Below are 144,179 nucleotides of genomic sequence, written 5' to 3'. Positions count from 1 at the left end.
AATGGACCCCTTAGCATGTTAGCATTAGCATGTTAGCATTAGCATGTTAGCATGATAACATTAGCATGTTAGCATTAGCATGTTAGCATTAGCATGTTAACATGTTAGCATTAGCATGTTAGCATTAACATATTAGCATGTTAGCATTAGCATGTTAGCATGTTAGCATTAGCATGTTAGCATGTTAGCATGTTAGCATTAGCATGTTAGCATTAGCATGTTAGCATTAGCATATTAGCATGTTAGCATTAGCATATTAGCATTAGCATGTTAGCATGTTAGCATTAGCATGTTAGCATTAGCATGTTAGCATTAGCATATTAGCATGTTAGCATTAGCATGTTAACATGTTAGCATTAGCATGTTAGCATTAACATATTAGCATGTTAGCATTAGCATGTTAGCATGTTAGCATTAGCATGTTAGCATGTTAGCATTAGCATGTTAGCATTAGCATGTTAGCATTAGCATATTAGCATGTTAGCATTAGCATATTAGCATTAGCATGTTAGCATGTTAGCATTAGCATGTTAGCATTAGCATGTTAGCATTAGCATATTAGCATGTTAGCATTAGCATGTTAGCATGTTAAAATTAGCATGTTAGCATTAGCATGTTAGCATGTTAGCATTAGCATGTTAGCATTAGCATATTAGCATGTTAGCATTAGCATGTTAGCATGTTAGCATTAGCATGTTAGCATTAGCATGTTAGCATTAGCATGTTAGCATGTTAGCATTAGCATGTTGGCATGTTAGCATTAGCATGTTAGCATTAGCATATTAGCATGTTAGCATGTTAGCATTAGCATGTTAGCATTAGCATGTTAGCATGTTAGCATTAGCATATTAGCATATTAGCATGTGCATATTAGCATTAGCATGTTAGCATTAGCATTTTAGCATGTTAGCATGTTAGCATTAGCATGTTAGCATTAGCATGTTAGTATTAGCATGTTAGCATGTTAGCATTAGAATGTTGGTGGCAACGTAATGTGCAATATACTTAGACAAAATACCCCATTGAAAGTCAACCAAATGGACCCTTACAGGGTCTGAGAGGCTAAATGTCATCAAATGGTGGTCCGTGGCTCAAATGCTGCACAGACTTGGCGAGCTGCAGGCACCCAGTCAAATTTCCTGAAATTTGTTTCTAGTTCTGGGTGCCTGCCATGCAATGGCAGAAACACAGGTTGAAATCTAAAACGCATACTTAATAATTATCATCAATACGCGAAACTTCGACGTCTATGGCCGGCCGCACGGTTTGCCAAAGCCCCGCAATATATACATCAAAACGTGCGGCTCGGCCGGGAATGGTGTGCTTGTGCTTTTCTTTCCGATTCGTGTTACCGTGCCGACGTAATTCGCAATAAACGACGCGAAAATGCCCCATTCAAAGTCGATGGGGAGACGCGGGTAAAAACAGAAAACGACACGTTACTTTGGAGCCACATTGCTCGGGCATACTGTTACGTAGAAACACGATTTAAACGTCAAACAGCACACGAGGCCATCGACTTTGTGGTGGTTCAGACGGAATTCGAATACGTTGCACGGTTTGCCCGCTATGGCAGTTCAAAGTGTGTGTGGTCTGAGCAATATTCTCGACTCAGAGTGTCGCACGCCCAGAGAGAGAGCGGATCAGAGTGAGAAGCCAATGTGAAGACTATACCGAAATTCTCCGAACAAATCGTCCTCACGGCCAAAATATTCACTTTACATGCATGGGTTTCGGTAATTTCGTAGCCACACTCGTCCTCTTTCACCCAATGCCACAACCATAGCCCAGATACATACAGTACGTGAACTACAGCCCTGAAAGCGACAGGTGTACCATCATAATGTGTCATAAACTCCATGTTAAATACCTGAATGAGTCAGCAATTTTTTCATCACAAGCACAATTCTTAACTTGCTCTTAAAACCACGTTTTTTATCGTACCAATACCACGATCGCACACGGCGTACCTCAATGCCTCGGGTCACTCACGGGGAAAACAAAAATCGCATTCGACTTTTACTTTTTGCGATAGAGCAATTTGTTCGGACATACGATCTCTCATAGAGAGTCAGTGTGCTTTACCTTTCAATACTGTTTGCATTGCATAGACTAGCCCAGGTGAAAATGATACTTTGTTAATGATTCAAGGTCACCTGACCAACTCTCACACACGCGCGCACACACGCACATGCACGCACATGCACACATGTGCACGCACACACACACATTGAAAGTCAATAGAGAAATTCGGGGAAACACGTAACTCTGTCATTTCTCAACCGTTTCGGACGCGGGGCGGCTCGCCAGAACCGGGCCGCCCCCCTGAGCGAAACCAAATGGACCCCTTGGCATGTTAGCATTAGCATGTTAGCATTAGCATGTTAGCATGTTAGCATGTTAGCATTAGCATGTTAGCATGTTAGCATGTTTGCATTAGCATGTTAGCATTAGCATATTAGCATGTTAGCATTAGCATGTTAGCATGTTAGCATTAGCATGTTAGCATTAGCATGTTAGCATTAGCATGTTAGCATTAGCATGTTAGCATTAGCATGTTAGCATTAGCATGTTAGCATGTTAGCATTAGCATGTTAGCATTAGCATGTTAGCATGTTAGCATTAGCATATTAGCATGTTAGCATTAGCATATTAGCATTAGCATGTTAGCATTAGCATGTTAGCATGTTAGCATTAGCATGTTAGTATTAGCATGTTAGCATGTTAGCATTAGAATGTTGGTGGCAACGTAATGTGCAATAAACTTAGACAAAATACCCCATTGAAAGTCAACCAAATGGACCCTTACAGGGTCTGAGAGGCTAAATGTCATCAAATGGTGGTCCGTGGCTCAAATGCTGCACAGACAGCTGCAGGCACCCAGTCAAATTTCCTGAAATTTGTTTCTAGTTCTGGGTGCCTGCCATGCAATGGCAGAAACACAGGTTGAAATCTAAAACGCATACTTAATAATTATTATCATCATCAATACGCGAAACTTCGACGAACTTCGACGTTCGGACATACGATCTCTCATAGAGAGTCACTGTGCTTTTAACTTTCAATACTGTTTGCATTGCATAGACTAGCCCAGGTGAAAATGATACTTTGTTAATGATTCAAGGTCACCTGACCAACTCTCACACACGCGCGCACACACACGCACATGCACACATGTGCACGCACACACACACACATTGAAAGTCAATAGAGAAATTCGGGGAAACACGTAACTCTGTCATTTCTCAACCGTTTCGGACGTGGGGCGGCTCGCCAGAACCGGGCCGCCCCCCCCTGAGCAAAACCAAATGGACCCCTTAGCATGTTAGCATTAGCATGTTAGCATTAGCATGTTAGCATGTTAGCATTAGCATATTAGCATGTTAGCATGTTAGCATTAGCATGTTAGCATGTTAGCATGAGCATGTTAGCATTAGCATGTTAGCATGTTAACATTAGCATTAGCATGTTAGCATTAGCATATTAGCATGTTAGCATTAGCATTAGCATGTTAGCATTAGCATGTTAGCATTAGCATGTTAACATTAGCATGTTAGCATTAGCATGTTAGCATTAGCATATTAGCATGTTAGCATGTTAGCATTAGCATGTTAACATTAGCATGTTAGCATGTTAGCATTAGCATGTTAACATGTTAGCATTAGCATGTTAGCATTTAGCATGTTAGCATGTTAGCATTAGCATGTTAGCATTAGCATATTAGCATTAGCATGTTAGCATTAGCATGTTAGCATGTTAGCATTAGCATATTAGCATGTTAGCATATTAGCATGTTAGCATGTTAGCATTAGCATGTTAGCATTAGCATGTTAGCATGTTAGCATTAGCATATTAGCATGTTAGCATGTTAGCATTAGCATGTTAGCATTAGCATGTTAGCATTAGCATGTTAGCATGTTAGCATGAGCATGTTAGCATTAGCATGTTAGCATGTTAACATTAGCATTAGCATGTTAGCATTAGCATATTAGCATGTTAGCATTAGCATGTTAGCATGTTAGCATTAGCATGTTAGCATGTTAGCATTAGCATGTTAGCATTAGCATGTTAGCATTAGCATGTTAGCATTAGCATGTTAACATGTTAGCATTAGCATGTTAGCATTTAGCATGTTAGCATGTTAGCATTAGCATGTTAGCATTAGCATATTAGCATTAGCATGTTAGCATTAGCATGTTAGCATGTTAGCATTAGCATATTAGCATGTTAGCATATTAGCATGTTAGCATGTTAGCATTAGCATGTTAGCATTAGCATGTTAGCATGTTAGCATGTTAGCATTAGCATATTAGCATGTTAGCATGTTAGCATTAGCATGTTAGCATTAGCATGTTAGCATTAGCATGTTAGCATGTTAGCATTAGCATGTTAGCATTAGCATGTTAGCATTAGCATGTTAGCATTAGCATGTTAGCATGTTAGCATTAGCATGTTAGCATTAGCATGTTAGCATTAGCATTAGCATATTAGCATGTTAGCATTAGCATATTAGCATTAGCATGTTAGCATTAGCATTTTAGCATGTTAGCATGTTAGCATTAGCATGTTAGCATTAGCATGTTAATATTAGCATGTTAGCATGTTAGCATTAGAATGTTGGTGGCAACGTAATGTGCAATAAACTTAGACAAAATACCCCGTTGAAAGTCAACCAAATGGACCCTTACAGGGTCTGAGAGGCTAAATGTCATCAAATGGTGGTCCGTGGCTCAAATGCTGCACAGACTTGGCGAGCTGTAGGCACCCAGTCAAATTTCCTGAAATTTGTTTCTAGTTCTGGGTGCCTGCCATGCAATGGCAGAAACACAGGTTGAAATCTAAAACGCATACTTAATCGTAGTAATAATAATAATCAATACGCGAAACTTCGACGTCTATGGCCGGCCGCACGGTTTGCCAAAGCCCCGCAATATATACATCAAAACGTGCGGCTCGGCCGGGAATGGTGTGCTTGTGCTTTTCTTTCCGATTCGTGTTACCGTGCCCACGTAATTCGCAATAAACGACGCGAAAAATGCCCCATTCAAAGTCGATGGGGAGACGCGGGTGAAAACAGAAAACGACACGTTACTTTGGAGCCACATTGCTCTGGCATACTGGTACGTAGAAACACGATTCGAACGTCAAACAGCACACGAGGCCATCGACTTTGTGGTGGTTCAGACGGAATTCGAATATGTTGCACGGTTTGCCCGCTATCGCAGTTCAAAGTGTGTGTGGTCTGAGCAATATTCTCGACTCAGAGTGTCGCACGCCCAGAGAGAGAGCGGATCAGAGTGAGAAGCCAATGTGAAGACTATACCGGAATTCTCCGAACAAATCGTCCTCACGGCCAAAATATTCACTTTACACGCATGGGTTTCGGCAATTTTGTAGCCACACTCGTCCTCTTTCACCCAATGTCACAACCATAGCCCAGATACATACAGTACGTGAACTACAGCCCTGAAAGCGACAGGTGTACCATCATAATGTGTCATAAACTCCATGTTAAATGCCTGAATGAGTCAGCAATTTTTTCATCACAAGCACAATTCTTAACTCGCACTTATAACCACGTTTTTTATCGTACCAATACCACGATCGCACACGGCGTACCTCAATGCCTCGGGTCACTCACGGGGAAAACAAAAATCGCATTCGACTTTTACTTTTTGCGATAGAGCAATTTGTTCGGACATACGATCTCTCATAGAGAGTCAGTGTGCTTTACCTTTCAATACTGTTTGCATTGCATAGACTAGCCCAGGTGAAAATGATACTTTGTTAATGATTCAAGGTCACCTGACCAACTCTCGCACACACGCACATGCACACATGTGCACGCACACACACACATTGAAAGTCAATAGAGAAATTCGGGGAAACACGTAACTCTGTCATTTCTCAACCGTTTCGGACGCGGGGCGGCTCGCCAGAACCTGGCCGCCCCCCTGAGCGAAACCAAATGGACCCCTTAGCATGTTAGCATTAGCACGTTAGCATTAGCATGTTAGCATGTTAGCATTAGCATGTTAGCATGTTAGCATTAGCATGTTAGCATGTTAGCATTAGCATGTTAGCATTAGCATGTTAGCATGTTAGCATGTTAGCATTAGCATGTTAGCATTAGCATGTTAGCATGTTAGCATTAGCATGTTAGCATGTTAGCATTAGCATGTTAGCATTAGCATGTTAGCATGTTAGCATTAGCATGTTAGCATTAGCATGTTAGCATGTTAGCATTAGCATGTTAGCATTAGCATGTTAGCATGTTAGCATGTTAGCATTAGCATGTTAGCATTAGCATGTTAGCATTAGCATATTAGCATGTTAGCATTAGCATGTTAGCATGTTAGCATTAGCATGTTAGCATTAGCATATTAGCATGTTAGCATTAGCATATTAGCATTAGCATGTTAGCATTAGCATGTTAGCATTAGCATTTTAGCATGTTAGCATTTTAGCATGTTAGCATGTTAGCATGTTAGCATTAGAATGTTGGTGGCAACGTAATGTGCAATAAACTTAGACAAAATACCCCATTGAAAGTCAACCAAATGGACCCTTACAGGGTCTGAGAGGCTAAATGTCATCAAATGGTGGTCCGTGGCTCAAATGCTGCACAGACTTGGCGAGCTGCAGGCACCCAGTCAAATTTCCTGAAATTTGTTTCTAGTTCTGGGTGCCTGCCATGCAATGGCAGAAACACAGGTTGAAATCTAAAACGCATACTTAATAATTATTATAATCAATACGCGAAACTTCGACGTCTACGGCCGGCCGCACGGTTTGCCAAAGCCCCGCAATATATACATCAAAACGTGCGGCTCGGCCGGGAATGGTGTGCTTGTGCTTTTCTTTCCGATTCGTGTTACCGTGCCCACGTAATTCGCAATAAACGACGCGAAAAATGCCCCATTCAAAGTCGATGGGGAAACGCGTGTAAAAACAGAAAACGACACGTTACTTTGGAGCCACATTGCTCTGGCATACTGTTACGTAGAAACACGATTTAAACGTCAAACAGCACACGAGGCCATCGACTTTGTGGTGGTTCAGACGGAATTCGAATACGTTGCACGGTTTGCCCGCTATCGCAGTTCAAAGTGTGTGTGGTCTGAGAAATATTCTCGACTCAGAGTGTCGCACGCCCAGAGAGAGAGCGGATCAGAGTGAGAAGCCAATGTGAAGACTATACCGAAATTCTCCGAACAAATCGTCCTCACGGCCAAAATATTCACTTTACACGCATGGGTTTCGGTAATTTTGTAGCCACACTCGTCCTCTTTCACCCAATGTCAAAACCATAGCACAGATACATACAGTACGTGAACTACAGCCCTGAAAGCGACAGGTGTACCATCATAATGTGTCATAAACTCCATGTTAAATGCCTGAATGAGTCAGCAATTTTTTCATCACAAGCACAATTCTTAACTCGCACTTATAACCACGTTTTTTATCGTACCAATACCACGATCGCACACGGCGTACCTCAATGCCTCGGGTCACTCACGGCGAAAACAAAAATCGCATTCGACTTTTACTTTTTGCGACAGAGCAATTTGTTCGGACATACCTGTCATTGACAGTCAGTGGGCTTTTAACATTCAATACTGTTTGCGTTTGCATAGACTAGCCCAGGTGAAAATGATACTTTGTTAATGATTCAAGGTCACCTGACCAACTCTCACACACGCGCGCACACACGCACATGCATGCACATGCACACATGTGCACGCACACACACACATTGAAAGTCAATAGAGGAATTCGGGGAAACACGTAACTCTGTCATTTCTCAACCGTTTCGGACGCAGGGCGGCTCGCCAGAACCGGGCCGCCCCCCTGAGCGAAACCAAATGGACCCCTTAGCATGTTAGCATTAGCATGTTAGCATGTTAGCATGTTAGCATTAGCATGTTAGCATGTTAGCATTAGCATGTTAGCATGTTAGCATTAGCATGTTAGCATTAGCATGTTAGCATGTTAGCATGTTAGCATTAGCATGTTAGCATGTTAGCATTAGCATGTTAGCATGTTAGCATTAGCATGTTAGCATTAGCATGTTAGCATTAGCATGTTAGCATTAGCATGTTAGCATTAGCATGTTAGCATTAGCATATTCGCATGTCAGCATTAGCATGTTAGCATTAGCATGTTAGCATGTTAGCATGTTAGCATTAGCATGTTAGCATTAGCATGTTAGCATGTTAGCATTAGCATGTTAGCATGTTAGCATTAGCATGTTAGCATTAGCATATTAGCATGTTAGCATTAGCATATTAGCATTAGCATGTTAACATTAGCATTTTAGCATGTTAGCATGTTAGCATTAGCATGTTAGCATTAGCATGTTAGTATTAGCATGTTAGCATGTTAGCATTAGAATGTTGGTGGCAACGTAATGTGCAATAAACTTAGACAAAATACCCCATTGAAAGTCAACCAAATGGACCCTTACAGGGTCTGAGAGGCTAAATGTCATCAAATGGTGGTCCGTGGCTCAAATGCTGCACAGACTTGGCGAGCTGTAGGCACCCAGTCAAATTTCCTGAAATTTGTTTCTAGTAGATCCTATTATTCTGGGTGCCTGCCATGCAATGGCAGAAACACAGGTTGAAATCTAAAACGCATACTTAATCGTAATAATAATTATCAATACGCGAAACTTCGACGTCTATGGCCGGCCGCACGGTTTGCCAAAGCCCCGCAATATATACATCAAAACGTGCGGCTCGGCCGGGAATGGTGTGCTTGTGCTTTTCTTTCCGATTCGTGTTACCGTGCCGACGTAATTCGCAATAAACGACGCCAAAAATGCCCCATTCAAAGTCGATGGGGAGACGCGGGTGAAAACAGAAAACGACACGTTACTTTGGAGCCACATTGCTCTGGCATACTGTTACGTAGAAACACGATTTAAACGTCAAACAGCACACGAGGCCATCGACTTTGTGGTGGTTCAGACGGAATTCGAATACGTTGCACGGTTTGCCCGCTATCGCAGTTCAAAGTGTGTGTGGTCTGAGCAATATTCTCGACTCAGAGTGTCGCACGCCCAGAGAGAGAGCGGATCAGAGTGAGAAGCCAATGTGAAGACTATACCGAAATTCTCCGAACAAATCGTCCTCACGGCCAAAATATTCACTTTACACGCATGGGTTTCGGTAATTTTGTAGCCACACTCGTCCTCTTTCACCCAATGTCACAACCATAGCCCAGATACATACAGTACGTGAACTACAGCCCTGAAAGCGACAGGTGTACCATCATAATGTGTCATAAACTCCATGTTAAATGCCTGAATGAGTCAGCAATTTTTTCATCACAAGCACAATTCTTAACTCGCTCTTATAACCACGTTTTTTATCGTACCAATACCACGATCGCACACGGCGTACCTCAATGCCTCGGGTCACTCACGGGGAAAACAAAAATCGCATTCGACTTTAACTTTTTGCGATAGAGCAATTTGTTCGGACATACGTTCTCTCATAGAGAGTCAGTGGGCTTTTAACTTGCAATACTGTTTGCATTTGCATAGACTAGCCCAGGTGAAAATGATACTTTGTTAATGATTCAAGGTCACCTGACCAACTCTCACACACGCGCGCACACATGCACATGCACGCACATGCACACATGTGCACGCACACACACATTGAAAGTCAATAGAGAAATTCGGGGAAACACGTAACTCTGTCATTTCTCAACCGTTTCGGATGCGGGGCGGCTCGCCAGAACCGGGCCGCCCCCCTGAGCGAAACCAAATGGACCCCTTAGCATGTTAGCATTAGCATGTTAGCATTAGCATGTTAGCATTAGCATGTTAGCATGTTAGCATTAGCATGTTAGCATGTTAGCATGTTAGCATTAGCATGTTAGCATGTTTGCATTAGCATGTTAGCATTAGCATATTAGCATGTTAGCATTAGCATGTTAGCATTAGCATGTTAGCATTAGCATGTTAGCATGTTAGCATTAGCATGTTAGCATTATCATGTTAGCATGTTAGCATTAGCATGTTAGCATTAGCATGTTAGCATTAGCATGTTAGCATGTTAGCATTAGCATGTTAGCATTAGCATATTAGCATTAGCATGTTAGCATTAGCATTTTAGCATGTTAGCATGTTAGCATTAGCATGTTAGCATTAGCATGTTAGTATTAGCATGTTAGCATGTTAGCATTAGAATGTTGGTGGCAACGTAATGTGCAATAAACTTAGACAAAATACCCCATTGAAAGTCAACCAAATGGACCCTTACAGGGTCTGAGAGGCTAAATGTCATCAAATGGTGGTCCGTGGCTCAAATGCTGCACAGACTTGGCGAGCTGTAGGCACCCAGTCAAATTTCCTGAAATTTGTTTCTAGTCGTAATTATAATTATCAATACGCGAAACTTCGACGTCTACGGCCGGCCGCACGGTTTGCCAAAGCCCCGCAATATATACATCAAAACGTGCGGCTCGGCCGGGAATGGTGTGCTTGTGCTTTTCTTTCCGATTCGTGTTACCGTGCCCACGTAATTCGCAATAAACGACGCGAAAAATGCCCCATTCAAAGTCGATGGGGAAACGCGTGTAAAAACAGAAAACGACACGTTACTTTGGAGCCACATTGCTCTGGCATACTGTTACGTAGAAACACGATTTAAACGTCAAACAGCACACGAGGCCATCGACTTTGTGGTGGTTCAGCTGGAATTCGAATACGTTGCACGGTTTGCCCGCTATCGCAGTTCAAAGTGTGTGTGGTCTGAGAAATATTCTCGACTCAGAGTGTCGCACGCCCAGAGAGAGAGCGGATCAGAGTGAGAAGCCAATGTGAAGACTATACCGAAATTCTCCGAACAAATCGTCCTCACGGCCAAAATATTCACTTTACACGCATGGGTTTCGGTAATTTTGTAGCCACACTCGTCCTCTTTCACCCAATGTCAAAACCATAGCACAGATACATACAGTACGTGAACTACAGCCCTGAAAGCGACAGGTGTACCATCATAATGTGTCATAAACTCCATGTTAAATGCCTGAATGAGTCAGCAATTTTTTCATCACAAGCACAATTCTTAACTCGCACTTATAACCACGTTTTTTATCGTACCAATACCACGATCGCACACGGCGTACCTCAATGCCTCGGGTCACTCACGGGGAAAACAAAAATCGCATTCGACTTTTACTTTTTGCGATAGAGCAATTTGTTCGGACATACGTTCTCTCATAGAGAGTCAGTGGGCTTTTAACTTGCAATACTGTTTGCATTTGCATAGACTAGCCCAGGTGAAAATGATACTTTGTTAATGATTCAAGGTCACCTGACCAACTCTCACACACGCGCGCACACATGCACATGCACGCACATGCACACATGTGCACGCACACACACATTGAAAGTCAATAGAGAAATTCGGGGAAACACGTAACTCTGTCATTTCTCAACCGTTTCGGATGCGGGGCGGCTCGCCAGAACCGGGCCGCCCCCCTGAGCGAAACCAAATGGACCCCTTAGCATGTTAGCATTAGCATGTTAGCGTTAGCATGTTAGCATTAGCATATTAGCATGTTAGCATGTTAGCATTAGCATGTTAGCATGTTAGCATTAGCATGTTAGCATGTTAGCATTAGCATATTAGCATGTTAACATGTTAGCATGTTAGCATTAGCATGTTAGCATGTTAGCATGTTAGCATTAGCATGTTAGCATTAGCATATTAGCATGTTAGCATGTTAGCATTAGCATGTTAGCATGTTAGCATTAGCATGTTAGCATTAGCATATTAGCATGTTAGCATGTTAGCATGTTAGCATTAGCATGTTAGCATTTTAGCATTAGCATGTTAGCATGTTAGCATTAGCATGTTAGCATTAGCATGTTAGCATGTTAGCTTTAGCATGTTAGCATTAGCATGTTAGCATGTTAGCATTAGCATGTTAGCATTAGCATGTTAGCATTAGCATGTTAGCATTAGCATGTTAGCATGTTAGCATTAGCATGTTAGCATGTTAGCATTAGCATGTTAGCATGTTACCATGTTAGCATTAGCATGTTAGCATGTTAGCATGTTAGCATTAGCATGTTAGCATGTTAGCATGTTAGCATGTTAGCATGTTAGCATTAGCATGTTAGCATGTTAGCATTAGCATGTTAGCATGTTAGCTTTAGCATGTTAGCATTAGCATGTTAGCATTAGCATGTTAGCATGTTAGCATTAGCATGTTAGCATTAGCATGTTAGCATTAGCATGTTAGCATTAGCATGTTAGCATTAACATGTTAGCATGTTAGCTTTAGCATGTTAGCATTAGCATGTTAGCATTAGCATGTTAGCATTAGCATGTTAGCATGTTAGCATTAGCATGTTAGCATGTTAGCATGTTAGCATGTTAGCATTAGCATTAGCATGTTAGCATGTTAGCATGTTAGCTTTAGCATGTTAGCTTTAGCATGTTAGCATTAGCATGTTAGCATTAGCATGTTAGCATTAGCATGTTAGCATTAGCATGTTAGCATTAGCATGTTAGCATGTTAGCATTAGCATGTTAGCATTAGCATGTTAGCATGTTAGCATTAGCATATTAGCATGTTAGCATTAGCATGTTAGCATTAGCATGTTAGCATGTTAGCATTAGCATGTTAGCATTAGCATGTTAGCATGTTAGCATGTTAGCATTAGCATGTTAGCATGTTAGCATGTTAGCATGTTAGCATTAGCATGTTAGCATGTTAGCATTAGCATGTTAGCATTAGCATGTTAGCATGTTAGCATTAGCATGTTAGCATTAGCATGTTAGCATGTTAGCAATAGCATGTTTAGCATGTTAGCATTAGCATGTTAGCATTAGCATGTTAGCATGTTAGCATTAGCATGTTAGCATTAGCATGTTAGCATGTTAGCATTAGCATGTTAGCATGTTAGCATGTTAGCATTAGCATATTAGCATATTAGCATGTTAGCATTAGCATGTTAGCATTAGCATTTTAGCATGTTAGCATGTTAGCATTAACATGTTAGCATTAGCATGTTAGTATTAGAATGTTGGTGGCAACGTAATGTGCAATAAACTTAGACAAAATACCCCATTGAAAGTCAACCAAATGGACCCTTACAGGGTCTGAGAGGCTAAATGTCATCAAATGGTGGTCCGTGGCTCAAATGCTGCACAGACTTGGCGAGCTGCAGGCACCCAGTCAAATTTCCTGAAATTTGTTTCTAGTTCTGGGTGCCTGCCATGCAATGGCAGAAACACAGGTTGAAATCTAAAACGCATACTTAATAATTATAATCACCAATACGCGAAACTTCGACGTCTACGGCCGGCCGCACGGTTTGCCAAAGCCCCGCAATATATACATCAAAACGTGCGGCTCGGCCGGGAATGGTGTGCTTGTGCTTTTCTTTCCGATTCGTGTTACCGTGCCGACGTAATTCGCAATAAACGACGCGAAAAATGCCCCATTCAAAGTCGATGGGGAGACGCGGGTAAAAACAGAAAACAACACGTTACTTTGGAGCCACATTGCTCTGGCATACTGGTACGTAGAAACACGATTTAAACGTCAAACAGCACACGAGGCCATCGACTTTGTGGTGGTTCAGACGGAATTCGAATACGTTGCACGGTTTGCCCGCTATGGCAGTTCAAAGTGTGTGTGGTCTGAGCAATATTCTCGACTCAGAGTGTCGCACGCCCAGAGAGAGAGCGGATCAGAGTGAGAAGCCAATGTGAAGACTATACCGAAATTCTCCGAACAAATCGTCCTCACGGCCAAAATATTTACTTTACACGCATGGGTTTCGGTAATTTTGTAGCCACACTCGTCCTCTTTCACCCAATGTCACAACCATAGCCCAGATACATACAGTACGTGAACTACATCCCTGAAAGCGACAGGTGTACCATCATAATGTGTCATAAACTCCATGTTAAATACCTGAATGAGTCAGCAATTTTTTCATCACAAGCACAATTCTTAACTCGCACTTATAACCACGTTTTTTATCGTACCAATACCACGATCGCACACGGCGTACCTCAATGCCTCGGGTCACTCACGGGGAAAACAAAAATCGCATTCGACTTTTACTTTTTGCGATAGAGCAATTTGTTCGGACATACGATCTCTCATAGAGAGTCAGTGTGCTTTACCTTTCAATACTGTTTGCATTGCATAGACTAGCCCAGGTGAAAATGATACTTTGTTAATGATTCAAGGTCACCTGACCAACTCTCACACACGCGCGCACCCACGCACATGCACGCACATGCACACATGTGCACGCACACACACACATTGAAAGTCAATAGAGAAATTCGGGGAAACACGTAACTCTGTCATTTCTCAACCGTTTCGGACGCAGGGCGGCTCGCCAGAACCGGGCCGCCCCCCTGAGCGAAACCAAATGGACCCCTTAGCATGTTAGCATTAGCATGTTAGCATTAGCATGTTAGCATATGTTAGCATTAGCATGTTAGCATGTTAGCATTAGCATGTTAGCATGTTAGCATTAGCATGTTAGCATTAGCATGTTAGCATGTTAGCATTAGCATGTTAGCATTAGCATGTTAGCATGTTAGCATTAGCATGTTAGCATTAGCATGTTAGCATTAGCATGTTAGCATGTTAGCATTAGCATGTTAGCATTATCATGTTAGCATGTTAGCGTTAGCATGTTAGCATTAGCATGTTAGCATTAGCATGTTAGCATGTTAGCATTAGCATGTTAGCATTAGCATATTAGCATTAGCATGTTAGCATTAGCATTTTAGCATGTTAGCATGTTAGCATTAGCATGTTAGCATTAGCATGTTGGTATTAGCATGTTAGCATGTTAGCATTAGAATGTTGGTGGCAACGTAATGTGCAATAAACTTAGACAAAATACCCCATTGAAAGTCAACCAAATGGACCCTTACAGGGTCTGAGAGGCTAAATGTCATCAAATGGTGGTCCGTGGCTCAAATGCTGCACAGACTTGGCGAGCTGTAGGCACCCAGTCAAATTTCCTGAAATTTGTTTCTAGTCGTAATTATAATTATCAATACGCGAAACTTCGACGTCTACGGCCGGCCGCACGGTTTGCCAAAGCCCCGCAATATATACATCAAAACGTGCGGCTCGGCCGGGAATGGTGTGCTTGTGCTTTTCTTTCCGATTCGTGTTACCGTGCCCACGTAATTCGCAATAAACGACGCGAAAAATGCCCCATTCAAAGTCGATGCGGAAACGCGTGGAAAAACAGAAAACGACACGTTACTTTGGAGCCACATTGCTCTGGCATACTGTTACGTAGAAACACGATTTAAACGTCAAACAGCACACGAGGCCATCGACTTTGTGGTGGTTCAGACGGAATTCGAATACGTTGCACGGTTTGCCCGCTATCGCAGTTCAAAGTGTGTGTGGTCTGAGAAATATTCTCGACTCAGAGTGTCGCACGCCCAGAGAGAGAGCGGATCAGAGTGAGAAGCCAATGTGAAGACTATACCGAAATTCTCCGAACAAATCGTCCTCACGGCCAAAATATTCACTTTACACGCATGGGTTTCGGTAATTTTGTAGCCACACTCGTCCTCTTTCACCCAATGTCAAAACCATAGCACAGATACATACAGTACGTGAACTACAGCCCTGAAAGCGACAGGTGTACCATCATAATGTGTCATAAACTCCATGTTAAATGCCTGAATGAGTCAGCAATTTTTTCATCACAAGCACAATTCTTAACTCGCACTTATAACCACGTTTTTTATCGTACCAATACCACGATCGCACACGGCGTACCTCAATGCCTCGGGTCACTCACGGGGAAAACAAAAATCGCATTCGACTTTTACTTTTTGCGATAGAGCAATTTGTTCGGACATACGATCTCTCATAGAGAGTCAGTGTGCTTTACCTTTCAATACTGTTTGCATTGCATAGACTAGCCCAGGTGAAAATGATACTTTGTTAATGATTCAAGGTCACCTGACCAACTCTCGCACACACGCACATGCACACATGTGCACGCACACACACACATTGAAAGTCAATAGAGAAAGCATTAGCATTAGCATTAGCATGTTAGCGTTAGCATGTTAGCATGTTAGCATTAGCATATTAGCATGTTAGCATGTTAGCATATTAGCATGTTAGCATGTTAGCATGTTAGCATTAGCATATTAGCATGTTAGCATGTTAGCATGTTAGCATTAGCATGTTAGCATGTTAGCATTAGCATGTTAGCATGTTAGCATTAGCATGTTAGCATTAGCATGTTAGCATGTTAGCATGTTAGCTTTAGCATGTTAGCATTAGCATGTTAGCATGTTAGCATGTTAGCATGTTAGCATTAGCATGTTAGCATTAGCATGTTAGCATGTTAGCATTAGCATGTTAGCATTAGCATGTTAGCATTAGCATGTTAGCATTAGCATGTTAGCATGTTAGCATTAGCATGTTAGCATTAGCATGTTAGCATTAGCATGTTAGCATGTTAGCATTAGCATGTTAGCATGTTAGCATGTTAGCATGTTAGCATGTTAGCATTAGCATTAGCATGTTAGCATGTTACCATGTTAGCATTAGCATGTTAGCAGGTTACCATGTTAGCATTAGCATGTTAGCATTAGCATGTTACCATGTTAGCATTAGCATGTTAGCATGTTAGCATGTTAGCATGTTAGCATGTTAGCATGTTAGCATTAGCATGTTAGCATTAGCATGTTAGCATGTTAGCATTAGCATGTTACCATGTTAGCATTAGCATGTTAGCATTTTAGCATGTTAGCATGTTAGCATTAGCATGTTAGCATTAGCATGTTAGCATTAGCATGTTAGCATTAGCATGTTAGCATGTTAGCATTAGCATATTAGCATTAGCATGTTAGCATTAGCATGTTAGCATTAGCATGTTAGCATTAGCATGTTAGCATATTAGCATTAGCATGTTAGCATTAGCATGTTAGCATTAGCATGTTAGCATTAGAATGTTGGTGGCAACGTAATGTGCAATAAACTTAGACAAAATACCCCATTGAAAGTCAACCAAATGGACCCTTACAGGGTCTGAGAGGCTAAATGTCATCAAATGGTGGTCCGTGGCTCAAATGCTGCACAGACTTGGCGAGCTGCAGGCACCCAGTCAAATTTCCTGAAATTTGTTTCTAGTTCTGGGTGCCTGCCATGCAATGGCAGAAACACAGGTTGAAATCTAAAACGCATACTTAATCGTAATAATCATCAATACGCGAAACTTCGACGTCTACGGCCGGCCGCACGGTTTGCCAAAGCCCCGCAATATATACATCAAAACGTGCGGCTCTGCCGGGAATGGTGTGCTTGTGCTTTTCTTTCCGATTCGTGTTACCGTGCCCACGTAATTCGCAATAAACGACGCGAAAAATGCCCCATTCAAAGTCGATGGGGAAACGCGTGGAAAAACAGAAAACGACACGTTACTTTGGAGCCACATTGCTCTGGCATACTGGTACGTAGAAACACGATTTAAACGTCAAACAGCACACGAGGCCATCGACTTTGTGGTGGTTCAGACGGAATTCGAATACGTTGCACGGTTTGCCCGCTATCGCAGTTCAAAGTGTGTGTGGTCTGAGAAATATTCTCGACTCAGAGTGTCGCACGCCCAGAGAGAGAGCGGATCAGAGTGAGAAGCCAATGTGAAGACTATACCGAAATTCTCCGAACAAATCGTCCTCACGGCCAAAATATTCACTTTACACGCATGGGTTTCGGTAATTTTGTAGCCACACTCGTCCTCTTTCACCCAATGTCAAAACCATAGCACAGATACATACAGTACGTGAACTACAGCCCTGAAAGCGACAGGTGTACCATCATAATGTGTCATAAACTCCATGTTAAATGCCTGAATGAGTCAGCAATTTTTTCATCACAAGCACAATTCTTAACTCGCACTTATAACCACGTTTTTTATCGTACCAATACCACGATCGCACACGGCGTACCTCAATGCCTCGGGTCACTCACGGGGAAAACAAAAATCGCATTCGACTTTTACTTTTTGCGATAGAGCAATTTGTTCGGACATACGTTCTCTCATAGAGAGTCAGTGGGCTTTTAACTTGCAATACTGTTTGCATTTGCATAGACTAGCCCAGGTGAAAATGATACTTTGTTAATGATTCAAGGTCACCTGACCAACTCTCACACACGCGCGCACACATGCACATGCACGCACATGCACACATGTGCACGCACACACACATTGAAAGTCAATAGAGAAATTCGGGGAAACACGTAACTCTGTCATTTCTCAACCGTTTCGGATGCGGGGCGGCTCGCCAGAACCGGGCCGCCCCCCTGAGCGAAACCAAATGGACCCCTTAGCATGTTAGCATTAGCATGTTAGCATTAGCATGTTAGCCTTAGCATGTTAGCATTAGCATATTAGCATGTTAGCATTAGCATGTTAGCATTAGCATGTTAGCATGTTAGCATTAGCATGTTAGCATTAGCATGTTAGCATTAGCATGTTAGCATGTTAGCATGTTAGCATTAGCATGTTAGCATTAGCATGTTAGCATTAAAATGTTAGCATTAAAATGTTAGCATGCTAGCATGTTAGCATTAGCATGTTAGTATTAGCATGTTGGTGGCAACGTAATGCGCAGTAAACTTAGACCAAATACCCCATTGTAAGTCAATGGGGAGACCTGGCTTACATGTAACCAAATGGACCCTTACAGGGTCTGAGAGGCTAAATGTCATCAAATGGTGGTCCGTGGCTCAAATGCTGCACAGACTTGGCGATCTGCAGGCACCCAGTCAAATTTCCTGAAATTTGTTTCTAGTTCTGGGTGCCTGCCATGCAATGGCAGAAACACAGGTTGAAATCTAAAACGCATACTTAATCGTAATAATCATCAATACGCGAAACTTCGACGTCTATGGCCGGCCGCACGGTTTGCCAAAGCCCCGCAATATATACATCAAAACGTGCGGCTCGGCCGGGAATGGTGTGCTTGTGCTTTTCTTTCCGATTCGTGTTACCATGCCGACGTAATTCGCAATAAACGACGCGAAAAATGCCCCATTCAAAGTCGATGGGGAAACGCGTGGAAAAACAGAAAACGACACGTTACTTTGGAGCCACATTGCTCTGGCATACTGTTACGTAGAAACACGATTTAAACGTCAAACAGCACACGAGGCCATCGACTTTGTGGTGGTTCAGACGGAATTCGAATACGTTGCACGGTTTGCCCGCTATCGCAGTTCAAAGTGTGTGTGGTCTGAGCAATATTCTCGACTCAGAGTGTCGCACGCCCAGAGAGAGAGCGGATCAGAGTGAGAAGCCAATGTGAAGACTATACCGAAATTCTCCGAACAAATCGTCCTCACGGCCAAAATATTCACTTTACACGCATGGGTTTCGGTAATTTTGTAGCCACACTCGTCCTCTTTCACCCAATGTCAAAACCATAGCACAGATACATACAGTACGTGAACTACAGCCCTGAAAGCGACAGGTGTACCATCATAATGTGTCAAAAACTCCATGTTAAATGCCTGAATGAGTCAGCAATTTTTTCATCACAAGCACAATTCTTAACTCGCACTTATAACCACGTTTTTTATCGTACCAATACCACGATCGCACACGGCGTACCTCAATGCCTCGGGTCACTCACGGGGAAAACAAAAATCGCATTCGACTTTTACTTTTTGCGATAGAGCAATTTGTTCGGACATACGATCTCTCATAGAGAGTCAGTGTGCTTTACCTTTCAATACTGTTTGCATTGCATAGACTAGCCCAGGTGAAAATGATACTTTGTTAAAGGATCAGTTCGCCACTATAACATGGCATTTGTCATGCTTTAGTATGATATGCGTTCATGAAAAAAATATAAATATTTTCATTTGGCGATATAGTGGCTGACAACGGCTCATGTAACGAGCCGAGGAACGGTGCGCTCATTTCCTACATTACCCACAGTGCATTGCGCGACAGACAGACAGGCAGCCCCAGGCACCCAGGAAGCTGAAAGTTTCTCGTGTTGTTGTTGTTTGGAGTTGCAAGCGATAGAAGTAATAATAGCTAATATTTAGCGGTAGTAATAGTAACAGCAGTAGTGGTGGTATAGTAGTTAGTAGCCTAGTCTCTGGTAGTAAGTAAGTAGCGGTAATAGTAGTGAGTTCGAACGTGCGTCGGACTCGAGATGCCACTGGCTGGCTTTGTTTTTAGAACTCGTTATGACGAAAATACAGATGCAATCATCCAGCTTTACTCTGTACTGTACTCGGACCACTTTGGGTGTGCAGTGAACATTTCACCACCGCAGATATCTTCCAGTTCGACCGCAATCTAATGGAAGAATTGACGCGGATCATCATCATCGAAGCAGAACAGAGGTATGTCGTAATAAACTAAAGCTACGACCACATGCATTTCCTTTCAAAATACATGGTTGTTGTTACACGTGGTTGTTGTTGTGATGTCTATAAATGAATTTGACATGCCGAGTGTCTCTGATGCTTACAGCTAAAGACCTTTTTTGCTGTTTGTAACTGGAACACCCTCCACATAAACACCACCATTTTTCCTAGCTCTGGTCCATAGCCCTGCAGAAGGCTATGGACCAGAGCTACATTTTTCCATATCAAGCTTCAAACTACAAACCAAACATAAAAGCATTTAAAACCGGGAAAGCATCTGTATTAGCATTGGCTATTCAAAAATAGCAGATATACAAGCTCAGTGCGTCACTTGGTGCCGTGCTGCGAGCTTGTATACATTTGCTATTTTTCAACATTTTTGCAAAAATGAAAAACCTTATTGTTTACCATATTGTCTCATGATTGGTCAGATAGGCCCATAATTGCATAATACTTTATTTGATGCAGGAGCTGAGGTCTCGGTGGCTGTCTTCGACTCAAGAGATGAAGAAGTGGCTTTCAAGGAACTCCCATGAAGTATACAGTATATTATATAGATACAATTTACTTTGTATGTTGCTGTTGTACACAATCTGGATTGATAAATCAATGTACTACTCTTAAGCCTTTACCAATATTGTCGTGCTTTTACTGAAGTACATTTTAAATTCTGGACTTTTACTTGTAACAGAGTATTTCTATATAGCAATATTGATACTTTACAAACTTTGCCTGTGTGGCCTTGTTTTTTAAACCTTATGTTACAGTACAATAAAACACATTCACTTATTCACTTATTTCCATTGTGGTCTTGTTTGCATTCAGATGTGAATGAGTATTAGGAATTGGTCAAAATGTATAAATACCATACGCCTACATGAGATAAAATAAAACAAACTTGTCATCAAATCAACTATCTTTTAATAGTACTGATTTACATAAATCTACAGATATATATAAAAACAGGGGTCTATGGTTGAACTGGAAACTAACAAACTAGATGTTCTATAGTCAGAGGTCACTGAGGCAGGTGTTTTTTCAGGCTTTCTGCATGATGACACGTCACTGGAGCTGCTTCTGGCCGAGACAGGACAGGAGCAGACGCACATGCTGTGGTGAGAGACGTAGAGTCAGTAATGGTGAAAGCACTCAAGGATTACTGGAATGGACGATTGAGAGTGTAGGCTATGTACAGTATGTTTCTTTACTGATCAAATGAGTAGGTAGGCTACAACTGAGTATCACATATCAATCATAATAATAAGCAGACTTGGCAACCTGACTGTAGAAAGTAACAGTACAGTAAAGAACTTGGGGGTCATTATTCTGAATTGAATTTTAATTCACACAATCATGTTACCAAGATTGCCTTTTTCACCTTTAGAAATATTGTATGAATCAGAGCCTGTCAGTCATTAGATGATGCAAAAACACTGATCCACGCCGTTGTTTTTTCTGGGCTTGATTACTGCAATGCACTTTATTCTGGACTGCCAAAGAAAACAACTGACCGATTACAACTTGCGGCAGCCAGAGTTTTAACTAAAACTAAGAGTGTCACGGCATTGGCTTCCGGTTGTTTTTAGGATTGATTTTACAATTATTGGTCTGCATCTGTGACCTACCGACCTACATGACTGCCTGCCTAGATATGTCCCAAACCACCCCCTCAGGTCCTCACAGCTGGCTTGCTCGATGTGCCTAACAAATGGCAACAAAAAAACACAGTGAAGCAGTTTTCAGCTTCTACGGGCCGACGGCGTGGAACAAACTCCCACTGTACCTTTGACAGGCAGTCTCTAGACATTTTAAAGCACAGCTCAAGACCACCTTATACACTCTTGCTTTTAGATTTATTCATGTCCTCACTATTGCATTACTGCCATTTCAATGTTTTATGCCTTGCGTTTCTTTTTTTTCACCATTGCTCTGTAAAGCACTTTGAGCTGCATTGCATGTCATGAAAGGTGCGATACAAATAGTTTTATTATTATTCAGTGCAAGGCACTTTGCTTGTGTAATTTGTACAATGTTGTCATCAGTTTTATAGTTTGTTGATTACTTTTGATGCAGTAATGATCTTCTTTTTTCTTTTGAGATATTACAAAAGGTTAAAAGTCAATTCACTGTCATCTAGTGTGATTTACAGATACAATTCAATACTACAGTGTGAAACCGTCTGTGTGAGACACAGTAGGCCTATAGTATAAATGACAGTATATTTACTACATTTTACAGGACTTTGGTTGACCACTGACTGGTCTTTGTAAAAGCATATATAAATATATGAACCTTTATTGAAAATGATATGCCCTTGAGACGTGTCATCTAGTTTTCTAGGGGGTCAAACAAAATACAGCAAATACAGTAATGTGCTTTATGTATAAAGTTTGAGTTGAGTATGTATGGCTCACCATCAGTCCATCAAAGACATCTTCAGCTTCATCAGCCTTCTGTACCCATCTGGGCTGACCTAATGGACACAGGTATAACACTTGAATGTTTACATTGCTAGCCCTGAAACATACGAGCCCATGGCTAACATTGCTTCAGATGGCATGCCATACAGTTTTGAATTGAATTAATGAATAGTTGAACGAATAGAAGATGTTTGGACCGAAAAGTTGTAGGCTGAAGCCGTGCCTAGCCTCTGACACTTTATGTAAACGATACGGTGTGGCGACACACACGTACACAAATAAGCTGTAAATACATTGAACACTTACTTCAATCTGAATGTCCCTCTTCGTCCATCAGGCTTCGGTTGCAACTTCCAGTTTATTTAGGCATCCTGAACGCAGGTTCCCAGTAACACAGTCAACAAACACTATATGGGCAGAAAAAACTTTTCCTGGGCAGAAAGGTTTGCATGTGCGACGCACTGGACCAGGGAAAGCTACTAGCTAGGTCGCTCCAGCAGGCAACAGTCCACACCTCCAGATGCAGCAACTAGCAGCTGCTCTTGTCCCCGTCACTGCATTTCTTCCTCCGTATATTTCTGGTTCATATAAACGACCCTAACGCAGATTCTGCCAATATGTGTAAGGGAAAAATCCCCTGGAGCAGCCATACTGACTCGTTGTTTTCGTTTGTTGTTGTGTAGACAGGGGTGTCCTTCGCGGCTAGGCTAGCTACGGCAAGCCTACCTGTCCATTGTCCCTGTAGTTTCTGAAAGCCTACCGAGTGTCCACCACCTACGTCATTTTTGGACAAATACGTACATGGTGGACAGCTTTGGAAGTGCGCCCACGGAGCTACAGAACACCAATGATAATAAACGGGCGCATTTTAGCATATATGCTAATGATTAAAAACACACAGACTAGGTTGAATAGTGGCGAAGTGGTCCTTTAATGATTCAAGGTCACCTGACCAACTCTCACACACGCGCGCACACACGCACATGCACGCACATGCACGCACATGCAGACATGTGCACGCACACACACACATTGAAAGTCAATAGAGAAATTCGGGGAAACACGTAACTCTGTCATTTCTCAACCGTTTCGGACGCGGGGCGGCTCGCCAGAACCGGGCCGCCCCCCTGAGCGAAACCAAATGGACCCCTTAGCATGTTAGCATATTAGCATGTTAGCATTAGCATGTTAGCATTAGCATGTTAGCATGTTAACATTAGCATGTTAGCATTAGCATGTTAGCATGTTAGCATTAGCATGTTAGCATGTTAGCATTAGCATGTTAGCATGTTAGCATTAGCATGTTAGCATGTTAGCATTAGCATGTTAGCATGTTAGCCTTAGCATGTTAGCATTAGCATATTAGCATGTTAGCATTAGCATGTTAGCATATTAGCATGTTAGCATTAGCATGTTAGCATTAGCATGTTAGCATTAGCATGTTAGCATGTTAGCATTAGCATGTTAGCATTAACATGTTAACATGTTAGCATTAGCATGTTAGCATTAGCATGTTAGCATTAGCATGTTAGCATGTTAGCATTAGCATGTTAGCATGTTAGCATGTTAGCATTAGCATGTTAGCATGTTAGCCTTAGCATGTTAGCATTAGCATATTAGCATGTTAGCATTAGCATGTTAGCATATTAGCATGTTAGCATTAGCATGTTAGCATGTTAGCATTAGCATGTTAGCATTAGCATGTTAGCATGTTAGCATTAGCATGTTAGCATTAACATGTTAACATGTTAGCATTAGCATGTTAGCATTAGCATGTTAGCATTAGCATGTTAGCATGTTAGCATTAGCATGTTAGCATGTTAGCATGTTAGCATTAGCATGTTAGCATGTTAGCCTTAGTATGTTAGCATTAGCATGTTAGCATTAGCATGTTAGCATGTTAGCATTAGCATGTTAGCATGTTAGCATTAGCATGTTAGCATGTTAGCATGTTAGCATTAGCATGTTAGCATTAGCATGTTAGCATGTTAGCATTAGCATGTTAGCATATTAGCATGTTAGCATTAGCATGTTAGCATATTAGCATGTTAGCATTAGCATGTTAGCATATTAGCATGTTAGCATGTTAGCATGTTAGCATTAGCATGTTAGCATTAGCATGTTAGCATGTTAGCATTAGCATGTTAGCATATTAGCATGTTAGCATTAGCATGTTAGCATATTAGCATGTTAGCATTAGCATGTTAGCATGTTAGCATTAGCATGTTAGCATGTTAGCATGTTAGCATTAGCATGTTAGCATGTTAGCCTTAGCATGTTAGCATTAGCATGTTAGCATTAGCATGTTAGCATGTTAGCATTAGCATGTTAGCATGTTAGCATTAGCATGTTAGCATATTAGCATGTTAGCATTAGCATGTTAGCATATTAGCATGTTAGCATGTTAGCATGTTAGCATTAGCATGTTAGCATTAGCATGTTAGCATGTTAGCATTAGCATGTTAGCATATTAGCATGTTAGCATTAGCATGTTAGCATATTAGCATGTTAGCATTAGCATGTTAGCATTAGCATGTTAGCATGTTAGCATGTTAGCATTAGCATGTTAGCATGTTAGCCTTAGCATGTTAGCATTAGCATGTTAGCATTAGCATGTTAGCATGTTAGCATTAGCATGTTAGCATGTTAGCATTAGCATTAGCATGTAAGCATGTTAGCATTAGCATGTTAGCATGTTAGCATTAGCATGTTAGCATTAGCATGTTAGCATTAGCATGTTAGCATTAGCATGTTAGCATGTTAGCATTAGCATGTTAGCATGTTAGCATTAGCATGTTAACATTAGCATGTTAGCATGTTAGCAATAGCATGTTTAGCATGTTATCATTAGCATGTTAGCATTAGCATGTTAGCATGTTAGCATTAGCATGTTAGCATTAGCATGTTAGCATTAGCATATTAGCATGTTAGCATTAGCATATTAGCATGTTAGCATTAGCATGTTAGCATTAGAATTTTAGCATGTTAGCATGTTAGCATTAGCATGTTAGCATTAGCATGTTAGTATTATAATGTTGGTGGCAACGTAATGTGCAATAAACTTAGACAAAATACCCCATTGAAAGTCAACCAAATGGACCCTTACAGGGTCTGAGAGGCTAAATGTCATCAAATGGTGGTCCGTGGCTCAAATGCTGCACAGACTTGGCGAGCTGCAGGCACCCAGTCAAATTTCCTGAAATTTGTTTCTAGTCGTAATTATAATTATCAATACGCGAAACTTCGACGTCTACGGCCGGCCGCACGGTTTGCCAAAGCCCCGCAATATATACATCAAAACGTGCGGCTCGGCCGGGAATGGTGTGCTTGTGCTTTTCTTTCCGATCCGTGTTACCGTGCCCACGTAATTCGCAATAAACGACGCGAAAAATGCCCCATTCAAAGTCGATGGGGAGACGCGGGTGAAAACAGAAAACGACACGTTACTTTGGAGCCACATTGCTCTGGCATACTGGTACGTAGAAACACGATTTAAACGTCAAACAGCACACGAGGCCATCGACTTTGTGGTGGTTCAGACGGAATTCGAATACGTTGCACGGTTGGCCCGCTATCGCAGTTCAAAGTGTGTGTGGTCTGAGCAATATTCTCGACTCAGAGTGTCGCACGCCCAGAGAGAGAGCGGATCAGAGTGAGAAGCCAATGTGAAGACTATACCGAAATTCTCCGAACAAATCGTCCTCACGGCCAAAATATTCACTTTACACGCATGGGTTTCGGTAATTTTGTAGCCACACTCGTCCTCTTTCACCCAATGTCACAACCATAGCCCAGATACATACAGTACGTGAACTACAGCCCTGAAAGCGACAGGTGTACCATCATAATGTGTCATAAACTCCATGTTAAATACCTGAATGAGTCAGCAATTTTTTCATCACAAGCACAATTCTTAACTTGCTCTTATAACCACGTTTTGTATCGTACCAATACCACGATCGCACACGGCGTACCTCAATGCATCGGGTCACTCACGGTGAAAACAAAAATCGCATTCGACTTTTACTTTTTGCGATAGAGCAATTTGTTCGGACATACGTTCTCTCATAGAGAGTCAGTGGGCTTTTAACTTGCAATACTGTTTGCATTTGCATAGACTAGCCCAGGTGAAAATGATACTTTGTTAATGATTCAAGGTCACCTGACCAACTCTCACACACGCGCGCACACATGCACATGCACGCACATGCACACATGTGCACGCACACACACATTGAAAGTCAATAGAGAAATTCGGGGAAACACGTAACTCTGTCATTTCTCAACCGTTTCGGATGCGGGGCGGCTCGCCAGAACCGGGCCGCCCCCCTGAGCGAAACCAAATGGACCCCTTAGCATGTTAGCATTAGCATGTTAGCATTAGCATGTTAGCATGTTAGCATGTTAGCATGTTAGCATGTTAGCATGTTAGCATTAGCATGTTAGCATGTTAGCATGTTAGCATGTTAGCATGTTAGCATTAGCATGTTAGCATTAGCATATTAGCATGTTAGCATTAGCATGTTAGCATTAGCATGTTAGCATTAGCATGTTAGCATGTTAGCATTATCATGTTAGCATGTTAGCATTAGCATGTTAGCATTAGCATGTTAGCATTAGCATGTTAGCATTAGCATATTAGCATATTAGCATTAGCATATTAGCATGTTAGCATTAGCATTTTAGCATGTTAGCATGTTAGCATTAGCATGTTAGCATTAGCATGTTAGTATTAGCATGTTAGCATGTTAGCATTAGAATGTTGGTGGCAACGTAATGTGCAATAAACTTAGACAAAATACCCCATTGAAAGTCAACCAAATGGACCCTTACAGGGTCTGAGAGGCTAAATGTCATCAAATGGTGGTCCGTGGCTCAAATGCTGCACAGACTTGGCGAGCTGCAGGCACCCAGTCAAATTTCCTGAAATTTGTTTCTAGTTCTGGGTGCCTGCCATGCAATGGCAGAAACACAGGTTGAAATCTAAAACGCATACTTAATCGTAATAATCATCAATACGCGAAACTTCGACGTCTATGGCCGGCCGCACGGTTTGCCAAAGCCCCGCAATATATACATCAAAACGTGCGGCTCGGCCGGGAATGGTGTGCTTGTGCTTTTCTTTCCGATTCGTGTTACCGTGCCGACGTAATTCGCAATAAACGACGCGAAAAATGCCCCATTCAAAGTCGATGGGGAGACGCGGGTGAAAACAGAAAACGACACGTTACTTTGGAGCCACATTGCTCTGGCATACTGGTACGTAGAAACACGATTTAAACGTCAAACAGCACACGAGGCCATCGACTTTGTGGTGGTTCAGACGGAATTCGAATACGTTGCACGGTTTGCCCGCTATCGCAGTTCAAAGTGTGTGTGGTCTGAGCAATATTCTCGACTCAGAGTGTCGCACGCCCAGAGAGAGAGCGGATCAGAGTGAGAAGCCAATGTGAAGACTATACCGAAATTCTCCGAACAAATCGTCCTCACGGCCAAAATATTCACTTTACACGCATGGGTTTCGGTAATTTTGTAGCCACACTCGTCCTCTTTCACCCAATGTCACAACCATAGCCCAGATACATACAGTACGTGAACTACAGCCCTGAAAGCGACAGGTGTACCATCATAATGTGTCATAAACTCCATGTTAAATGCCTGAATGAGTCAGCAATTTTTTCATCACAAGCACAATTCTTAACTCGCTCTTATAACCACGTTTTTTATCGTACCAATACCACGATCGCACACAGCGTACCTCAATGCCTCGGGTCACTCACGGTGAAAACAAAAATCGCATTCGACTTTTACTTTTTGCGATAGAGCAATTTGTTCGGACATACGTTCTCTCATAGAGAGTCAGTGGGCTTTTAACTTGCAATACTGTTTGCATTTGCATAGACTAGCCCAGGTGAAAATGATACTTTGTTAATGATTCAAGGTCACCTGACCAACTCTCACACACGCGCGCACACATGCACATGCACGCACATGCACACATGTGCACGCACACACACATTGAAAGTCAATAGAGAAATTCGGGGAAACACGTAACTCTGTCATTTCTCAACCGTTTCGGATGCGGGGCGGCTCGCCAGAACCGGGCCGCCCCCCTGAGCGAAACCAAATGGACCCCTTAGCATGTTAGCATTAGCATGTTAGCATTAGCATGTTAGCATGTTAGCATGTTAGCATGTTAGCATTAGCATGTTAGCATGTTAGCATTAGCATGTTAGCATGTTAGCATTAGCATGTTAGCATGTTTGCATTAGCATGTTAGCATTATCATATTAGCATGTTAGCATTAGCATGTTAGCATTAGCATGTTAGCATTAGCATGTTAGCATGTTAGCATTAGCATGTTAGCATGTTAGCATTAGCATGTTAGCATTAGCATGTTAGCATTAGCATGTTAGCATTAGCATGTTAGCATATTAGCATTAGCATATTAGCATTAGCATGTTAGCATTAGCATTTTAGCATGTTAGCATGTTAGCATTAGCATGTTAGCATTAGCATGTTAGTATTAGCATGTTAGCATGTTAGCATTAGAATGTTGGTGGCAACGTAATGTGCAATAAACTTAGACAAAATACCCCATTGAAAGTCAACCAAATGGACCCTTACAGGGTCTGAGAGGCTAAATGTCATCAAATGGTGGTCCGTGGCTCAAATGCTGCACAGACTTGGCGAGCTGCAGGCACCCAGTCAAATTTCCTGAAATTTGTTTCTAGTTCTGGGTGCCTGCCATGCAATGGCAGAAACACAGGTTGAAATCTAAAACGCATACTTAATAATTATCATCATCATCAATACGCGAAACTTCGACGTCTATGGCCGGCCGCACGGTTTGCCAAAGCCCCGCAATATATACATCAAAACGTGCGGCTCGGCCGGGAATGGTGTGCTTGTGCTTTTCTTTCCGATTCGTGTTACCGTGCCGACGTAATTCGCAATAAACGACGCGAAAATGCCCCATTCAAAGTCGATGGGGAGACGCGGGTAAAAACAGAAAACGACACGTTACTTTGGAGCCACATTGCTCGGGCATACTGTTACGTAGAAACACGATTTAAACGTCAAACAGCACACGAGGCCATCGACTTTGTGGTGGTTCAGACGGAATTCGAATACGTTGCACGGTTTGCCCGCTATGGCAGTTCAAAGTGTGTGTGGTCTGAGCAATATTCTCGACTCAGAGTGTCGCACGCCCAGAGAGAGAGCGGATCAGAGTGAGAAGCCAATGTGAAGACTATACCGAAATTCTCCGAACAAATCGTCCTCACGGCCAAAATATTCACTTTACACGCATGGGTTTCGGTAATTTTGTAGCCACACTCGTCCTCTTTCACCCAATGTCAAAACCATAGCACAGATACATACAGTACGTGAACTACAGCCCTGAAAGCGACAGGTGTACCATCATAATGTGTCATAAACTCCATGTTAAATGCCTGAATGAGTCAGCAATTTTTTCATCACAAGCACAATTCTTAACTCGCACTTATAACCACGTTTTTTATCGTACCAATACCACGATCGCACACGGCGTACCTCAATGCCTCGGGTCACTCACGGGGAAAACAAAAATCGCATTCGACTTTTACTTTTTGCGATAGAGCAATTTGTTCGGACATACGTTCTCTCATAGAGAGTCAGTGGGCTTTTAACTTGCAATACTGTTTGCATTTGCATAGACTAGCCCAGGTGAAAATGATACTTTGTTAATGATTCAAGGTCACCTGACCAACTCTCACACACGCGCGCACACATGCACATGCACGCACATGCACACATGTGCACGCACACACACATTGAAAGTCAATAGAGAAATTCTGGGAAACACGTAACTCTGTCATTTCTCAACCGTTTCGGATGCGGGGCGGCTCGCCAGAACCGGGCCGCCCCCCTGAGCGAAACCAAATGGACCCCTTAGCATGTTAGCATTAGCATGTTAGCATTAGCATGTTAGCATGTTAGCATTAGCATGTTAGCATGTTAGCATTAGCATGTTAGCATGTTAGCATGTTAGCATTAGCATGTTAGCATGTTTGCATTAGCATGTTAGCATTAGCATATTAGCATGTTAGCATTAGCATGTTAGCATTAGCATGTTAGCATTAGCATGTTAGCATGTTAGCATTAGCATGTTAGCATTATCATGTTAGCATGTTAGCATTAGCATGTTAGCATTAGCATGTTAGCATTAGCATGTTAGCATGTTAGCATTAGCATGTTAGCATTAGCATATTAGCATTAGCATGTCAGCATTAGCATTTTAGCATGTTAGCATTAGCATGTTAGCATTAGCATGTTAGTATTAGCATGTTAGCATGTTAGCATTAGAATGTTGGTGGCAACGTAATGTGCAATAAACTTAGACAAAATACCCCATTGAAAGTCAACCAAATGGACCCTTACAGGGTCTGAGAGGCTAAATGTCATCAAATGGTGGTCCGTGGCTCAAATGCTGCACAGACTTGGCGAGCTACAGGCACCCAGTCAAATTTCCTGAAATTTGTTTCTAGTAATAATTATAATCAATACGCGAAACTTCGACGTCTATGGCCGGCCGCACGGTTTGCCAAAGCCCCGCAATATATACATCAAAACGTGCGGCTCGGCCGGGAATGGTGTGCTTGTGCTTTTCTTTCCGATTCGTGTTACCGTGCCAACGTAATTCGCAATAAACGACGCAAAAAATGCCCCATTCAAAGTCGATGGGGAAACGCGGGTAAAAACAGAAAACGACACGTTACTTTGGAGCCACATTGCTCTGGCATACTGGTACGTAGAAACACGATTTAAACGTCAAACAGCACACGAGGCCATCGACTTTGTGGTGGTTCAGACGGAATTCGAATACGTTGCACGGTTTGCCCGCTATAGCAGTTCAAAGTGTGTGTGGTCTGAGCAATATTCTCGACTCAGAGTGTCGCACGCCCAGAGAGAGAGCGGATCAGAGTGAGAAGCCAATGTGAAGACTATACCGAAATTCTCCGAACAAATCGTCCTCACGGCCAAAATATTCACTTTACAGGCATGGGTTTCGGTAATTTTGTAGCCACACTCGTCCTCTTTCACCCAATGTCACAACCATAGCCCAGATACATACAGTATGTGAACTACAGCCCTGAAAGCGACAGGTGTACCATCATAATGTGTCATAAACTCCATGTTAAATACCTGAATGAGTCAGCAATTTTTTCATCACAAGCACAATTCTTAACTCGCTCTTATAACCACGTTTTCTATCGTACCAATACCACGATCGCACACGGCGTACCTCAATGCCTCGGGTCACTCACGGCGAAAACAACAATCGCATTCGACTTTTACTTTTTGCGATAGAGCAATTTGTTCGGACATACGTTCTGTCATTGACAGTCAGTGGGCTCTTAACTTTCAATACTGTTTGCGTTTGCATAGACTAGCCCAGGTGAAAATGATACTTTGTTAATGATTCAAGGTCACCTGACCAACTCTCACACACGCGCGCACACACGCACATGCACGCACATGCACACATGTGCACGCACACACACATTGAAAGTCAATAGAGAAATTCGGGGAAACACGTAACTCTGTCATTTCTCAACCGTTTCGGATGCGGGGCGGCTCGCCAGAACCGGGCCGCCCCCCCTGAGCGAAACCAAATGGACCCCTTAGCATGTTAGCATTAGCATGTTAGCGTTAGCATGTTAGCATGTTAGCATTAGCATATTAGCATGTTAGCATGTTAGCATATTAGCATGTTAGCATGTTAGCATGTTAGCATTAGCATGTTAGCATGTTAGCATTAGCATATTAGCATGTTAGCATGTTAGCATGTTAGCATTAGCATGTTAACATGTTAGCATTAGCATGTTAGCATGTTAGCATTAGCATGTTAGCATTAGCATGTTAGCATGTTAGCATGTTAGCTTTAGCATGTTAGCATTAGCATGTTAGCATGTTAGCATGTTAGCATGTTAGCATTAGCATGTTAGCATTAGCATGTTAGCATGTTAGCATTAGCATGTTAGCATTAGCATGTTAGCATTAGCATGTTGGCATGTTAGCATTAGCATGTTAGCATTAGCATGTTAGCATTAGCATGTTAGCATTAGCATGTTAGCATGTTAGCATTAGCATGTTAGCATGTTAGCATGTTAGCATGTTAGCATTAGCATTAGCATGTTAGCATGTTACCATGTTAGCATTAGCATGTTAGCAGGTTACCATGTTAGCATTAGCATGTTAGCATTAGCATGTTACCATGTTAGCATTAGCATGTTAGCATGTTAGCATGTTAGCATGTTAGCATGTTAGCATGTTAGCATGTTAGCATTATCATGTTAGCATTAGCATGTTAGCATGTTAGCATTAGCATGTTACCATGTTAGCATTAGCATGTTAGCATTTTAGCATGTTAGCATGTTAGCATTAGCATGTTAGCATTAGCATGTTAGCATTAGCATGTTAGCATTAGCATGTTAGCATGTTAGCATTAGCATATTAGCATTAGCATGTTAGCATTAGCATGTTAGCATTAGCATGTTAGCATTAGCATGTTAGCATATTAGCATTAGCATGTTAGCATTAGCATGTTAGCATTAGCATGTTAGCATTAGAATGTTGGTGGCAACGTAATGTGCAATAAACTTAGACAAAATACCCCATTGAAAGTCAACCAAATGGACCCTTACAGGGTCTGAGAGGCTAAATGTCATCAAATGGTGGTCCGTGGCTCAAATGCTGCACAGACTTGGCGAGCTGCAGGCACCCAGTCAAATTTCCTGAAATTTGTTTCTAGTTCTGGGTGCCTGCCATGCAATGGCAGAAACACAGGTTGAAATCTAAAACGCATACTTAATAATTATCATCATCATCAATACGCGAAACTTCGACGTCTATGGCCGGCCGCACGGTTTGCCAAAGCCCCGCAATATATACATCAAAACGTGCGGCTCGGCCGGGAATGGTGTGCTTGTGCTTTTCTTTCCGATTCGTGTTACCGTGCCGACGTAATTCGCAATAAACGACGCGAAAATGCCCCATTCAAAGTCGATGGGGAGACGCGGGTAAAAACAGAAAACGACACGTTACTTTGGAGCCACATTGCTCGGGCATACTGTTACGTAGAAACACGATTTAAACGTCAAACAGCACACGAGGCCATCGACTTTGTGGTGGTTCAGACGGAATTCGAATACGTTGCACGGTTTGCCCGCTATGGCAGTTCAAAGTGTGTGTGGTCTGAGCAATATTCTCGACTCAGAGTGTCGCACGCCCAGAGAGAGAGCGGATCAGAGTGAGAAGCCAATGTGAAGACTATACCGAAATTCTCCGAACAAATCGTCCTCACGGCCAAAATATTCACTTTACACGCATGGGTTTCGGTAATTTTGTAGCCACACTCGTCCTCTTTCACCCAATGTCACAACCAAAGCCCAGATACATACAGTACGTGAACTACAGCTCTGAAAGCGACAGGTGTACCATCATAATGTGTCAAAAACTCCATGTTAACTGCCTGAATGACTCAGCAATTTTTTCATCACAAGCACAATTCTTAACTCGCTCTTATAACCACGTTTTTCATCGTACCAATGCCACGATCGCACACGGCGTACCTCAATGCCTCGGGTCACTCACGGTGAAAACAAAAATCGCATTCGACTTTTACTTTTTGCGATAGAGCAATTTGTTCGGACATACGTTCTGTCATAGAGAGTCACTGTGCTTTTAACTTTCAATACTGTTTGCATTGCATAGACTAGCCCAGGTGAAAATGATACTTTGTTAATGATTCAAGGTCACCTGACCAACTCTCACACACGCGCGCACACATGCACATGCACGCACATGCACACATGTGCACGCACACACACATTGAAAGTCAATAGAGAAATTCGGGGAAACACGTAACTCTGTCATTTCTCAACCGTTTCGGATGCGGGGCGGCTCGCCAGAACCGGGCCGCCCCCCTGAGCGAAACCAAATGGACCCCTTAGCATGTTAGCATTAGCATGTTAGCATTAGCATGTTAGCATGTTAGCATTAGCATGTTAGCATGTTAGCATTAGCATGTTAGCATGTTAGCATTAGCATGTTAGCATGTTAGCATTAGCATATTATCATGTTAGCATTAGCATGTTAGCATGTTAGCATTAGCATGTTAGCATTAGCATGTTAGCATTAGCATGTTAGCATGTTAGCATTAGCATGTTAGCATTAGCATGTTAGCATGTTAGCATTAGCATGTTAGCATGTTAGCATTAGCATATTATCATGTTAGCATTAGCATGTTAGCATGTTAGCATTAGCATGTTAGCATTAGCATGTTAGCATATTAGCATGTTAGCATTAGCATGTTAGCATTAGCATGTTAGCATGTTAGCATGTTAGCATGTTAGCATTAGCATGTTAGCATGTTAGCATTAGCATGTTAGCATGTTAGCATTAGCATGTTAGCATGTTAGCATTAGCATGTTAGCATGTTAGCATTAGCATGTTAGCATGTTAGCATTAGCATATTATCATGTTAGCATTAGCATGTTAGCATGTTAGCATTAGCATGTTAGCATTAGCATGTTAGCATATTAGCATGTTAGCATTAGCATGTTAGCATTAGCATGTTAGCATGTTAGCATTAGCATGTTAACATGTTAGCATTAGCATGTTAGCATTAGCATGTTAGCATTAGCATGTTAGCATGTTAGCATTAGCATTTTAGCATGTTAGCATTAGCATGTTAGCATGTTAGCATTAGCATGTTAACATGTTAGCATGTTAGCATTTTAGCATGTTAGCATTAGCATTTTAGCATGTTAGCATTAGCATGTTAGCATTAGCATATTAGCATTATCATGTTAGCATGTTAGCATTAGCATGTTAGCATTAGCATGTTAGCATTAGCATGTTAGCATGTTAGCATTAGCATGTTAGCATTAGCATGTTATCATGTTAGCATTAGCATGTTAGCATTAGCATGTTAGCATGTTAGCATGTTAGCATTAGCATGTTAGCATTAGCATGTTAGCATTAGCATGTTAGCATTAGCATGTTAGCATGTTAGCATGTTAGCATTAGCATGTTAGCATGTTAGCATTAGCATGTTAACATGTTAGCATTAGCATGTTAGCATTAGCATGTTAGCATTAGCATGTTAGCATGTTAGCATTAGCATGTTAGCATTAGCATATTAGCATTAGCATGTTAGCATTAGCATTTTAGCATGTTAGCATTAGCATGTTAGCATTAGCATGTTAGTATTAGCATGTTAGCATGTTAGCATTAGAATGTTGGTGGCAACGTAATGTGCAATAAACTTAGACAAAATACCCCGTTGAAAGTCAACCAAATGGACCCTTACAGGGTCTGAGAGGCTAAATGTCATCAAATGGTGGTCCGTGGCTCAAATGCTGCACAGACTTGGCGAGCTGTAGGCACCCAGTCAAATTTCCTGAAATTTGTTTCTAGTTCTGGGTGCCTGCCATGCAATGGCAGAAACACAGGTTGAAATCTAAAACGCATACTTAATCGTAATAATCATCAATACGCGAAACTTCGACGTCTACGGCCGGCCGCACGGTTTGCCAAAGCCCCGCAATATATACATCAAAACGTGCGGCTCGGCCGGGAATGGTGTGCTTGTGCTTTTCTTTCCGATTCGTGTTACCGTGCCCACGTAATTCGCAATAAACGACGCGAAAAATGCCCCATTCAAAGTCGATGGGGAAACGCGTGTAAAAACAGAAAACGACACGTTACTTTGGAGCCACATTGCTCTGGCATACTGTTACGTAGAAACACGATTTAAACGTCAAACAGCACACGAGGCCATCGACTTTGTGGTGGTTCAGACGGAATTCGAATACGTTGCACGGTTTGCCCGCTATCGCAGTTCAAAGTGTGTGTGGTCTGAGAAATATTCTCGACTCAGAGTGTCGCACGCCCAGAGAGAGAGCGGATCAGAGTGAGAAGCCAATGTGAAGACTATACCGAAATTCTCCGAACAAATCGTCCTCACGGCCAAAATATTCACTTTACACGCATGGGTTTCGGTAATTTTGTAGCCACACTCGTCCTCTTTCACCCAATGTCAAAACCATAGCACAGATACATACAGTACGTGAACTACAGCCCTGAAAGCGACAGGTGTACCATCATAATGTGTCATAAACTCCATGTTAAATGCCTGAATGAGTCAGCATTTTTTTCATCACAAGCACAATTCTTAACTCGCACTTATAACCACGTTTTTTATCGTACCAATACCACGATCGCACACGGCGTACCTCAATGCCTCGGGTCACTCACGGGGAAAACAAAAATCGCATTCGACTTTTACTTTTTGCGATAGAGCAATTTGTTCGGACATACGATCTCTCATAGAGAGTCAGTGTGTTTTACCTTTCAATACTGTTTGCATTGCATAGACTAGCCCAGGTGAAAATGATACTTTGTTAATGATTCAAGGTCACCTGACCAACTCTCACACACGCGCGCACACACGCACATGCACGCACATGCAGACATGTGCACGCACACACACACATTGAAAGTCAATAGAGAAATTCGGGGAAACACGTAACTCTGTCATTTCTCAACCGTTTCGGACGCGGGGCGGCTCGCCAGAACCGGGCCGCCCCCCTGAGCGAAACCAAATGGACCCCTTAGCATGTTAGCATATTAGCATGTTAGCATTAGCATGTTAGCATGTTAGCATTAGCATGTTAGCATTAGCATGTTAGCATGTTAGCATTAGCATGTTAGCATGTTAGCATGTTAGCATTAGCATGTTAGCATTAGCATGTTAGCATGTTAGCATTAGCATGTTAGCATGTTAGCATGTTAGCATTAGCATGTTAGCATGTTAGCATTAGCATGTTAGCATGTTAGCCTTAGCATGTTAGCATTAGCATATTAGCATGTTAGCATTAGCATGTTAGCATATTAGCATGTTAGCATTAGCATGTTAGCATGTTAGCATGTTAGCATTAGCATGTTAGCATGTTAGCCTTAGCATGTTAGCATTAGCATATTAGCATGTTAGCATTAGCATGTTAGCATATTAGCATGTTAGCATTAGCATGTTAGCATGTTAGCATGTTAGCATGTTAGCATTAGCATGTTAGCATGTTAGCATTAGCATGTTAGCATTAACATGTTAACATGTTAGCATTAGCATGTTAGCATTAGCATGTTAGCATTAGCATGTTAGCATGTTAGCATTAGCATGTTAGCATGTTAGCATGTTAGCATTAGCATGTTAGCATGTTAGCCTTAGCATGTTAGCATTAGCATGTTAGCATTAGCATGTTAGCATGTTAGCATTAGCATGTTAGCATGTTAGCATTAGCATGTTAGCATGTTAGCATTAGCATGTTAGCATTAGCATGTTAGCATGTTAGCATTAGCATGTTAGCCTTAGCATGTTAGCATTAGCATATTAGCATGTTAGCATTAGCATGTTAGCATATTAGCATGTTAGCATTAGCATGTTAGCATGTTAGCATGTTAGCATTAGCATGTTAGCATTAGCATGTTAGCATTAGCATGTTAGCCTTAGCATGTTAGCATTAGCATATTAGCATGTTAGCATTAGCATGTTAGCATATTAGCATGTTAGCATTAGCATGTTAGCATGTTAGCATGTTAGCATTAGCATGTTAGCATTAGCATGTTAGCATTAGCATGTTAGCATTAGCATGTTAGCATTAGCATGTTAGCACTAACATGTTAGCATTAGCATGTTAGCATTAGCATGTTAGCATGTTAGCATGTTAGCATTAGCATGTTAGCATGTTAGCATTAGCATGTTAGCCTTAGCATGTTAGCATTAGCATATTAGCATGTTAGCATTAGCATGTTAGCATATTAGCATGTTAGCATTAGCATATTAGCATGTTAGCATTAGCATGTTAGCATTAGTATGTTAGCATTAGCATATTAGCATGTTAGCATTAGCATGTTAGCATTAGTATGTTAGCATTAGCATATTAGCATGTTAGCATTAGCATATTAGCATTAGCATGTTAGCATCGAAAGTCAACCAAATGGACCCTTACAGGGTCTGAGAGGCTAAATGTCATCAAATGGTGGTCCGTGGCTCAAATGCTGCACAGACTGCACAATGCTGCACAGTCAAATTTCCTGAAATTTGTTTCTAGTTCTGGGTGCCTGCCATGCAATGGCAGAAACACAGGTTGAAATCTAAAACGCATACTTAATCGTAATAATAATCAATACGCGAAACTTCGACGTCTATGGCCGGCCGCACGGTTTGCCAAAGCCCCGCAATATATACATCAAAACGTGCGGCTCGGCCGGGAATGGTGTGCTTGTGCTTTTCTTTCCGATTCGTGTTACCGTGCCGACGTAATTCGCAATAAACGACGCGAAAAATGCCCCATTCAAAGTCGATGGGGAGACGCGGGTGAAAACAGAAAACGACACGTTACTTTGGAGCCACATTGCTCTGGCATACTGGTACGTAGAAACACGATTTAAACGTCAAACAGCACACGAGGCCATCGACTTTGTGGTGGTTCAGACGGAATTCGAATACGTTGCACGGTTTGCCCGCTATCGCAGTTCAAAGTGTGTGTGGTCTGAGCAATATTCTCGACTCAGAGTGTCGCACGCCCAGAGAGAGAGCGGATCAGAGTGAGAAGCCAATGTGAAGACTATACCGAAATTCTCCGAACAAATCGTCCTCACGGCCAAAATATTCACTTTACACGCATGGGTTTCGGTAATTTTGTAGCCACACTCGTCCTCTTTCACCCAATGTCACAACCATAGCCCAGATACATACAGTACGTGAACTACAGCCCTGAAAGCGACAGGTGTACCATCATAATGTGTCATAAACTCCATGTTAAATGCCTGAATGAGTCAGCAATTTTTTCATCACAAGCACAATTCTTAACTCGCTCTTATAACCACGTTTTTTATCGTACCAATACCACGATCGCACACGGCGTACCTCAATGCCTCGGGTCACTCACGGTGAAAACAAAAATCGCATTCGACTTTTACTTTTTGCGATAGAGCAATTTGTTCGGACATACGTTCTCTCATAGAGAGTCAGTGGGCTTTTAACTTGCAATACTGTTTGCATTTGCATAGACTAGCCCAGGTGAAAATGATACTTTGTTAATGATTCAAGGTCACCTGACCAACTCTCACACACGCGCGCACACATGCACATGCACGCACATGCACACATGTGCACGCACACACACATTGAAAGTCAATAGAGAAATTCGGGGAAACACGTAACTCTGTCATTTCTCAACCGTTTCGGATGCGGGGCGGCTCGCCAGAACCGGGCCGCCCCCCCTGAGCGAAACCAAATGGACCCCTTAGCATGTTAGCATTAGCATGTTAGCATTAGCATGTTAGCATGTTAGCATGTTAGCATTAGCATGTTAGCATTAGCATGTTAGCATGTTTGCATTAGCATGTTAGCATTAGCATATTAGCATGTTAGCATTAGCATGTTAGCATTAGCATGTTAGCATTAGCATGTTAGCATTAGCATGTTAGCATGTTAGCATTAGCATGTTAGCATGTTAGCATTAGCATGTTAGCATTAGCATGTTAGCATTAGCATGTTAGCATTAGCATATTAGCATATTAGCATTAGCATATTAGCATTAGCATGTTAGCATTAGCATTTTAGCATGTTAGCATGTTAGCATTAGCATGTTAGCATTAGCATGTTAGTATTAGCATGTTAGCATGTTAGCATTAGAATGTTGGTGGCAACGTAATGTGCAATAAACTTAGACAAAATACCCCATTGAAAGTCAACCAAATGGACCCTTACAGGGTCTGAGAGGCTAAATGTCATCAAATGGTGGTCCGTGGCTCAAATGCTGCACAGACTTGGCGAGCTGCAGGCACCCAGTCAAATTTCCTGAAATTTGTTTCTAGTTCTGGGTGCCTGCCATGCAATGGCAGAAACACAGGTTGAAATCTAAAACGCATACTTAATCGTAATTCTGGGTGCCTGCCATGCAATGGCAGAAACACAGGTTGAAATCTAAAACGCATACTTAATAATTATCATCAATACGCGAAACTTCGACGTCTACGGCCGGCCGCACGGTTTGCCAAAGCCCCGCAATATATACATCAAAACGTGCGGCTCGGCCGGGAATGGTGTGCTTGTGCTTTTCTTTCCGATTCGTGTTACCGTGCCCACGTAATTCGCAATAAACGACGCGAAAAATGCCCCATTCAAAGTCGATGGGGAAACGCGTGGAAAAACAGAAAACGACACGTTACTTTGGAGCCACATTGCTCTGGCATACTGTTACGTAGAAACACGATTTAAACGTCAAACAGCACACGAGGCCATCGACTTTGTGGTGGTTCAGACGGAATTCGAATACGTTGCACGGTTGGCCCGCTATCGCAGTTCAAAGTGTGTGTGGTCTGAGCAATATTCTCGACTCAGAGTGTCGCACGCCCAGAGAGAGAGCGGATCAGAGTGAGAAGCCAATGTGAAGACTATACCGAAATTCTCCGAACAAATCGTCCTCACGGCCAAAATATTCACTTTACACGCATGGGTTTCGGTAATTTTGTAGCCACACTCGTCCTCTTTCACCCAATGTCAAAACCATAGCACAGATACATACAGTACGTGAACTACAGCCCTGAAAGCGACAGGTGTACCATCATAATGTGTCATAAACTCCATGTTAAATGCCTGAATGAGTCAGCAATTTTTTCATCACAAGCACAATTCTTAACTCGCACTTATAACCACGTTTTTTATCGTACCAATACCACGATCGCACACGGCGTACCTCAATGCCTCGGGTCACTCACGGGGAAAACAAAAATCGCATTCGACTTTTACTTTTTGCGATAGAGCAATTTGTTCGGACATACGTTCTCTCATAGAGAGTCAGTGGGCTTTTAACTTGCAATACTGTTTGCATTTGCATAGACTAGCCCAGGTGAAAATGATACTTTGTTAATGATTCAAGGTCACCTGACCAACTCTCACACACGCGCGCACACACACGCACATGCACACATGTGCACGCACACACACACATTGAAAGTCAATAGAGAAATTCGGGGAAACACGTAACTCTGTCATTTCTCAACCGTTTCGGACGTGGGGCGGCTCGCCAGAACCGGGCCGCCCCCCCTGAGCGAAACCAAATGGACCCCTTAGCATGTTAGCATTAGCATGTTAGCATTAGCATGTTAGCATGTTAGCATTAGCATATTAGCATGTTAGCATGTTAGCATTAGCATGTTAGCATGTTAGCATGAGCATGTTAGCATTAGCATGTTAGCATGTTAACATTAGCATTAGCATGTTAGCATTAGCATATTAGCATGTTAGCATTAGCATGTTAGCATGTTAGCATTAGCATGTTAGCATGTTAGCATTAGCATGTTAGCATTAGCATGTTAGCATTAGCATGTTAGCATTAGCATGTTAGCATTAGCATATTAGCATGTTAGCATGTTAGCATTAGCATGTTAACATTAGCATGTTAGCATATTAGCATGTTAGCATTTAGCATGTTAGCATTAGCATGTTAGCATTAACATATTAGCATTAGCATGTTAGCATTAGCATGTTAGCATGTTAGCATTAGCATATTAGCATGTTAGCATATTAGCATGTTAGCATGTTAGTATTAGCATGTTAGCATTAGCATGTTAACATTAGCATATTAGCATGTTAGCATGTTAGCATTAGCATGTTAGCATTAGCATGTTAGCATTAGCATGTTAGCATTAGCATGTTAGCATGTTAGCATATTAGCATGTTAGCATGTTAGCATTAGCATGTTAGCATTAGCATATTAGCATTAGCATGTTAGCATTAGCATGTTAGCATTAGCATATTAGCATGTTAGCATGTTAGCATGAGCATGTTAGCATTAGCATGTTAGCATGTTAACATTAGCATTAGCATGTTAGCATGTTAGCATTAGCATGTTAGCATTAGCATGTTAGCATTAGCATGTTAGCATGTTAGCATTAGCATGTTAACATTAGCATGTTAGCATTAGCATGTTAACATGTTAGCATTAGCATGTTAGCATTTAGCATGTTAGCATGTTAGCATTAGCATGTTAGCATTAGCATGTTAGCATTAGCATATTAGCATTAGCATGTTAGCATTAGCATGTTAGCATGTTAGCATTAGCATGTTAGCATTAGCATATTAGCATTAGCATGTTAGCATGTTAGCATTAGCATTAGCATGTTAGCATTAGCATGTTAGCATTAGCATGTTAGCATTAGCATATTAGCATGTTAGCATGTTAGCATTAGCATGTTAGCATTAGCATGTTAGCATGTTAGCATGAGCATGTTAGCATTAGCATGTTAGCATGTTAACATTAGCATTAGCATGTTAGCATTAGCATATTAGCATGTTAGCATTAGCATGTTAGCATGTTAGCATTAGCATGTTAGCATTAGCATGTTAGCATTAGCATGTTAGCATTAGCATGTTAACATTAGCATGTTAGCATTAGCATGTTAGCATTAGCATATTAGCATGTTAGCATTAGCATGTTAACATTAGCATGTTAGCATGTTAGCATTAGCATGTTAACATGTTAGCATTAGCATGTTAGCATTTAGCATGTTAGCATGTTAGCATTAGCATGTTAGCATTAGCATGTTAGCATTAGCATATTAGCATTAGCATGTTAGCATTAGCATGTTAGCATGTTAGCATTAGCATATTAGCATGTTAGCATGTTAGCATGTTAGCATTAGCATGTTAGCATTAGCATGTTAGCATGTTAGCATTAGCATATTAGCATGTTAGCATGTTAGCATTAGCATGTTAGCATGTTAGCATGAGCATGTTAGCATTAGCATGTTAGCATGTTAACATTAGCATTAGCATGTTAGCATTAGCATATTAGCATGTTAGCATTAGCATGTTAGCATTAGCATGTTAGCATTAGCATATTAGCATTAGCATGTTAGCATTAGCATGTTAGCATTAGCATATTAGCATGTTAGCATGTTAGCATGAGCATGTTAGCATTAGCATGTTAGCATGTTAACATTAGCATTAGCATGTTAGCATGTTAGCATTAGCATGTTAGCATTAGCATGTTAGCATTAGCATGTTAGCATGTTAGCATTAGCATGTTAACATTAGCATGTTAGCATTAGCATGTTAACATGTTAGCATTAGCATGTTAGCATTTAGCATGTTAGCATGTTAGCATTAGCATGTTAGCATTAGCATGTTAGCATTAGCATATTAGCATTAGCATGTTAGCATTAGCATGTTAGCATGTTAGCATTAGCATATTAGCATGTTAGCATATTAGCATTAGCATGTTAGCATGTTAGCATTAGCATTAGCATGTTAGCATTAGCATGTTAGCATTAGCATGTTAGCATTAGCATATTAGCATGTTAGCATGTTAGCATTAGCATGTTAGCATTAGCATGTTAGCATTAGCATGTTAGCATGTTAGCATGAGCATGTTAGCATTAGCATGTTAGCATGTTAACATTAGCATTAGCATGTTAGCATTAGCATATTAGCATGTTAGCATTAGCATGTTAGCATGTTAGCATTAGCATGTTAGCATTAGCATGTTAGCATTAGCATGTTAGCATTAGCATGTTAACATTAGCATGTTAGCATTAGCATGTTAGCATTAGCATATTAGCATGTTAGCATTAGCATGTTAACATTAGCATGTTAGCATGTTAGCATTAGCATGTTAACATGTTAGCATTAGCATGTTAGCATTTTAGCATGTTAGCATTAGCATGTTAGCATTAGCATATTAGCATTAGCATGTTAGCATTAGCATGTTAGCATGTTAGCATTAGCATATTAGCATGTTAGCATATTAGCATGTTAGCATGTTAGTATTAGCATGTTAGCATTAGCATGTTAACATTAGCATATTAGCATGTTAGCATGTTAGCATTAGCATGTTAGCATTAGCATGTTAGCATTAGCATGTTAGCATTAGCATGTTAGCATGTTAGCATATTAGCATGTTAGCATGTTAGCATTAGCATGTTAGCATTAGCATATTAGCATTAGCATGTTAGCATTAGCATGTTAGCATTAGCATATTAGCATGTTAGCATGTTAGCATGAGCATGTTAGCATTAGCATGTTAGCATGTTAACATTAGCATTAGCATGTTAGCATGTTAGCATTAGCATGTTAGCATTAGCATGTTAGCATTAGCATGTTAGCATGTTAGCATTAGCATGTTAACATTAGCATGTTAGCATTAGCATGTTAACATGTTAGCATTAGCATGTTAGCATTTAGCATGTTAGCATGTTAGCATTAGCATGTTAGCATTAGCATGTTAGCATTAGCATATTAGCATTAGCATGTTAGCATTAGCATGTTAGCATGTTAGCATTAGCATGTTAGCATTAGCATATTAGCATTAGCATGTTAGCATGTTAGCATTAGCATTAGCATGTTAGCATTAGCATGTTAGCATTAGCATGTTAGCATTAGCATATTAGCATGTTAGCATGTTAGCATTAGCATGTTAGCATTAGCATGTTAGCATGTTAGCATGAGCATGTTAGCATTAGCATGTTAGCATGTTAACATTAGCATTAGCATGTTAGCATTAGCATATTAGCATGTTAGCATTAGCATGTTAGCATGTTAGCATTAGCATGTTAGCATTAGCATGTTAGCATTAGCATGTTAGCATTAGCATGTTAACATTAGCATGTTAGCATTAGCATGTTAGCATTAGCATATTAGCATGTTAGCATTAGCATGTTAACATTAGCATGTTAGCATGTTAGCATTAGCATGTTAACATGTTAGCATTAGCATGTTAGCATTTAGCATGTTAGCATGTTAGCATTAGCATGTTAGCATTAGCATGTTAGCATTAGCATATTAGCATTAGCATGTTAGCATTAGCATGTTAGCATGTTAGCATTAGCATATTAGCATGTTAGCATGTTAGCATGTTAGCATTAGCATGTTAGCATTAGCATGTTAGCATGTTAGCATTAGCATATTAGCATGTTAGCATGTTAGCATTAGCATGTTAGCATGTTAGCATGAGCATGTTAGCATTAGCATGTTAGCATGTTAACATTAGCATTAGCATGTTAGCATTAGCATATTAGCATGTTAGCATTAGCATGTTAGCATTAGCATGTTAGCATTAGCATATTAGCATTAGCATGTTAGCATTAGCATGTTAGCATTAGCATATTAGCATGTTAGCATGTTAGCATGAGCATGTTAGCATTAGCATGTTAGCATGTTAACATTAGCATTAGCATGTTAGCATGTTAGCATTAGCATGTTAGCATTAGCATGTTAGCATTAGCATGTTAGCATGTTAGCATTAGCATGTTAACATTAGCATGTTAGCATTAGCATGTTAACATGTTAGCATTAGCATGTTAGCATTTAGCATGTTAGCATGTTAGCATTAGCATGTTAGCATTAGCATGTTAGCATTAGCATATTAGCATTAGCATGTTAGCATTAGCATGTTAGCATGTTAGCATTAGCATGTTAGCATTAGCATATTAGCATTAGCATGTTAGCATGTTAGCATTAGCATTAGCATGTTAGCATTAGCATGTTAGCATTAGCATGTTAGCATTAGCATATTAGCATGTTAGCATGTTAGCATTAGCATGTTAGCATTAGCATGTTAGCATTAGCATGTTAGCATGTTAGCATGAGCATGTTAGCATTAGCATGTTAGCATGTTAACATTAGCATTAGCATGTTAGCATTAGCATATTAGCATGTTAGCATTAGCATGTTAGCATGTTAGCATTAGCATGTTAGCATTAGCATGTTAGCATTAGCATGTTAGCATTAGCATGTTAACATTAGCATGTTAGCATTAGCATGTTAGCATTAGCATATTAGCATGTTAGCATTAGCATGTTAACATTAGCATGTTAGCATGTTAGCATTAGCATGTTAACATGTTAGCATTAGCATGTTAGCATTTTAGCATGTTAGCATTAGCATGTTAGCATTAGCATATTAGCATTAGCATGTTAGCATTAGCATGTTAGCATGTTAGCATTAGCATATTAGCATGTTAGCATATTAGCATGTTAGCATGTTAGCATTAGCATGTTAGCATTAGCATGTTAGCATGTTAGCATTAGCATATTAGCATGTTAGCATGTTAGCATTAGCATGTTAGCATGTTAGCATGAGCATGTTAGCATTAGCATGTTAGCATGTTAACATTAGCATTAGCATGTTAGCATTAGCATATTAGCATGTTAGCATTAGCATGTTAGCATTAGCATATTAGCATTAGCATGTTAGCATGTTAGCATGAGCATGTTAGCATTAGCATGTTAGCATGTTAACATTAGCATTAGCATGTTAACATTAGCATATTAGCATGTTAGCATTAGCATGTTAGCATTAGCATGTTAGCATTATCATGTTAGCATGTTAGCATTAGCATGTTAGCATTAGCATGTTAGTATTATCATGTTAGCATGTTAGCATTAGCATGTTAGCATTAGCATGTTAGCATTATCATGTTAGCATGTTAGCATTTTAGCATTTTAGCATGTTAGCATGTTAGCATTAGCATGTTAGCATATTAGCATTAGCATGTTAGCATGTTAGCATTAGCATATTAGCATTAGCATGTTAGCATTAGCGTTAGCATTAGCATGTTAGCATTAGCATGTTAGCATTAGCATGTTAGCATTAGCATGTTAGCATGCTAGCATTAGCATGCTAGCATTAGCATTAGCATGCTAGCATGTTAGCATGTTAGCATGAGCATGTTAGCATGTTAGCATTAGCATGTTGGCATGACAAGTGTTTGGTTGGTTGGTTGGTTGCATTTGGAGTTTGTTGTTGCATGTGGGGGTCCCCGGAACATCTAGGCACACAGGAACACCCCCAGCCTGGTTCCTGTCACAACGAGAAGATGAAGTTATCATAATACAGCAGCAACACCAAACCTTGGGCTATCCACATAGCGTGCTGACTGGGTAAAAAAACAAATGTCAGCTAAATGTAGACCGTAATTAGCCTTAGAACCTTTAAGTGAGCTGGAAATTGAACCATCTTGTATTTCTGCTTAAAGGCCTGTCTTGGTTTAAAGCCCACTCACCACGACAAGGTGCAGGCCGAGAGTGGGGGACACATGAGGGTGGGGGAGACAGGGGACAAACATGACAGGGGGGGTTCACGGGACAAACACAGCGACAAACACAAGACAAACACAGGTGGGCGACATTGGGAGAAACACGGTGAGGACACGGAACAAACACAAAAAACAGTGTTTCTGCGAATGGCAGAAACACAGGTTGAAATCTAAAACGCATACTTAATAATTATTATCATCATCATCATCATCTGCCATGCAATGGCAGAAACACAGGTTGAAATCTAAAACGCATACTTAATAATTATCATCAATACGCGAAACTTCGACGTCTACGGCCGGCCGCACGGTTTGCCAAAGCCCCGCAATATATACATCAAAACGTGCGGCTCGGCCGGGAATGGTGTGCTTGTGCTTTTCTTTCCGATTCGTGTTACCGTGCCCACGTAATTCGCAATAAACGACGCGAAAAATGCCCCATTCAAAGTCGATGGGGAAACGCGTGGAAAAACAGAAAACGACACGTTACTTTGGAGCCACATTGCTCTGGCATACTGTTACGTAGAAACACGATTTAAACGTCAAACAGCACACGAGGCCATCGACTTTGTGGTGGTTCAGATGGAATTCGAATACGTTGCACGGTTGGCCCGCTATCGCAGTTCAAAGTGTGTGTGGTCTGAGCAATATTCTCGACTCAGAGTGTCGCACGCCCAGAGAGAGAGCGGATCAGAGTGAGAAGCCAATGTGAAGACTATACCGAAATTCTCCGAACAAATCGTCCTCACGGCCAAAATATTCACTTTACACGCATGGGTTTCGGTAATTTTGTAGCCACACTCGTCCTCTTTCACCCAATGTCAAAACCATAGCACAGATACATACAGTACGTGAACTACAGCCCTGAAAGCGACAGGTGTACCATCATAATGTGTCATAAACTCCATGTTAAATGCCTGAATGAGTCAGCAATTTTTTCATCACAAGCACAATTCTTAACTCGCACTTATAACCACGTTTTTTATCGTACCAATACCACGATCGCACACGGCGTACCTCAATGCCTCGGGTCACTCACGGGGAAAACAAAAATCGCATTCGACTTTTACTTTTTGCGATAGAGCAATTTGTTCGGACATACGTTCTCTCATAGAGAGTCAGTGGGCTTTTAACTTGCAATACTGTTTGCATTTGCATAGACTAGCCCAGGTGAAAATGATACTTTGTTAATGATTCAAGGTCACCTGACCAACTCTCACACACGCGCGCACACACACGCACATGCACACATGTGCACGCACACACACACATTGAAAGTCAATAGAGAAATTCGGGGAAACACGTAACTCTGTCATTTCTCAACCGTTTCGGACGTGGGGCGGCTCGCCAGAACCGGGCCGCCCCCCCTGAGCGAAACCAAATGGACCCCTTAGCATGTTAGCATTAGCATGTTAGCATTAGCATGTTAGCATTAGCATATTAGCATGTTAGCATGTTAGCATTAGCATGTTAGCATGTTAGCATGAGCATGTTAGCATTAGCATGTTAGCATGTTAACATTAGCATTAGCATGTTAGCATTAGCATATTAGCATGTTAGCATGTTAGCATTAGCATGTTAGCATGTTAGCATTAGCATGTTAGCATTAGCATGTTAGCATTAGCATGTTAACATTAGCATGTTAGCATTAGCATGTTAGCATTAGCATATTAGCATGTTAGCATGTTAGCATTAGCATGTTAACATTAGCATGTTAGCATGTTAGCATTAGCATGTTAACATGTTAGCATTAGCATGTTAGCATTTAGCATGTTAGCATGTTAGCATTAGCATGTTAGCATTAGCATATTAGCATTAGCATGTTAGCATTAGCATGTTAGCATGTTAGCATTAGCATATTAGCATGTTAGCATATTAGCATGTTAGCATGTTAGCATTAGCATGTTAGCATTAGCATGTTAGCATGTTAGCATTAGCATATTAGCATGTTAGCATGTTAGCATTAGCATGTTAGCATTAGCATGTTAGCATTAGCATGTTAGCATGTTAGCATGAGCATGTTAGCATTAGCATGTTAGCATGTTAACATTAGCATTAGCATGTTAGCATTAGCATATTAGCATGTTAGCATTAGCATGTTAGCATGTTAGCATTAGCATGTTAGCATGTTAGCATTAGCATGTTAGCATTAGCATGTTAACATTAGCATGTTAGCATTAGCATGTTAGCATTAGCATGCTAACATGAAATTGAAATTTCACGTAACTCTGTCATTTCTCAACCGTTTCGGATGCGGGGCGGCTCGCCAGAACCGGGCCGCCCCCCTGAGCGAAACCAAATGGACCCCTTAGCATGTTAGCATTAGCATGTTAGCATGTTAGCATTAGCATGTTAGCATGTTAGCATTAGCATGTTAGCATGTTAGCATTAGCATGTTAGCATTAGCATGTTAGCATGTTAGCATGTTAGCATGTTAGCATTAGCATGTTAGCATTAGCATGTTAGCATGTTAGCATTAACATGTTAGCATTAGCATGTTAGCATTAGCATGTTAGCATTAGCATGTTAGCATTAGCATGTTAGCATTAGCATATTAGCATGTCAGCATTAGCATGTTAGCATTAGCATGTTAGCATGTTAGCATGTTAGCATTAGCATGTTAGCATTAGCATGTTAGCATGTTAGCATGTTAGCATTAGCATGTTAGCATGTTAGCATTAGCATGTTAGCATTAGCATATTAGCATGTTAGCATTAGCATATTAGCATTAGCATGTTAGCATTAGCATTTTAGCATGTTATCATGTTAGCATTAGCATGTTAGCATTAGCATGTTAGTATTAGCATGTTAGCATGTTAGCATTAGAATGTTGGTGGCAACGTAATGTGCAATAAACTTAGACAAAATACCCCATTGAAAGTCAACCAAATGGACCCTTACAGGGTCTGAGAGGCTAAATGTCATCAAATGGTGGTCCGTGGCTCAAATGCTGCACAGACTTGGCGAGCTGCAGGCACCCAGTCAAATTTCCTGAAATTTGTTTCTAGTTCTGGGTGCCTGCCATGCAATGGCAGAAACACAGGTTGAAATCTAAAACGCATACTTAATTATTATCATCATCAATACGCGAAACTTCGACGTCTACGGCCGGCCGCACGGTTTGCCAAAGCCCCGCAATATATACATCAAAACGTGCGGCTCGGCCGGGAATGGTGTGCTTGTGCTTTTCTTTCCGATTCGTGTTACCGTGCCCACGTAATTCGCAATAAACGACGCGAAAATGCCCCATTCAAAGTCGATGGGGAGACGCGGGTAAAAACAGAAAACGACACGTTACTTTGGAGCCACATTGCTCGGGCATACTGTTACGTAGAAACACGATTTAAACGTCAAACAGCACACGAGGCCATCGACTTTGTGGTGGTTCAGACGGAATTCGAATACGTTGCACGGTTTGCCCGCTATGGCAGTTCAAAGTGTGTGTGGTCTGAGCAATATTCTCGACTCAGAGTGTCGCACGCCCAGAGAGAGAGCGGATCAGAGTGAGAAGCCAATGTGAAGACTATACCGAAATTCTCCGAACAAATCGTCCTCACGGCCAAAATATTCACTTTACACGCATGGGTTTCGGTAATTTTGTAGCCACACTCGTCCTCTTTCACCCAATGTCACAACCAAAGCCCAGATACATACAGTACGTGAACTACAGCCCTGAAAGCGACAGGTGTACCATCATAATGTGTCAAAAACTCCATGTTAACTGCCTGAATGAGTCAGCAATTTTTTCATCACAAGCACAATTCTTAACTCGCTCTTATAACCACGTTTTTTATCGTACCAATACCACGATCGCACACGGCGTACCTCAATGCCTCGGGTCACACACGGCGGAAACAAAAATCGCATTCGACTTTTACTTTTTGCGACAGAGCAATTTGTTCGGACATACGTTCTCTCATAGAGTCAGTGGGCTTTTAACTTGCAATACTGTTTGCATTTGCATAGACTAGCCCAGGTGAAAATGATACTTTGTTAATGATTCAAGGTCACCTGACCAACTCTCACACACGCGCGCACACACGCACATGCACGCACATGCACACATGTGCACGCACACACACACATTGAAAGTCAATAGAGAAATTCGGGGAAACACGTAACTCTGTCATTTCTCAACCGTTTCGGATGCGGGGCGGCTCGCCAGAACCGGGCCGCCCCCCTGAGCGAAACCAAATGGACCCCTTAGCATGTTAGCATTAGCATGTTAGCGTTAGCATGTTAGCATTAGCATATTAACATGTTAGCATGTTAGCATGTTAGCATTAGCATGTTAACATGTTAGCATTAGCATGTTAGCATGTTAGCATTAGCATATTAGCATGTTAGCATGTTAGCATGTTAGCATTAGCATGTTAGCATTTTAGCATTAGCATGTTAGCATGTTAGCATGTTAGCATTAGCATGTTAGCATGTTAGCATGTTAGCTTTAGCATGTTAGCATTAGCATGTTAGCATGTTAGCATTAGCATGTTAGCATTAGCATGTTAGCATTATTATGCTAGCATGTTAGCATGTTGGCATTAGCATGTTAGCATTAGCATGTTAGCATGTTAGCTTTAGCATGTTAGCATTAGCATGTTAGCATGTTAGCATTAGCATGTTAGCATTAGCATGTTAGCATTAGCATGTTAGCATTAGCATGTTAGCATGTTAGCATTAGCATGTTAGCATGTTAGCATGTTAGCATTAGCATTAGCATGTTAGCATGTTACCATGTTAGCATTAGCATGTTAGCATGTTAGCATTAGCATGTTAGCATGTTAGCATGTTAGCATTAGCATGTTAGCATTAGCATGTTAGCATGTTAGCATTAGCATGTTAGCATGTTAGCTTTAGCATGTTAGCATGTTAGCATGTTAGCATGTTAGCATTAGCATGTTAGCATTAACATGTTAGCATTAGCATGTTAGCATGTTAGCATGTTAGCTTTAAATTTGTTTCTAGTCGTAATTATAATTATCAATACGCGAAACTTCGACGTCTACGGCCGGCCGCACGGTTTGCCAAAGCCCCGCAATATATACATCAAAACGTGCGGCTCGGCCGGGAATGGTGTGCTTGTGCTTTTCTTTCCGATTCGTGTTACCGTGCCCACGTAATTCGCAATAAACGACGCGAAAAATGCCCCATTCAAAGTCGATGCGGAAACGCGTGGAAAAACAGAAAACGACACGTTACTTTGGAGCCACATTGCTCTGGCATACTGTTACGTAGAAACACGATTTAAACGTCAAACAGCACACGAGGCCATCGACTTTGTGGTGGTTCAGACGGAATTCGAATACGTTGCACGGTTTGCCCGCTATCGCAGTTCAAAGTGTGTGTGGTCTGAGAAATATTCTCGACTCAGAGTGTCGCACGCCCAGAGAGAGAGCGGATCAGAGTGAGAAGCCAATGTGAAGACTATACCGAAATTCTCCGAACAAATCGTCCTCACGGCCAAAATATTCACTTTACACGCATGGGTTTCGGTAATTTTGTAGCCACACTCGTCCTCTTTCACCCAATGTCAAAACCATAGCACAGATACATACAGTACGTGAACTACAGCCCTGAAAGCGACAGGTGTACCATCATAATGTGTCATAAACTCCATGTTAAATGCCTGAATGAGTCAGCAATTTTTTCATCACAAGCACAATTCTTAACTCGCACTTATAACCACGTTTTTTATCGTACCAATACCACGATCGCACACGGCGTACCTCAATGCCTCGGGTCACTCACGGGGAAAACAAAAATCGCATTCGACTTTTACTTTTTGCGATAGAGCAATTTGTTCGGACATACGATCTCTCATAGAGAGTCAGTGTGCTTTACCTTTCAATACTGTTTGCATTGCATAGACTAGCCCAGGTGAAAATGATACTTTGTTAATGATTCAAGGTCACCTGACCAACTCTCGCACACGCGCGCACACACACGCACATGCACGCACATGCACACATGTGCACGCACACACACACATTGAAAGTCAATAGAGAAATTCAGGGAAACACGTAACTCTGTCATTTCTCAACCGTTTCGGACGCGGGGCGGCTCGCCAGAACCGGGCCGCCCCCCTGAGCGAAACCAAATGGACCCCTTAGCATGTTAGCATTAGCATGTTAGCATTAGCATGTTAGCATGTTAGCATTAGCATGTTAGCATGTTAGCATGTTAGCATGTTAGCATTAGCATGTTAGCATTAGCATGTTAGCATGTTAGCATTAGCATGTTAGCATTAACATATTAGCATGTTAGCATTAGCATGTTAGCATGTTAGCATTAGCATGTTAGCATGTTAGCATTAGCATGTTAGCATTAGCATGTTAGCATTAGCATATTAGCATGTTAGCATTAGCATGTTAGCATTAGCATATTAGCATTAGCATGTTAGCATTAGCATGTTAGCATGTTAGCATTAGCATGTTAGCATGTTAAAATTAGCATGTTAGCATTAGCATGTTAGCATGTTAGCATTAGCATGTTAGCATTAGCATGTTAGCATTAGCATATTAGCATGTTAGCATGTTAAAATTAGCATGTTAGCATTAGCATGTTAGCATTAGCATGTTAGCATGTTAGCATTAGCATGTTAGCATTAGCATGTTAGCATTAGCATGTTAGCATGTTAGCATTAGCATGTTAGCATGTTAGCATTAGCATGTTAGCATTAGCATGTTAGCATGTTAGCATTAGCATATTAGCATTAGCATGTTAGCATTAGCATTTTAGCATGTTAGCATGTTAGCATTAGCATGTTAGTATTAGCATGTTAGCATGTTAGCATTAGAATGTTGGTGGCAACGTAATGTGCAATAAACTTAGACAAAATACCCCATTGAAAGTCAACCAAATGGACCCTTACAGGGTCTGAGAGGCTAAATGTCATCAAATGGTGGTCCGTGGCTCAAATGCTGCACAGACTTGGCGAGCTGTAGGCACCCAGTCAAATTTCCTGAAATTTGTTTCTAGTCGTAATAATTATTATCAATACGCGAAACTTCGACGTCTATGGCCGGCCGCACGGTTTGCCAAAGCCCCGCAATATATACATCAAAACGTGCGGCTCGGCCGGGAATGGTGTGCTTGTGCTTTTCTTTCCGATTCGTGTTACCGTGCCGACGTAATTCGCAATAAACGACGCGAAAAATGCCCCATTCAAAGTCGATGGGGAAACGCGTGGAAAAACAGAAAACGACACGTTACTTTGGAGCCACATTGCTCTGGCATACTGGTACGTAGAAACACGATTTAAACGTCAAACAGCACACGAGGCCATCGACTTTGTGATGGTTCAGACGGAATTCGAATAGGTTGCACGGTTTGCCCGCTATCGCAGTTCAAAGTGTGTGTGGTCTGAGCAATATTCTCGACTCAGAGTGTCGCACGCCCAGAGAGAGAGCGGATCAGAGTGAGAAGCCAATGTGAAGACTATACCGAAATTCTCCGAACAAATCGTCGTCACGGCCAACATATTCACTTTACACTCATGTGTTTCGGTAATTTTGTAGCCACACTCGTCCTCTTTCACCCAATGTCACAACCATAGCCCAGATACATACAGTACGTGAACTACAGCCCTGAAAGCGACAGGTGTACCATCATAATGTGTCATAAACTCCATGTTAAATGCCTGAATGAGTCAGCAATTTTTTCATCACAAGCACAATTCTTAACTCGCACTTATAACCACGTTTTTTATCGTACCAATACCACGATCGCACACGGCGTACCTCAATGCCTCGGGTCACTCACGGGGAAAACAAAAATCGCATTCGACTTTTACTTTTTGCGATAGAGCAATTTGTTCGGACATACGATCTCTCATAGAGAGTCAGTGTGCTTTACCTTTCAATACTGTTTGCATTGCATAGACTAGCCCAGGTGAAAATGATACTTTGTTAATGATTCAAGGTCACCTGACCAACTCTCGCACACGCGCACATGCACACATGTGCACGCACACACACACATTGAAAGTCAATAGAGAAATTCGGGGAAACACGTAACTCTGTCATTTCTCAACCGTTTCGGACGCGGGGCGGCTCGCCAGAATCGGGCCGCCCCCCTGAGCGAAACCAAATGGACCCCTTAGCATGTTAGCATTAGCATGTTAGCATTAGCATGTTAGCATGTTAGCGTTAACATGTTAGCATGTTAGCATTAGCATATTATCATGTTAGCATTAGCATGTTAGCATGTTAGCATGTTAGCATTAGCATGTTAGCATTAGCATGTTAGCATTAGCATGTTAGCATATTAGCATGTTAGCATTAGCATGTTAGCATTAGCATGTTAGCATGTTAGCATTAACATGTTAACATGTTAGCATTAGCATGTTAGCATTAGCATGTTAGCATTAGCATGTTAGCATTAGCATGTTAGCATGTTAGCATTAGCATGTTAGCATTAGCATGTTAGCATTAGCATGTTAGCATTAGCATGTTACCATGTTAGCATGTTAGCATTTTAGCATGTTAGCATTAGCATTTTAGCATGTTAGCATGTTAGCATTAGCATGTTAGCATTAGCATATTAGCATTATCATGTTAGCATGTTAGCATTAGCATGTTAGCATTAGCATGTTAGCATTTTAGCATGTTAGCATTAGCATGTTAGCATTAGCATGTTAGCATTAGCATTTTAGCATGTTAGCATTAGCATGTTAGCATTAGCATGTTAGCATTAGCATGTTAGCATATTAGCATTAGCATGTTAGCATTAGCATTTTAGCATGTTAGCATTTTAGCATTAGCATGTTAGCATTAGCATGTTAGCATGTTAGCATTAGCATGTTAGCATTAGCATGTTAGCATTAGCATGTTAGCATTAGTATGTTAGCATGTTAGCATTAGCATGTTAGCATTAGCATGTTAGCATGTTAGCATTAGCATGTTAGCATTAGCATGTTAGCATGTTAGCATTAGCATGTTAGCATATTAGCATTAGCATTAGCATGTTAGCATGTTAGCATTAGCATGTTAGCATTAGCATGTTAGCATTAGCATGTTAGCATTAGCATGTTAGCATTAGCATGTTAGCATTATCATGTTAGCATTAGCATGTTAGCATTAGCATGTTAGCATATTAGCATTTTAGCATGTTAGCATGTTAGCATTAACATGTTAGTATTAGCATGTTAGCATGTTAGCATTAGAATGTTGGTGGCAACGTAATGTGCAATAAACTTAGACAAAATACCCCATTGAAAGTCAACCAAATGGACCCTTACAGGGTCTGAGAGGCTAAATGTCATCAAATGGTGGTCCGTGGCTCAAATGCTGCACAGACTTGGCGAGCTGCAGGCACCCAGTCAAATTTCCTGAAATTTGTTTCTAGTTCTGGGTGCCTGCCATGCAATGGCAGAAACACAGGTTGAAATCTAAAACGCATACTTAATCGTAATAATTATTATCAATACGCGAAACTTCGACGTCTATGGCCGGCCGCACGGTTTGCCAAAGCCCCGCAATATATACATCAAAACGTGCGGCTCGGCCGGGAATGGTGTGCTTGTGCTTTTCTTTCCGATTCGTGTTACCGTGCCGACGTAATTCGCAATAAACGACGCGAAAAATGCCCCATTCAAAGTCGATGGGGAAACGCGTGGAAAAACAGAAAACGACACGTTACTTTGGAGCCACATTGCTCTGGCATACTGGTACGTAGAAACACGATTTAAACGTCAAACAGCACACGAGGCCATCGACTTTGTGATGGTTCAGACGGAATTCGAATAGGTTGCACGGTTTGCCCGCTATCGCAGTTCAAAGTGTGTGTGGTCTGAGCAATATTCTCGACTCAGAGTGTCGCACGCCCAGAGAGAGAGCGGATCAGAGTGAGAAGCCAATGTGAAGACTATACCGAAATTCTCCGAACAAATCGTCGTCACGGCCAACATATTCACTTTACACTCATGTGTTTCGGTAATTTTGTAGCCACACTCGTCCTCTTTCACCCAATGTCACAACCATAGCCCAGATACATACAGTACGTGAACTACAGCCCTGAAAGCGACAGGTGTACCATCATAATGTGTCATAAACTCCATGTTAAATGCCTGAATGAGTCAGCAATTTTTTCATCACAAGCACAATTCTTAACTCGCACTTATAACCACGTTTTTTATCGTACCAATACCACGATCGCACACGGCGTACCTCAATGCCTCGGGTCACTCACGGGGAAAACAAAAATCGCATTCGACTTTTACTTTTTGCGATAGAGCAATTTGTTCGGACATACGATCTCTCATAGAGAGTCAGTGTGCTTTACCTTTCAATACTGTTTGCATTGCATAGACTAGCCCAGGTGAAAATGATACTTTGTTAATGATTCAAGGTCACCTGACCAACTCTCGCACACGCGCACATGCACACATGTGCACGCACACACACACATTGAAAGTCAATAGAGAAATTCGGGGAAACACGTAACTCTGTCATTTCTCAACCGTTTCGGACGCGGGGCGGCTCGCCAGAATCGGGCCGCCCCCCTGAGCGAAACCAAATGGACCCCTTAGCATGTTAGCATTAGCATGTTAGCATTAGCATGTTAGCATGTTAGCGTTAACATGTTAGCATGTTAGCATTAGCATATTATCATGTTAGCATTAGCATGTTAGCATGTTAGCATGTTAGCATTAGCATGTTAGCATTAGCATGTTAGCATTAGCATGTTAGCATATTAGCATGTTAGCATTAGCATGTTAGCATTAGCATGTTAGCATGTTAGCATTAACATGTTAACATGTTAGCATTAGCATGTTAGCATTAGCATGTTAGCATTAGCATGTTAGCATTAGCATGTTAGCATGTTAGCATTAGCATGTTAGCATTAGCATGTTAGCATTAGCATGTTAGCATTAGCATGTTACCATGTTAGCATGTTAGCATTTTAGCATGTTAGCATTAGCATTTTAGCATGTTAGCATGTTAGCATTAGCATGTTAGCATTAGCATATTAGCATTATCATGTTAGCATGTTAGCATTAGCATGTTAGCATTAGCATGTTAGCATTTTAGCATGTTAGCATTAGCATGTTAGCATTAGCATGTTAGCATTAGCATTTTAGCATGTTAGCATTAGCATGTTAGCATTAGCATGTTAGCATTAGCATGTTAGCATATTAGCATTAGCATGTTAGCATTAGCATTTTAGCATGTTAGCATTTTAGCATTAGCATGTTAGCATTAGCATGTTAGCATGTTAGCATTAGCATGTTAGCATTAGCATGTTAGCATTAGCATGTTAGCATTAGTATGTTAGCATGTTAGCATTAGCATGTTAGCATTAGCATGTTAGCATGTTAGCATTAGCATGTTAGCATTAGCATGTTAGCATGTTAGCATTAGCATGTTAGCATATTAGCATTAGCATTAGCATGTTAGCATGTTAGCATTAGCATGTTAGCATTAGCATGTTAGCATTAGCATGTTAGCATTAGCATGTTAGCATTAGCATGTTAGCATTATCATGTTAGCATTAGCATGTTAGCATTAGCATGTTAGCATATTAGCATTTTAGCATGTTAGCATGTTAGCATTAACATGTTAGTATTAGCATGTTAGCATGTTAGCATTAGAATGTTGGTGGCAACGTAATGTGCAATAAACTTAGACAAAATACCCCATTGAAAGTCAACCAAATGGACCCTTACAGGGTCTGAGAGGCTAAATGTCATCAAATGGTGGTCCGTGGCTCAAATGCTGCACAGACTTGGCGAGCTGCAGGCACCCAGTCAAATTTCCTGAAATTTGTTTCTAGTTCTGGGTGCCTGCCATGCAATGGCAGAAACACAGGTTGAAATCTAAAACGCATACTTAATCGTAATAATTATTATCAATACGCGAAACTTCGACGTCTATGGCCGGCCGCACGGTTTGCCAAAGCCCCGCAATATATACATCAAAACGTGCGGCTCGGCCGGGAATGGTGTGCTTGTGCTTTTCTTTCCGATTCGTGTTACCGTGCCGACGTAATTCGCAATAAACGACGCGAAAAATGCCCCATTCAAAGTCGATGGGGAAACGCGTGGAAAAACAGAAAACGACACGTTACTTTGGAGCCACATTGCTCTGGCATACTGGTACGTAGAAACACGATTTAAACGTCAAACAGCACACGAGGCCATCGACTTTGTGATGGTTCAGACGGAATTCGAATAGGTTGCACGGTTTGCCCGCTATCGCAGTTCAAAGTGTGTGTGGTCTGAGCAATATTCTCGACTCAGAGTGTCGCACGCCCAGAGAGAGAGCGGATCAGAGTGAGAAGCCAATGTGAAGACTATACCGAAATTCTCCGAACAAATCGTCGTCACGGCCAACATATTCACTTTACACTCATGTGTTTCGGTAATTTTGTAGCCACACTCGTCCTCTTTCACCCAATGTCACAACCATAGCCCAGATACATACAGTACGTGAACTACAGCCCTGAAAGCGACAGGTGTACCATCATAATGTGTCATAAACTCCATGTTAAATGCCTGAATGAGTCAGCAATTTTTTCATCACAAGCACAATTCTTAACTCGCACTTATAACCACGTTTTTTATCGTACCAATACCACGATCGCACACGGCGTACCTCAATGCCTCGGGTCACTCACGGGGAAAACAAAAATCGCATTCGACTTTTACTTTTTGCGATAGAGCAATTTGTTCGGACATACGATCTCTCATAGAGAGTCAGTGTGCTTTACCTTTCAATACTGTTTGCATTGCATAGACTAGCCCAGGTGAAAATGATACTTTGTTAATGATTCAAGGTCACCTGACCAACTCTCGCACACGCGCACATGCACACATGTGCACGCACACACACACATTGAAAGTCAATAGAGAAATTCGGGGAAACACGTAACTCTGTCATTTCTCAACCGTTTCGGACGCGGGGCGGCTCGCCAGAATCGGGCCGCCCCCCTGAGCGAAACCAAATGGACCCCTTAGCATGTTAGCATTAGCATGTTAGCATTAGCATGTTAGCATGTTAGCGTTAACATGTTAGCATGTTAGCATTAGCATATTATCATGTTAGCATTAGCATGTTAGCATGTTAGCATGTTAGCATTAGCATGTTAGCATTAGCATGTTAGCATTAGCATGTTAGCATATTAGCATGTTAGCATTAGCATGTTAGCATTAGCATGTTAGCATGTTAGCATTAACATGTTAACATGTTAGCATTAGCATGTTAGCATTAGCATGTTAGCATTAGCATGTTAGCATTAGCATGTTAGCATGTTAGCATTAGCATGTTAGCATTAGCATGTTAGCATTAGCATGTTAGCATTAGCATGTTACCATGTTAGCATGTTAGCATTTTAGCATGTTAGCATTAGCATTTTAGCATGTTAGCATGTTAGCATTAGCATGTTAGCATTAGCATATTAGCATTATCATGTTAGCATGTTAGCATTAGCATGTTAGCATTAGCATGTTAGCATTAGCATGTTAGCATTTTAGCATGTTAGCATTAGCATGTTAGCATTAGCATTTTAGCATGTTAGCATTAGCATGTTAGCATTAGCATGTTAGCATTAGCATGTTAGCATATTAGCATTAGCATGTTAGCATTAGCATTTTAGCATGTTAGCATTTTAGCATTAGCATGTTAGCATTAGCATGTTAGCATGTTAGCATTAGCATGTTAGCATTAGCATGTTAGCATTAGCATGTTAGCATTAGCATGTTAGCATTATCATGTTAGCATTAGCATGTTAGCATTAGCATGTTAGCATATTAGCATTTTAGCATGTTAGCATGTTAGCATTAACATGTTAGTATTAGCATGTTAGCATGTTAGCATTAGAATGTTGGTGGCAACGTAATGTGCAATAAACTTAGACAAAATACCCCATTGAAAGTCAACCAAATGGACCCTTACAGGGTCTGAGAGGCTAAATGTCATCAAATGGTGGTCCGTGGCTCAAATGCTGCACAGACTTGGCGAGCTGCAGGCACCCAGTCAAATTTCCTGAAATTTGTTTCTAGTTCTGGGTGCCTGCCATGCAATGGCAGAAACACAGGTTGAAATCTAAAACGCATACTTAATAATTATTATCATCATCAATACGCGAAACTTCGACGTCTATGGCCGGCCGCACGGTTTGCCAAAGCCCCGCAATATATACATCAAAACGTGCGGCTCGGCCGGGAATGGTGTGCTTGTGCTTTTCTTTCCGATTCGTGTTACCGTGCCGACGTAATTCGCAATAAACGACGCGAAAATGCCCCATTCAAAGTCGATGGGGAGACGCGGGTAAAAACAGAAAACGACACGTTTCTAGTTCTGGGTGCCTGCCATGCAATGGCAGAAACACAGGTTGAAATCTAAAACGCATACTTAATTATTATCATCATCAATACGCGAAACTTCGACGTCTATGGCCGGCCGCACGGTTTGCCAAAGCCCCGCAATATATACATCAAAACGTGCGGCTCGGCCGGGAATGGTGTGCTTGTGCTTTTCTTTCCGATTCGTGTTACCGTGCCGACATAATTCGCAATAAACGACGCGAAAAATGCCCCATTCAAAGTCGATGGGGAAACGCGGGTAAAAACAGAAAACGACACGTTACTTTGGAGCCACATTGCTCTGGCATACTGGTACGTAGAAACACGATTTAAACGTCAAACAGCACACGAGGCCATCGACTTTGTGGTGGTTCAGACGGAATTCGAATACGTTGCACGGTTTGCCCGCTATCGCAGTTCAAAGTGTGTGTGGTCTGAGCAATATTCTCGACTCAGAGTGTCGCACGCCCAGAGAGAGAGCGGATCAGAGTGAGAAGCCAATGTGAAGACTATACCGAAATTCTCCGAACAAATCGTCCTCACGGCCAAAATATTCACTTTACACGCATGGGTTTCGGTAATTTTGTAGCCACACTCGTCCTCTTTCACCCAATGTCACAACCAAAGCCCAGATACATACAGTACGTGAACTACAGCCCTGAAAGCGACAGGTGTACCATCATAATGTGTCATAAACTCCATGTTAAATACCTGAATGAGTCAGCAATTTTTTCATCACAAGCACAATTCTTAACTCGCTCTTATAACCACGTTTTTTATCGTACCAATACCACGATCGCACACGGCGTACCTCAATGCCTCGGGTCACTCACGGGGAAAACAAAAATCGCATTCGACTTTTACTTTTTGCGATAGAGCAATTTGTTCGGACATACGTTCTGTCATAGAGAGTCAGTGGGCTTTTAACTTGCAATACTGTTTGCATTGCATAGACTAGCCCAGGTGAAAATGATACTTTGTTAATGATTCAAGGTCACCTGACCAACTCTCACACACGCGCGCACACACGCACATGCACGCACACACACACATTGAAAGTCAATAGAGAAATTCGGGGAAACACGTAACTCTGTCATTTCTCAACCGTTTCGGACGCGGGGCGGCTCGCCAGAATCGGGCCGCCCCCCTGAGCGAAACCAAATGGACCCCTTAGCATGTTAGCATTAGCATGTTAGCATTAGCATGTTAGCATGTTAGCGTTAACATGTTAGCATGTTAGCATTAGCATGTTAGCATGTTAGCATTAGCATATTATCATGTTAGCATTAGCATGTTAGCATGTTAGCATTAGCATGTTAGCATTAGCATGTTAGCATGTTAGCATTAGCATGTTAGGATGTTAGCATTAGCATGTTAGCATTAGCATGTTAGCATGTTAGCATTAGCATGTTAGCATGTTAGCATTAGCATGTTAGCATGTTAGCATTAGCATGTTAGCATGTTAGCATTAGCATGTTAGCATTAGCATGTTAGTATTAGCATGTTAGCATGTTAGCATTAGAATGTTGGTGGCAACGTAATGTGCAATAAACTTAGACAAAATACCCCATTGAAAGTCAACCAAATGGACCCTTACAGGGTCTGAGAGGCTAAATGTCATCAAATGGTGGTCCGTGGCTCAAATGCTGCACAGACTTGGCGAGCTGCAGGCACCCAGTCAAATTTCCTGAAATTTGTTTCTAGTTCTGGGTGCCTGCCATGCAATGGCAGAAACACAGGTTGAAATCTAAAACGCATACTTAATTATTATCATCATCAATACGCGAAACTTCGACGTCTACGGCCGGCCGCACGGTTTGCCAAAGCCCCGCAATATATACATCAAAACGTGCGGCTCGGCCGGGAATGGTGTGCTTGTGCTTTTCTTTCCGATTCGTGTTACCGTGCCCACGTAATTCGCAATAAACGACGCGAAAATGCCCCATTCAAAGTCGATGGGGAGACGCGGGTAAAAACAGAAAACGACACGTTACTTTGGAGCCACATTGCTCGGGCATACTGTTACGTAGAAACACGATTTAAACGTCAAACAGCACACGAGGCCATCGACTTTGTGGTGGTTCAGACGGAATTCGAATACGTTGCACGGTTTGCCCGCTATGGCAGTTCAAAGTGTGTGTGGTCTGAGCAATATTCTCGACTCAGAGTGTCGCACGCCCAGAGAGAGAGCGGATCAGAGTGAGAAGCCAATGTGAAGACTATACCGAAATTCTCCGAACAAATCGTCCTCACGGCCAAAATATTCACTTTACACGCATGGGTTTCGGTAATTTTGTAGCCACACTCGTCCTCTTTCACCCAATGTCACAACCAAAGCCCAGATACATACAGTACGTGAACTACAGCCCTGAAAGCGACAGGTGTACCATCATAATGTGTCAAAAACTCCATGTTAACTGCCTGAATGAGTCAGCAATTTTTTCATCACAAGCACAATTCTTAACTCGCTCTTATAACCACGTTTTTTATCGTACCAATACCACGATCGCACACGGCGTACCTCAATGCCTCGGGTCACTCACGGTGAAAACAAAAATCGCATTCGACTTTTACTTTTTGCGATAGAGCAATTTGTTCGGACATACCTGTCATTGACAGTCAGTGGGCTTTTAACATTCAATACTGTTTGCGTTTGCATAGACTAGCCCAGGTGAAAATGATACTTTGTTAATGATTCAAGGTCACCTGACCAACTCTCACACACGCGCGCACACACACGCACATGCATGCACATGCACACATGTGCACGCACACACACACATTGAAAGTCAATAGAGGAATTCGGGGAAACACGTAACTCTGTCATTTCTCAACCGTTTCGGACACGGGGCGGCTCGCCAGAACCGGGCCGCCCCCCTGAGCGAAACCAAATGGACCCCTTAGCATGTTAGCATTAGCATGTTAGCATTAGCATGTTAGCATGATAACATTAGCATGTTAGCATTAGCATGTTAGCATTAGCATGTTAACATGTTAGCATTAGCATGTTAGCATTAACATATTAGCATGTTAGCATTAGCATGTTAGCATGTTAGCATTAGCATGTTAGCATGTTAGCATGTTAGCATTAGCATGTTAGCATTAGCATGTTAGCATTAGCATATTAGCATGTTAGCATTAGCATATTAGCATTAGCATGTTAGCATGTTAGCATTAGCATGTTAGCATTAGCATGTTAGCATTAGCATATTAGCATGTTAGCATTAGCATGTTAACATGTTAGCATTAGCATGTTAGCATTAACATATTAGCATGTTAGCATTAGCATGTTAGCATGTTAGCATTAGCATGTTAGCATGTTAGCATTAGCATGTTAGCATTAGCATGTTAGCATTAGCATATTAGCATGTTAGCATTAGCATATTAGCATTAGCATGTTAGCATGTTAGCATTAGCATGTTAGCATTAGCATGTTAGCATTAGCATATTAGCATGTTAGCATTAGCATGTTAGCATGTTAAAATTAGCATGTTAGCATTAGCATGTTAGCATGTTAGCATTAGCATGTTAGCATTAGCATATTAGCATGTTAGCATTAGCATGTTAGCATGTTAGCATTAGCATGTTAGCATTAGCATGTTAGCATTAGCATGTTAGCATGTTAGCATTAGCATGTTGGCATGTTAGCATTAGCATGTTAGCATTAGCATATTAGCATGTTAGCATGTTAGCATTAGCATGTTAGCATTAGCATGTTAGCATGTTAGCATTAGCATATTAGCATATTAGCATGTGCATATTAGCATTAGCATGTTAGCATTAGCATTTTAGCATGTTAGCATGTTAGCATTAGCATGTTAGCATTAGCATGTTAGTATTAGCATGTTAGCATGTTAGCATTAGAATGTTGGTGGCAACGTAATGTGCAATATACTTAGACAAAATACCCCATTGAAAGTCAACCAAATGGACCCTTACAGGGTCTGAGAGGCTAAATGTCATCAAATGGTGGTCCGTGGCTCAAATGCTGCACAGACTTGGCGAGCTGCAGGCACCCAGTCAAATTTCCTGAAATTTGTTTCTAGTTCTGGGTGCCTGCCATGCAATGGCAGAAACACAGGTTGAAATCTAAAACGCATACTTAATAATTATCATCAATACGCGAAACTTCGACGTCTATGGCCGGCCGCACGGTTTGCCAAAGCCCCGCAATATATACATCAAAACGTGCGGCTCGGCCGGGAATGGTGTGCTTGTGCTTTTCTTTCCGATTCGTGTTACCGTGCCGACGTAATTCGCAATAAACGACGCGAAAATGCCCCATTCAAAGTCGATGGGGAGACGCGGGTAAAAACAGAAAACGACACGTTACTTTGGAGCCACATTGCTCGGGCATACTGTTACGTAGAAACACGATTTAAACGTCAAACAGCACACGAGGCCATCGACTTTGTGGTGGTTCAGACGGAATTCGAATACGTTGCACGGTTTGCCCGCTATGGCAGTTCAAAGTGTGTGTGGTCTGAGCAATATTCTCGACTCAGAGTGTCGCACGCCCAGAGAGAGAGCGGATCAGAGTGAGAAGCCAATGTGAAGACTATACCGAAATTCTCCGAACAAATCGTCCTCACGGCCAAAATATTCACTTTACATGCATGGGTTTCGGTAATTTCGTAGCCACACTCGTCCTCTTTCACCCAATGCCACAACCATAGCCCAGATACATACAGTACGTGAACTACAGCCCTGAAAGCGACAGGTGTACCATCATAATGTGTCATAAACTCCATGTTAAATACCTGAATGAGTCAGCAATTTTTTCATCACAAGCACAATTCTTAACTTGCTCTTAAAACCACGTTTTTTATCGTACCAATACCACGATCGCACACGGCGTACCTCAATGCCTCGGGTCACTCACGGGGAAAACAAAAATCGCATTCGACTTTTACTTTTTGCGATAGAGCAATTTGTTCGGACATACGATCTCTCATAGAGAGTCAGTGTGCTTTACCTTTCAATACTGTTTGCATTGCATAGACTAGCCCAGGTGAAAATGATACTTTGTTAATGATTCAAGGTCACCTGACCAACTCTCACACACGCGCGCACACACGCACATGCACGCACATGCACACATGTGCACGCACACACACACATTGAAAGTCAATAGAGAAATTCGGGGAAACACGTAACTCTGTCATTTCTCAACCGTTTCGGACGCGGGGCGGCTCGCCAGAACCGGGCCGCCCCCCTGAGCGAAACCAAATGGACCCCTTGGCATGTTAGCATTAGCATGTTAGCATTAGCATGTTAGCATGTTAGCATGTTAGCATTAGCATGTTAGCATGTTAGCATGTTTGCATTAGCATGTTAGCATTAGCATATTAGCATGTTAGCATTAGCATGTTAGCATGTTAGCATTAGCATGTTAGCATTAGCATGTTAGCATTAGCATGTTAGCATTAGCATGTTAGCATTAGCATGTTAGCATTAGCATGTTAGCATGTTAGCATTAGCATGTTAGCATTAGCATGTTAGCATGTTAGCATTAGCATATTAGCATGTTAGCATTAGCATATTAGCATTAGCATGTTAGCATTAGCATGTTAGCATGTTAGCATTAGCATGTTAGTATTAGCATGTTAGCATGTTAGCATTAGAATGTTGGTGGCAACGTAATGTGCAATAAACTTAGACAAAATACCCCATTGAAAGTCAACCAAATGGACCCTTACAGGGTCTGAGAGGCTAAATGTCATCAAATGGTGGTCCGTGGCTCAAATGCTGCACAGACAGCTGCAGGCACCCAGTCAAATTTCCTGAAATTTGTTTCTAGTTCTGGGTGCCTGCCATGCAATGGCAGAAACACAGGTTGAAATCTAAAACGCATACTTAATAATTATTATCATCATCAATACGCGAAACTTCGACGTCTATGGCCGGCCGCACGGTTTGCCAAAGCCCCGCAATATATACATCAAAACGTGCGGCTCGGCCGGGAATGGTGTGCTTGTGCTTTTCTTTCCGATTCGTGTTACCGTGCCCACGTAATTCGCAATAAACGACGCGAAAAATGCCCCATTCAAAGTCGATGGGGAAACGCGTGGAAAAACAGAAAACGACACGTTACTTTGGAGCCACATTGCTCTGGCATACTGTTACGTAGAAACACGATTTAAACGTCAAACAGCACACGAGGCCATCGACTTTGTGGTGGTTCAGACGGAATTCGAATACGTTGCACGGTTTGCCCGCTATCGCAGTTCAAAGTGTGTGTGGTCTGAGAAATATTCTCGACTCAGAGTGTCGCACGCCCAGAGAGAGAGCGGATCAGAGTGAGAAGCCAATGTGAAGACTATACCGAAATTCTCCGAACAAATCGTCCTCACGGCCAAAATATTCACTTTACACGCATGGGTTTCGGTAATTTTGTAGCCACACTCGTCCTCTTTCACCCAATGTCAAAACCATAGCACAGATACATACAGTACGTGAACTACAGCCCTGAAAGCGACAGGTGTACCATCATAATGTGTCATAAACTCCATGTTAAATGCCTGAATGAGTCAGCAATTTTTTCATCACAAGCACAATTCTTAACTCGCACTTATAACCACGTTTTTTATCGTACCAATACCACGATCGCACACGGCGTACCTCAATGCCTCGGGTCACTCACGGGGAAAACAAAAATCGCATTCGACTTTTACTTTTTGCGATAGAGCAATTTGTTCGGACATACGATCTCTCATAGAGAGTCAGTGGGCTTTACCTTTCAATACTGTTTGCATTGCATAGACTAGCCCAGGTGAAAATGATACTTTGTTAATGATACAAGGTCACCTGACCAACTCTCACACACGCGCGCACACACGCACATGCACGCACATGCACACATGTGCACGCACACACACACATTGAAAGTCAATAGAGAAATTCGGGGAAACACGTAACTCTGTCATTTCTCAACCGTTTCGGACGTGGGGCGGCTCGCCAGAACCGGGCCGCCACCCCTGAGCGAAACCAAATGGACCCCTTAGCATGTTAGCATTAGCATGTTAGCATTAGCATGTTAGCATGTTAGCATTAGCATATTAGCATGTTAGCATGTTAGCATTAGCATGTTAGCATGTTAGCATTAGCATGTTAGCATTAGCATGTTAGCATGTTAGCATGTTAGCATGTTAGCATGTTAGCATTAGCATGTTAGCATTAGCATGTTAGCATTAGCATTAGCATGTTAGCATGTTAGCATTAGCATGTTAGCATGTTAGCATTAGCATATTAGCATGTTAGCATTAGCATGTTAGCATGTTAGCATGAGCATGTTAGCATTAGCATGTTAGCATGTTAACATTAGCATTAGCATGTTAGCATTAGCATATTAGCATGTTAGCATGTTAGCATTAGCATGTTAGCATGTTAGCATTAGCATGTTAGCATTAGCATGTTAGCATTAGCATGTTAACATTAGCATGTTAGCATTAGCATGTTAGCATTAGCATATTAGCATGTTAGCATGTTAGCATTAGCATGTTAACATTAGCATGTTAGCATGTTAGCATTAGCATGTTAACATGTTAGCATTAGCATGTTAGCATTTAGCATGTTAGCATGTTAGCATTAGCATGTTAGCATTAGCATATTAGCATTAGCATGTTAGCATTAGCATGTTAGCATGTTAGCATTAGCATATTAGCATGTTAGCATATTAGCATGTTAGCATGTTAGCATTAGCATGTTAGCATTAGCATGTTAGCATGTTAGCATTAGTATATTAGCATGTTAGCATGTTAGCATTAGCATGTTAGCATTAGCATGTTAGCATTAGCATGTTAGCATGTTAGCATGAGCATGTTAGCATTAGCATGTTAGCATGTTAACATTAGCATTAGCATGTTAGCATTAGCATATTAGCATGTTAGCATTAGCATGTTAGCATGTTAGCATTAGCATGTTAGCATGTTAGCATTAGCATGTTAGCATTAGCATGTTAGCATTAGCATGTTAACATTAGCATGTTAGCATTAGCATGTTAGCATTAGCATATTAGCATGTTAGCATGTTAGCATTAGCATGTTAACATTAGCATGTTAGCATGTTAGCATTAGCATGTTAACATGTTAGCATTAGCATGTTAGCATTTAGCATGTTAGCATGTTAGCATTAGCATGTTAGCATTAGCATATTAGCATTAGCATGTTAGCATTAGCATGTTAGCATGTTAGCATTAGCATATTAGCATGTTAGCATATTAGCATGTTAGCATGTTAGCATTAGCATGTTAGCATTAGCATGTTAGCATGTTAGCATGTTAGCATTAGCATATTAGCATGTTAGCATGTTAGCATTAGCATGTTAGCATTAGCATGTTAGCATTAGCATGTTAGCATGTTAGCATGAGCATGTTAGCATTAGCATGTTAGCATGTTAACATTAGCATTAGCATGTTAGCATTAGCATATTAGCATGTTAGCATTAGCATGTTAGCATGTTAGCATTAGCATGTTAGCATTAGCATGTTAGCATTAGCATGTTAACATTAGCATGTTAGCATTAGCATGTTAGCATTAGCATATTAGCATGTTAGCATGTTAGCATTAGCATGTTAACATTAGCATGTTAGCATGTTAGCATTAGCATGTTAACATGTTAGCATTAGCATGTTAGCATTTAGCATGTTAGCATGTTAGCATTAGCATGTTAGCATTAGCATATTAGCATTAGCATGTTAGCATTAGCATGTTAGCATGTTAGCATTAGCATATTAGCATGTTAGCATATTAGCATGTTAGCATGTTAGCATTAGCATGTTAGCATTAGCATGTTAGCATGTTAGCATTAGCATATTAGCATGTTAGCATGTTAGCATTAGCATGTTAGCATTAGCATGTTAGCATTAGCATGTTAGCATGTTAGCATGAGCATGTTAGCATTAGCATGTTAGCATGTTAACATTAGCATTAGCATGTTAGCATTAGCATATTAGCATGTTAGCATTAGCATGTTAGCATGTTAGCATTAGCATGTTAGCATTAGCATGTTAGCATTAGCATGTTAGCATTAGCATGTTAACATTAGCATGTTAGCATTAGCATGTTAGCATTAGCATATTAGCATGTTAGCATGTTAGCATTAGCATGTTAACATTAGCATGTTAGCATGTTAGCATTAGCATGTTAACATGTTAGCATTAGCATGTTAGCATTTAGCATGTTAGCATGTTAGCATTAGCATGTTAGCATTAGCATATTAGCATTAGCATGTTAGCATTAGCATGTTAGCATGTTAGCATTAGCATGTTAGCATTGCATGTTAGCATTAGCTTGTTAGCATTAGCATATTAGCATGTTAGCATTAGCATGTTAGCATTAGCATGTTAGCATTAGCATATTAGCATGTCAGCATTAGCATGTTAGCATTAGCATGTTAGCATGTTAGCATTAGCATGTTAGCATTAGCATGTTAGCATGTTAGCATGTTAGCATGTTAGCATGTTAGCATTAGCATGTTAGCATTAGCATGTTAGCATGTTAGCATTAGCATGTTAGCATTAGCATGTTAGCATTAGCATTTTAGCATGTTAGCATGTTAGCATTAGCATGTTAGCATTAGCATGTTAGTATTAGCATGTTAGCATGTTAGCATTAGAATGTTGGTGGCAACGTAATGTGCAATAAACTTAGACAAAATACCCCATTGAAAGTCAACCAAATGGACCCTTACAGGGTCTGAGAGGCTAAATGTCATCAAACGGTGGTCCGTGGCTCAAATGCTGCACAGACTTGGCGAGCTGTAGGCACCCAGTCAAATTTCCTGAAATTTGTTTCTAGTTCTGGGTGCCTGCCATGCAATGGCAGAAACACAGGTTGAAATCTAAAACGCATACTTAATAATTATTATAATCAATACGCGAAACTTCGACGTCTACGGCCGGCCGCACGGTTTGCCAAAGCCCCGCAATATATACATCAAAACGTGCGGCTCGGCCGGGAATGGTGTGCTTGTGCTTTTCTTTCCGATTCGTGTTACCGTGCCCACGTAATTCGCAATAAACGACGCGAAAAATGCCCCATTCAAAGTCGATGGGGAAACGCGTGTAAAAACAGAAAACGACACGTTACTTTGGAGCCACATTGCTCTGGCATACTGTTACGTAGAAACACGATTTAAACGTCAAACAGCACACGAGGCCATCGACTTTGTGGTGGTTCAGACGGAATTCGAATACGTTGCACGGTTTGCCCGCTATCGCAGTTCAAAGTGTGTGTGGTCTGAGAAATATTCTCGACTCAGAGTGTCGCACGCCCAGAGAGAGAGCGGATCAGAGTGAGAAGCCAATGTGAAGACTATACCGAAATTCTCCGAACAAATCGTCCTCACGGCCAAAATATTCACTTTACACGCATGGGTTTCGGTAATTTTGTAGCCACACTCGTCCTCTTTCACCCAATGTCAAAACCATAGCACAGATACATACAGTACGTGAACTACAGCCCTGAAAGCGACAGGTGTACCATCATAATGTGTCATAAACTCCATGTTAAATGCCTGAATGAGTCAGCAATTTTTTCATCACAAGCACAATTCTTAACTCGCACTTATAACCACGTTTTTTATCGTACCAATACCACGATCGCACACGGCGTACCTCAATGCCTCGGGTCACTCACGGGGAAAACAAAAATCGCATTCGACTTTTACTTTTTGCGATAGAGCAATTTGTTCGGACATACCTGTCATTGACAGTCAGTGGGCTTTTAACATTCAATACTGTTTGCGTTTACATAGACTAGCCCAGGTGAAAATGATACTTTGTTAATGATTCAAGGTCACCTGACCAACTCTCACACACGCGTGCACACACGCACATGCATGCACATGCACACATGTGCACGCACACACACACATTGAAAGTCAATAGAGGAATTCGGGGAAACACGTAACTCTGTCATTTCTCAACCGTTTCGGACGCGGGGCGGCTCGCCAGAACCGGGCCGCCCCCCTGAGCGAAACCAAATGGACCCCTTAGCATGTTAGCATTAGCATGTTAGCATGTTAGCATTAGCATGTTAGCATGTTAGCATTAGCATGTTAGCATGTTAGCATTAGCATGTTAGCATTAGCATGTTAGCATGTTAGCATGTTAGCATGTTAGCATGTTAGCATGTTAGCATGTTAGCATGTTAGCATTAACATGTTAGCATGTTAGCATTAACATGTTAGCATTAGCATGTTAGCATGTTAGCATTAGCATGTTAGCATTAGCATGTTAGCATTAGCATATTAGCATGTCAGCATTAGCAAGTTAGCATGTTAGCATTAGCATGTTAGCATGTTAGCATTAGCATGTTAGCATTAGCATGTTAGCATGTTAGCATGTTAGCATGTTAGCATTAGCATGTTAGCATGTTAGCATTAACATGTTAGCATTAGCATGTTAGCATGTTAGCATTAGCATGTTAGCATTAGCATGTTAGCATGTTAGCATTAGCATGTTAGCATGTTAGCATTAGCATGTTAGCATTAGCATATTAGCATTAGCATATTAGCATATTAGCATGTTAGCATGTTAGCATTAGCATGTTAGCATGTTAGCATTAGCATGTTAGCATTAGCATGTTAGCATGTTAGCATTAGCATGTTAGCATGTTAGCATTAGCATGTTAGCATGTTAGCATGTTAGCATGTTAGCATTAACATGTTAGCATGTTAGCATTAACATGTTAGCATTAGCATGTTAGCATGTTAGCATTAGCATGTTAGCATTAGCATGTTAGCATTAGCATATTAGCATGTCAGCATTAGCAAGTTAGCATGTTAGCATTAGCATGTTAGCATGTTAGCATTAGCATGTTAGCATGTTAGCATGTTAGCATGTTAGCATTAGCATGTTAGCATGTTAGCATTAACATGTTAGCATTAGCATGTTAGCATGTTAGCATTAGCATGTTAGCATTAGCATGTTAGCATGTTAGCATTAGCATGTTAGCATGTTAGCATTAGCATGTTAGCATTAGCATATTAGCATTAGCATATTAGCATATTAGCATGTTAGCATGTTAGCATTAGCATGTTAGCATGTTAGCATTAGCATGTTAGCATTAGCATGTTAGCATGTTAGCATTAGCATGTTAGCATTAGCATGTTAGCATGTTAGCATGTTAGCATTAGCATGTTAGCATGTTAGCATTAGCATGTTAGCATTAGCATGTTAGCATGTTAGCATTAGCATGTTAGCATGTTAGCATTAGCATGTTAGCATTAGCATGTTAGCATGTTAGCATGTTAGCATGTTAGCATGTTAGCATTAGCATGTTAGCATGTTAGCATTAACATGTTAGCATTAGCATGTTAGCATGTTAGAATTAGCATGTTAGCATTAGCATGTTAGCATGTTAGCATGTTAGCATTAGCATGTTAGCATGTTAGCATTAGCATGTTAGCATTAGCATATTAGCATGTTAGCATTAGCATATTAGCATTAGCATGTTAGCATTAGCATTTTAGCATGTTAGCATGTTAGCATTAGCATGTTAGCATTAGCATGTTAGTATTAGCATGTTAGCATGTTAGCATTAGAATGTTGGTGGCAACGTAATGTGCAATAAACTTAGACAAAATACCCCATTGAAAGTCAACCAAATGGACCCTTACAGGGTCTGAGAGGCTAAATGTCATCAAATGGTGGTCCGTGGCTCAAATGCTGCACAGACTTGGCGAGCTGTAGGCACCCAGTCAAATTTCCTGAAATTTGTTTCTAGTTAAGTATGCGTTTTAGATTTCAACCTGTGTTTCTGCCATTGCATGGCAGGCACCCAGAATTATAATAATCAATACGCGAAACTTCGACGTCTATGGCCGGCCGCACGGTTTACCAAAGCCTCACAATATATACATCGAAACGTGCGGCTCGGCCGGGAATGGTGTGCTTGTGCTTTTCTTTCCGATTCGTGTTACCGTGCCAACGTAATTCGCAATAAACGACGCGAAAAATGCCCCATTCAAAGTCGATGGGGAGACGCGGGTGAAAACAGAAAACGACACGTTACTTTGGAGCCACATTGCTCTGGCATACTGGTACGTAGAAACACGATTTAAACGTCAAACAGCACACGAGGCCATCGACTTTGTGGTGGTTCAGACGGAATTCGAATACGTTGCACGGTTTGCCCGCTATCGCAGTTCAAAGTGTGTGTGGTCTGAGCAATATTCTCGACTCAGAGTGTCGCACGCCCAGAGAGAGAGCGGATCAGAGTGAGAAGCCAATGTGAAGACTATACCGAAATTCTCCGAACAAATCGTCCTCACGGCCAAAATATTCACTTTACACGCATGGGTTTCGGTAATTTTGTAGCCACACTCGTCCTCTTTTACCCAATGTCACAACCATAGCCCAGATACATACAGTACGTGAACTACAGCCCTGAAAGCGACAGGTGTACCATCATAATGTGTCATAAACTCCATGTTAAATGCCTGAATGAGTCAGCAATTTTTTCATCACAAGCACAATTCTTAACTCGCTCTTATAACCACGTTTTTTATCGTACCAATACCACGATCGCACACGGCGTACCTCAATGCCTCGGGTCACTCACGGTGAAAACAAAAATCGCATTCGACTTTTACTTTTTGCGATAGAGCAATTTGTTCGGACATACCTGTCATTGACAGTCAGTGGGCTTTTAACATTCAATACTGTTTGCATTGCATAGACTAGCCCAGGTGAAAATGATACTTTGTTAATGATTCAAGGTCACCTGACCAACTCTCACACACGCGCGCACACACACGCACATGCACGCACATGCACACATGTGCACGCACACACACACATTGAAAGTCAATAGAGAAATTCGGGGAAACACGTAACTCTGTCATTTCTCAACCGTTTCGGACGCAGCGCGGCTCGCCAGAACCGGGCCGCCCCCCTGAGCGAAACCAAATGGACCCCTTAGCATGTTAGCATTAGCATGTTAGCATGTTAGCATGTTAGCATGTTAGCATTAGCATGTTAGCATGTTAGCATTAGCATGTTAGCATGTTAGCATTAGCATGTTAGCATTAGCATGTTAGCATGTTAGCATGTTAGCATTAGCATGTTAGCATGTTAGCATTAGCATGTTAGCATGTTAGCATTAACATGTTAGCATTAGCATGTTAGCATGTTAGCATTAGCATGTTAGCATTAGCATGTTAGCATTAGCATGTTAGCATGTCAGCATTAGCATGTTAGCATTAGCATGTTAGCATGTTAGCATTAGCATGTTAGCATTAGCATGTTAGCATGTTAGCATGTTAGCATTAGCATGTTAGCATGTTAGCATGTTAGCATTAGCATATTAGCATGTTAGCATTAGCATTAGCATATTAGCATTAGCATGTTAGCATTTTAGCATGTTAGCATGTTAGCATTAGCATGTTAGCATCAGCATGTTAGTATTAGCATGTTAGCATGTTAGCATTAGAATGTTGGTGGCAACGTAATGTGCAATAAACTTAGACAAAATACCCCATTGAAAGTCAACCAAATGGACCCTTACAGGGTCTGAGAGGCTAAAGCCAAATTCCAATACCGCAACTTTCACACTCGCTCACTCCCCTCGCGTCCTCCACTCGCTCCTCGGCTCCGCCCCCAGCGAGGAGGAGTGGAGGAGGAGAGGATTCAATGCGAGGACAGAGTGGTGGAGTGGATTTGCCTCTAGAATCGGAATGTACTCCGCTGTCATTTCAAAGCGACGGCACATTCCGCGATCACTTATGACGTGAATCAATTCAATTCAATTCAAAGGGCTTTATTGGCATGGGAAAACATACGTTTACATTGCCAAAGCAAAAGTGGTGGAACAATACAGTGTCACACAGCTGGATCACTGGAACTCTGAACCCAGAGCCATACAGTCTACAGAATAGACAATTCATTTTTGTGCATGTAACCGAGGCCAATGTGTATGTATTGGTAACATGTGCAACAAGGCTATTTATTCCTGAAATAGTGAATAAGCCAGGATGCGCACACTTTTATATTATATGATTGTGAATGTGAAGGGAATTCCTGACCTGCCCGCAGCCCGCGTTCCTTTTTGCTCGTATAAATACCCCCCCCCCCCTCCCCTCCTCGGACAGTCCCTCCTCCGACAGTCTTTGCAAATAACGGACACGATAACAGGAATTATTATAGGTAGTCTCTCTGACTTACATATTCAGTTCAGTCCACATATAAATAAATACATATTTGTCACCGTCATTCATAGCAGTCTGTGCATTCAGGCATGCACAGAGAGAAATTAACTATAGCTTTTGAGGTGCGCACAATATAGCCTACTTTTATTATGCTTATATCACACAACGCAATAAAGCCAGTGGCTTGTTGTGGTCCTTTCACTTTCACATAGGCTATACATAGGCTACTGTATCATTCTGAAGCTCTGCTCTATTAATTCAGCGAAAATGTGTCTCTTCAACAAACAGCAAAGCTTTTTAGTTTAATGTGTGTGCGTGCATGTGTGTGTTGGGTCAGCGACAGCGTCTCATCAGCCGCAGCGGCCGGCAGCTAGTGGTCGTGGATGGGGGGGGGGTGCATAGTATCGGGTTTCAAGCAGTGTTTTCTGTGCCACATGTGGAGGAGGCGGACTTATGTCACTGGAGAAGGAAAAAAACATGTACACGTGATGCGGAAATCCGCAGCGAGGAGACAACATACCCCACCGAGCCTGCACCTGATGTACACTCGCTCTATGCGGTCTCGGAGAGCCCACTCGGCTCCTCCACTCGACTCCACTCTCCTCCTCGATGGAGCACTTTAACAATCGGAACGTTAACCATTTCCGGGTCAAGCTGGAATGACCCCGAGTGATCGAGTGGGAGTGAGCGAGTGGCCGAGATTTTGGGTATTGGAATTTGGCTTAAATGTCATCAAATGGTGGTCCGTGGCTCAAATGCTGCACAGACTTGGCGAGCTGCAGGCACCCAGTCAAATTTCCTGAAATTTGTTTCTAGTCGTAATTATTATAATCAATACGCGAAACTTCGACGTCTATGGCCGGCCGCACGGTTTGCCAAAGCCCCGCAATATATACATCAAAACGTGCGGCTCGGCCGGGAATGGTGTGCTTGTGCTTTTCTTTCCGATTCGTGTTACCGTGCCCACGTAATTCGCAATAAACGACGCGAAAAATGCCCCATTCAAAGTCGATGGGGAAACGCGTGGAAAAACAGAAAACGACACGTTACTTTGGAGCCACATTGCTCTGGCATACTGTTACGTAGAAACACGATTTAAACGTCAAACAGCACACGAGGCCATCGACTTTGTGGTGGTTCAGACGGAATTCGAATACGTTGCACGGTTTGCCCGCTATCGCAGTTCAAAGTGTGTGTGGTCTGAGAAATATTCTCGACTCAGAGTGTCGCACGCCCAGAGAGAGAGCGGATCAGAGTGAGAAGCCAATGTGAAGACTATACCGAAATTCTCCGAACAAATCGTCCTCACGGCCAAAATATTCACTTTACACGCATGGGTTTCGGTAATTTTGTAGCCACACTCGTCCTCTTTCACCCAATGTCAAAACCATAGCACAGATACATACAGTACGTGAACTACAGCCCTGAAAGCGACAGGTGTACCATCATAATGTGTCATAAACTCCATGTTAAATGCCTGAATGAGTCAGCAATTTTTTCATCACAAGCACAATTCTTAACTCGCACTTATAACCACGTTTTTTATCGTACCAATACCACGATCGCACACGGCGTACCTCAATGCCTCGGGTCACTCACGGGGAAAACAAAAATCGCATTCGACTTTTACTTTTTGCGATAGAGCAATTTGTTCGGACATACGATCTCTCATAGAGAGTCAGTGTGCTTTACCTTTCAATACTGTTTGCATTGCATAGACTAGCCCAGGTGAAAATGATACTTTGTTAATGATTCAAGGTCACCTGACCAACTCTCGCACACACGCACATGCACACATGTGCACGCACACACACACATTGAAAGTCAATAGAGAAATTCGGGGAAACACGTAACTCTGTCATTTCTCAACCGTTTCGGACGCGGGGCGGCTCGCCAGAATCGGGCCGCCCCCCTGAGCGAAACCAAATGGACCCCTTAGCATGTTAGCATTAGCATGTTAGCATTAGCATGTTAGCATGTTAGCGTTAACATGTTAGCATGTTAGCATTAGCATATTATCATGTTAGCATTAGCATGTTAGCATGTTAGCATGTTAGCATTAGCATGTTAGCATTAGCATGTTAGCATTAGCATGTTAGCATTAGCATGTTAGCATTAGCATGTTAGCATATTAGTATGTTAGCATTAGCATGTTAGCATTAGCATGTTAGCATGTTAGCATTAACATGTTAACATGTTAGCATTAGCATGTTAGCATTAGCATGTTAGCATTAACATGTTAGCATTAGCATGTTAGCATTATCATGTTAGCATGTTAGCATTAGCATGTTAGCATTAGCATGTTAGCATGTTAGCATTTTAGCATGTTAGCATTAGCATGTTAGCATTAGCATGTTAGCATTAGCATGTTAGCATATTAGCATTAGCATGTTAGCATTAGCATTTTAGCATGTTAGCATTAGCATGTTAGCATTAGCATGTTAGCATTAGCATGTTAGCATGTTAGCATTAGCATGTTAGCATTAGCATGTTAGCATTAGCATGTTAGCATTAGCATGTTAGCATTAGCATGTTAGCATTAGCATGTTAGCATTAGCATGTTAGCATTAGCATGTTAGCATATTAGCATTAGCATGTTAGCATTAGCATGTTAGCATTAGCATGTTAGCATATTAGCATTAGCATGTTAGCATTAGCATGTTAGCATTAGCATGTTAACATTAGCATATTAGCATTAGCATGTTAGCATTAGCATGTTAGCATTAGCATGTTAGCATATTAGCATTAGCATGTTAGCATTAGCATGTTAGCATTAGCATGTTAGCATGTTAGCATTAGCATGTTAGCATTAGCATGTTAGCATTAGCATGTTAGCATGTTAGCATTAGCATGTTAGCATTAGCATGTTGGCATTAGCATTAGCATGTTGGCATTAGCATTTTAGCATGTTAGCATGTTAGCATTAGCATGTTAGCATTAGCATATTAGCATTATCATGTTAGCATGTTAGCATTAGCATGTTAGCATTAGCATGTTAGCATGTTAGCATTTTAGCATGTTAGCATTAGCATGTTAGCATTAGCATGTTAGCATTAGCATGTTAGCATATTAGCATTAGCATGTTAGCATTAGCATTTTAGCATGTTAGCATTAGCATTAGCATGTTAGCATTAGCATGTTAGCATGTTAGCATTAGCATGTTAGCATTAGCATGTTAGCATTAGCATGTTAGCATGTTAGCATTAGCATGTTAGCATGTTAGCATTAGCATGTTAGCATTAGCATGTTAGCATTAGCATGTTAGCATGTTAGCATTAGCATGTTAGCATTAGCATGTTAGCATTAGCATGTTAGCATTAGCATGTTAGCATATTAGCATTAGCATGTTAGCATTAGCATGTTAGCATTAGCATGTTAGCATGTTAGCATTAGCATGTTAGCATTAGCATGTTAGCATTAGCATGTTAGCATTAGCATGTTAGCATGTTAGCATTAGCATGTTAGCATTAGCATGTTAGCATTAGCATGTTAGCATTAGCATGTTAGCATTAGCATGTTAGCATTAGCATGTTAGCATGTTAGCATTAGCATGTTAGCATTAGCATGTTAGCATATTAGCATTAGCATGTTAGCATTAGCATGTTAGCATTAGCATGTTAGCATTAGCATGTTAGCATTAGCATGTTAGCATTAGCATGTTAGCATTAGCATGTTAGCATTATCATGTTAGCATATTAGCATTAGCATGTTAGCATTAGCATGTTAGCATATTAGCATTAGCATGTTAGCATTAGCATGTTAGCATTAGCATGTTAGCATTAGCATGTTAGCATGTTAGCATTAACATGTTAGCATTTTAGCATGTTAGCATTAGCATGTTAGCATGTTAGCATTAGCATGTTAGCATTAGCATGTTAACATGTTAGCATGTTAACATTTTAGCATGTTAGCATTAGCATTTTAGCATGTTAGCATGTTAGCATTAGCATGTTAGCATTAGCATATTAGCATTATCATGTTAGCATGTTAGCATTAGCATGTTAGCATTAGCATGTTAGCATGTTAGCATTTTAGCATGTTAGCATTAGCATGTTAGCATTAGCATGTTAGCATTAGCATGTTAGCATATTAGCATTAGCATGTTAGCATTAGCATTTTAGCATGTTAGCATTAGCATATTAGCATTAGCATGTTAGCATTAGCATGTTAGCATGTTAGCATTAGCATGTTAGCATTAGCATGTTAGCATGTTAGCATTAGCATGTTAGCATGTTAGCATTAGCATGTTAGCATTAGCATGTTAGCATTAGCATGTTAGCATGTTAGCATGTTAGCATTAGCATGTTAGCATTAGCATGTTAGCATTAGCATGTTAGCATGTTAGCATGTTAGCATGTTAGCATGTTAGCATTAGCATATTAGCATTAGCATGTTAGCATTAGCATTTTAGCATGTTAGCATGTTAACATTAGCATGTTAGCATTAGCATGTTAGTATTAGCATGTTAGCATGTTAGCATTAGAATGTTGGTGGCAACGTAATGTGCAATAAACTTAGACAAAATACCCCATTGAAAGTCAACCAAATGGACCCTTACAGGGTCTGAGAGGCTAAATGTCATCAAATGGTGGTCCGTGGCTCAAATGCTGCACAGACTTGGCGAGCTGCAGGCACCCAGTCAAATTTCCTGAAATTTGTTTCTAGTTGAAAATGCACTTTACAATTATGAGGTGGCACTATTATTTAAACTTCACCACCACCAGCAGCTAGCCACCACAACAATATCATTGTTGCAATTTGTACTGTATATTGCAATTTGTACTGTATATTAAATATACAGTACACATTGCAATAATGATATTGTTGTGGTGACAAATGTTGTCTTTAATGTTCAGATTAATTTAATATGAAGGACCCCTTACCCTAATGGAAACAAGCCATAGTGCTTTCTTGGATTATAAAATCCTCTTAGCAGACCTTGTATTGAACTGTACTGTCCTGTGCTTTTTTCTGCAAACTGTTTATAAAGTAATCAATCTATATGCACCTAAACGCTGGGCTCTCAACAGTCACGCGATTAATTTAGAGCCAAATCAAAAGCAGTTGAGTTGCTTATAAGTTGTACAAAATTAGTGCAGACAAATTGATTTGGCTCTATAGTTAACGTGATTCATAAAATATCAGACAGAAAGACGTCGAGTCATTGGCGTTCACCATTAACAACAGTTGTACAATACGCCGCGGCCTAATGAAAAGCTGTGTAGACGTTAGTAGTTTTTATTTTCTATTACGTTACTAGCCTGGGGAAAGTGAACCAGTCTTGCATCAGATCGTCCCCCGCCGGCTGTGGTGGAGCTGCGGGGAGAGCGGGCACGGCTTTCCGCATGGCTCACAAACGCGATGTGCCTAGATTATTCTCGTTAGTTGTGGACTCGTGTAGGCATATTGATTTTGAGATGTTTCCTCAATGTGGACGTGGTACAAGTTGCAACAACCTTTGCAGAGGGAACTATAGCATCGCATTTATTGCACTTTGCGTGCTCACTGCTCAGCCTCAGTCATTTCCCTCTCTGTTAACCACACTTTGGAGATCTGTGCGACATACTGTCCCAGTGTCCCACTCGCTCCGCGGCGGTCGCTGAATGCACAGAACAGTGGCCGTATCCTCCCCGACCCCACTCACTCTGTAGGTGGGGTGACGTCACCCCAGGCTCTGCTTGCATGCATGCACAGACACAGCGGAGCTAAATGCCGACTGATGAGATCCGTTTGGGGAACCGTTAGTAAAAAAACGATGGAACCGGCTCCGGATCCGCAATGTCGGAACCGGGTCTGAAATGGACCCGGTTCCGAATCCCAACCCTAGTGGTGGGCGGGTGGTGTTACAGCGTGACACACACACACACACACACAGACAGGATCTGCTGGGTCTCATAGTAAATGCTCACTGCGTTCGCAATTACTCGACGACACTGACAATGAGTTTGATTACTCAGTGTAATTTCGAGAATAAACAAAACTTGAATGAATGAAAAATGAGCTCACTGGGAGGATCAAATTAAACAGCTGTATGTTCGTAGGGAGGTCGATAGACAATGACAATATTATGGATTATTATACTGCTCCTATATTTCAAAACAAAAATGCAGATCACTTACATCTTTTAAAACAGGCCTGAAAGTCCACCTTTCAGCAGGCCCAATGGAGAGGAAATGATCACTTCTCCTTTAAACAGGTGACCACGCCCCCTCCTAACTTTCTCCCACTCTGTACATTTAGTGTTTCATTATTTCCTGTAATGATATATTTTGTTGATGATATTGAATTTCTGTTGAGGGGCGCTAGCTCCTCCTATTGGGCTTTGTCTTTGTGTGAAAACAAACACGATGATTTGATTGGCTGATCATCACCCCATAGCAATGATTTGATTGGCTGATGTACATATTGAGGATAAAAACAGTGAGAGCAGAAAAAGTGAAGACGCTTAAAGTGATTGGCCGGAATGACATTTGTGATGATTTGATTGGCTGAGCATGGAATGTGATGTATGATATGATAAGAGCGCCCCTCACTTCACACAAGTGTGATTTTTGTTGTGGATTTTTGTTGGAATCAGTGTTTGACTGAACTCTGTTGTTTTACATTCATGTCTAATAAACTATTCAATCAATCCTTTTTTTCCAACCAAGGTTCATGTTTAGGTTATTAGAGAGTAAAAGATTCAGTTTGTTCTTGGTTGTCACTGGTACTGCAACACTTCCAGAGTTCTTCAGTTAATGAAACATCATGAACTTGGACACATCATCAGTGTTGTAAACCAAGACTTGTTTACATCAGGGTCCTCCATTTTCAATTCATCAAGAAATCTGTATACTTCTGTACTGCAGGAAGTTGTAGAATGTCTGTGAGCAAGAAGTAGGCAGGACAGGTAAATGCAGCAGTTCAATGGCTGTTTATTTTGAACAACGATAAATCATACAGGGGAAGCCCCACGTAGGCCTCCTTCACAGGGGTTCAGTACACAAACAATGCCTCTGTTCCTCAGGCGTTTCCTCTGCCTGGATAGGGTGAGAATAGGGTGTTAGGGTTTGTATTGAAGTTATACAGTCTTATTTTCCCAGCGCTCTCCTCACTGGAGGCGCGAGCTAGTATGACAGGAGTTCCCTTTCTTCGGGTGACGTCATCCGTCTTGATCGCTAGCATTCCCTCTCTCTCTCTGTGGTCCGGGGTCCAGCTCCAAATGAGCGACTGCCCAGGGCAGTGCTCAATATATTATATTAGAATTCTAGGTTTCTTTCAGTACCTTTACGTGCTCCACGTCACCGCTGCTGTGGCGGGGCTGCGCTCATCCCGCAGCGTGGTGCGTGGACTGGGAATCCCCTTCCCTTCTATTCATACAGTCCGGTCGTTTCCTCCGTCCCTCTGACGTTGCCTGGACCGTTCCTGAAAGCCTGGGGTGGAATGAGAGTGACAATTAACACATGCAGAAATGGAGCCATATAGTTGAATGGGCTGCGGAGGGAGCGTGTGTATCTTACCCCCCGACGGTGTTCTCTGTGCGTGCCTCCGAGCGTGTGAACCAGCCGCTGTCAAACTAAGGAGTGAGATCCTCTTCTTATACTGCGGCTGTGGCTGATTGTTGATTTGGGTGTGGTCGTTCTGTCATCTCAATCTGGCGGAGGAGGAGGTTTGGGATTTAGACGTGCCCTGCTACGAGGCCGAGGGCGGGCCTAACTGCCCGAGGCGTCTTCTGTCTGACAGCGTGTTCGGTTGCCCTGGCAACGCACTTACCGTCTCGGGGAGTCGCTAGCGAGACCCCACAAAGTATACAGAAGAAAGGAGGGAATGGAAAGAGCTGGATTAGCTGGAGTAAGAATAAAGGGAATATTGGTGTAATGTATTCGCTATAATACAATTCCTATGATGGATAGGATTATTTTTCTTTTTTTATTCGCACATTTTAAAACAACACATTTGGAACAACAACATATTGTACGGATGAGATTTAGAAAACCCTGTGGGAATTTATAAGGTTAATCTATCTAATTTAACAAAATACATCCTAAAAATCAAACAACAACAATGGATACACAGTATAAATACAAAAGTAAAAATACACATTAGTATTAATGTAAAGTGTATGTGTAGTGTGTGTGGAAGAGACTGACATTTAATTGTTAGATGTGATTCAAATGGTTTTAAGTTTATATTTAAAATGATTTAGTGAAGATAGACTTTGATGACATCACAGTATAGAACATAGAAGTGGGCGTGGTTTTCTGGACCCACTTATATCAATTATTTTAAGCCTAGAATCAAGCCTTCTAGGATCCTGGTGAATCATGACCATAAAACCTCTGATTCTGTGAATAAATGAAAATGAAATATGCTAAACAAATAGCATTTATTAAATGTAGTAAATCATATACTTAAATATGCAATCTTGTTGTTTGTTTGTTTTCTCAGAATCAGAGGTGTTATGGTCATGACTCACCAGGATCCTGGATGGATTGATTCTAGGCTTAGAATAATTGATATATTTTAGTAAATCTCTATGGGAGAGTTTTCAGCTCTATAGCTGTTCCATAGCTGCTCCCCACGGTGTTACACTGTACCATGGCTCCCCCTAGTGACCGTTCATGGTCACGCTCCAGGCTCCAGCACTTATATTAGAGCTCCAGCAGGGCAGAGTCACAGAGAGAGTTACGACATTGAGGGGGCAGAAAAAAGCCTGGTCACGTGGTTCATGTTCTCGCGCGAGCCCATAGACTCCAATGCATTCCGTAAACTCCCAGATGTCCCCTTTCAATAGAAGTCTATGTAGAAGAGCCGCCATTGGACTGAAGCCCCGTGACGTGAATAGAGTTGTCGTAACTCTGTCTCACTTTATATGGCTCTGCAGCAGGGCTAGTGCGCATGCGCAAAGCCCTTGGACAGTAGCCCTATGCGCGTTCACCTTACTCTGGCGTTCACACACAGCTAGCTGGTAGCCTGTTAGCAGTGTTGTTAGAAAACACAATAATAATAATAATAATAATAAAAGGTTTGAAACGGTTTGAAAACAGTGTGGTCGTTAAGCAGCTCAACCCTGAAACACAGCAGGTAAGATGAACTGATTCACATTGTTTTTACTACATTTATCTTTTATATTATTGCCTCATCTTTTAACATGCTAGTTAGTTATAAATTATCCTAAACCAGCAGTAGTTAATACTAGCAGCAGTAATATTGTAACTTGTTTTAAGAGCACCTACGGACGGCTGCAATTCCACCCCTTTTCCCCTCACTATGGGGTATATATTGCGCCACCGCTTATCCCTTATCCCTGAACTAAAAAAAACCTTTTAAAATATTTCAAATAGCTGATCTACAAGCTCACAACGTGTAGATGTAGATCGGCTAGTTGAACTATTTTAAAATGTTTTTCAAAATAGTAAGAAATGGCGAATACGTTTAGGGATAAGGGTTAAGGGTGGCGAAAGATGGAGCCCCTTTTACCTCCTTTTATGATGATTTCCTGTTTTTGGTTACTATATAGAAGTGTATCTCTGTACGTCTCTACATGTTCTGATGAATTGAAAAGGGTGGACCCGATTGTAAACAAGTAATGCTTTCTGGTGTCGTCCACAGTCAACCGTTTTTGTATTGAGTTGTACTTGAAATGTACTGTAATTCTGCAAACTGTTAAAGCACCTTCTACCCAGGGGGCAAAGGGGGTTGACCTGCATTTGTCATAACATACAAAGTTGTCCACCAGAAATAATATCTATGACCCCATAGGATCACAACCTATATGGACAACTCGGTCAATTTTGTTGCGAAAGTCCAATATGGCCGCCCCCAATATTAGCCCCTATTAGTTATAATGGGTGGTGAATAGGGCAAAAATTTAAACTGAGAGATATTTCCACGAAACTTCTCAGGTTGATCAATGATATGAATACGAACATTTTTTGTATTGCAAGTTTCCATGAAATCCAATATGGCCGCCACAATATGGCCGCCACAATATTAGCACCAAGAAAATAGGTTTTGGCTCTAACTTCTGAACCAGATGAGCTATAAATGCAAACCTGGTGTCTATTTCATGGTTTCTGACCATGAGAGACTCAATGGAATACCTATTTTTATTATTGGGTGTGTCTGGACCCTTATTGTGCATATTTACAAGATGGTGGCTACCCGAAATAGTGCTTTACCATGATTTATACCATGATTGTTGACTGTTTTGGCAAACACAAGCAATATTAATCCATTGGCTAAGATTCATGGCACAGAAGGAACATATTTACTTGAGCTTGCATATTGTCAAAATGGCTGCAAACATGAAAAAGAAAATTTCCTGTCAGATCCTATTACCCAGGGGGGCAAACCACCCCTTTTTGGATACCTGCATTTGCCATAACATCAAAGGTTGTCCACCAGAAATATCTATGACCCAATAGAATCACAACCTATATGGACACACCGGTCAATTTCTTTGCTAGAAATCCAATATGGCCACCACAATATTAGCCCCCATTAGCCTATAATGCGGGTGAATAGGGCAACATTTTTAACTGAGGGATATTTCCACGAAACTTCACAGGTTGATCAATGATACGAATACCATAATGGTTTGTATTGGAAGTTTCCATGATATCCAATATGGCCACCACAATACTAGCACCCAGAAAATAGGTTTGGCTCTAAATTCTGAACCAGATGAGCTATAAATACAAACTCATGGTTTCTAACCACGAGAGATATATAAATATTTTAGCCATAATTTCCCTCTATTAAGTATTATTGTTCTGGGGTGTTTCTTTGCAGAAAGACATCCCTCTGGCTGTATTTTGGTTTTGTTCTACTGTTTCTGTTGGCATTTCCTCTGTTTATGTTGACAATCATCCCTGGCAGGGACGTGCATCGCCAAGCCGGACATCCCTTCACTGAGTATGGATGGTCTCTCAGTGATGGTCCCCTGTCCATCTAGAGCCAGCCTGGCCTATGCCAGAAAATCTGTTCATGTGCCAGGGACTGGAGACAAGATGCAGCAGGAGCTTCACTCCATTCCTGACTGGGGATGCATCACCATTATCTTGGACTCTGGCTGGCATCCTGTCATGAAAGGACGCGATGAGAGAGATCAATGTCCCTGGACAGCCAAACTTGCCAGGGATCTGCCACAGGCTCTCACGATTGACTGTGTGAAAGGCCTTGGTGAGGTCGACAAACACCATATAGAGACCCTTCTGCTCTCTGCACTTTTCTTGCAGCTGGCAAATGGAAAAGATCATGTTACAGGTACCTCTGCCTTCGTGGAAACCACATTGGGATCCACGGACAACATTCTCAGCATGGCTGATTAGCCGGTTGAGGATGATTCTTGCTAAGATCTTTCCTGTGATGTTCAGGACTCAGGAGGGCTATACCATGATGGTTATCGCAGTATGCCCTGTCCCCTTTCCTCTTGTAAACATGCACTATGGATGCGTCCTTGAAGTCTTGAGGGACTTCCCCCAATCCAGATTACCTGGTACAGGTGCCATGCCTCCATTCTTGTAGATGTCTGCGGGCAACCCATCACCTCCTGGTGCCTTTCCAGAAGTGGTTTGTTGGAGTGCTTTCACTGTCTCTGCACTGGTGGGGGGGGTCAGCCAGATCAGCTTTGATTGGCAGCTGGGGTATCGTGGCAATATCCTCTTCGGAAATTGAGGACTCTCTGTTTAAGACCTCACTGAAGTGCTCTTCCCAGTGTGCTAGGATGTCACTCTTGTCAGTGAGCAGGACACTTGTCAGAGGAGCGGACTGGAGTTGAGCCAGTGGTTTTGGGCCCATAAAGAGCACACAGAATGATGCATGCATCTGAGACATTCCCAGTCAGGAATGGAGTGAAGCTCCTGCTGCATCTTGTCTCCAGTCCCTGGCACATGAACAGATTTTCTGGCAGCCTTTGATACAGCTACATGATATTGTCTTGTTCATTGACATAGGCCAGGCTGTCTCTGTAGATGGACAGGGGACTGCATTCCCGTCACTGAGAGACCATCCAGACTCAGTGAAGGAAGGGATGTCCGGCTTGGCAATGCACGTCCCTGCCAGGGATGATTGTCAACATAAACAGAGGAAATGCCAACAAACAGTAGAACAAAACCAAAATACAGCCAGAGGGATGTCTTTCTGCAAAGAAACACCCCAGAACAATAATATCTGTCGTGGTTACAATTTAGGCATTTAGCAGACGCTCTTAATTGGTTAGAAACCATGAGTTTGTATTTCTAGCTCATCTGGTTCAGAATTTAGAGCCAAACCTATTTGCTGGGTGCTAGTATTGTGGTGGCCATATTAGATATCATGGAAACTTCCAATACAAAAAATTATGGTATTCATATCATTGATCAACCTGTGAAGTTTTGTGGAAATATCCCTCAGTTAAAAATGTTGCCCTATTCACCCGCATTATAGGCTAATGGGGGCTAATATTGTGGTGGCCATATTGGATTTCCAGCAAAGAAATTGACCGGTGTGTCCACATAGGTTGTGATTCTATTGGGTCATAGATATTTCTGGTGGATAACCTTTGATGTTATGGCAAATGCAGGTATCCAAAAAAGGAATGGTTTGCCCCCCTGGGTAATAGGATCTGACAGGAAATGTAATGTCTTTTCTTTTTCATGTTTGCAGCCATTTTGACAAAATGCAAGCTCAAGTAAATATGTTCCTTCTGTGCCATGAATCTTAGCCAATGGATTAATATTGCTTGTGTTTGCCAAAACAGTCAACAATCATGGTAGAAATCATGGTAAAGCACTATTTCGGGTAGCCACCATCTTGTAAATATGCACAATAAGGGTCCAGACACACCCAATAATGAAAATAGGTATTCCATTGAGTCTCTCATGGTCAGAAACCATGAAATAGACACCAAGTTTGCATTTCTAGCTTATCTGGTTCAGAAGTTAGAGACAAAACCTATTTTTTTGGTGCTAATAATGTGGCGGCCATATTGTGGCGGCCATATTGGATTTCATGGAAACTTGCAATACAAAAAATGTTCGTATTCATATCATTGATCAACCTGATAAGTTTCGTGGAAATATCTCTCAGTTTAAAATTTTGCCCTATTCACCCCCCATTATAACTAATAGGGGCTAATATTGGGGGCGGCCATATTGGACTTTCGCAACAAAATTGACCGAGTTGTCCATATAGGTTGTGATCCTATGGGGTCATAGATATTATTTCTGGTGGACAACTTTGTATGTTATGACAAATGCAGGTTTCCTAAAAAAAGGGTGGTTTGCCCCCTGGGTATTCACCAGTTTTCAACCTATCTTCATATAATAGGTCCTCATTAATAATCATGATAAAATGGCACAATTTTTTCTACTCAGTCTGTGCCTCATAGGAGGGCTGTGGGCAGTTCAGAAACCGTCCTCCAGTGACATCATCATTAGGCAGATCATTTTTTAAACAAGATTTTTTTTTTACAAAAATGTTTAGATTTGTATTATCGTGAGAACCATAGCTTCCATTTTCGCTTCAATCAGTCTGTTATAAATGTGATCCTAAATAAGCAGTAGTTAATACTAGCAGCAGTAATAATATTGTAACTTATTGAGGGGGCAATTTCTTAATTGCTGTTGGTAGGGCGTTCCACATTTAGTGGCATAGGAGTTTAGGCTAATCCATTGTTTTAGCCTAATCTGGGTTGCATGTGGTTTGTTGAACTACCTCTGGTGTTGAGATTGTGGACTTTCGACAGATACATGGGTATCTTAAGCAGTGGCGTATCCAGGAATTACGTTTTGGGCAGGCAAGATCATGTGTTAATTGTCGTCTCCCCACGCACAATCGTAGCACTAAAGGTTTTCAAAGAGATATACCTGCCAGACGAGTAGGATACAAAGGCTGAAAGGCATGCATTTACATTCCAATGGGTGATTGAGGGTCGCGCTCTACCGCAAACAGCTGTCCATTAATAGTTATCAGGTCTTGTTTTTGTCTCATTTTTTCTCATTGTATGGATTTTGGCCAGGCCAGCAATGGATTTGGACAGGCGGACGCCTGCCCTCGCCTTATTGTAGATACACCTCTGATCTTAAGGTGGTAGTGAAGGTAGTGAATCTTGTAGGCCAGGTCAATTGCAAAATGCTGTACTCTGTCGTCAACCAAAGCCATTCCAGCGGCAGCCTATGAAATGGGCAGGGGTGAGGTGGGTTCGGGGAGTGAGGCCAAGTAGTAGAATGAGCAGTTTGTTTTGTGAAGTCTGGAGCCTTGTTTTAAGGGCCTTTGAGGTGCTGTGGTACCAAGAGGTGCATGCATAGTTAATTAGTTCGCTGCTATCTACATTTATAAATGTAGAGGCTAATGGTACCTACTGGTGCTATCTACGCGTATGTTCGTAGACAACCGTTTACTCCATATATGAACGCGCCGTCCGTCTGTTTACCTTTTAGCATTGCTCCGGCTAATATGGAGAGCTTCCGTCCCCATCATGGGATTTTTAAATCCAGCTCCTTTGATTCTCCATTATAACATGATTTTCAAAGTGCTGTATCTCCAAAGGTTCGAGAGCTGTCCATGGTGTTCCACCGCGCACCCTACGATTGTAAATCATTTTTGAGTTTGTACCGCATCGCTGAGAAAATGTAGCTGCTTGTAATGCTAGCTAAAGGCTGTGAGCTAATGTGAGTGGTGTTGTGGTCCTCACAGAGGCCCCCACCTTCCTGTTTAACCCGGAAAGGAAACGAGCTCCGTAGAGTGGGAGCAGACCTCGGCAGTGTGAGCATTCTAACACTAGATGGCGCTAAAGGATTCAAATAAACCTTTTGCGAGGGCTCCTGTTAGGGTATTCATGGTGTTTTTGTTGACCAGTGAGAGTGAGGAGATCCTGTATAGGAATCTCTTTCTTTGGTTGAGTTTTTTTTACATTGGTTGCCATTTTATCACAGGGAAAATTTGCCTCCAGGATGGAACCTAGGTAGGTAATTTCATTTTTCTGTGTGATAATATTGTCACCCACTCTAACCAAGATGCCATCTGCCTTGTTGAGATTACTATTTGATCCGAAGAGAATGGATTCAGTTTTTCCCAGGTGTAATGATAGTTTGTTATCAGCGAGCCAGGTGCAGATTCTACAGAGTTCAGAGCTGAGCTGAAGGCCTTTTCAAGCTGCAGGTTGTCAAAGGTGCAAACATAGTTTGTAAATGAGCAGGATTTGTACTCTGTCCACTGTAATGTTAACACATACATCTTAGTCAATCAGATTTTTGTCTCCACCAGGCCAAAGGCATGGGGAGAGAGTATGTTTTGCACTCCGTCCGTGTGTGTCCGTCCGTCCGTCTGTCCGTTACCAGCTAATCTCCAGCACCGTTAACCCGGTCGATGCAAAACTTTGCACACACACTCCCTGGATGCCAACGATGAACCTCTGCCCCGCATTGTCTAGAGCGGCCTATTATAGCGCCACCACGAGGCAGCTTTTGTAAAACACATTTTTTGAGTGGTGCAAACCACTCCAATAACCAGCTTTGTCTGTATGTTTGTGTACCTGTGTACGTATCCGTGCAATGTTTGTGTACCTGTGTACGTGTCCGTGCACAGGTGAGCATGGTTACCATGGTTAGTGTGTGACGTCACTGACATAGCTGATCAGACTATATAAGACCTTGCACCACTCAGTTCAGACGGGTGTGATTACTCCTCATCCTGTCCAAAAATCTTGCAAATCGTTACAGTGTCTCTACAGTCATGTGCTCAAGTCAGATCTGTCCGATATGTCACATTCCATCCTAATTGGCTATAATTAGCTTTCAAAGTTTGCAAGATTGGCCCGTTTTGATCAAAAAGCCTCAAATCATGAACGCAGCATGCAATTTACGTGAAATCTTTCACACACTTTCTTACTAGGCTGAGTATTATATCCCACCCTTTTCACATTGGCCTGTTATAGCGCTACCAGGAGGCCACAACCTGACCTGGCTTGGTGGAGACCTGTGCCCCGAGGGGCACTTTCTAGTTTAATTATTTTTTCGACTTCTCCTGGTGCGAGTTGACTTTTGACTTCTCAACAAGTCAACTTCATTGTCACCTTTGGTTACTGTCCTATTGTGTGGTGGTGCACACACCATTGAAATGTAACCCTAACACACACCATTGAAATGTAACCTTAACACACACCATTGTAACACATCTTAACACGGTATTGGTTTGTTGTTCCTCACCACACTCCTTGAAACCAAAGTGCTTCCACACGCACACCCCACTCACACACTTGGAATCCTGAATTAAAATGTTTAAATGTTGGAGAGTTGGGCTAACACCACTAACACTAACAAGAGAATACAAGTGTGCATACAATATTTGACCTGGCGTTCGATTCTGCTGCATTTTCTCCCTGCTCGGCGCGATTAAACACCATCGTAAAACATTAGGAGCATGGAGATAGATATACAATAAAACCCCCATGGGGAGCATAAATAACAGAGCCCACCGGTGGTGGTGGGAGCAAACATCACATAACAACCAGGAACCATATGCATAGGAAGGCAGGAAGAGCATGCAGACTGGTGAGCTTAAGTAGCCCGCCCAATAGGTCAGCTGACTGCCACATAAGCGAATGACGTGTGGGACTTGCACACGCTTATACACCCACATAGTTTTTTATAGGAGGATATATGTGACCATACCATTAACAACCTATATAAGGCAAGGATTCTGAATCCATTCCATCCGCAAAAGCACTCCTTGGCTTGGGCTAAAAACGGCAATAGCCACTTGTCCAAATGTGCCCAAAATGTGCTGAACTCATCACATTTATGATGACGGCTATGGCCGTTTTTAGCCCAATGAGTGTTTTTTGTGCAAAACTAATGCTTGGAATGGATTCAGAATCATGACAACCCCCTAGTTTGACACATCACATGCTACTTAAAACTTAGTCCACCATTGCCGGCGTAGATTAACGGCAATTGGTCTTTTATAGTGCTTTTGATTGATCAAGTCATAATGCTACTCACGTTGGCATCGGGTTGCTCATTGTCGTTTCTTTGCTGCTTGTTTTCTCCGAAAAATAGTCCAAAGTTGTTGTTTTAGTCCAATCCGCCCAACGTTCAGATCTAATAGTGATTTCTGAACGCATCAGGCAAGCCATATTACCGCTTGTGGTGAAAACTAAGACATGTCGTAAAACTTGTTGCTCCTCCTTTCGTTGTATTGGGCTGTGTGGGCCGGAGGTAGTTGGCGCTTATTCACAGATATTGCCTGGCTGCCTGCAGTCATTTCACATGGACACCAGGGGGGCGATGAAAGTGTTAACATTATGGTAATTGTTAGGGTCTGGCCGAGCCTCGGGCCGACCCAGTTAGGGTAGGGCAGGGCCGGGGTTTGATTCTGTTTCTTTCAATCGCCTGTATCTCCTATTCCTTGTCCCAGACAAAAATAAGAGTTAAACAGGGAAAAATGCTGGCGTGCATTATATCACAAGTTATCAAATGCTGGAGGCCTAATCCTTAAAGCATAATGAAATGTTGACATCTTGCCGTATATAGGTAATGGTATGGTCACATACATAAGACCTTATAAAATACATTGCTCAATACCGACAGCCGGTCAGCAAGTGGACTATACTACTATGGACTATACTACTATTTTTAAGTATATAGGCAATATTTTAGGCCAATAAAAACACATTTCCCACTCCCCACCCCTGGCTGCCGGACTATAGGTCTCCAGTTATTAAAGTCCTTCCTTATTCACTTGATTTCAGACTGGAGTCCAGACTGCAGGTGAAGACGAACTCTCCAGACTCATAAGAACTACAATACCCATGATGCATCACTCCCCGGTGAAGATTAACTCTCCAGACTCAGCCAGGGACGTTTCTATTAAACAGGAAGCTGAAGATGTTTCTATTAAACAGGAAGCTGAAGACGTTTCTATTAAACAGGAAGCTGAAGACGTTTCTATTAAACAGGAAGCTGAAGACCAGCTACACCTCAGTAAGTTTCATGTGAAAGAAAATATTGTTCCTGAAGAAACAATGTATTTTGCTAAAATCTTTCAGAACAGTAATAACCTCTAGTTAGTAACGGTTTAGTCAATCTTATCTTGGTAGGTAATAGCTAATTGTGTACATGGAACATGGAAGAAGAGTGTGTTTACATTTTAGGAATCCAGTGTTGACCATCATGTTATGTTTCTGCTCCTAGACATCCTGCACATGGTTGTGTGTAAAGAGGAGGTTTCTCCTGAACAGGAGAGGAGCCCCAGTCTGCTCCAGGAGGAACCAGAGCCTCCACACATTAAATATGAACAGGAGGAGCTTAAAGAGGAACAGGAGGAGCTACTTCAAAGACCAGAGGAACCTGTTGGGTCAACGTTGGCATTACTAGCAGTGAAAGGTGAAGAAGAAAATGAAGAAGAACACATGTCTTTCCACTGCTCTGATATTGAAGTTGAACTTGAATCTGACGCTGAAGTCACTGAAGACAGTGATGATTGGGAGGAGACCAGTGAAGACAATGATGACGAACGGCGTGACAAGAGTTTCAGTGACTCAGGTTCCCTGAAGAAGCACCAGCGTGTCCACACTGGAGAAAAACCCTTTAACTGTAAACATTGTGACAAGAGTTTCAGTTATTCATCTCTCCTGAAGCGACACCTTCATGTCCATACTGGAGAAAAACCTTTCCAATGTAAACATTGTGACAAGAGCTTCAACAATTCAAGTAATCTGAAGATACACTTTCGTGTCCACACTGGAGAAAAACCTTTCCAATGTAAACATTGTGACAAGAGTTTCAGTTATTCAAGTGATCTGAAGAGACACCTTCGCGTCCACACTGGAGAAAAACCTTTTCAATGTAAACATTGTGACAAGAGCTTCAACAATTCAAGTAATCTGAAGATACACTTTCGTGTCCACACTGGAGAAAAACCTTTCCAATGTAAACATTGTGACAAGAGCTTCAACAATTCAAGTGATCTGAAGAGACACCTTCGCGTCCACACTGGAGAAAAACCTTTTCAATGTAAACATTGTGACAAGAGCTTCAACAATTCAAGTAATCTGAAGATACACTTTCGTGTCCACACTGGAGAAAAACCTTTCCAATGTAAACATTGTGACAAGAGTTTCAGTTATTCATCTCTCCTGAAGCGACACCTTCATGTCCATACTGGAGAAAAACCTTTCCAATGTAAACATTGTGACAAGAGTTTCAGTTGGTCAGTTCACCTGAAGTCACATCTTCATGTCCACACTGGAGAAAAACCTTTCCAATGTAAAATGTGTGACAAGAGTTTCAGTCAGTCAAGTAATCTGAATTCACACCTTCGTGTCCACACTGGAGAAAAACCTTTTAACTGTAAGCATTGTAACAAGAGTTTTGCTAGAGTTCAATGCCTGAAAACACACCAGCGTGTCCACACTGGAGAAAAACCTTTCCAATGTAAAAATTGTGACAAGAGTTTCATTAGTTCAAGTAATCTGAATACACACCTTCGTGTCCACACTGGAGAAAAACCTTTCCAATGTAAACATTGTGACAAGAGTTTCAACGTTTCAAGTAATCTGAAGATACACTTTCGTGTCCACACTGGAGAAAAACCTTTCCAATGTAAACATTGTGACAAGAGTTTCAGTTATTCATCTCTCCTGAAGCGACACCTTCATGTCCATACTGGAGAAAAAGCTTTCCAATGTAAACATTGTGACAAGAGTTTCAGTTGGTCAGTTCACCTGAAGTCACATCTTCATGTCCACACTGGAGAAAAACCTTTCCAATGTAAAATGTGTGACAAGAGTTTCAGTCAGTCAAGTAATCTGAATTCACACCTTCGTGTCCACACTGGAGAAAAACCTTTTAACTGTAAGCATTGTAACAAGAGTTTTGCTAGAGTTCAATGCCTGAAAACACACCAGCATGTCCACACTGGAGAAAAACCTTTCCAATGTAAACGGTGTAACAAGAGTTTCAGTGTGTCATCTCACCTGAAGAGACACCAGAGTAGCCATACTGGAGAAAAACCTTTCCAATGTAAACATTGTGACAAGAGTTTTAACAATTCAAGTGATCTGAAGAGACACCTTCGTGTCCACACTGGAGAAAAACTTTCCAATGTAAACATTGTGACAAGAGCTTCAACAATTCAAGTAATCTGAAGATACACTTTCGTGTCCACACTGGAGGAAAACCTTTCCAAAGTAAACATTGTGACTAGAGTTTCAATCACTCACGTTCCCTGAAGACACACCAGTATGTCCACACTGGAGAAAAACCTTTCCAATGTAAATATTGTGACAAGAGTTTTAACAATTCAAGTGATCTGAAGAGACACCTTCGCGTCCACACTGGAGAAAAACCTTTCCAATGTAAACATTGTGACAAGAGTTTCAATCACTCACGTTCCCTGAAGACACACCAGTATGTCCACACTGGAGAAAAACCTTTCCAATGTAAACATTGTGACAAGAGTTTTACAATTCAAGTGATCTGAAGAGACACCTTCGCGTCCACCCTGGAGAAAAACCTTTCCAATGTAAACATTGTGACAAGAGCTTCAACAATTCAAGTACAACAATTCAAGTAATCTGAAGATACACTTTCGTGTCCACACTGGAGAAAAACCTTTCCAATGTAAACATTGTAACAAGAGTTTCAATCACTCACGTTCCCTGAAGACACCAGTATGTCCACACTGGAGAAAAACCTTTCCAATGTAAACATTGTGACAAGAATTTCAAAAGTGCAAGTAATCTTCGTTACCACCTTCGTGTCCACAGTTCTCACAGGACAATAAAAAAGATGTCCACTTTAAACAGTGTGACCTAAGTTTAAATAACTCGGGTCACTTGCTAAGACACCATTGCATTCACACCATGGGGTAAAAAAAAGATAGTGTCCATGTGTTCCTGTCTGTCTTGGATTATGGAGACATAATCTATAGACATGCAGCAGCATCCACTCTTAAATCCCTAAACTCTGTTTATCACTCATCAATTTGATTTATTACGGGTGATAGCTATGGTACTCACCATTGTATCTTATATAACAATGTTGGAAAACTGCATTGGCACCTGTTCTTGTATAAAGCCATACTTGGAGATTGTCCTAAATCCATCTCAACTTTTCTGAAGTACACCCACACCCGGTCAAGTAGTTTCCCCAAATTCAAGGTACCAAAAGTTAGCTCTGAACTTGCTTTTGGCTTCTGTGGCCCTAATACATGGAATGACCTGCAAATGACATTGCAACTGACCACATTGGTACCCTTAAGTCGTTGTAAAACCTCGGTGAGCATACAGACCCCCACAATATGTAACTGTTTTTAGATCGTTTTGAAATTTGTCTTAGCATTTTATTTGTAAACCTATGTAATTCACATGTATATCTTTTGTTTTTCTTTTCCTGATCTTCTGATGTATTGTGATGTTTTTTCTATATGATATTGTATTACTCGACGACACTGAAAATTAGTTTGATTACTCAGTGTAATTTCGAGAATAATCAACTTGAATGAATGAAAAATGAGCTCACTGGGAGGATCAAATTAAACAGCTGTATGTTTGTGGGGAGGTTGATAGACAAGGACAATATTATGGATTCTTATACTGCTCCTATATTTCAAAACAAATATGGCTAAATTCTCCTTCTACAGCACAGCCACCCAGGCGTGGAATGCCCTGACCCCTTCCCTCAAAAAATGCAGATCACTTACGTCTTTTAAAACAGGCCTGAAAGTCCACCTTTCAGCAGGCCCAATGAAGAGGAAATGATCACTTCTCCTTTAAACAGGTGACCACGCCCCCTCCTAACTATCTACACTACATTTAGTGTTTTATTATTTCCTGTAATGATATATTTTGTTGTTGTTTTTTTTATATAGATTTTTTTGTTGAGGGGCGCAAGCTCCTATTGGGCTTTGTCTTTGTGTGAACACAAACATGATGATTTGATTGGCTGATGTACATATTGAGGATAAAAACAGTGAGGGCAGAAAAAGTGAAGACACTTAAAGTGATTGGCCGGAATGACATTTGTGATTTGATTGGCTGAGCATGTGATGTATGATGTGATAAGAGCGCCCCTCACTTCACACAAGTGTGATTTTTGTTGTGGATTTTTGTTGGAATCAGTGTTTGACTGAACTCTGTTGCTGTTTTACATTTATGTCTAATAAACTATTCAATCAATCCTGTCAATAGAGGCCTCCATTCTCCTGATCTTTTATTTTTCTCCTCATGTTAAACCTTAAAGGACAACTTTGGGGTTTTTCAACCAAGGTTCATGTTTTAGGTTATTAGAGAAAGTAAAAGATGAGTGTTATATCTTTTTTCATTTTTCATTTGCTGCTTTATTTTGTTGAAACACTTTTAGCTATTTTTGGCAGGGGGCGGGGGCATTCGAACAAGTGTCATTTGTCTTACCAAATTGTACAGCAATTATCATTTTCTATAGCCCTACTAGACCCCAGGAAATTACATCTGGCCACAAAAGACCACGGGATCTATTGAATGTGAAGAGGGAGGTGAGAAACTGACATTTTGGAACACTGAATTGTATTCCAAATACTATAGGGAATCACAGTTATTGAAATTTTAGCCCATGTCCGAATATAAAAAAATATTAAGTATTTTTATTTTAAAATATCAGCTAATACCAATATTGCATTTTAAGGCCAACATCGACCCATAACGATTTGATACAATATTGTCCATCCCTAGATAAAATACTTTGGAACTTTTGAAAATGTATTGTTAACAATGTGTGGAAAAATGTGTTGAATTAAAAAATAAAGTAAGTAAAACAATGTTGAGTCTGGCTGAACCTCTACCTAACCCAACTCCTGTCACATCTACAACACTTTGTTTGAAATCGAAGCCCAAGACGTTTCTGTTTACTGCTGCTTTTTACTGAGGTTTATGGGTCTGTAGGGGAGAACGGGGTAAGATGAACCACTTTTTGCTTAAGTTGTCCTGGAAGCAAGGCAAAATGAGATGGCAGTAAAATCTAATGATCGACCCATATTTCAGGATGTCTTCTATCAATTGAAATGATGAGTAAGCATCTATGACAAAGGTCCATGAAAATATGACCTTTTAAAAAAAGAAAGTGGCTCAATTTGCCCCAGGTAAGGGGTAAGTTGATCCAAGTCGAGGGGTAAGTTGAACCACATGATATTTGAATGTTAAAAGCTTAAACTTGAACAGATAATGTATTCACTTATTGATAATAATATAATAACAGTTTTCCCTTTTGCAAATAGTCTTATTTGTTTATTTATTATTTAAACAATATTAAGACGATTAAATAAAGTTTGTTATTCAGAACCTTATATTTGCAATATTGTTAATACAATATTGCAAACTTCTCTTAAATGAGTATGTACATGCAAATTAAAGGTCATTCAGTATAATTTGAGTAGCAAAGACTTAATAAAAAAAATATGAATAGTGATTCCCATTGACTCAATTTACCCCCGGACATTGGTTCATTTTACCCCCAGCCTCCATTTTAGAAAACAATGACTAGAATAAGTTACTTCAGACAATTTATTTGCTAAATGATTCACATGGTTCTATCCATTGGGAAATCATCAACGTGCATGATATTACATTTTAGACCTAGGTACATTTTGCTTTGTATAACTTAGCAACTTAGCTTTCGAAAACCTGTTTTTTGTGTAAAATAATGTTTTCTCCCCATGTGCTAACTAACTTCACAGCCATGTGTGAACGGTGGATTCTTACTAGATGTAAGGTCACATGACAACACATTTTTCTAGTTTTCTAGATAAAGGGGGTGGTTCAACTTACCGACTGGCTCATCTTACCCCGTTCTCCCCTATTCAGTTTTCTTTTTATTGTATTCTTATTTTTCTATTCTATTCTAAACCAACCAACCAACCAGTTTTGATTGTATTCAAATGTCCTTTCATTGTGAATGCATCACCCTTTACATTGCTCTTAATGTTGTGTGTGTAAACAGTGCCTTCCTTGTTGAAATGTACAAATAAACATGCTTACTCTAACGGGCAAAGCAGTGCTGTAACTTCATTACACTATTTAGTAAATCAACTCATAAATCAAAATATTATTATTAGACAATGAATCAATCAGTATATTTATTCAAGAGTACATTCACTCATTAGATCATTAGAATAAAATAAATCACACCCGTGTGAAGTGAGGGGAAATCTTGTCATCTGTCATCATGTTACCAAGATTGCTTTTTTTCCACCTTAGAAATATTGCACGAATCAGAGCCTATTTGTCATTGGACGATGCAAAAACGCTAATCCACGCCTTTGTTTTATCTCGGCTTGATTACTGCAATGCACTTTTTTCTGGACTGCGTAAGAAAACAACTGACAGATTACAACTTGTCAAATGCAGCAGCCAGAGTTTTAACTAGAACTAAGATGAGAGAACATATTACTCCAGTTTTGGCTTCACTGCACTGGCTTCCGGTTGTTTTTAGGATTGATTTTAAAATTATTTTACTTGTTTATAAAGCTCTCAATGGTCTTGCACCTTCCTACCTACATGACTGCCTGCCTAAATATGTCCCAAACCGCCCCTAAGGTCTTCCACTGCTGGCCTGCTCGCTTTGCCTAAAAAAAAGGCAACTAAAAAATACGGAGAAGCAGCGTTTTGCTTCTACAGGCCGACAGCGTGGAACAAACTCCCACTGTACCTTCGACAGGCAGCCTCTGTAGACATTTTTAAAGCGCAGCTCAAGACCCACTTCTACACTCTTGCTTTTAATTGATCTTTTAATTTTTTGTTATTCATGTCCTCACTGTATTGCATTACTTCTCTTGTTTTTTTTTTAATGTTTATGCCTTGCTTTTCTTTTCTTTTCTTTTTTTTCCTCCATTGCTCTGTAAAGCACTTTGAGCTGCATTTCATGTCATGAAAGGTGCTATACAAATACAGTTTTATTATTATTATTATTATTATTATTATTATTGCGAACGCAGTGATTGCGAACGCAGTGAGCATTTACTATGAGACCCAGCAGATCATGTCTGTCTGTCTGTCTGTCTGTCTGTCTGTTCCGTGAGCAATGGTGTACGAGATTGGTAATACATTGGTCAAATCATGACATTGTTAGACCATCTGGGGGAAATAAATAAATAAATCTGCGTCGTCGTCGTCCCACCTAGCTAAAGGTAAAATCCACCTGCCGCTTATGGCTGAAACAATTTAATGATTTACTGTTGATCATGCTGAAATGTTGAAACAAGATGCTGAAACAATTTAGTGTGTTCGTTAATCGTTGTGAACTGAAAGCGTGCACCACTGTATTTATTAGCAAACTGTAAATAAAGTACAAAAAAAAAGTGTTTTCCCCGCTGCGGCCGGGGGGGGGGGGGGGGGGGTGGTGGCAGGGGGGCGGGGCCGGGGGCACCCACTGCCGTTATAGGAACCTTACGCGCCTGTCTGTGTGTGTGTCACGCTGTAACACCACCCGCCCGCCGCCAGAGGGCGCAGCTTATCACACACAAAAACACACATGCACGCACACACACACGCACGTGTATCGCACGCACGCACGCACGCACGCACGCACGCAAGCAAAAACATATATATATAAATAATAAATAAATAAATAATACAAATAAATGGTAAATGGTGCATTTATATAGCGCCTTTATCCAAGGCCCTTTACATAGATTGTGCATTACATTCACCCATTCACACACACCGATTGCGGCGGAAACCATGCAAGGAAACCATGCAACCAGCACATCGGGAGCAATTGATGTAAATCGCCTTGGATAAAGGCGCTATATAAATACACCATTTACCATTTACCAATTTGGGGTTCAGTGTCTTGCCCAAGGACACTTCGACATGTAGCCAGGAGGAGTCGGGATTCTAACTGCCGACCCATGGATCATTGAACGACCTGCTCTACCTCTTGAGACACAGTCGCCCCAATAAAAAAATGAAGAGGGAAAAAAGGCTGTGTGTGTGTGTGTGTGTGTGTGTGTGTGTGTGTGTGTGTGTGTGTGTGTGTGTGTGTGTGTGTGTGTGTGTGTGTGTGTGTGTGTGTGTGTGTGTGTGTGTGTGTGTCAGACTGCCACAACAGCTGCGTTTGCTTCCCGCGTTCACGCGTCTTACTTGTTATTATCATACATCATCTAATTCTGGCCAATCACAATAGGAATGCTCCTCACTTTTCTCTAATGTTTGTTCTTCCAGGTGGTCCCCAGCTAAATAATGGGGAGTTGGTAACCAAATGGACCCTTATTGGATTTTAATATTTTACTCTCCATTTTATACTGGAAGACATTTTGAACTGTTAGATTTGATTCATAAATGGTTTCTATAAGTTGATATTTTAAATGATTTAGTTTAGTTAGACTTTGATGAGATCACAGTATAACTGTTCCACTGTATTACACTGTACCATGGCTCCCCCTAGTGGCCGTCTATGGTACGTGCACCGTGCACGCTTCCAGCAGCGCTGTACTGTTTGTTGACACTTTAATTAATGTACAAAAGAAAAGTAAAACGTTTGGTTTGAAAACAGTGTCGTCGTTAAGCAGCTCAACCCTGAAACATGTGTTCACGTTATTGATGAAAAACTAATCCAGGGACAAAAGATAATTAATTCACATGTAGGTGTGGTCGTGAATATAGTCCATAGCCAATATTTGCAATATTATATGTCAATAATTAGACTATACATTTTGGTCACAATTTGAGATGCAGGTTATGTGAGACACATTGTCTAGTCAGAAGAGCTTGGTCTGTGGGTCTTCCTTTACTAAGAGGTCCTCAGCCAAGTACCCTGTGGCCAGGCATTGTTCTTTACCCAGCTAACATGTCCATATGGGCCCCACTTGGGTATTGACATGGGCTATGGGCTATGGGCTCCAAGTGGGCCGTGCACCCACTTTTCAAAAAGCGCCCACCTGTGTTAGCCCATATGGGCTTACGTGGGTTTCTAACTGGGTCTTAGGTAGTATCCAAATGGGCCATTTTATGTCAGAACCATGTGTGCGCCACCTGTGTTTGCCTATATGGGTTTTAACTGGGATCTGATTGGGCCTTAAGTGGGTACCAGCTGGGTAAATTATATGTGACCCATGTAGGCCACACTTGTGTCCGCCCATTAAGGGCTCCAAGTGGGCCGTGCACCCACTTTTCAAAAAGCGCCCACCTGTGTTAGCCCATATGGGCTTACGTGGGTTTCTAACTGGGTCTTAGGTAGTATCCAAATGGGCCATTTTATGTCAGAACCATGTGTGCGCCACCTGTGTTTGCCTATATGGGTTTTAACTGGGATCTGATTGGGCCTTAAGTGGGTACCAGCTGGGTAAATTATATGTGACCCATGTAGGCCACACTTGTGTCCGCCCATTAAGGGCTCCAAGTGGGCCGTGCACCCACTTTTCAAAAAGGGCCCACCTGTGTTAGCCCATATGGGCTTACGTGTGTTTCTAACTGGGTCTTAGGTGGTATCCAAATGGGCCATTTTATGTCAGAACGATGTGTGCGCCACCTGTGTTTGCCTATATGGGTTTTAACTGGGATCTGATTGGGCCTTAAGTGGGTACCAGCTGGGCAAATTATATGTGACCCATGTAGGCCACACTTGTGTCCGCCTATTAAGGGCTCCAAGTGGGCCGTGCACCCACTTTTCAAAAAGGGCCCACCTGTGTTAGCCCATATGGGCTTACGTGTGTTTCTAACTGGGTCTTAGGTGGTATCCAAATGGGCCATTTTATGTCAGAACCATGTGTGCGCCACCTGTGTTTGCCTATATGGGTTTGAACTGGGATCTGATTGGGCCTTAAGTGGGTACCAGCTGGGCAAATTATATGTGACCCATGTAGGCCACACTTGTGTTCGCCCATTAAGGGCTCCAAGTGGGCCGTGCACCCAGTTTTCACAAAGGGCCCACCTGTGTTATCCCATATGGGCTTACGCGTGTTTCTGACTGGGTTTTAGGTGGGGTCAAAATTGGCAATTGTATGTCAAACCCATGTAGGCCTCACCTGTGTTTGCCTATATAGACTTGAAGTGGGATCTGAATGGGCCTTAAATGGAGTCCAACTGGGCACTTTGAGACCGATGTAGATCCCACTTCTAGCAGCACAAGTGGGTAACACCCGGGAACTTTGCCAAAATGGGTTTCAAGTTGGTCCTGAAGGGATTAAAATGGGAGAATTTAGCAGTATATCGACATGAACCCTGTTTAACAACTGCAAACACATTAACATAAGATGTAAAAAGTGCCTAAGGTTTAGCCAATTTAACTTTTACCATAGTGAAAAAACTATATCAGACAATATATCTTTTTTGAAAGTTTATTGAAAACATCGTCACATGGAATCTATTGGTTGCAATATAAAACCAAGCTTTGTTCTTTCAGACCGGCCTCAATAACAAAACTGTCATAATTGAAATGCAGGAAGAACAAATGATTCACAAATTGTGTAAATAACACTTGTGTGAAGTGATGGGCGCTCGGAATGTGATGTATCATACATCACATTCCGTGCTCAGCCAATCAAATCATCACTATGGGGTACACACATTGTTCAGCCAATCAAATTGTCGCTATGGGGTACACACATTGCTAAGCCAATCAAATAATCGTTATGGGGAACACACAAACACACAAAGCTGGGCATAGGAGGGGCTAGCACCACTCAAAAATAACAAAATAAAACACTATTGCAAGATTATTGGGTAATGTTGAGCAATTTCAAGAACTTGAACCATCAAGTGAAGATAGGGTTAATTTAAAGGATATTTAACTTTCAAACATGTTTGGGGTCATTCTAACATTGGGGTGTTATTTGTCATTGTACCCATCCTTTAACAACTAGGAGTAAGGAGCAGCCATTCTCTCTGGGAGCTGGCGCTCGGGCAGCAATTAGGGGTTACGAATTTTGCTCAGGGACACACTTTGACACATTGCTGGCCTAGCATCGTGCCAGGGACAACCAGGGGCTCTGGGTCCCCAGGCAGGTTCACTAACTTGTGAGCACTCAGTTTTTAAGTTGCTTGATTCAGTATTTAAATATTTGATATTCATATTATCAGACACGCCTCCTTCCCATGTAAACCTATGGTAACTTTAAATTCAATTTTAATCATGTTAGATTAATTGAAAACAACACTTAGCCTACTGCAAGACATATACATTGACAGACAATATGGAGGAAGCACTTATAGAAACCCCAACTGAAGTACTAGGGCAGGACAGGAAGAAAAACAAACCATGGGCCACTGATAACATCCTAGATCTACCGGGAGGCAGTAAAGTGGATCACATAATCCACGTGTGGAAGCATAGATGCAAGGAGAAGACAGGGCAACAATAAAGCAGCCTACACAACACAAAAGAAACTGAGAAGGACACAACAACATACAGCCACAATGATAAAAGACAAGCATGACTCTCTACTAACCGAGAATGCAGCAATATCCAAGTGATGGACAGAGTATTGTTAGGAACTATACAAATGTGCAATAAGACCAGATCCCAACATACTAGTGCCATGAAGTCCAGTAGTGCATGTGGTAGGATGCCCCAATACTTCAAGCTGAAGTAGAGGAGGCAGTAAAGAGCCTGCTATCGATAATGTCCCAGCAGAGCTTTGGAAGCATGGAGGGCAATACATGATAATAGCATTGACACGCATCTACCAAAAGATATGGGAAATGTACCAATGTACCCAATAAAAGACCCCAAGAAAGGGAATGCAGGGCAGTGACAAAACTACAATAACAGTTTTTTCTGCCTGGCTAGCAAAGTAATGCTGCAGATCATCTTGATTCAGAATTTCAGACCAAAAAGGAGATATTCAAATTCAGAATACTGATTAAGAAGCACCTTTAGCACCAGCATGACCTGTACCACAACAGGTAATCCAAGCACTATACCCAAGCAGTGCAGTTCTTATAAACAACATCATGGAGGAAGCACTCATAGAATATCACACCTCCATATCCATCAGAGGAAGACCCTACCATCTCCAATGACATCAAACTTATGAGAAAACACAAGGCAGAGCATATGGCATGGATATGAAGAGAAAAGTAATATCCTGGTCACCAGCCACAGCCATACATAATATCACCAAGGAACAGGCCACTTGCCTGTAGGAAGTAAAGGACTTATATACCTTGGGTCCTTTGTGAGTGAAGATGGCAGCTCCACAAAAGATAAAAGCAAGAATTGGGATAGCAACATCAGCCATGACTAGACTATACAGTATTTGGAAACATAAATAATAAATCAGCTTCTCAGTGATGGTCAGACTTTACAAGTCACTTGTACTCTCCACCCTATTCCATTGGCTCTGAAAGCTGGACACTTACAGCGGACACTGAGCACAGGATACAGTCGTTTGAAAGCAAGTGTGACAGAAGAATGCTACATATATCTTATAAGAAGACCGGACAAATGATTATGTTAAGACAGTTTAGCTACCACCCATGCTGGAGAACAGGAGCCTCTACTCTCATGGTCATGTCACAAGACATACCCTCCCTGTCAAAGACCAAAGTATAGGGGACAGTGGAGGGAAAGTAGACAGGCAGATTAAGTCCTGAGTGGACAACATCAAGGAGTGGACTGGCTGCAGCTTTCAAACCCTGATATGCACAACAGAAGATCAAAAGCACTGGAGATACCCGAGTGCCCAAGCATCCACCATGACACCTGTACACCCCCCTAGGCCATGGGATGAGTGAGTGAGTGAAATACTGAATCAAGCAACTTAAACTGTATGGGGTGTTCACACTTCACAGAAGCCTGTGTAGCTGTTAAAATGACCCCAAACATGTTTGAAAGTGAAATTTCACCTTAACTGTTTTAAACAATCATTTTAGAATAGGGTATACATGGGCAGACTACATGAGGAACTTAAATATTCTGAACACAAAAAGTAAGAGGAACCTTTTTGACTTGACACAATCATTTAAAATTGAACACAAAAAAGCCAACTGGAGAGAGAGACAGATTAAACTTGCACTCTCAATTTGAACTAAAAGAGGGTTATTCTCAGGAGGTAGTTGTTTGCGCGCGTGTGTGTGTGTGTGTGTGTGTGTGTGTGTGTGTGTGTGTGTGTGTGTGTGTGTGTGTGGGGTCTGTTTTTTCTATTGGGGCTGTGCCCCATTGTCCTGTGTGTTCTCAAGTGATCTCTGAGCTCTTTCAGCCATATTCCCACCTCAAGCACGAGCTCCTGTGAACCACTTTGACAGCGCCTTCTCTCCCTCCTTCTGGTGAATGTCCTGTGACTGCCACTGTGTTCTTCTTTAGTGTCCCTAAAAAAAATAACAAGAAGCTGACTTAGTAATGCTAGCATGATTCTTTGTGTATCAGATTTTGTAACAGATTTTATTACTGACTAATGGATTGGCCAAAACCACCACCGTATTAAGCCTTATTAAGAATGTATCATGAGTTGTGTGCTACAAGAAATTGCATGATTAACCCATTCAGAACAGGAAACCCTTTTGGTGTTTTAAGCATTATGTTATACTTTAGCTATAAAAATAGCAGATATACAAGCTTGTAGATCTGCTAATTTTGAACAATCTTGAAAATGTGGTGCAAATCTTTGAACACATTCTTTCAGAGTGAACATTTGTAAAACTGAAATATTTGCTTCTGGGGGGTCCCTGGAACATCATATTTGTAGATGGGATTCGGCAGCCAATTACATAATTTTTGGGGGTCCTTGACATGAAAATGACTGACATAGAAACAAAGGTATTTCAGAAAACTGATTTAGAAGGCATTTGTAGAAATGTCCTCAGGTCTAAATGGGTTAATTATACATCAAGAATGGCTACGGTCTTTAAAGATATTATTGCTGCATATTGAGGATTATTTTCTGAACAGAAAAAACCCCAGTAATTTTAAATGTCTTGAGCTAATATGGCAAATTTGTTTTCTATGTGAATCACACAAACAGTGGCCTGTGTTCAGAATTGTTGTGATCCCTTTTCAGCAGTTAAAACAGCTGAAATACTGTGGCATGCTTCTACTTGTGTACATCAAATGTGTTGCCAAACACCATTTCAAGTTAGAAAGACAAAAGTACATTTTGAAGTGAATACGAGATTTCAACTTACAACTGGTTCCAGTGGGGCGGCTCTGTCTGCGTCCCACAAGAGATGGTCACATTCAGGGTTCTAGCAGCTGATCAGGGTTTCAGGTGGGCAGCTATTCGCACTTCCTACACATATTTTTACATTTCAAGATGTTAAATCTCTGTATATGTTTAAAGAAATGAAATACATTTAATTCCATAGTTTACATACTTGCATGAGAACCTCCAGGAGAGACACTGGGGCTGCAGGTCATACTCTGCGTCCTGTTGGCTACTTGTGTGCGGATCACTCTCTGGGACACATTTAGTCGGTCCACAGCTGTTCATTCCACAGGAAGGAGTAGGTCCCATGTTTTTGCGGTGGCCTACATTCAATTTTTTAAAAAAAACATACCTTTTAGCAAACATAAAAAAACAACTTTAAGCAATAGCATGGTGTGGGCCACAATACATGTCAAACAGCTCAGGAGAAATACAGCATCACATGACATGCAGAGTCTGGGGATCCCCAGGGGTCCTTGGGGGGGGGGTTCCAAGGGGTCTCCAGATAAATAATGGATAGTTAAGAACCAAATGGACCCTCACGGTCCATTTTGTTTTATTTGTACACACTTAGTTATGGTGATCTGGATTCTAATGCAGGGGTTGGGGTGGGGTGCAAGGACCCCCAGGGCCCTACATTTCCGATGGCATGCCTTGACATGAATTGACATGAAAAGGTTTTAGAACTACAGCCATTGTTACACAACATTACCTCCTTGTCACTTTTGGGAAGTTTCAGCATCAGTCTGTACATCATATTGGCAGAAGTCTCTGTCTTTGTGAGCTTCTCACGTTGCATGTCACCATGCATGTCTTCAAAAGAAAGAGCACAAAAATAGGGGAAGGGGACATGGAAGGGAAGTTAAAGCAATATGATTCCAAACCTTTGAATGGAATGGCATAGGCTAGCATAAGCCATCATCTCATTGCCTACTACAAATATGTTAAAAACTATTGTTACTGCTGCTAATTTAGTTAAATTTCCACTAGAAACAGACTATCATATACGAGTGACTGACATAAACGATATAACGACGTATAAACGATACAGAGACACCAGCTTGTTTCTTTTTGGACCACCACGCTTAAGATGGCCCCATGTTATTCGCCATAGAGAAATTACTTCTGTGAACCAGGGGATGAGCGAGTGACGTCAGGACATGGGCGCTCTATAGCAGCTGTATGATGTGGCATGCTTTTACTAGTGTATATAAAATGTTTTGCTAAACTTCACCATTTAACCCACTAAGACCTGGAACTTTAGCGTTTATCCACATTAACCATAATTTTATACTTTAGCTATTGAAAAATAGCATATATGCAAGCTCATACGCTACGAGCTTGTAGATCTGCTATTTTTGAAAAAAACTGTTTTTCAAGACATTTTGTAGAATTAAAAACTCAAATTCACCTTATGCAACATAAAAAAGACGCAGGTTTCAGAACTTCTTGTTATGATGGATACAACTCCAGACATGAACACAGAGACCACAGCTTGTCATTTGTGGCTGGACATCTTCATTTCCAATTTACTTGGACAAATACAAAAAGAAGAGAAGAATCAATTACCCAAAAGAAACACACAGACAAACAACCCCCCTCAGCGGCAACGACTACGGGGGTCCCAGAGATAGAAATGCCATGGGGTTCCGTAGCCTAATGCAGGTCATGTAGTCACACCTTTACGGACACAGGCATTCAAATGCTAGTATGGTGGCTTTTGTTTTAACCTGCCAGGTAGAGTATAAAAGTTGCAGTACAGTAACCTCTTTCTCTCTCACTTGTCTACAATGTACCCAACGTTTTTTTCCCCCCTGCTGCGGCGGGCGGGGCCACCCCTGACAGTTGTAGTCGCTCCTGCCACCCCCACCCCCCCACACACACACACACACACAGTTTCCAAATGCGAGTAGGCTACAGTACCCAACATATGTTAGATTACATGTAGCGGTTATTACTTCAATATTTATCTTGGCATGCCTGGTCCATGTATAAATCCATAACACCTGGGCCTACTGTACTTCTAGGACCCCCAAAATTGACACCCCATAATAAGATTCTCAAATTTCCTCAACCACATTTTATTTCAAGGACCCACAATTTGACCTGCATTAGGCTACGGACCATGGAATTTCTATCTCTGGGACCACCATTTTAATTTAACTCTGAGAGTGTACAAATGGAACCAAACTGACATGTTGGGTATGTTTGTTTCCATTTGTTGTTACACGCTCAGAGTTACAGACCTGTAAGGGTTCATTTGGTTACTGTACTATCCATCCTTGGGACCCCTTGAACTCCCTCAAGGACCCCACTTCTTGAACCACTGACTTAAACAGAACTTTAATGCTCTTAAACTTCACTGAGAAATACATTTGAACTCACTTGTTATTCAGTCACCCTATAAACTCATCCATCTCCAAATGCTAGCCACACACACACACACACACACACACACACACACACACACACACACACACACACACACACACACACACACACACACACACACACACACACACACACACACACACACACACACACTATAGCCCCCCCAAAAATATATAGGCTAAACAAAAAAAAACAATTTTTGGAAGGAGGAAAACAAATCTGAATTATTTCGCGGACCCCCTGGCTATGCGTCGCGGACCCCCCAGCCCCCCCCCCCCCCCCCCCCCCCCCCCCGCGGTGCATAACCAGGGGGTCCGCGAAATATATTTACCAGAGAGAGATAGAGTTTAGAGACCCCATTTGTAGTTTATCTCCCTCTGGAAGAGGCTGCACACGAACGCAGAAGCCAACAACTACCACACACACACACACACACACACACACACACACACACACACACACACACACACACACAAGCCTAGTAGCTTAAGCCTGCTAAGCTAACCAACTACTGGCTAGCAAAGGTTAGCATTTCAATAGCATTAGCACTGAGACTGCAGTCATAGGCCTACTCATTGAATAACATTCATGTGCACCAAAAAATACATCAACACAAACAGAACAGACAACATTGTTCAACATTCATGTGGTTAAATTATACAAGCATATACTGGCCGGGGAAAATGGAGGGAAAAAACCAGCTGCAATAATGTACTTACTGCAACTCACTGCTTGATCCTGAAGGCGCCAACCGTACATCTGGCTTAAAGAGTATTCAATCCGAGGAATAGATCGAGTACTACTTCATAATTAGTCCAACAACATTTTACTGATCTTATGTCGGTTTGTTTAATCCAAAAATCTGCGGAGAGGAGAGGACCGTCACATAAAAACCGCCCGGCTGTTGTAGAAGATTCAAATAGAAGAGGGGGAGGAGCTCCAGAATTGACGTAAGGAGGAATGTCACCAGATGCAGGGCAACCAATCACATTATTTCGCCTTTCGGTCACGTGGCCTTGCAACCTTCTCTCATGCAGCTCTCTGTGTGTGTGTGTGTGTGTGTGTGTGTGTGTGTGTGTGTGTGTGTGTGTGTGATTAATAATAATAATAATAATAATAATAATAATATAAGAAAAAACATCGCATGGATGCACCTGGGACGTATCCTCAGTGATGTATCCCAAGGTCATCACCTGGGACGTATCCTCACCCAGCCGTCCATGTGGGCCCTGCACATGCAGGCTTTCTGGGTACGAAGTGGGCATGGGCTAGAACTGGGCAATTATACCGGGTTCCATGTGGGTTCTATGTGGGCTAAGTGAGCATGGGCTTGATCTGGGGAAATTTTGTAGGTTCCATGCAGACATACCAAAGGTCCGACATGCTGAAATCACCCGTCACTCCCGACATGCGTTGGTCCGACATGCGCCGTGCTTGCGGTTATGGGTTAGGTTAGGGTTTTGGGTAGGGTGTCGGTCTAAGCACAGTCGGACCAATAGGGTGGCACACCTTGTCTGTGCATCCTCCCGGTGGCAGTGGTTCTCACTCAGGGTAGAATGGCCGGTAGAACAGCCGGATGGATGAGGTTCCCAGTTCGATACACAGAGATAGTGTTGAGGTGTCCTTGAACAAGACACTGAACCCTATAGGGCAGTTAAACTGCATGCTTGCGGTGTGCAGGTTGGTGCCTTGCATGGTTTCCTCCGCCATTGGTGTATGAATGGGTATTGGGACAATCTATATAAAGCGCTTTGGATGAAAGCGCTATATAAATGCACCATTTACCATTTATCCAACTAATTAGTTGACAGATTTATCAGACATGTATACAGGCACAATCCCACCCTCCTCAAATTAGTATGGGATTTCTGTCTGTCTGTCTGTCTGTCTGTCTGTCTGTCTGTCTGTCTGTCTGTCTGACTTTCTCTCTCTCTCCCTCCCCCAGCCATCTCTGTCTCTCTCTCCCTCCCCCACCCCTCCTCTCTCTCCCTCTCAGTCTCTCTCTCTCTCCCTCTCAGTCTCTCTCTCTCTCCCTCACTAGAACATGCCATGCACACACATTTGCCTGCTGCAGTTGGCAGAGCAGTGGAAAATAATACAATTAATAAAAACGAATTACCAGACAGAGCAAATTATACATCCTCAACATTTTATTTAATAATAATACCTCGGATGTGAGGGGTTCCAATTATCTGTCACAAACTTTTCCACCGGACAAGTAAACTTTTAATAACCTTGTCCAGAAAGATTTATTACTTGTACCGGACAAGTATATACCTACTATAAAATGGTCTGTCTCCGTCCCTCCCTCCCTCTCTCTCTCTCTCTGTCAGTCCCTCTCTCTCTCCCTCTCCCTCTCCCTCTCTCTCTCTCTCTCACTCCCCCCCCCCCCCCCCTCTCTCTCTCTCTCTCTCTCTCTCTCTCCTTCCTCTCTCTGTTGCGACATCACTCAATGGAATGACGTACGTAGGGCTGCCCTGGAGGCCGCCCTAGTAGTTTGAAGACGCACGTTGCCCGAGTTTTCGCACCTGGGTCACAGCTTGAAACAATAGGAATGACCGATGACCGGCCTTGGATGCATATCAATGGTGATGGCCAGGTCCATTGTGTCGAGTCGACTGTACTGTAGGTGGCTGATGGATTTATGATGATAAACTAATTAAATTTCAGAGATGACGTTTGCAAGGTAAATGCATAATTAAACACTAAAACACTAACACTAAAGTTTGCCCATTACAGTTGATATACAGTATATTGTGGGTATATTAGGTCTACATTTAAGAGGATATTTCAATCGGTGATCGCTCGTGAGTGTGCATGTGTGCGCGACATAGCCCCACTAGTTGAAATATCCACAGCACATCGCTGGACATAGGCATTATAGTCCCGCACACAAGATGTGCACGCCTAACTGCTATTCACTAGTTGACGTGTGTGCATGGGCTGCCTACTTCAGATAATAATTTTATACATAATTCCTAGGGAAATATCCGCCCATTTTGCCCAGAATAGCAGATCTACAAGCTCATGAAATCAATGAAAAGCTTCCATCTGCAACACAAGTTTATACAATGGCCGGTACTCTCTCTCTTTGTCCGTCCGTCTGACTGTTCGTCCATCCATATCTATCTAGACTTTATACACTGTTGTTCACATCCAAGATCATCAAAGGAACACTTACACTTATTGTAACTTATCATTACTTTCAAGAAAAAAGCTGGTACAGATTTCATTTATGATAACTTGCTGTCAGCTGCTTACTTTCTGCAGTTCTTTACCCAGATATGCTCTAACTGTGTGTGTGTGTGTGTGTGTGTGTGTGTGTGTGTGTGTGTGTGTGTGTGTGTGTGTGTGTGTGTGTGTGTGTGTGTGTGTGTGTGTGTGTGTGTGTGTGTGTGTGTGGGCGCGTAGCCGACTTATCCATACGTTCAGTTATTTTTGGCAAGGCAAAACTGGTCACCCTTGTATGGGTCCTGTATGGGTTATGTATGGGCTAAGTGGCCATGGGTTAGAACTGGTCACTCATGTCTGGGTCCTATATAGGTTATGTATGGGCTAAGTGGGCATGGGTTAGAACTGGTCACTCATGTCTGGGTCCTATATAGGTTATGTATGGGCTAAGTGGGCATGGGTTAGAACTGGTCACTCATGTCTGGGTCCTATATAGGTTATGTATGGGCTAAGTGGGCATGGGTTAGAACTGGTCACTCATGTCTGGGTCCTATATAGGTTATGTATGGGCTAAGTGGGCATGGGTTAGAACTGGTCACTCATGTATGGGTCCTATATAGGTTATGTATGGGCTAAGTGGGCATGGGTTAGAACTGGTCACTCATGTCTGGGTCCTATATAGGTTATGTATAGGCTAAGTGGGCATGGGTTAGAACTGGTCACTCATGTCTGGGTCCTATATAGGTTATGTATGGGCTAAGTGGGCATGGGTTAGAACTGGTCACTCATGTCTGGGTCCTATATAGGACCCAGTAGTTTCCCTATGGGTCCTAAACAGGATTATCTTTTTTGGGAAATTTGGCGCCACCTTTCGGAACTTTCCCGACGTCGCACAGGAACGGGGATGGTACCGTTGGATTCAGCGTGAAAAGGTAAGTCCGGCCAAGTGGTCTTTTTTAAAAATAGGGATAAAGTCCATAGCGCACCTAATTAAGAGTGGTTAACTCCGCCCACAAAGGTCGCACAGGGGCGTGGCTCACATCCACGCGTAGGGCTCGATGATGCGCACACGCATATATGTGTTTCCTCGCACACGGTCATGCGGTTCAGAAAACTAGGGTTAGACTTTGACGTGTGATAGCTCCGCCCACAAGGGTCGAAAATGGGCGTGCCTTACATCCACGCCAAGCTATTGATTGAACGAACGCGCCAATATGTGTCTCCCCGCTCACGGACGTGTGGTTCTCAAAATTAGGGTTAGCATTTCACCATTCAATACACTGTAAGGTTTACCATGTCTATAAGACTTGTGGATGACAGGTCAGAGTTGGAGAACTCTTGCTACGGGTGTCGCACGAGAATGGCGGACCTATCGGAGCGTAGATCTCTGAATGCTGTACGCGCCCATGTCAATTACTTGGCTGACGGACCTATCGTTGCCGAGCTATCGCGTGTCGAAAACTAACCAATTAACTAGCCAATTAAGAGAACCGTAAGTCTGTGTGCTGGGAAACACATATCAGCGTGTTCAGCTCGTCGTGCTGAGTCCGAAAATGGTCTCACTTTTTTCCAGACGTGTTTCGAGGGCTAGGGACCGATAGGAGGCGTTTACACCAACTTCCTGACATCGTAGAGCGATGAGACCACCACCGTTGGAATCGGGTCGAAAGAGTAAGTGGGGATACATACCCATTGATTATTTTAAAACATTGGAAATATTTCGTTTCTGGGTGCATTTGTGACACTTTTACAAAACTTTCGCGCTATTTTTGACCACTTTCCTGGGATCGGACAGTCTCGACATTATGATATCTGGATTCAGCGTCGAAAGCCCATGCCCATGCCCACTAAGCCCATACGTAACCCATATGGGACACAGACATGCGTGCCCAGTTCTAACCCATGCCCACTTAGCCCATATATAACCTATATAGGACCCAGACATGCGTGACCAGTTCTAAACAATGCCCACTTACCCCATATATAACCCACAAGGGACCCATACATGCATGACCAGTTCTAACCCATGCCCACTTAGCCCATATATAACCCACAAGGGACCCATACATGCATGACCAGTTCTAACCCATGCCCACTTAGCCCATATATAACCCACAAGGGACCCATACATGCATGACCAGTTCTAACCCACGCCCACTTAGCCCATATATAACCCACAAGGGACCCATAGATGGGTGACCAGTTCTAACCCATGCCCACTTAGCCCATACGTAACCCATATGGGACACAGACATGCGTGCCCAGTTCTAACCCATGCCCACTTAGCCCATATATAACCCACAAGGGACCCATACATGCATGACCAGTTCTAACCCACGCCCACTTAGCCCATACGTAACCCATATGGGACACAGACATGCATGCCCAGTTCTAACCCATGCCCACTTAGCCCATATATGACCCACAAGGGACCCATACATGCATGACCAGTTCTAACCCATGCCCACTTAGCCCATACATAACCTATATAGGACCCAGACATGGGTGACCAGTTCTAACCCATGCCCACTTGGCCCATATATAACCCACAAGGGACCCAGACATGCGTGACCAGTTCTAACCCATGCCAACTTAGCCCATACGTAACCCATATGGGACACAGACATGCGTGCCCAGTTCTAACCCATGCCCACTTAGCCCATACATAACCTATATAGGACCCAGACATGCGTGACCAGTTCTAAACCATGCCCACTTAGCCCATATATAACCCACAAGGGACCCATACATCCATGACCAGTTCTAACCCATACCCACTTAGCCCATATATAACCCACAAGGGACCCATAGATGGGTGACCAGTTCTAACCCATGCCCACTTAGCGCATATATAACCCACAAGGGACCCATAGATGGGTGACCAGTTCTAACCCATGCCCACTTGGCCCATATATAACCCATATGGGACACAGACATGCGTGCCCAGTTCTAACCCATGCCCACTTAGCCCATACATAACCTATATAGGACCCAGACATGCGTGACCAGTTCTAACCCACGCCCACTTAGCCCATATATAACCCACAAGGGACCCATAGATGGGTGACCAGTTCTAACCCATGCCCACTTAGCCCATACGTAACCTATATAGGACCCAGACATGGGAGCCCAGTTCTAACCCATGCCCACTTAGCCCATATATAACCCACAAGGGACCCATACATGGGTGACCAGTTCTAACCCACGCCCACTTGGCCCATCTGTAACCCATATCGAACCCACGATATTTGCCCAGTTCAAGCCCATGCCCACTTAGCCCACATAGAACCTACCTGGAACCCAGTATAATTGCCCAGTTCTAGCCCATGCCCACTTGGTACCCATACGCACACATGCACCCCATATGGGGCCCACTTGGACATGTTAGCTGGGTACTGTTTGAAGCGGTGCCAGGTGTTGGAGAAATTTAGCATTCTATTTGTCTCAAGGAACCTCCAGGATGTTTGTGAGAGACAGCTATCTGCTACAAATGCTGTATGTAAATCTTAACCACACCCAGAATTCAATGTGAAGGTATATTTTGTCTCATGTTGTCAATGTTAAAGTTAGTAGTCTTGGGCTGGCCGTGTGCTCTCGTGGGCCGGCCTGGCCCACGGCGAAGTTCTGTATCTTTGGTATGAAATAAATGGTCGATTCAACACTCCGAGGAAAACTCTCTCTGCCTGCGTTCTTCATCTGATGTAGGTTTTGACTACGGTTTGCTTTAGTCTAGTTAATTTCTCTCCAGTTTAGTGAGTTTACTGAGGTTAGTTGTGTGAAAATGCATGTTAGAAAAGATGATCATAAATTGCCTGTATATCATTGTGGGTATGTATATACTTCTGTATTGAGAGCACGTGACCTGATACCGGTCACGTGATCATGCCTGATCTGCATATAAGGAAGTGAAAATAAACACACTGCTCTCAGCCATTGTCTAAGAAGCAAAGATATATCTGCCTCTGAGTTTCTTTATTTATCCTCCGTCATGTTTCCGGCTAGCTGTTTGTTTGACGCTATACACGCTAGCTTTGTTTAACAGGTCATGGAGCCCAGTGTTAGAAACAACAACAGCCAATGGAGCCGAATTCGTTTTGACGGAGATGAAAGGAACTTTGAATTATGGTTGGTAAAATTTCTCGGTTACCTCCGGCTGAAAGGGCTGAAAGACACCATACTATACGAGCCTGATATCGACGACGAGGAAATACTCGATGCGGAGGAGGCCGCAGCAAGAGACGCTGCAGCCGAGGTGAAAGCCATTGAGGACGCCAAGAAAAATGAAAACGCATACGCTGAACTGGTTCAGGTCCTCGATGATACAAGTTTGTCGTTGGTTATGCGTGAGGCAGCGGATGACGAAAGAAAGGCGTTACAGATTCTGAAGGATCACTATGCGGGCAAGGGGAAACCGAGGGTGATCAGTTTGTACACAGAGCTGACGTCGCTCCGGAAGACTGCAGATGAGACAATGACAGACTATATTATACGAGCAGAAATAGCTATCACGGCACTGAGGAATGCGGAAGAGACTTTGAGTGATGGCTTGCTAACAGCTATGGTTCTGAAGGGGCTGCCAGAATCTTATAAGCCATTTTCCATCCACATCGCACAAAGTGACGACAGGATCACCTTCGCCGACTTTAAGGCCAAACTGAGGAGCTACGAGATCACTGAAAGGTTCAGTAGCAGTTCCGGGGATGACAGCGTGATGAGACTAAGAAGCAAGGACAACGACGTGAGACTGTCCTGTTATAATTGCGGCCAGATGGGGCACAAATCGTTTGATTGCGGCGATGCTGCTGGTCAGAAAGAACAGAGACAGTGCAGTCTCTGGTGCAGTCTTTGCAGAAGTCCAACACATAACGACACCAACGGTAGGCGGAGAAGACGAAAAGACAACGTCAATGTGACGCAGGATGAAGAGGAGCACACGTTCGCCTTCAAGGTGGGCCAGGTGAACCGCGACTCGGACGGCGCCGGGAGACTGAAGCAGAGACTTTGTCGGAGTAATACTCTGAGCAGAGGGCTGATGGTCGACACCGGGGATACGTCACATATTGTGACCGACGAGAATTTCGAGCCACGGAGGAATGTTCTGGAGATGGCTGATGGAGTGAGGGCCTCTGGCGTAGCGCTGAAGAGAGGTACTGCAGTGTTTTACCTGAGAGATAACAAGGGTCGAGAGGTGGAAACGATGCTGAAGGGGGCGCTGTATGTTCCATCCTTTCCCCAAGACATTTTCTCAGTCAACGCAGCAACATCAAGTGGAGCCACATTCATCTTCAAAGAGGGACAGAACAAGTTCATCCAGAGAGACGGCACGACATTCGACATTTTGGTACATGACAGGTTGTTTTATGTAAACACCGTTGATGAGAGTATTGATGTTGATGAATGTCATGGGTGTTATGACATCAAGACGTGGCATGAGATTCTGGGACATTGCAACTACGAAGATGTGTTGAAATTGCAGAATGTAACTGAGAGTATGGAAATTAAAGGCAAGGTTGATATTTCCAAGTTGTCATGTGATGTGTGTATAGAAGGTAAATTTGCTCAGAGCCGAAATAGAGAACCAGACCAAAGAGCTAAAGCAGCACTAGAACTTGTACACACTGATTTATCTGGACCAATTGATCCAACGGCTAAAGACGGATTCAAATATGCTTTAGCATTTACTGACGACTATTCAGGAGCTACTTTTGTTTATTTCTTGAAATCTAAGAGTGACACAGTCCAAGCTACAGAGAAGTACATTGCCGATGTTTCACCTTATGGGAAAATTAAGTGTATTAGTTCGGATAATGGTACTGAGTATACTTCTGGTCACTTTCAGGCATTGTTAAGCAGAAATTCCATTAGACATGAGACCTCAGCTCCTTATTCACCCCATCAGAATGGGACAGCTGAAAGAAATTGGCGAACGCTGTTTGAGATGGCCAGATGTATGCTGATTGAGTGCAAATTACCAAGGGAATTGTGGACATATGCGGTAATGACGGCTGCTGTTATTCGAAATAGATGTTTCAATAAGCATGTAGGACAGACCCCATATTACATGCTGACAGGAAAGAGGCCAAACCTTTCAAGAATGATAACTTTTGGGTCCCCATGCTATGCATATAAACAAAATAAGAAAAAGTTGGATTCACGATGTGAAAAAGGGATATTTGTAGGATATGACAAAAATAGCCCAGCCTATTTAGTGTTTTATCCCGACACTGGGAAGGTAACTAAACACAGATTGGTTCATTCAAAGGAATGTCATTGAGGTTCAGACCCAAACAGATTGGGATGATGATTGCAGTGGGGGAAGGACTGTAAACCACCTCCCTGAAGATAGGGAAACTAACGAGACACAAGAACAAGAGGTGGTTGAAATGAGTGATTTGGCAAATGTTCAGGCAGGTGAAGTTGGCCAAACCAGTGAGACACAGGAACAAGAAGCAGGGGAGATGGATGATTTGGTCAGTGCTCAGGCAGGTGACAGTGGCCAGAGTGCAACATATCCCAGAAGAAAAGTGAAACCACCTCAGTATTTAAAGGATTATGAGTGTCAAGTAAAATCTGATGACCTAGATGACATAACCTTTGATTATTGTTACCTGACTCTAAGTTATGGGCAAGAGCTATGGATGAGGAAATTGAATCACTAAAGGAAAATGACACGTTTACCCTGACTAAACTGCCAGAAGGCAAAGAAGTAGTGGGGGGTAGATGGGTGTATGCTTTAAAAACAAATGCAGATGAATCTAAACAATTCAAGGCACGTTATGTAGCCAAAGGTTTCAATCAAAAACCAGGTGTGGATTATGAAGAAACTTTTTCACCAACAGCAAACCAGACTAGTGTAAGGGTATTAATGCAAAAGGCAGCACAAGAGAATATGATCTTACATCAAATGGACGTCAAAACGGCCTATTTGCATGCACCAATAGATTTTGAGATTTACATGAGACAACCAGAGGGATATGAAGTTACATCTGAGAATGGGGACATGCTGGTGTGTAAACTAAATAAATCAATTTATTCAGAACCCAGTTGATTATTGTGTTTACACAAGGGAAATGAAGGATCAAAAGGTATTAATTTTATTTTGGGTCGATGATATAATAATTGCAGCAAGTGATGACAATGTGATGATTGATGTCAAAGAGATGCTTACAGCAAAATTCAGAATGAAAGACTTAGGCAAATTAAAAATTTCATTGGTATTGATTTTGAACAAGGTGAACATTGTGTGACTATGTCACAAAGGAAATATGTTGACAAAATATTGACTAGATTTGACATGCAGGACTGCAAGCCAAGAACAACACCCTGTGAGGCAAAACTGAACTACACTGACAGCAGTGAGTCATTGGGGGATGTGAGAAAATACAGGGAAGTTGTAGGTAGTCTAATATACTTGACTACTTGTACCAGGCCAGATCTGAGTTTTGTAGTGGGAAAACTTTCACAATATTTTTCTAAACCAACAGAAGAGCAGTGGATCACAGTGAAACATGTGCTGAGATATCTGAAGGGAACCAGGGAAAAATCCTTATGCTATAGGAAATGTGAAGAACTAGGCTTGATAGCATATAGTGATGCAAACTGGGCAGAAGATGCGAGTGACAGACGTAGCACTAGCGGTTATTGTGTCAGCCTAAACCCAGAGGGCCCTTTGATTTCATGGAGGTCTAAAAAGCAATACACCGTAGCACTTTCAACTTGTGAAGCTGAGTACATGGCTTTAGCGGCAACTCTACAAGAGTGTTTGTATTTGATTCAATTGTTACAATGTACTGATGGATTTCATTACATGCAGCCAAAAATGTACGAGGACAATCAAGGTGCAATAGCGTTAGCTAAAAATCCTGTACAGAGACAGAGGTCAAAACACATTGACATAAAATACCACTTTATAAGATCAACTGTCAATGATGGTGTAGTGAGTCTCAAGTATTGTCCAACTGAACAAATGGTTGCTGATGTTATGACAAAGCCAGCCAAACAGTTTCAATTGAGGAATTTTGAGGGTTTCATGTTTGGAGAATAACATACAGTACAAGGTTTTTTTTTTGTTTGTTTTTCTGGGGGTACCAATTCACGATCAAGTGGGGGTGTTAGAAAAGATGATCATAAATTGCCTGTATATCAATGTGGGTATGTATATACTTCTGTATTGAGAGCACGTGACCTGATACCGGTCACGTGATCATGCCTGATCTGCATATAAGGAAGTGAAAATAAACACACTGCTCTCAGCCATTGTCTAAGAAGCAAAGATATATCTGCCTCTGAGTTTCTTTATTTATCCTCCGTCATGTTTCCGGATAGCTCTGAGTTGTTGTTTGTTTGACGCTATACACGCTAGCTGTGTTTAACAATACACGACATAGGCTACATTGTTTTCTGATTAATTTAAAATGGACGACCATGATGCAAACAAGTCTTAGTGCTTTTTATGGTTTTATCCTCGTAGCAGTATGTAGAATATGTACCTATTCTACATCATGTGAATACAGTTTACAATCCATCAATGTTGTAAATTAAATGCATATATAAGTCCTATAAAATGATGTGAAACCAATCAAATTAATCGTTTTTGTTTACTTTAGCGGGTACTTTTATTCTGAAGAACTCGGCCACCGGAAGTCTTATCCTAGCTGACTCGACACTGGTGATTGGACCCTCCCGCAGAGAGAGGTGGTACGGTGAACTTGGTGACCTGACGAAATATGTGACCGTCTTGTGGACTTGACATAATAAATAACTCACATGGTGATCTTTAAATACGAGCCTGCCTAAATACCGCTAGGTTGAACTCTGCTAATAAACAAACCGCAGTGATTTACGTTCGGACACTGACGTCACGTGGCGTCTAGAGACGATGGTCACACATTTCAGCGGGTCACCAATGTCACCGTGACGTCACCGCCATACTGGACTGACCGAGTGGCTTTAGAATTGAGCTCTAAGAGATGGTGTTCCAGAAGCTTCATTGAAATCTACACTTTTCAGGTAGCCTACAAAATGAGTATTTATGCTCCCGAATGGTTGAACACATTGTTGTCTTGTTTGTGTTCAGATTAACATTCTGACCTAATATGGAGTGGTTTGGAAATGCTACGTTAGCTAGCGGCTAGCTAACAAGGGACTGGACGTGTGGTCAGCTAGCATTAAGCTACCGAGATGCTTTTGATTGATTGAAGTGTTTATTAACTGTATGCAGAATAGGTACATTTCAAGCACAATAACAATGCATAAACTGTTAACTGTGGACGACACCATAAAGCCTTACACTTGTTTACAAGAGGGTCCAGCAGAATGTGGGGGGAGGGCGTTAACATTTGTCATTTGGGAGCCCTGTTGTGTGACATGACAAGCTTGTAAACAGTGACTTTTCCATGGAATTACATACTACTTTATTCACTTGGTGCAGATTTGCTCAGTTCATACTTGTGCCATAACCCATAACAGAGGGACTTTAGAAGGAAGGATTTTATTGTCTGAACTTTCTATCAAAACAATCAAGTATCAAGCAAATGTGCACTGACGGGCGTGACGGCACACAGAACAGTGGATGCATAACAGCCAAGCACTCGTCATTTAATGAAGCCACATACACATTTATATAATCTATGAGGTTTCTATTTTAATTGGGTGTCTAATAAGGCTGTCCCCAAACATTCAAGGTTCGAATGTTCGCTCGTTAGGGTTGGCACTCGAATCTTAATTAATGGGCTTGAACCATTCGTTTTCCGTTTTTTTTATTTTTATTAAAACAAAAATATATATTTTTTCCTTTTTTATTAACTCGAAAATATATCTCGGCGAGAATGCGATATGAGCATGTAAAAAAAAGTAGGTTTCTAGTGCATTCCTGTCAGAAGTTATGATTTTTTAAAGAAATATCTCCTTGTTCTTCTGTCCCTCTCCAAAGTCTCCCGTGCACAACTGCACATTAATTTGGTGATTGGCCTGCAGCTGAGGTGATTGACCTTTCTCACCTTGTTCTGTGAGAACAAAAGAGTTCCATTGAATGGAATGTCTGATGCGTCTCACTAAAGGCCTATTCATAGTCTGGATTTTCGGTGGTGAGGTGACCACCACTCCGGTGGTGAGCTGACCACCAGGGCTGAAATAACGTTGAGCGGTGGTGAGTAAAAACAGAGAGAAGGGCTGGAGCGGTGGCGGTGGCGGTGGTTTGCTCTTCACCGCGGCTCATGACTTTCATGTTGTAGTTCGGTGGTCACCTAACCAACGAAAATCCAGACTATGTATGAGCCTTCACTCACACACACACACCCCAGCATGATCGCTGATAGAGGGAACCGTTCATAGCAGCCATAATATATTAGCATATGCTCTCTAGCATCACATAGCCTATTGCTAAAAAGAAGTGAACTCTGATCATTGTTAAGCAAAACGGTCACGGTGACAGGTTCTGCTTTTGCCCTGTGCCCACTTCAATGCGCTTCTACACAGGTGGAACAAATGAACGAGTGACAGCTAACGAGCAAGCTACGCTGTCGTCTGCCAGCAAGCTCGCAGATCAGCTGTTTTCGCGGAGCCACTTGACTGTGTGTGTGTGTGTGTGTGTGTGTGTGTGTGTGTGTGTGTGTGTGTGTGTGTGTGTGTGTGTGTGTGTTGGGAGAGACGAGAGAGATTGATAAAGAGCAGGGGAGACGTGCTGCGCTCTGATCGAGATGGATATCTCAAAGGTTATTTTTTAAATGAATTAGAAACAAATGGTCCGGATGTTCGCTCGAAAATTCCTGCCGAAGTTTGAGTCCTAAAAAGGGCTAGGGTACAGCCTTAGTGTCTAGCTGGTCATGTCATGATTTTATTTATATATTTATATACCACTATTCGTATAATTGTAATCCATCTACAACCTATTTGTGAGTTTGCAGATCAGCTATTTTCAATAAACCGATTTAACAGATTACCAATCTCTAAAAAAGAAAATCACCCGATCTACATTGTATTGTATCTTGTTAAAGTGTTCTTGATTAATGTATGAATTGGTTTAAATTAACACCTAGAAAATATTCAAAACAAAAAACAAATATAGCGTATATATAATAAAAGTATATGAAAGCCAACTAATGCTTGGAATGGATTCAGAATTATGACAACCCCCTAGTTTGACACATCACATGCTACTTAATAATTCCTGCCGCCATTAATTAATCCCTCGATTGCGTATTGCCATGGTTTAATCACGCGTGACACTTACTTTGAAGAGCCAAATATCCGTATCGCATTTTACTATGAAACCATTCCGTGTGTGTTGACGAAGCTGGTGCTCGTTCTCTCGGTCGGTGGTGGAAAAAGTGGACCGCGAGTATCACAGCGCCTGCTACAGGCCGTTGAAAACGCTTGTCTGGGACAAAGCGTCCTCTGCAATGTCTCTTCTGTGAGATAAAGCCGTCTGAAAACAGAGCCGGCAATGTTAGTGGATGCGCGCGCATTTTCAAAATGGCCGCGCCCATTGTGTCAGAAGCATAACAAAGCTAACGGACGGTAGATTTCGATACGATCGTATTAAAACATGCATTAATGAATACATCGCTGTTAAAACGGCTTTTCCGTTTGTGGCAGGCTACAAGATTCTACGTGTTAATATTCCTATGTTCCTGGCGGGTAAACGATTAACACCTTGAGGGCTCGGGCCTATTTAATCCATTAATAAAATGTGCCCATAATTTATAGCGGCCGGACTACTTTTACCGGCGGACCGGAAGTTTTTGTGAATGTCTGTGTAGCAGCTAACAATAGCCACACCACTCTAGTCGATCGACAACAACGGGAGGTAAGAATAAATCTATCGCGACTAGCGGCTGGACCGCGGAGCGCCGTCTAACACAGGATTTTTTTTCATAATTAGACAGGATGATTTAGATCGCGAGTTATGAATGTTTTAAGATTTTCGTTTTCGTCCACTAAACAGGCAGGGAACATTTTCGATGACGTGTCACTGTTGTGCAACACATGATTGGGCAACAAGCGCTCCTAGGCTGTGGAGCGATGCGACCGGTTTTGATATCATTAATCTCCGTCCTATTTATCAATCTCCGTCTCGGGCAACTGACCGTGCACTTGAACTTGACGGTGATCTCCGTCTGGGGCCCTTAAACTATTAACACTTAGTCCGCCATTGCCGTAAATCAATGGCAATTCGTCTTTTATAGTGCTTTTGATTGATCAAGTCATAATGCTACTCACGTTAGCATCGGGTTGCTAGTTGGTGTTGTCAATAACACTGAATCGCGTCATCTTGATCGTCGTGCCCATAAACATCCATATGTTTCTTTAAATCGCCTGTATCTCCTATTCCTTGTCCCAGATGGCATTTTTGGTCCAAATAAGGTTAATTCCACGGCCCAGAGCCGGCATTGTGATGCGCCTCCATTATGTTTTAGCAGCACCCGCGGTAAACATGGAATGATGATGCATCGTCACACACCCTAACATAAGATCATAACTTCCGGTCTGGGTTTTTTGCTCTTCAAGATAAGAGTTAAACAGGGAAACATGCTGGCGTGAATTATATCACAAGTTATCAATAAATGCTGGAGGCCTAATCGTTAAAGCATAATGAAATGTTGACATCTTGCCGTATATAGGTAATGGTATGGTCACATATAAGACCTTATAAAATACATTGATCAATACCAACAGCCGGTCAGCAAGTGGACTCATTAATTTAAGTATTTTTAAGTATATAGGCAATATTTTAGGCCAATAAAACACTCCCCACCCCTGGCTGCCGGACTATAGTTCTCCAGTTATTAAAGTCCTTCCTTATTCACTTGATTTGACTGAGGTGAAGACGAACTCTCCAGACTCAGCCAGGGATGTTTCTATTAAACAGGAAGCTGAAGACGTTTCTATTAAACAGGAAGCTGAAGAAGTTTCTATTAAACAGGAAGCTGAAGACGTTTCTATTAAACAGGACGCTGAAGACCAGCCACACCTCAGTACGTTTCATGTGAAAGAAAATATTGTTCCTGAAGAAACAATGTATTTTGCTAAAATCTTTCAGAACAGTAATAACCTGTAGTTAGTTACGGTTTAGTCAATCCTATCTTGATAGGTAATAGCTCATTTTGTACATGGAACATGGAAGAAGAAATTAGGAATCCAGTGTTGACCATCATGTTATCTTTCTGCTCCTAGAAATCCTGCACATGGTTGTGTGTAAAGAGGAGGTTGCTCCTGAACAGGAGAGGAGCCCCTGTCTGCTCCAGGAGGAACCAGAGCCTCCACACATTAAAGATCAACAGGAGGAGCTTAAAACGGAACAGGAGGAACTACTTCAAAGACCAGAGGAACCTGTTGGGTCAACGTTGACATTACTAGCAGTGAAAGGTGAAGAAGAACATTATGATGATGAAGAAGAAGATTATCTTCCCACTGCTCTGAGATTGAAGTTGAACTTGAATCTGACACTGAAGTCACTGAAGACAGTGATGATTGGGAGGAGACCAGTGAAGACGATGATGATGAACGGTGTGACAAGACTTTCAGTGACTCAGGTTCCCTGAAGAAACACCAGCGTGTCCACACTGGAGAGAAGCCTTTCCAATGTAAACATTGTGACAAGAGTTTCAGTGTCAGGTGACTTGAACAGACACGAGTATGAGTTAGGTAATCTGAAGTCACACATTCGTGTCCACACTGGAGAAAAACCTTTCCATTGTAAACATTGTGACAAGAGTTTCAGAATCTCATCTGTTGAGCTGTCTTAGCGTGTTGTACCAGAAATATAAGAAGTGAAGAAATAGACGAAGGAATAATACTCAAGTAAATAAACAATACACCAGGAGGCATCAGCTTTAGTGTTGCTGGATCTCAGTACAACACACGTCACTGAGCAAGTTTATTCACACCTGGTTATATACAGATCAGTTAACAAGCACTGGGGTTTGTTACTTCACAATAAGAGTCCATCAATAATAAAATATATATACAATTCAGATCATAACTTCCAACACCCCCACTTGATCTCACATTGGATATATTTTCTTTTTCATACATTTCTCTTATATACACATTCCCTCCCCTCTCTTCACAATATAATACAAAACACAATTAAAATGCATATGTCTCTTCAAACAAATCTTTAAGCATTCTTTGACACACTGTACAAATCAAGAAAACATTTTCAAGTTAAACCTTTGACATCCGTCATCATGTTGTCATTACTGGTTTCAATCATCAACTTAAATACACATGTTACTCTTCTTCAAATGCATATTTTCTTTTCAAATACTCACTAATAAATAGCAATAAATAAATCACATAATCAGATATCACTCAAACACAAATGAAAATGTCTTTCTCTTTGGTTTCTTTTGTGTTCTCTTTTGCATATCTGGGTTTTGGGTACTAGTGTGATTTCCAGTCCAATAATCATGCACCATCCCGTTTCTGTCCCCCACTGTTTTCTTGCTTGCATCCCCCACTGCTTTCTTGCCCTCTGACTCGTAACCTGTAGGAATAGTCCATGTTCATCGGGACCTTTTCTGCACTGACAGTTACATAGTCACTCAAATAGGCTGGCTTCATCCTCACTCTGGGAGGGTAACGTGTCTGCTGTTTAGCCTCCTTTTTAGCCTGGCCCTCATCTGACTGCACAGTCTGGCTTGCCTGAGGTGTAGCTACTACAGCCTCGTGCACTTGCTGCTGAACCTGCCCTCGTGGTAGGAGTGGAGCATTTCTCTTAGACCTACTCCTCCATCTCGGCACCTCAAAATCATCATCATCATTATCATTAACAACGGGCATTTCAGTCTGTGTCTGGTGCTCTACAATGGGTGGGGTCCCACACTTCAACCTGTACGTCTGCACTTTACCATTAGCCATACATTTCTGGTCGTTCACTGTGTTCAAATAATACAGTCTGTTGTACACATATATTTTGAACCTCGTACCATCTCTGCACATTTTTACCTTTCTGGAAAATGACAGTGGCACCTCTGGTGGTTGCTGCTTGCACCGAAAACATGTCCTGTGGATATGTAGGAATGTACAATGCCTGTCTCAGGGTAGTTGTGTGGCGCTGCCCCCTGCTGTCGATCAGAATCACCTTCGCATCTCTTCTGCGCTCGGCCACTCCCTGGCATCTCGTACCGTCAGCCAACTCCATATAGTGTTCTTTTGGCTAGAAACTGCCGTCGAAACTCGTGAACTTTGTGATGTCTGTGATGATGTGGGAAGTCGCTCCCGTGTCGACCATCAGACCCGTCTGTCTCACACGATGCCCTCGTTCGGCTCTCACTCGTTGAACTTCGTCGCTCACCCCGAATGAGTACTCGTGCTCGCTGCCGTTCTTCTCCGACACTCTCTGCGTGTCATCTCGCCGCTGTTGTCTCCTCCTTCTGCAGACCGCGTACCGGTGTCTAGAACGTTGACAGTATCCGCACCACTCCTGGCGATTGCACATTTTGGCTATGTGCCCTCTCACGCCGCATCTGTAGCACACCGTACCGCCACCAACGCTCACAGTCCCTCGCCGGTCACCTGCACTTAACTGTAGCATAGACGGCTGCTGCACCTGGATCTGGGTTCTCATGACACCGTCATTTCCTGATGCTGCTGCAGCCGGCTCTTTGACTGTATAAAAGGCTCTCATGATCTGTAGTGCCTTGCGTCCATCATCCGTCGCTGCTCGTGTAATGAGCGACAGGCTCTTGCTGTCCAAAAACTGGACCAACTCTCCATATGCCAAAGCATACTTCTTCACCCTCGACGGGTGGCTCGGGATCTTTTAGGACGATATCCTTCAACCCCTGTAGTAGCAGATGTCCCAACATCCTCGTCTCCCACAGTAAATATCTCCGCATCTCCGTCGAAACACATTCTTGACCAACGACCACTTGAAGCAGCCCGCATGGTTCTGTTCTTCTGTTGTTAGCCTAACTCGAGACTAGCTCGGCAAAGCACGCCGACAACAAACTTTTCACCTCGTAAATAAATCTGGTTTATCTGGGCCCATAACCTGTTGAGTTTCACAGCTATCTTAGCGTGTTGTACTCAAGTAAATAAACAATACAACAGGAGGCATCAGCTTTAGTGTTGCTGGATCTCAGTACGACACACGTCACTGAGCAAGTTTATTCACACCTGGTTATATACAGATCACAGCACTTCCGGTCTGGGGTTTGTTACTTCACAATAAGATTCCATCAATAATAAAATATATATACAATTCAGATCATAACTTCCAACATCATCTCTCCTGAAGACACACCTTCGTGTCCACACTGGAGAAAAACCTTTCCAATGTAAACATTGTGACAAGAGTTTTAAGGATTCAAGTAATCTTCGTTACCACCTTCATGTCCACACTGGAGAAAAACCTTTTAACTGTGAACATTGTGACAAGAGTTTCAGTCTGTCAGGTAAACTAAAGCAACACCTTTATGTCCACACTGGAGAGAAGCCTTTCCAATGTAAACATTGTGACAAGAGTTTCAGTCATTCAAGTGCCCTAAAGACACACCTTCGTGTCCATACTGGAGAAAAACATTTCCAATGTAAACATTGTGACAAGAGTTTCAGTGTGTCAGGTGACTTGAGTTAGGTAATCTGAAGTCACACATTTGTGTCCACACTGGAGAAAAACCTTTCCATTGTAAACATTGTGACAAGAGTTTCAGAACCTCATCTCTCCTGAAGACACACCTTCGTGTCCACACTGGAGACAAACCTTTCCAATGTAAACATTGTGACAAGAGTTTCAATAGGTCATCTCACCTGAAGACACACCAACATGTCCACACTGGAGAAAAACCTTTCCAATGTAAACATTGTGACAAGAGTTTTACTGCATCATCTTCCCTGAAAACACAGCTTCGTATCCACACTGGAGAAAAACCTTTCCAATGTAAACATTGTGACAAGAGTTTTACTGTATCATCTTCCCTGAAAAAACACCTTTGTCTCCACACTGGAGAAAAACCTTTCCAATGTAAACATTGTGACAAGAGTTTCAGAACCTCATCTCTCCTGAAGACACACCTTCGTGTCCACACTGGAGAAAAACCTTTCCAATATAAACATTGTGACAAGAATTTTACTGCATCATCTTCCCTGAAAACACACCTTTGTGTCCACACTGAAGAAAAATCTTTCCAATGTAAACATTGTGACAAGAGTTTCAAGGATTCAAGTAATCTTCGTTACTACCTTCTTGTCCTCAGTTCTTTTAGGACAATACAAAATATGTCCACTTTAAACTGTGCGACCTAAGTTTAAATAACTTGGGTCACTTAATTGCTAAAACACCATTGCATTCACACCATGGGTTAGACAATCTATATACATGCAGCAGCATCTTAAATCCCTAGACTCTGTTTATCACTCATCGATTAGATGTATTACGGGTGATAGCTATGGTACTCACTAGGGATGTCCCGATACACTTTTTTCGTTTCCGATCCGATTCCGATCCAACAATTTCTGTGTTAGCCGATACCGAATACCGATACCAGTGCTTTTTTTTTTAAAAGTGTAAAGTACATGTACTCATGTTGGTTGCGTTATCTTGTAGAATAACGTGAAGTTTAGCCCTGGTGATGTTCCACTTTGCAAGCACACACACACACACACACACACACACACACACACACACACACACACACACACACACACACACACACACACACACTCAATATGCATATTTTTCTTTTTAACCAACCAAAACATCCATTGCACTACATTTTACATCTTTGTTGTAAAGCTACCTGATTATGGCAAAAGATATGTTTATGGCAAAACCTAACTTAAATAATAAACACTTATGGGTCCATAAAACATTTATTCAGCACTTTTGAATTAATTCATTGCATACATTCAAATTCCAGACAATGGAGACCTACACCACCGATGCCGATACGATGCCGATGTTTTGGACCGATGTTTAGTAATCAATTAAAATAATAAAAAATACATTTTAAAAACTTCTAAACTTCAAAATAAATTATTTTTAATTCAAGTTAACAATAGAATACATTGAATACATTTAAATAAAATGTTTTGGCACATACGGCATTTTTTTCAAAATGAAATGCACCCCTATATATGCCCTCCTATATTCAGCTATTAGTGTAGATTTCCGTCCTACAAAAATATGTAATTCTCATTGACAATTTTATGTCATAGTGTCTGAGCTTGTGAGCTGTCAGGTAAACTAAAGCAACACCTTTATGTCCACACTGGAGAGAAGCCTTTCCAATGTAAACATTGTGACAAGAGTTTCAGTCATTCAAGTGCCCTAAAGACACACCTTCGTGTCCATACTGGAGAAAAACATTTCCAATGTAAACATTGTGACAAGAGTTTCAGTGTGTCAGGTGACTTGGGTTAGGTAATCTGAAGTCACACATTCATGTCCACACTGGAGAAAAACCTTTCCATTGTAAACATTGTGACAAGAGTTTCAGAACCTCATCTCTCCTGAAGACACACCTTCGTGTCCACACTGGAGACAAACCTTTCCAATGTAAACATTGTGACAAGAGTTTCAATAGGTCATCTCACCTGAAGACACACCAACAATCTTCCCTGAAAACACAGCTTCGTATCCACACTGGAGAAAAACCTTTCCAATGTAAACATTGAGACAAGAGTTTTACTGTATCATCTTCCCTGAAAAAACACCTTTGTCTCCACACTGGAGAAAAACCTTTCCAATGTAAACATTGTGACAAGAGTTTCAGAATCTCATCTCTCCTGAAGACACACCTTCGTGTCCACACTGGAGAAAAACCTTTCCAATATAAACATTGTGACAAGAATTTTACTGCATCATCTTCCCTGAAAACACACCTTTGTGTCCACACTGAAGAAAAATCTTTCCAATGTAAACATTGTGACAAGAGTTTCAAGGATTCAAGTAATCTTCGTTACTACCTTCTTGTCCTCAGTTCTTTTAGGACAATACAAAATATGTCCACTTTAAACTGTGCGACCTAAGTTTAAATAACTTGGGTCACTTAATTGCTAAAACACCATTGCATTCACACCATGGGTTAGACAATCTATATACATGCAGCAGCATCTTAAATCCCTAGACTCTGTTTATCACTCATCGATTAGATGTATTACGGGTGATAGCTATGGTACTCACTAGGGATGTCCCGATACACTTTTTTCGTTTCCGATCCGATTCCGATCCAACAATTTCTGTGTTAGCCGATACCGAATACCGATACCAGTGCTTTTTTTTTTTAAAGTGTAAAGTACATGTACTCATGTTGGTTGCGTTATCTTGTAGAATAACGTGAAGTTTAGCCCTGGTGATGTTCCACTTTGCAAGCACACACACACACACACACACACACACACACACACACACACACACACACACACACACACTCAATATGCATATTTTTCTTTTTAACCAACCAAAACATCCATTGCACTACATTTTACATCTTTGTTGTAAAGCTACCTGATTATGGCAAAAGATATGTTTATGGCAAAACCTAACTTAAATAATAAACACTTATGGGTCCATAAAACATTTATTCAGCACTTTTGAATTAATTCATTGCATACATTCAAATTCCAGACAATGGAGACCTACACCACCGATGCCGATACGATGCCGATGTTTTGGACCGATGTTTAGTAATCAATTAAAATAATAAAAAATACATTTTAAAAACTTCTAAACTTCAAAATAAGTTATTTTTAATTCAAGTTAACAATAGAATACATTGAATACATTTAAATAAAATGTTTTGGCACATACGGCATTTTTTTCAAAATGAAATGCACCCCTATATATGCCCTCCTATATTCAGCTATTAGTGTAGATTTCCGTCCTACAAAAATATGTAATTCTCATTGACAATTTTATGTCATAGTGTCTGAGCTTGTGAGCTGTCAGGTAAACTAAAGCAACACCTTTATGTCCACACTGGAGAGAAGCCTTTCCAATGTAAACATTGTGACAAGAGTTTCAGTCATTCAAGTGCCCTAAAGACACACCTTCGTGTCCATACTGGAGAAAAACATTTCCAATGTAAACATTGTGACAAGAGTTTCAGTGTGTCAGGTGACTTGGGTTAGGTAATCTGAAGTCACACATTCATGTCCACACTGGAGAAAAACCTTTCCATTGTAAACATTGTGACAAGAGTTTCAGAACCTCATCTCTCCTGAAGACACACCTTCGTGTCCACACTGGAGACAAACCTTTCCAATGTAAACATTGTGACAAGAGTTTCAATAGGTCATCTCACCTGAAGACACACCAACAATCTTCCCTGAAAACACAGCTTCGTATCCACACTGGAGAAAAACCTTTCCAATGTAAACATTGAGACAAGAGTTTTACTGTATCATCTTCCCTGAAAAAACACCTTTGTCTCCACACTGGAGAAAAACCTTTCCAATGTAAACATTGTGACAAGAGTTTCAGAATCTCATCTCTCCTGAAGACACACCTTCGTGTCCACACTGGAGAAAAACCTTTCCAATATAAACATTGTGACAAGAATTTTACTGCATCATCTTCCCTGAAAACACACCTTTGTGTCCACACTGAAGAAAATTCTTTCCAATGTAAACATTGTGACAAGAGTTTCAAGGATTCAAGTAATCTTTGTTACTACCTTCTTGTCCTCAGTTCTTATAGGACAATAAAAAAGATGTCCACTTTAAACTGTGCGACCTAAGTTTAAATAACTTGGGTCACTTAATTGCTAAGACACCATTGCATTCACACCATGGGTTAGACAATCTATATACATGCAGCAGCATCTTAAATCCCTAGACTCTGTTTATCACTCATCGATTAGATGTATTACGGGTGATAGCTATGGTACTCACTAGGGATGTCCCGATACACTTTTTTCGTTTCCGATCCGATTCCGATCAAACAATTTCTGTGTTAGCCGATACCGAATACCGATACCAGTGCTTTTTTTTTAAAAGTGTAAAGTACATGTACTCATGTTGGTTGCGTTATCTTGTAGAATAACGTGAAGTTTAGCCCTGGTGATGTTCCACTTTGCAAGCACACACACACACACACACACACACACACACACACACACACACACACACACACACACACACACTCAATATGCATATTTTTCTTTTTAACCAACCAAAACATCCATTGCACTACATTTTACATCTTTGTTGTAAAGCTACCTGATTATGGCAAAAGATATGTTTATGGCAAAACCTAACTTAAATAATAAACACTTATGGGTCCATAAAACATTTATTCAGCACTTTTGAATTAATTCATTGCATACATTCAAATTCCAGACAATGGAGACCTACACCACCAATGCCGATACGATGCCGATGTTTTGGACCGATGTTTAGTAATCAATTAAAATAATAAAAAATACATTTTAAAAACTTCTAAACTTCAAAATAAGTTATTTTTAATTCAAGTTAACAATACAATACATTGAATACATTTAAATAAAATGTTTTGGCACATAAGGCATTTTTTTCAAAATGAAATGCACCCCTATATATGCCCTCCTATATTCAGCTATTAGTGTAGATTTCCGTCCTACAAAAATATTTAATTCTCATTGACAATTTTATGTCATAGTGTCTGAGCAAATAGACATGTTACATCATAATCACCATTACATCACCTAATCAAGATGAGTTAGACTTTAATATATTAGCGCCCCTCACTTCACACAGGTGTGATTTTTTTTGTTGCCGTTCTGATTGGCCAAAATTCACAACAGCTGTTGTCAAAGTTACAAGTCTACACTGCCTCACTGATGGACGCCTTGTGAGCTTGTAGATCTGCTATTTTCGTTGCGCAAGACCTTTCTACGGAGCAGCATAGCATTAGCATGTTACGTTACTTTGGAATGGAGTTATACAGGCACGGAGGAGAGGACAGCTGGTTGAAAAACGATGGGATGTTATTCATTCAATTCATACAAGCCTAAATGTTCACAACAAGTTACAACCACAGTTCCTTTGGTCTTTATAATGGTTATGATTATTGATCTGGTCCATATAGCTTTAGAAGGAGCTAGGTTATTATTACATGCTAGGCTAATTAAGTTAACAACTGTGCTACATTATTGCATTTAGCTCCCCTCTTGTCTTTTAAAATAAACCAAACTTTTCCACCCGTTCCACCCACGGAGCAAGTTACTATGCGCGTCAGTCCACCGTGTCCCAGTCAGACAGTTTAGAGCTTATTTGTCCAGTCTAACTTCGAAGAGAGGGGGAGAAAGAAAAACAACAAAATATAGCCTACTTGGCAGCCCTTGTGCATGCACATTTCTGTTAGTCGCAAACTACAGCAAGGCGCCTTTGTTTTAAATTGTCCCCCATTCGCACGTCGGCAAAGCCGTTCACACCTACGGCTGGAGATGCGCGTTTTCAATACCGGCGGCCCCGTCTCACCGTGCTGCGCGCATCACGTGATTAAATAAAATGTGGTATCGGATTGGTGCGGGGCGTACTTGCCGATTCCGATATGACCAAATAAGAGCATATCGGAGGGCATTCCGATACAAGTATCGGTATCGGGACATGCCTAGTACTCACCAATGTATCTTATATAACAAGGTTGGATGGTCCTCCCTGACAGAGAGACGAGAACTGCATTGGCACCTGTTCTTGTATAAAGCTATGCTCTTGTATATCCTAAATACATCTTTTCTGAAGTACACCCGCACCCGGTCAAGTAGTTTCCCCAAATTCAAGGTACCAAAAGTTAGCTCTGAACTTGCTTTTGGCTTCTGTGGCCCTAATACATGGAATGACAAAACGACATTGAAACTGACATTGGTACCCTTAACACTTAGAACGCCATTGGCCGAGATCTACGTAAATTAAAGCTCATTATTTAATAAAACCCTCAACGCCGTTGCCGTAGATCAATGGCAATTGCGCTGTTATAGCGCTTTCGATCGATCAAGCCATAATGCTACTTACGTTAGCATCTGGTTGCTGCTGGTGCTCTCAATAACACAGGATTAAAATCATCGTGGCCATAATCACCCACCCGTTTGACTTACTAGTTTATGTTCAGTACCGGTAGTCTGGAAATGTGGCTTTTCAAAATAAGAGTTCAATGGGAAAATGCTGGTGTGAATTAGTAAGTGTTGAGTCGTTTTAAAACCTTGGTGAGCATACAGACCCCCACAATATGTAACTGTTTTTAGAACGTTTTGAAATTTGTCTTATCTTTTTATTTGTAAACCTATGTAATTCACATGTATATCTTTTGTTTTTGTTTTCCTGATCTTCTGATGTATTGTTTTTTCTTTATGATATTGTATTACTCGACGACACTGACAATGAGTTTGATTACTCATGAATGAATGAAAAATGAGCTCACTGGGAGGATCAAATTAAACAGCTGTATGTTCGTAGGGAGGTCGATAGACAATGACAATATTATGGATTATTATACTGCTCCTATATTTCAAAACAAATATGGCAAAATTCTCCTTCTAAAATGCAGATAATAATAATAATAATCTTTATTGTCCCGAAGGATATTTGTCTTCACAATCTGTTCAACACCCACATCAAAACAACACAGAGCACATAACACCAAGACAATACAAAAACAATAACATGAGGTCCCCACTGTGTACAGAACCATCCTATCGGCGGGGCAGTTTGTTTAAAGCCGCGATGGCTGAGGGGACGAAGCTCCTACTAAAACGGACCTTTTTCCATGGCAAGGTTCTGTATCTTTGTCCAGATGGCATGAGGTTAAAGAAGCGATACAGGGGATGATCAGTGTCATTTGATATCGAAAGTGCTAGCCGTGTGATGGCATTATTGTTCATATCAGAAAGTGTGGGTGTAGGAAGTCCGATGATCTTGGAAGCAATACGGGTGATACTGAAAAGTTTGTTCCTGTTAGGCATGGACAGTATGGTGTAGAAACATGCAGAACAGTACAACAGAACAGGTTGAATAATGCTTTTGTACAATAATAGCAGAAGATGAGGAGCAACAGATAATGATCTTAATTTACGGATTACATGGAGTCTTTGCTGAAAGCGTGACTGGATAGATGTAATGTGTTGATCAAACCTAAGTCTATTGTCCAATGTGAGTCCAAGATATGTAAAGCTGTCTACCTGTTCTACTGTTTTACCATTTATGAGGAGTGGGTTGAGTCCGGTGTGGTTTGTTTCAATGACCAGTTATTTTGTTTTGACCACATTCAACTCTAGATAGTTGTCAGTGCACCACTGTGTGAAATGAGAAATGGTATTCTGATAGACCGTAATAGAGTTATTGTCATGGAGCAGTCCGAGAATGGCAGTGTCATCAGAGTATTTAAAGTATGTGATGTTAGTGGGTGAGGGGCTAATGCAGTCATTTGTGTATAGAGTGTAGAGGAAGGGGCTGAGGACACAGCCTTGAGGGGCCCCTGTGTTGGTGATAACTGTTGATGAGAATGATGTACCTACTTTACTGTTTGTGGTCTATTGCTCAGGAAGTTGTGAGTCCAGTGTATGAGGAGTGGGGGGACGTTGAGCTGATGGAGTTTCTTGATCATATGATGGCGTTGAATAGTGTTAAAAGCAGAACTAAAGTCAACAAAAAGAATAGTGGCAAAATTGTCCGAAGATGAGTCCAGGTGTTGGAGAAGGGAGTGAAGGAGGCATGCCACAGCATCCTCTGTCCCCCTCTTGGCCCGATAGGCAAACTGGAAAGGGTCCAGCTGTGACCTGACAGCTGGCAGAATGATGTTTAGAATCAGTTTTTCCAGGCATTTCATCATTATTGAAGTTAGTGCAACGGGTCTGTAATGGTTGGGTTCTGAGGGGCGGGGTTTCTTGGGTACCGGTATGATGGTGGATGTTTTCCAGCCAGCAGCTGTCGGACATCCTCCTCGTTGAAGGGGGGATGTGGCGGCTCCTGAAAGGGGAGGGCTCCCAACAGTTCCTCGCAGGCAGCAGAGTAGTCCTGACTGTCAAACCGTTTGTAGAAAGTGTTCAGAGTGTTTGCAAAGGTGGTAGGATCCGGGGTTGTACAGTTCTTTTGTTTTGTCTCACCACCAGTAAGGATTTTGACTTTATTGAAGGCTTGTTTTGTGTTCATGTTCCTAAACTCCTCCTCCATATTATTTTTGTATTTTAGCTTGGCCTTAAGAATTTCATTCTTAATTTGCCCATTGATAATCTTGAGGGCGGCCCAGTCTTGGCGTTGAAATGCCTTCTGCTTTTCACTGAGACTATGTTTAATATGGGGAGTGATCCATGGTTTGGAGTTTGGATATTTTTTTATTGTCTTTGTGGGTATAGTGGTGGTGATACAGAACTTGATGTAGTCTGTGATCACGGAAACCCTTTCATCTAGGTCGCCTTCAAAGACGTCCCAGTCCGTGCATGCCAGTGAGCCCTGCAGCTGTGCAGTTGCGTCCTCCGTCCACTGAGGGGCGCAGTAGGTCTGCGGTTTGGACCGCTTCAGCTCTGGTTTGTAGTGCGGAAGAAGAAGCACTGTGTTATGATCCGAGCCTCCCAGTGGAGGATGCGCTCGGACGCTAAAAGCATTTTCGATAGTTCCATAACACAGATCCAGGATCCGTTCCTTCCTCGTGGGAACGTCCACATATTGATGGAGAGAGGGCAGGACCCCCTCGAGTCTACAGTTGTTGTAGTCTCCAAGAAAAAACAACGGGGCTTCGGGGTACCTAGCCATTAGATAATTAGCTGCCTCGGCTACTAGCTCTGCTGCTATTCTGTAGTTAGCTTTAGGCTGGATGTAAACACACCCGACAACCACAGTTGGGAATTCTCTTGGGAGATAGAAAGGGCGAAGTGACAGGGTTAGCATCTCGATGTTAGGTGTACAGACTGTGTTGTGTACCTTGATGTTATTACACCACCTGTTGTTGACGTAGATGCAGACCCCTCCGCCACTGTCCTTGTCCGACTGACCTGTCCTGTCCGCCCGTATGATGGTGAATCCATCCAGGCTGACATCGGAGTCCGGTATGGTCTCGTCGAGCCAGGTTTCAGTCAGAGCGATGATACAGGCTTCCTTGTAGGCTCTCTCCAGCCGGCACTTGGCGTGTAGTATGTCCATCTTGTACCTGAGAGAGCGAACGTTAGCCAGGATGATGGAGGGGAGATGGGGTCTGAAGCGACGTCTCCTCAGTCTGGTCCGTACACCCCCTCGTCTCCCCCTCTTTCTGGGACGCATCTCAGGAGGAAGGTAGTCCATCGGTCTAACGTTGCACAAAATAGAGGACCGTAGTTGAAGGAGATCATCCCGGCTGTAGGTGTGGATGAGTGTCCCGTAGTCACCGCTGGTATCCGGCGTTAACGCTGGGCTAACCACCGGAGCCACCGCGGAGCTGTCATTTATTATCCAAAGGATAATAAATACAATCCAGGTTGTTCTGTACATGTCTAGCATGATGGTTGTTTAGCCAGACAGGGGGGAATCTCATGGACAGACAAAAAGTAAAAGTAAACAAAAATGACGAAAATAGACGAGAAAGACGAAAACACCCAGCACCAACAAACAAACAGACCGTGCCGTCGCAGCAGAGCATGCGCCGAGGGACTCACTTACATCTTTTAAAACAGGCCTGAAAGTCCACCTTTCAGCAGGCCCAATGAAGAGGAAATTATCACTTCTCCTTTAAACAGGTGACCACGCCCCCTCCTAACTTTCTCCCACTCTGTACATTTAGTGTTTCATTATTTCCTGTAATGATATATTTTGTTGATGATATTGAATTTCTGTTGAGGGGCGCTAGCTCCTCCTATTGGGCTTTGTCTTTGTGTGAACACAAACACAATGATTTTCTTGGCTGATCATCACCCCATAGCGATGATTTGATTGGCTGATGTACATATTGAGGATAAAAACAGTGAGGGCAGTAAAAGTGAAGACGCTTAAAGTGATTGGCCGGAATGACATTTGTGATGATTTGATTGGGCATGGAATGTGATGTATGATATGATAAGAGCGCCCATCACTTCACACAAGTGTGATTTTTGTTGTGGATTTTTGTTGGAATCAGTGTTTGACTGAACTCTGTTGTTTTACATTCATGTCTAATAAACTATTCAATCAATCCTTTTTTTTCAACCAAGGTTCATGTTTAGGTTATTAGAGAGTAAAAGATTCAGTCTGTTCCTGGTTGTCACTGGTACTGCAACACTTCCAGAGTTCTTCAGTTAATGAAACATCATGAACTTGGACACATCATCAGTGTTGTAAACCAAGACTTGTTTACATCAGGGTCCTCCATTTTCAATTCATCAAGAAATCTGTATACTTCTGTACTGCAGGAAGTATACAGAAGAAAGGAGGGAATGGAAAGAGCTGGATTAGCTGGAGTAAGAATAAAGGGAATATTGGTGTAATGTATTCGCTATAATACAATTCCTATGATGGATAGGATTTAAAAAAAATATGTATTCGCACATTTTAAAACAACACATTTGGAACAACAACATATTGTACGGGTGAGATTTAGAAAACCCTGTGGGAATTTATAAGGTTAATCTAATTTAATAAAACAATAGATACACAGTATAAATACAAAAGTAAAAATACACATTAGTAGAAATATACTTAAATGTATTCAAATACTTATGAAGTAAATTAATTACAAGGAGAGAGACTGCTTTTCTCTCTCTATGAAGCTCATAAACAAACCTTAAATACTCAGAAGAAAGTCGGAGGCAGACAGGCAAATGAATGAAGGTTTCGGAGTCCAGATTTATTGCAAAGACAAAGTACAGATCAGCTCTCCTGCATGACCCTCCACCTCACCAGCCTGACGGCTTGTGAGGGGCCACTGACACCCAGACAGATAGTTCTGACAGTTTATATAGAACTTAGAAGCCGAATACACATTTGAATAGCTCAAGCGGACAGTCGTTGACACCCAAACCAAATGTTCCCAGATATCTTAGGTGTGGTCACAGGAAGAACAACAAAGACCTCTGTCTAGATGCTGCTACTAAGCTAGATCAAAGTAGGCCTATATCTATTTACCATAGAGTGCAAGCTGTGAAGCTGTAGTGTCTATGCGTCTACCCAAACATGTCCTGTTGGTGAGGCCTCCTAGTTTTAGATGTAAAACAATTTAGTTTGTCTAGTTTAACATTATTAAGCTATATTAATGAAATGTGGTTCCAAATTACACAACACTTATATCAATTATATTAAGCCTAGGATCAAGCCTTCTAGGATCCTGGTGAATCATGACCATAAAACCTCTGATTCTGTGAATAAATGAAAATGAAAGATGCCAAACAAATAGCATTTATTAAATGTAGTAAATCATATAATTAAATATGCAATCTTGTTGTTTGTTTGTTTTCTCAGAATCAGAGGTGTTATGGTCATGACTCACCAGGATCCTGGATGGATTGATTCTAGGCTTATTGATATCAATATTTTAGTAAATCTCTATGGGAGAGTTTTCAGCTCTATAGCTGTTCCTCTGCTCACGGTGTTACACTGTACCATGGCTCCCCCTAGTGACCGTTCATGGTACGTGCACTGTGCACGCTCCAGGCTCCAGCACGAGCTCCAGCAGGGCAGAGTCACAGAGAGAGTTACGACCTTAGAGGTTACGACATTGAGGGGGCAGAAAACCGCCTGGTCACGTGGTTCATGTTCACTCGCGAGCCCATAGACTCCAATGCATTCCGTAAACTCCCGGATGTCCCCTTTCAATAGAAGTCTATGTAGAAGAGCCGCCATTGGACTGAAGCCCCGTGACGTGAACAGAGTTGTCGTAACTCTGTCTCACTTTATATGGCTCTGCAGCAGGGCTAGTGCGCATGCGCAAAGCCCTTGGACAGTAGCCCTATGCGAGTTCACCTTACTCTAACGCCAGGGCTCCACCGGACGCGTTGCGTCTCCGTCGCGTCGCGTCAAAAAACGCACCGGTTCACCGGTTCGACGCTGACGCGCCCGGTGGAGCCCGGCCGTTACGGCCGGGCTCCACCGGGCGCGTCAGCGTCGAAGCGGTGAACCGGTGCGTTTTTATTCAAATGGGAATGTTCCCTTTTTAATCAATGAAGGGTGGCTCCACTGCCCGCGTTGACGGAGACGCGACGCGTGCATTAAAATTGAACCGGTGCGTTTTTTGACGCGACGCAG

This window comes from Electrona antarctica, assembly GCF_951216825.1.
Source record: "Electrona antarctica genome assembly, chromosome: 2".
Lineage (NCBI taxonomy): Eukaryota > Metazoa > Chordata > Actinopteri > Myctophiformes > Myctophidae > Electrona > Electrona antarctica.
This window is presented reverse-complemented; position numbering follows the sequence as displayed.